General features: G+C 32.5%; 5 protein-coding genes and 1 long non-coding RNA gene across 18 annotated transcripts in view; 3 read left to right on the top strand and 3 right to left on the bottom strand.

Annotated features, from left to right (window-relative positions):
• Window positions 1–7,128: 7,128 nt before the first annotated feature.
• Window positions 7,129–76,250, bottom strand: LOC148614883 (excitatory amino acid transporter-like). Of its 11 annotated transcripts, XM_088589368.1 has the most exons (14): window positions 76,220–76,250; window positions 69,147–69,257; window positions 60,752–60,776; window positions 35,908–35,989; window positions 26,200–26,235; window positions 23,376–23,534; window positions 21,882–22,080; window positions 18,412–18,622; window positions 17,762–18,057; window positions 16,809–16,935; window positions 15,874–16,107; window positions 14,537–14,731; window positions 13,334–13,468; window positions 7,129–9,963 (listed from the first exon to the last, which is right to left on the bottom strand). In XM_088589368.1, the coding sequence occupies exons 6-14, from the start codon at window positions 23,508–23,510 to the stop codon at window positions 9,705–9,707; spliced, it is 1,791 nt and encodes a 596-aa protein (XP_088445494.1). In that variant the 5' UTR covers window positions 23,511–23,534; window positions 26,200–26,235; window positions 35,908–35,989; window positions 60,752–60,776; window positions 69,147–69,257; window positions 76,220–76,250; the 3' UTR covers window positions 7,129–9,704. The 11 variants fall into 11 exon arrangements, with proteins under 11 accessions (XP_088445494.1, XP_088445502.1, XP_088445495.1 ...); XM_088589376.1 differs by lacking the exon at window positions 60,752–60,776 and having other exon boundaries at window positions 76,220–76,242; XM_088589369.1 differs by lacking the exons at window positions 69,147–69,257; window positions 76,220–76,250 and adding an exon at window positions 68,986–69,121.
• On the top strand, window positions 38,002–40,354 carry LOC148614885 (complement C1q-like protein 4). Its single transcript, XM_088589367.1, has 2 exons — window positions 38,002–38,271; window positions 39,649–40,354. Exons 1-2 carry the CDS (start codon window positions 38,178–38,180, stop codon window positions 40,056–40,058), a joined length of 504 nt encoding a protein of 167 aa, XP_088445493.1. The 5' UTR covers window positions 38,002–38,177; the 3' UTR covers window positions 40,059–40,354.
• LOC148614884 (uncharacterized) lies at window positions 66,018–74,579 on the top strand. Its single transcript, XR_015923790.1, has 2 exons — window positions 66,018–66,251; window positions 74,459–74,579. It is a non-coding gene; the product is annotated as an uncharacterized LOC148614884 (long non-coding RNA).
• A 3,336-nt stretch (window positions 76,251–79,586) lies between the features above and the next one.
• Window positions 79,587–84,783, top strand: LOC148614882 (histone deacetylase complex subunit SAP18-like). The gene is made up of 3 exons (XM_088589366.1): window positions 79,587–79,727; window positions 81,593–81,699; window positions 84,260–84,783. The coding sequence occupies exons 1-3, from the start codon at window positions 79,656–79,658 to the stop codon at window positions 84,537–84,539; spliced, it is 459 nt and encodes a 152-aa protein (XP_088445492.1). The 5' UTR covers window positions 79,587–79,655; the 3' UTR covers window positions 84,540–84,783.
• A 3,798-nt stretch (window positions 84,784–88,581) lies between these two features.
• Window positions 88,582–95,984, bottom strand: LOC148614881 (blue-sensitive opsin-like). The gene is made up of 3 exons (XM_088586207.1): window positions 95,952–95,984; window positions 94,775–94,880; window positions 88,582–89,715 (listed from the first exon to the last, which is right to left on the bottom strand). Exons 1-3 carry the CDS (start codon window positions 95,982–95,984, stop codon window positions 89,258–89,260), a joined length of 597 nt encoding a protein of 198 aa, XP_088442333.1. The 3' UTR covers window positions 88,582–89,257.
• A 7,659-nt stretch (window positions 95,985–103,643) lies between these two features.
• The window catches only part of LOC148614880 (rab-like protein 3), a 13,413-nt gene continuing 2,826 nt past the window's right edge, over window positions 103,644–114,230 (bottom strand). Inside the window, exons 2-9 of one of the 3 annotated variants that reach the window (XM_088589362.1) lie at window positions 113,616–113,707; window positions 113,315–113,432; window positions 110,993–111,098; window positions 110,389–110,539; window positions 107,536–107,607; window positions 106,977–107,021; window positions 106,230–106,248; window positions 103,644–103,714 (exon numbers count right to left, since the gene is read on the bottom strand). In XM_088589362.1, the coding sequence (XP_088445488.1) occupies window positions 103,665–103,714; window positions 106,230–106,248; window positions 106,977–107,021; window positions 107,536–107,607; window positions 110,389–110,539; window positions 110,993–111,098; window positions 113,315–113,432; window positions 113,616–113,707 (653 nt within the window). In that variant the 3' untranslated portion in view covers window positions 103,644–103,664. Of the gene's footprint in view, window positions 105,823–106,229; window positions 106,249–106,976; window positions 107,022–107,535; window positions 107,608–110,388; window positions 110,540–110,992; window positions 111,099–113,314; window positions 113,433–113,615; window positions 113,708–114,230 lie in introns of all 3 variants that reach the window. The other 2 variants (XM_088589363.1, XM_088589364.1) reach the window with 2 other exon arrangements.

Raw genomic sequence — 114,230 nt, 5'->3', positions numbered from 1 at the left:
ACAGGAAATTTCTACTGAAAACTACAAAAATACATGTGCATGTACTCTAATTATGGTTACTGGCATATGCAGTACAGTATTAATTAAAGATTTCATACATGAAATTATGATATTTGTAATAAAATAATACATGTATCAAATTAATATATTTTACAGTGTGACATTAATTGCACATAAATAAATCAACATACAGGGATGGATCCAGATATTTTGAAATGGGGGGGTCCAGACATCATTATAATTCATCAGATAACTAGAAACCATACATGGGAGAAGCCCTAAAGCAATATCATTAATAAACTTTCCAGTTTCTGTATTTAGAAGTTTAGTCTAGTACATGAAATGACTTTAATTTATTGTTTTAAACTCACCACGTCAAACCACTTTAATGATCTTCCTGGTTATGAGGGGGTGTTGTTTTAACAATGACCACCTGTCAGTCAGGTGAAAAGTGACCTTTTCTACTCTTACTTATGTTACCTGTTATTAACAGTTATTGAAACAAAGATGTGCTCATGAAGTACACTGTACTACATTTTTGTAAAGTTTGTTATGTTTTATTTAAGATAAATTTGAATTATTTTAGAGAAAGAAGTGTTTATTTTTCTTAATTAAGACAGCTGATAGAGATATTTTAAGAATAACATTTCAGAACACTAAAATATAATATATATTTATTGTATTAACCTTTTATAATGTAGGACAGAAATACTGGTTGCAAAATCAACCAGTACTGAATATGTGGCTTAAAAACCAACAAAAACCTGGGACAATGATAACCACCCAACCTCTATTTTTGCCTGATTTTGCCTACAATTATACGTACATGTAAGAATATTTCTCATCAATAGAAGGTTTCGTACTTCCATATAATGTGGCTAAAATACATGTATATTTTCATGCATTTACATGTTGTAACATATTGCAATTATCAAAGGCACTGTTATCATTTTTTCCTTGATTTCTTTTAAGTGGTAATCCCTTTTAAAGTTTCACTAGATGTAGCGAGAAGAAAACAAAAGCAGAATGGACTATTTTTGTGCTGGGACACTATTTAGGCACGAAACAAAGTTCATGATTCTCAAGTACTTGTACATGTCAACATCTCTTAATACAAACTACAAATATGAAGTCTGATTTCGTAGCACTTATTTGTTAGTAAAACATAAGAGTTACTTGTATTTCAATGTAATACATATTGGTGAAACAATCATGCAGAAAAAAAATGAAAGAAATGCGGTTTATTTAGCTTGCAATTTGGTTACATGAATATTTATGAGGTCCTCTTTGATTCAGTGCTTCAGCACTTTGATTAAATTTTAAGGTCGAAATTCAATTCATCGATATCCAGGTCGAAGCAACAATCAATGAAATGAATTATATCCTTAGATACATGATCCTCTCCACTGTCTACATTTCTCAGTTGATAAGCTTAATAGCTCAAGTGCTACAAGTTATTCCATAGACACCTATGTGTCACGGAAAAAAACGCTTAGTTTTTGGATACATAGTTCCAAAGACACGTACATTATCATAGCCATAGACGATAATGCTTTAGAATATAGTTTCAACAATGGTGTTTAGTGCAGGAACATTAGCCGTGCACCTACAGATCTATCATAATAACATACAAATGGCCAAAATAGTCAAATATAGATTAAGAATGATTAAGAAAAAAGCAGTAACACCAGACCAAAAACGACACAATTCCCGAGAAATGCATTGTCGAAATTCCTATGCCATCGTCTATGCAAAGTGTCATTTTTATTTGTCATCTCCGTGCTTCCGATGTCACGAGGCGGTAACCTTAATAAAAATACACGATACGATTGCTGATACGTCAGGTTGGTTTCGGATGTTATGCTTGCCCTTTGGAAAAAAAGGCCAAAATATGAACCCTGAACCTCTTTTCTTCATGACTATTTATAATATCGTAAGGTTTCATTTCTAGTTTATCATCAAATGGTTTATTATGCATATAAAAATAAACAGGCAACTTTAATATATCGAGAGTGTATATTAGGGTAATTGCACATACATAACAGGTACTGATAAGATGATCAACTTAGCTAACTTGTTATATCAACTTACTAACTTAATATATCAACTTAGCTAACTTAGTACATGTATATAAACGATTTAAACGGCCACATCCCAAAACAATCTGGTTTTTATATACGTTATAACAATTAAGAGAAGTTGACAAACCAAGTTAAGTTATAAAAAGTTAGTAAGTTGAAATAACAATTAATTTAGCAAAGTTGATAATATAACAAGTAAACTAAGTTGATATATCAAGTAAACTAAGTTGATATAACAAGTTAGTGAAGTTGTTATAACTAGATAAAAAAGAGCTTCACATGGTACTAACGTTAATACAAACCAAATTTACAAGTATATTCAGTTCGCAGTAAAAGTTGTTTATTTGGTTTGTTTATTTGGGTTTGTTTATTGGGTTTGTTTATTTGGGTTTGTTTATTGGCGTGAATAACAAAGATTTTAATTTGATGTAATAGAAGACCTAACTATTTGAACCTGAATGAGGTTATGCCAATGGGACTACTTTCCTGCGGTAGTGTAAGATAACTGCAGATGCTATCCGGCTTTACAATTTTAAAGGCTCTGGTGACTGCTATATCAATTCTGATCTTCGATCTAAATTGATAAAAATGCAATATATCAAATATCCGTTTTGCTTATTCAGATACGTGAAAAAAACAGATAAAAAAACAGAAGACTTTGTTTTGATATGCCACATAGTTTTATTATGGAATATTACTACTTCCCAACAAAGTAACCTGATATATAGCTGTAGTTGGAACCATGGACACTTTCTGTTATTGAGGCTATGCGTCTTACATCAACTGAATATTCCCCTTTTTCCAACTCGATTACAAGTGTTGCAGTTTGTGCCGAGACTTTTTTACGACAGTGTAGATTCATCATTCGAGTGTTGTTTTTGAAGATGGCTACATGGAGTGTACTGCCATATGACTTAACTGTAACTGAGAACTGGTAAAGACCGTTGGATTTTGCTGTACATTTCCCAGTCTTGGCGTCATACGCTCTACTTCTATTATAAAGTACGCGGTCAAATTTTAATATAGGCCCTACTCCACTCAAAGTTGCGTGTTAAGTAAAAGTCGCAGAAAATGCTAAAGGAATTTTATTAGCAGTGTTGCATGATGTTCCAGTCTCTAAAATAGAAAACGAAACGGTCTAATTTTCAACTTCATCATTCAAAAACATGTTGTTTATCATACACCAAGAATGCCTGTTATATTTTTACTACTAGACACCCCACAGTGTAATGTTGTTTTACTATAACTTAAGCAATTATATATAATTATAATTATAACATACATACACTTTGAACACGAAGAAATGTGCATTAGTTTAATAATTTGGAAAGGAGACACTTTGTGTAATGCTTTTGTCTGCAAGTATAACAATTTGGTGAGCATAAGAAAGGGGTAATTTTATATCTGTCAAAATAACAATGAAGGTGACTTATCAAGTACTAAGTATGATAGGTTATATCTATTCGTCAATGAAATGTGAACTCCCTGAATGATTAAATCAAAAATAAATACCGGAGTTTTTATCGTGATCAACAGCTTAGATTGAGTTCAGCATGTCTATCGACTTGTTCGCAAGTGATCTTCTTAAAAACAAAAACAACATTGGTATTGTATGCCATGTGAGATATTATTTCTATTTTCGGCATGTTTGAGGGTAGAGAGGCGATTTCATTCAGGGACGTAGCTAGGCCTTTTTATTTGTACGCAAAATTACGGCGAGGGGTCTGGGGGGGGGGGGGTCGTTCAAGGCCCCCAGTGAGTCATTGCATAAAACCTTTATTTCATCTTTAAAATGTGTGTTTTTATTTTTGTTACTTTTTCCGAAAGTACGCAACTGCGTATTTGCGTATAGGCAGCTACGCCTCTGTCATTACTGTTAAAGATGTGTGATAGTTATGACCAAATCAAGGAAGGCCTGTCAAAATGTTTAGATAAATACACAAAAATGTATTATTTCCATTTTGTCCCTGATCCTTTTTTTGTGATAACGAAAATCTATTTATTTTATCAGCAATACTTGCCAAGTTTCTTGCATGCAGGCTTGGTCTCATGCATTAAGCGGACCGGCACAATGACGTACAGACGATCCATACTTGTTTCTGTATATGGCTCTATAGATAATTAACCCAATAGCGCTCAAAGCCTTTTTATAGCGTGACAAGCAACATCTGTTCAATTTGTATAACTTAAATGATGTTTAATGAATATGCCTGCATTTAAAATAAAAATAAAATATATGGTTTATAGCATTTGATTTCTTTGCTGTCATGTCCTAAACACATATTGCTTAGTAACGAACTACAGAAACCTTTTTGTGATACTGATATTTAATATTGATTCAAACAAAAACAAAAATCAAATGAATAACAAGAGGCTAACAAGAGTCTTCCAGGAGCCTGAATCGCTCATCTGCTTAATTGTTTGCCTTTCAAGAGCAATAATTCTAACAAGGAGTAGTCCGACAATTTTGACTCCATTTAATTCATTGCAGACTTTTGTAGGCCTTATAATAAGGATCATTTCAGCAATTGAAAGCTTTTGGCTAAACCTAACGGATTTTGGAGATGCATACAACAATCTGCTGTCTGACCCCATTGTTTTTAGAAACAGTAGCCGTTTTTTAACCGATCAAAAATCCAAACGGTCATTTTGTTAAGGATGCCCTATAAAAACAAAAATGTCAACTTTCATTGAATTTTGTAAAGTAATAACATCAAAAACAGCAAAAAAAAATCCAAAAGGGCAATAACTCCGGCATGGGTCAACAGATTTTCACCAAAATTTAACTACAGATAGCTCTCATCATTCTGAATACTTTTACCCTGTCGGCATTTGGTTAAACTGTTTTTGAGATATATGCAAAAATCTGCTGTCTGATCCCATTGTTCTATTTTAAGTAACGGCGGCCATGTTGTTCAACAAATCAAAAATCCAAACTGTCAGTTTGTTAAGGATACCATATAAAACAAAAATGCCAACTTTGATTGAATTCTGTACGGTAGTTTATGGGGAGAGTTTTTTTTTAAGTAATAACATTAAAAACAGCAAAACAACTCCAACATGGGTCAACATATTTTCACCAATTTTTTACCACAGATAGATCTCATCATGCTGCATACTTTTACCTAGTCAGAATTTGGTTAAGCCTTACCGTTATGGAGATAAATGCAAAAATCTGCTGTCTGACCGCTATGTTCTATTTTCAGTAACAACTGCCATGTTTTTTTTAAAAGATCAAAAGTCCAAACGGTCATTTTTGTGCAGGATACTCTAAGAAACAACCATCTTAAGTTTCATCCAAATCCATTCAGTAGTATCAGAGGAGAAGACGTTTGAAGAAATTGTTAACGGTGACAACGACAGACGACGACGGACGTCAAATGATGGCAATATTAAAATGACTTAAAATATTGACCGGTTTACAACCTTGGTGCTTAAGGTCACTATAAAATGTTAGATCTCACCAAGATCTAATTGACCACTATGAACTTCTTTGCCTAACATGACATTCAACAAACAACACGTGTGGTTAACAAGAAGTAGAAACAGCTTGTAAGTTTTAATTGGGGTTCATGCAACTTATTCCTCTGTGTTTTTTAGAGCTTGCGTGTGTTTTTAGTGACTTGGTCTTTTTAATATTCCTATTATTTTATTCACACATTTCCTTTATTTGACATTTAGTAATTTTCCTTCTTTTCTCTACATATTTCATTCTCATTATTAATTTTTTGTCCAGTCTTTTGTAAGACATGGTCAGCAGTAACAGGGGCGAATCCAGACACTTTGTAAAGGAAGGTGCCAGGCAGAGTTCCTCAGAAAAAGGGGGTGCTAGGACATTTTTTTGCCATTTTTTGTTAATTTTACAAATGAAAATAACACATTTTCCAATAAAAAGGGGGTCCCACCCCTTGAATCTACCATCAAGTATTAGATAAGAATTCCAACATTATAACAGTAATATGATATAATTGTTTCTTTACCGCACACAAAGCAAACTTTTTTTTATCAACTTTGTTTGAAAAAGCTGTATGTGAATATTCGTTTACCTCATCATTACATATTCAATAGCCTGTTACATATAATTTTAAATATGAAAAAACTGGGTATGGTGAAACACAACAAATGCACCAGCATATAAACTAAATTCCAAGTAGAAAATGCGGAGATAACCACAAGGAAAAAGACAGCTTTAAGTCATCTCTGAAAGGCCTAAACATTAATAGTAATAAAATGCATGGAAAACGGAATGATGACAATTCTTCAAAACAGAAGTAGAAGTAAATTAACGACACAATTGAAAACAAATGGATCAGGTGAAATGTAACAACCAGGGTATAACCTAAATACAAAAGAGTAAATACCTTCAGAGATCATCAATGGTCTTTAATTGACAAGTGCAAACGCACCTTTAAGCTCTGAAAGGCCCGAACAAGTAAAGTAATAAAATCAACGGTAACAGAGCAATTATTCAAAATCAAACTAAAAAGTGATACAACAACACAAAGACACACCGATGACCCCTGACTGTGGTGACCAATGACCCCTGACTGTGGTGACCAATGTCCCCTGACTGTGGACAGGCTAATGAAATCTGTGGTGGGTACAAGGACACATTAATGACCAACATCTGTGGAAAACAGCAAAAAATCTAAATTGGGGTTAAGCTAGTTTTATAAGGCGTTAACCACCCCCTTAAATGTAAGCCTTACATTACAGCAGCATGGTTAAGCCTTACAAAACTAATGATCTTACAAAGGTAAAAAATGAACAGAAACAATAAATAAACACGCCATAAAATTCATTCAATAGTACATCTAAATCTCTCCATGAAATACATACACCATATGTGCCTTTCACAGATGTTTATTTGGGTACATCCTTTTGATTGTTAATTATTCTTTGGACACTACAATAAAGTACTTTCACTAACCAAAGCAATCAAGTGAACCACAGTGAAACTTAAGTCCATTATTGTTCAAAAGTAATTTTTAGTTAAACGATGAAAAGAATGTATAATCTTAAACACTGAAAAAAACACAAGTCATGATACTTTTTTGTAAAATTTATTAAGTATTAAAACTACATATATTGTATTAAAGCATAAAAATTAAAAGCCACTACGGAAATAAGAGAAATATATGATCCCTTATTTCTATATATAAAAATTGCACTTTACAAGCAAATAGAAAACATTTATGGAGATATTGAACATTGGTACATGTATTTGACCAAACAACCACATGCTCCTGAACCTACCATCACAAGACATTTCATAGCTTTAATAAAGTTTCTATAAATGGGAAAATATTTATATACAAACTTTTATGAGGCTTATGACATAAATATCATAGACATGTTGCTCAGTGCTTTTCTTTGAAAAAGCGTTAAAATCTCGATGTGAATTTTATCAAAAATATAAATGTTTGTAAAAAGCCTAGGTTCAATTATTGCAACTATAAAAATGCCCTATTCAACAAATATACAGGAAAACATCGAATTAAATTTAAATATCAGAAAGACAATTCATACGCTCATAATTTTTCTTAAAAATACATCATATTGTTACTAGTTTGGTCTCGGAGCATATGAAGTTAACCATTTACTAAGTATTCTCAATAAGTGAAGTAAAAGTATAGGTTATCAAAAGTTCGAATATTTTAGATTCTTATTCTGAAACCAAGCATAAACCTTGCCACAAAGTCTACGAGCCAATAGTGTTCATATTAAAATTGTGCTATAAAAATTTGCTTGTCAACCTTTGACAATGTCATACATTAACATAAGGAATAAATAGAACATTATGTGATGATCTTCATCTTATCAAAATAAATGTCTAAAACAAAGTTTGGTATTCAGTTCCAGCTGACTGACTGTTACTGTGGTTCAAAATGTTCTAGCTACTTTTTTTTACAAAGCTGAGAAAAAACGATGAAAATATGTCATTTTCAAACCATTTATAGGCAAGTGGACAAATGCCCAAAGTGATGAGCTTTGTACAGATGTTAAATAGTTCACAATGAAACATGACCAGTGTACATAAATATATGGTATAATTTATATTGTATAATATGTTAAGGAGATGTTTGGCACTAGTTGGAAAATATGCCATAAAACTTTACATTTTACATAAGAAATTCATGATACAACCTTTGAGTATTTCACATTTGTTATTTTTAAAACACATTGTGTAAATGTAAATACAACATATATATACAGGGTGCTTCAAACGTAAAAGCTAAATTCTTACCCAACAGTAAATACAACTTCATAAAAATATAAAATAGGTATCCAGACAACAGTAAATATGGTATGTATAATTTGAGATTCATTCAATACATTTTAATACTAGTACATGTAAAATGGTTATTGTTACTGTAAATTCAAATTTATATACAATGTTTATGTCCTATATATAATTGATAAATCATATAATTAAATTTGCTTTATATCAAGTTTACTTGTCCACTCTTCTCAAAATTTTTCCTGAAACTTCATGAAAATAATTTTAAAAAGTCTAATTTTTGTTTAGAAAATAAAAAAAAATATTTAAGCAGAAACTAAATAATATCCAATTTACTCTATTGTCTTAAAGCTATTCAGATTTACCGTGGGTATATAATATGTAAAACATCAGATTGTATCAATACTATTAAATTTTGACAGCAGCTTCTAAAATCAGTCAGCCAGTTCTGACCATTAATTATACAGGAAATAAAACTTGAAAAATAATTTTTCTCCCGCCACAAGGGAAGTACTTACTGAAATTTATTATTTTCTGTATAAAAATGATCTTTCATAATATTTCTAATAAAAAATATGAATATTATTCTTTTTATGTAAAATGACCTACATCAATTACATTTGTTATTATTTACATTTAATGGGGAAATGATCAAATTAAGAGTGATCTCATGTAAATTTAATGAGAAACAGTGTATAAAGAAGAAATAGAAAACCAGTTCAAATATCATGAAAAAAATGATAATCTAATGTTTTATCAAATACTGAATAGATTTGGGGAATGGGTGATTGATTTAAGGTATTGAAATAACTCCAAATAGGTCGAAGATATTTATTTTACAGATGAGGAATATTATTTACAAAAAAAACAAACAAAAAAAAACAAAAAGAAAAATACATCTCAAAACTTAATCAAGTAAGCCCTCCAAATACAGTTTTAACAATATCATATATAATAAAAAAAATTTGAAAAATACTTTAATTTATTGAATCTAATAATCCATCACTATATTCAAGGAACTCAATTGTCTCAAGACTTTTTGACTTGAAATAAAACTTAATTTGCAAATTTGTTTTTTTTCTATATTATACTTAGCCACCCCTTATATTTTCATTAAAATCTGGGTTCCCTTGATTGCTGTTTTCAAAATAAGTCGAGCTTTAGCAAATCAAAATTGGAAACTTTTTTTAAAAAAAACTTCACTAAGAAAAAAAAAACAAACGTTTATTTGTACTTACTCATTGTGTAGCACAACCAAAATGGCAAAGCCCTAGAAATTAGCTCCCTTTATTCATTTTTTTCAATGGTGCATTCAAATGTAATGAAAAGCACCTCAATTTCTGGTAGTGTACAAAAATATACATAATTTTATAACTAGGTCATTAACTTATACTAGGATAAATGGTTTCTCCACCATTTCCTGGATCTTTAGGATCATCATCATCATCATCATTGCCTTTTCCATCATTGTTTTTAGCACATTTTTCTCCATCTTCAATAATGTTCAGCTCCATGTTTAAATCTGGTAGATCCTCAGATTTATTATGCTCATCAGCAGCCAGCTCAGCTCTGGATAGATGGGCAACAATGCCAGCACCATAACTGTCTCCCAGTACATTGATTGCTGTTCTGATCCTGTCCCTGTAAAGTGGCACATGTCATTAACAAGAGGTCTTACTCAATATAAGCTAAATGATCCTGTCCCTGTAAAGTGTCACATGTCATTAGTAAGAGGTCTTAATCTAAGGCTAAATGATCCTGTCCCTGTAAAATGTCGTATGTCATCAACCAGAGGTCTTACTCAATCTAAGGCTAAATGATCCTGTCCCTGTAAAGTGACACATGTCATCAACAAGAGGTCTTACTCAATCTAAGGCTAAATGATCCTGTCCCTGTAAAGTGACACATGTCATCAACAAGAGGTCTTACTCAATCTAAGGCTAAATGATCCCGTCCCTGTAAAGTGTCACATGTCATCAACAAGAGGTCTTACTCAATCTAAGCTAAATGATCCCGTCCCTGTAAAGTGTCACATGTCATCAACAAGAGGTCTTACTCAATCTAAGGCTAAATGATCCTGTCCCTGTAAAGTGACACATGTCATCAACAAGAGGTCTTACTCAATCTAAGGCTAAATGATCCTGTCCCTGTAAAGTGACACATGTCATCAACAAGAGGTCTTACTCAATCTAAGGCTAAATGATCCCGTCCCTGTAAAGTGTCACATGTCATCAACAAGAGGTCTTACTCAATCTAAAGCTAAATGATCCTGTCCCTGTAAAGTGTCACATGTCATCAACAAGAGGTCTTACTCAATATAAGCTAAATGATCCTGTCCCTGTAAAGTGTCACATGTCATTAGTAAGAGGTCTTAATCTAAGGCTAAATGATCCTGTCCCTGTAAAATGTCGTATGTCATCAACCAGAGGTCTCACTCAATCTAAAGCTAAATGATCCTGTCCCTGTAAAGTGGCATATGTCATTAGTAAGAGGTCTTACTCAATCTAAAGCTAAGTGATCCCGTCCCTGTAAAGTGTCATATGTCATTCTCAAGAGGTCTTACTCAATCTAAGGCTAAATGATCCTGTCCCTGTAAAGTGACATATGTCATTAGTAAGAGGTCTTACTCAATCTAAAGTTAAATGATCCCGTCCTAGTAAATTGTCATATGTCATCAACAAGAGGTCTTACTCGATCTAAGGCTAAATGATCCTGTCCCTGTAAAGTGGCATATGCCATTAGTAAGAGGTCTTACTCAATCTAAAGCTAAATGATCCTGTCCCTGTAAAGTGGCATATGCCATTAGTAAGAGGTCTTACTCAATCTAAAGCTAAATGATCCTGTCCCTGTAAAGTGGCATATGTCATTAGTAAGAGGTCTTACTCAATCTAAAGCTAAATGATCCTGTCCCTGTAAAGTGTCATATGTCATTCTCAAGAGGTCTTACTCAATCTAAGGCTAAATGATCCTGTCCCTGTCAAGTGTCGTATGTCATCAACCAGAGGTCTCACTCAATCTAAAGCTAAATGATCCTGTCCCTGTAAAGTGGTATATGTCATTAGTAAGAGGTCTTACTCAATCTAAAGCTAAATGATCCTGTCCCTGTAAAGTGTCATATGTCATTCTCAAGAGGTCTTACTCAATCTAAGGCTAAATGATCCTGTCCCTGTCAAGTGTCGTATGTCATCAACCAGAGGTCTCACTCAATCTAAAGCTAAATGATCCTGTCCCTGTAAAGTGGTATATGTCATTAGTAAGAGGTCTTACTCAATCTAAAGCTAAGTGATCCCGTCCCTGTAAAGTGTCATATGTCATTAGTAAGAGGTCTTAATCTAAGGCTAAATGATCCTGTCCCTGTAAAGTGGTATTTGTCATCAACAAGAGGTCTTACTCAATCTAAGGCTAAATGATCCTGTCCCTGTAAAGTGACATACGTCATTAGTAAGAGGTCTTACTCAATCTAAGGCTAAATGATCCTGTCCCTGTAAAGTGACATACGTCATTAGTAAGAGGTCTTACTCAATCTAAAGCTAAATGATCCCGTCCTAGTAAATTGTCATATGTCATTCTCAAGAGGTCTTACTCAATCTAAGGCTAAATGATCCTCTCCCTGTAAAGTGTCATATGTCATTAGTAAGAGGTCTTACTCAATCTAATGCTAAATGATCCCGTCCCTGTAAAGTGTCACATGTCATCAACAAGAGGTCTTACTCAATCTAAGGCTAAATGATCCTGTCCCTGTAAAGTGACATATGTCATTAATAAGAGGTCTTACTCAATCTAAAGCTAAATGATCCCGTCCTAGTAAAGTGACACATGTCATCAACAAGAGGTCTTACTCAATCTAAGGCTAAATGATCCTGTCCTAGTAAAGCGCATATGTCATCAACAAGAGGTCTTACTCAATCTAAGGCTAAATGATCCCGTCCCTGTAAAGTGTCACATGTCATCAACAAGAGGTCATACTCAATCTAAGGCTAAATGATCCCGTCCCTGTAAAGTGTCACATGTCATCAACAAGAGGTCTTACTCAATCTAAGCTAAATGATCCCGTCCCTGTAAAGTGTCACATGTCATCAACAAGAGGTCTTACTCAATCTAAGGCTAAATGATCCTGTCCCTGTAAAGTGTCATATATCATTAACTAGAGTCTTACTCCATCCGATAAAAGAACTTATTGGCCAAAAATACCACTGAAAATTAATAATAAGTGTTGAAAGATGTCATTATGAATTTGGAGATTTGAATCCATGACAAATAAGAAAACATGAAGACTTTTGATAATTAGGACAAAAGAATTGCTTGAGGTTTACCAAAAATTAAGATATTTTGTCAATTTTGTACTTCTAGGTAACCTTCTGGTCATATTTCTGGCAAGGAGATGGTGTTCACATTCAGGAAACAACTTAATATTTAGTGAATACAGTTTATTATATGTGAAAATGTAAAGATGTTTCTTGGTTGTGGACAAAGTTTTCGGAAAGTAAATACATCAGAAAATACAGCAAAATTTACAATTCTTGGCAGTTTTTGTTCAGTAATGTATATTTTTGGAACAATTATGATGTTAATACAACAAAGAAATGTCAACAAAACATTCCTTTTCTTTTTACTATGTTATGAACATCTTAATGTTAAAGTAACAAAGTTGATATTTTCAGGCAATATTGACAGCTTAATGCCCTTGCACCTTTATAAGCAGTAACATTCAAGTTTACGAAATGTCTATCATCATTTTTTTTTACAGTAAAAATTCCTCAACTTTCAAATAACAGCTTTACTTGCATTGAAAGGCAATGCAATGCCACCTCCAATTTGAAAAATAAAAGAGTCTTCTATAAAAAATGAATAAGTTGAAATTTTAAAAACTACTAGAATATAAATAAAAGGAACACATTGTATTGAAATATTGAAATTCAAGCAGGTAAAGACTGCAAATCACATAGGTTATTAAATATGTATATATTTCACCTCTACTGGTAACACATTCTTATCTTATACTGAAACTTACAGGAACCAATCTACAGCCAAAATGAGGCTAATATCTTCTGTAGGTAAGTTGACTGCTGTCAGTACCATCAACATGGTAACCAGTCCAGCACTGGGAATACTAGCAGCTCCAATACTTGCACAGGTAGCTGTCAAACTAATAAAATACAAAACTTTATATAGATAGCAATGAATTACTGAATGTTCCCTGTGTAATAAATTTCCACGTACGCCACATGTAATTTCAGTTTCTGGCTTTCCTTCCCCAAAATGTCAAAACACTTTTTTGTTTTGACTGTAACTTTGCTTGACATCATTGGTGATTTGGAATACCAGTCCATCTATCACAAAATTTTAAACTGACATAACTATAAATTATTGAGAAAAACCATATAATAATTAGGATAATTAGTATGTCATAATTAATAACCAAAATAATATCAGTCTTACCATGAATGCATTGAGATTAAACTCTTGCACAGAAAAGTTCCACACACTCCTGAAATCTAGGCATTTTTTTTACATTCATGATCATATTTTGGTTATTCACTCTTTCCAATCAATTATCTAATTAATATTGTCATTTACAATTGTCAGAAGTTAAAAATATCTATAATACTGTGAAAGTACTATTGTTAGTGGGGTACCAATTTTCATGGTTTTCTTGGGAAGGCCAAACCACAAAATTTAATTCCAACAAATAGGAGATTCCCATTGATGTGTATACATGTACTGAAAACAATGAATTTAAGAACCCATAAACTTGTGTTTCTTCCCCAAACCATGAAAATATGTTTCCACAAATTGAAATACTTTAACAGTATGAAACAAGGCAATATCAGTGATACTATTTTTAATGTACTTGACAGATAACCTAGGCAAGAAATATCAATATATTCTGAATATAGCTGAAATGTTGCTGCTCGGATGTTAAACCCCAACAAACAAACAAACAAACAAACAAACAAAATCAATATATTCAGTAGTGCTGGTAGGGTTATCTATCTTAAATGAGGTTCATACATCACTTTTGTACTATTAAAATAGTGTTTTTTTCATCTTTTATAATTTCACAATGTTGATTTTTAATTTGGGTTCACATTTGTACTAATATATGATTTCTACATAAAAATCAATTGTTTGTTCAACTGGTTTTCCATATTGATATAAATATATTATGGTTAAAATATAAACCCCAATTTTTCTCTCTATTACAAAATACTACCTAACAATGATGATCTGTCCAAATGATAAGTCGATACCATTCATCTGAGCAATGAAGATAGGAGCCACAGCTTCATACAGAGCAGTCCCATCCATGTTAATTGTAGCTCCGATCGGTAAAATAAATCTTGTCACACGTCTATCTATCTTTAGATTCTCCTCCAAACATCGGAATGTTACAGGTAGGGTGGCAGAGCTGACAAAAAAACAAAAAAAAACTTGATTTATTGCATAAGGGACAAATGGTGCTCTTTTAGAATAAGATTTTTCATTATTTTTTTAAAACAAACTATTTCATTAGTAATGATAAATGAATTTTCCTATAGGGTGCATTGTGTTCCCTACATGTTTTGAAAAAGGCAGGGTAATCCAGGTAAAACAGGACTCTAAAAGATATTTAAGCATTGGCACTAGTTGATTAAAAGAACACTCGCTACATAAAACAAAAAAAAAGGGCAAGAACAAACACAACAAAGCTAAATGAATTTGAATAATGCCAATAACTTAAAAAAATAAAGTTTGATTTAAAAAAACTTGCAGCTTAATATTGTAAATTGAGATATTATTGTATGCATTTATTATAGCCATTTTACAAAATGATTCTTTCTTAAGCAATTTATATAAATCAAGCATCAATCACAATTAAAGTTCAATTAACTATTTTAAATTTGGACCAATATTTAACAATGCTTTAATTACTGTTTTTATAATTCATATTATTCAGTTTTGACTATTTCTGTGGATTTTTATTCTTTGGCTACTAATTTTTTGTAATTTTCGTGTGTATTGTTGAACCACAAAATTTATATTCTGATGAACAATAATTTCCATGGATGCATGTTTATTCAGATGATTTAATCTCAGTATCATTCTTGTGACATGTTGAAGAAGCCATATTGAGCAGTCAACATCCAATCACCCTTAATTGTTCAATTAAACAGAATCTCAATTGTTTACTAGCCGTGGGACTACATGGGTGTGAACCACAAATAAATCGTGAAAGTGACCTTTGCTATTCACAGCTTTTCTTATCTTTTCAATGATAGCAGTTGTAGTAAAAGTAGCATTAGATAAATTCTGGGTTTACCGCTTTCCGTTTACCATACAACTATCAATCTACCTCAGGTTTTCTTTTGCAAGAATTTTGACATAATGAAACTTTAAATTATAATCAAGGAAAAAAAAGACGGGAAGCATTATCATCTTTTTTATAAAAACATTTGACAAAAATGGCTGGGCAATTACAAAACTCCTTAATAAGGGCAGGGCCCACGTTCCCACCAAAAAGCATCAGTAGGGAACACTTATATTTATACCATTACATTACATAATACCTACCTAGATCCAGTGCCAAGAGCCGTGACAAATGCCTGAGCTATTCCCTTGAATAGAAGGAATGGATTCTTCCTTGTAAAAAAGAAGTAGATGAGTGGCAGAGTAACCAGAGCATGAATAAATAGTCCTGTTAACACGGTAACCATATACATCCCAAGCCTCTCACCAACAGCTCCTGGGTCATCTAGTGATAGAATCTTACCGGTAATAAGAAACATAATACCAATAGGGGAGTACCTAAAATCAAACAGGAATTATAATTCAGGTAAAGGTTTTTTGTTACTTGAAGCAGTAAATAGACACCATTTAAATGTATGTCAGAATAAACATTTGTTACCAGATGTCTCTTTATAAACCTCATCCTGATAGAGTTGGAAAATATACTGCAACAGTGCATTGATATATTTTTTTTTCGATTTCATTTTCTTTACAACAATAATTAAAGATAATTATTTGGAAAGTGTGACTATCTATTAACTTGTTAAATCTAAAAGTGCTCTCAGCAGGAGTGGTTTTGAGTGTTGCTAATGTTTTGAATAGGTTGTACCACATACCAAATAATTTTATAATAATTAAAATAATAATTCACATTAAATGTAAACTGCCCCAAAACAGGATATTTTGTATTACTTTAAAATTAGAAGCATCACTTATAATCTAATATCTCCAGTCCAAATAAAAAACTAATCCGTAATTGAAACATTACGAAGTTCTGGAATATTTGACTTCCGAAGTCCAGACTAATCAATAATATTAATGTGACAGTACCAGTCTGTTTGGCCATTAAAAATCAATCAAAAAGTTTGTTACACATCCAATGGATTTATTCATTTAGTATTCAACTACCAGAACTTTGTTTTGAACTAAACTATGAATTCAATTCAACATTGATGTAAAAAAAAAATCTGATTCAGCTACATAAAACTTAATAAACTAACCACATCACCATGACAACCATTTTCATGATAATTTCATTGAGAATTGTAAAAAAGTTGATCATGAGTTGAGCTTCCTCTCCCATCTGGCTAAGCATCATACCGAATGCAGTAAAGAATGCAATTATACCTACAAAAAATAACATATACTGTAAAACCTGTCTAAACCAAACACAATTACTCTGTCTTTATCATCAGAATTCATTTCATAACAATTTCAACTGATTTTGCACTTGCGTAAACTTACATCTCCACAACTGTTTCAGTCCAAAAGAGGTTTAGTGAAGACAGTTTTCACTGTAGCAGACATTGCTATTCTTTCTAAGTCTTTTCAAGTCTAACAAAATACTTGAAATTTTGTCTTACCTAGACACTACCAATGATTTTTTACATAACAAACTTGAATCTCTATTTGCAATCATTTAAATTTCAATATCCGTTCATTTGAAAATCCTCACTAACTTAAATGTTATGTGGTTTAGGGTCTGCCAATAAAAATACATCTAATCAGCAAGAAAACTTAGACACAATTTTTCATGGTAAGACAAGTATATTGGTTTTTAAAATGCTAATCAATAATGCATATGATTGTACATGTATATATGCACCTTCAATTGAATTCTCAGAAAATTGTTTTGGAAGGAGAATAAAGAGTTTGTTGTCTATATTTAGTTTTAACTTTTAATGATATCAATGTATGGAAAATATAGGTAAGAAAATGGCCGGGATGCCAAACAGGAAGTAGAAGTGTGAAAGACCTAAAATTGCACCACACAACATGGAATCCCATACTGAAGCTGCGTATAAAATATCTATTGGCTGTGATTTAAAGTTGCTGAGAAAAATGTTATGAAAATGTTTTTCTGCAAACCTGCCCAACCGACATTCTGCTTTCTATAAGCCAATTTGCATTAGTACAACTCCGAGCCAAAAATACATATCAAATTCAACCATACCTAAGACATTGATACCATCACTGAATGGATAATACTGTACTGTTTTATTGTAAGGAATCTTCAGTGTTATTTCAGTATAGTTATACAAGTCTGACATGTTCAGCCTGGTGATATTATCTACTTTAGCATTCAACATCAAGCCAAGAGTAGTATTGATATCTTTGATAGACATATTCAGGGCTTCAAAATCATCTGTCAATATCTTCTTCTTAATCTTGTTATACTTAATGGTGTCCTTGTATTCAGTCCTGATGTGTGCAAAACAAGCCTGTACGAGGTTAGTTGGGAAAATGTTTCTAAAATGAGAACAAGAATAATAATTATTGTATACCTGCGACTGAATTAATTCCATAGACCTGTATTTGATCACAGGTCTATGGTAACTCATTTACATCTATATATCTTTTAAATGAATCTAATTCTCATCAAAAAATTCAAATGAACCCAAACAAAACTCTCAAGAGCCAATGGTCAGTAAAGAAGAGAAAAATGCAACAAAAACTATTTTGGACTGACAGAAAGACTGACAGACGGAGACAAGAGAAACAGTCCATCCAACTTTGTGAATTAATGGTATAATTGTAGAATAGAATTGTGTCAAGATATATTCAAATTACATAGTATTTTCTTATCAAACACCATTAAAATACCTAATGAGATCAAGGAATGCATCAAGGGAGCTAACTCTGTCATCCCCTTTACTTTCATCCACGTCATCAGGTCGTAGGTTTTTATCTCCTGGATGTATTGCTGTCACAAGAATGATTCCCAGAATGATGGCACAGAATGTTGTACCAAAATAGTACAGAATAGCTCTCAAACCCATTTTTCCACTAGTATTTGCATCAATGGATGCTAAACCTAGAAAACATATAGAAAGTACTTAGTTAAAAATAAAAATGAAATCATTCATCAATCTTAAAGATTAAGAATTAACAAAACAATAAATTTTAACATATGAATTTTCACACTTGGCGTTTTGTTCCACTTGACTGAGTGACCTTCTGATTCCACAGAAATAATATAATCTTTACCATTGCGATGTCATTAATCTATAGTTGAAGGAGCCATTGTATGAAAGTAACAAGGAAATATATGATTTTCTGCCATGGCATCCACTAGTGTGAATACATCTATTGTGGTCATTCAAAAAATCACTACTTTTACCGGCATTCACAAATTATTCCTTACAAAAAGTACCTATTTCTTAGAAAATAATATACAAAATCATTCGTTATAGTTTTTATAAATATATATTAAAGATGCAAAAAAATTAGTTAAAATATTTTTAATACCCCCCAAAAAAAATCCATGCAAGCAAATATGTTCAGTCTGTAACTTATAAAAGGAATAGTAAAGATTTATAAAATATAATAAACTTTACTTCTATCATGTGTATAGAATTTGTATCTTTATAAATTTATCACTATTTGCTTCAGTCTTGGTCTCCTCCAGAACTTATTTCATTACAAAATGAAGACCTTCAATAAACTCCTGGGAGATTCTTGGACTTAATACCTCCATTTATCTGACTGAAGGATATAAAATGCACCAGACATACAATTCATTAGGATAAACAGTTGTTCCTCATGAGATAATAATAATCTAGCTTGAATGTCATTCTGGGATTCGACAAAACATTCATTTACATAAGTATGAAACTAGAAACTACAGCACTGAGGAAAGTAATGTCAGTATTGGTATTCTAAAATAATATTATGATGAGAGATAATGTAAAAAGAAAAGCTCAAAAATTCATATTCAAGTCACTATATAGGGAATTATTTCTATCAAATTCTGATTGATCATTGTCACTATAAGTTATTGTCCCAAGTACATGAAGCAAGGACTTGAAAACTTGTACTTTTATCATTTATTACTTAAACATACAACTCCAATACAAATCCTAATCAAGTGGTACTAAAGTACAGTTCTGTCATAACATAAGGCAGAAAATGCATCATCTGATATTTAATTTGAAGTAGATTAGATGTATTTATAATAGATACTTCATATTATTCCTGCAATGTTTATTTCCAAAGTAATTTGCATATAATAAAATACTTTGATTAGTTGTTATGCTGAATGGTGAACAAATTTTGGCTGGAATTTTTTATGTAATCTCTCAGAGTCAAATTTGAAAATTGAAAAGAGTGGAAATAGCTACTAAAGCACAACAGTCACAAACACTTCTATCTGAATCGCTCACTTGGTTCAATTTTGTCTTTCAATGGCAATAAATCAACAAGAAGTTGTCTAATAATTTTGACTTAAGAAGACTTTGGTAGGACTTAACAGATAAAAATGAAAATTTGACCACAGATAGATCTCACCATGCTGAACACTTTTACCCAGTCAGAAATTAGCTTAAACCTAACAGTTTTGGAGATATATGCGAAAAACTATAGTCTGACTCCTATGTTCTATTTTTTGTAACAGCAGCCATGTTTTTTAATGGATCAAGAATCTAAACACAACTTTTGTGCAAGATACCCCAAGGAACATCTGTGAAAAGTTTCATGTAATTCCTCTCAGTAGATTCAGTGGAGAAGATTTTAAAAAAAATTGTAATGGACGACGATGACAGATGCCAAATGATGGCAATAGCTCACATGGCCTTAGTATCTTTAATTTCCAGCCAAAATGCTATGTGCAAAATGTACACATGAATCTCTTATAAACTGCTTTTAAATGATTCTTATGTGGAATTATACCGTAATTTAGAAGCACTTCCTTACTATACATGAAATAATTAGTTATATTTGTACAAAAATGTTTCAATGCTATATAAAAACATTGAATAAATAAACTTTTCTCACAAAGGTCTGTTAAAAGCATATGATCAAATTTAAAAAAAAAAAAAAAAAAAAAAAAAATCAATGTTAAAAAAAAATATTCATCCAATCTTCCCCTAATATGCTAAAAATTACAACTAATTTCAACATAATCAACCTTCAGTGAGTGGTTGAGTTGTAATAGCTCATTTTAACTCAATCAATACCATATGAAAAGATAATTATTGCTACTGGTGCTCCAACTGAAACTGACAGTGTCAGAATCCATTAACTGCTGTTTCCATGAACTATCTCTTAATTGATTGAAAATTTCAATTTCACTGACAACAGCTAGATAAGACATCAGAACATCATTTTTTATTGAAAAAGTTAACAACACTTAGTAATTATATCCTCTCTGGGGACAAAAGCTGGTCAAAAACTTCAAAGTAATCAACTTTTCTCCTTTTTTGACTGTTGAATAAAACAGAAAACATTTTAAAGTAGATGCTTCACCCGTTAATCCATCAGTAACAGATATCTACATGACGTAAAGCTATAATTCAATTGTAAACCTTAAGAAAAGTAAACATTTACTTTCTCAGTTTTCCTTTCCTCATTTGTCTACCCCAGACGACTTTTTATGAGCAACTCGGTGGGTGTTTCTAGAAAAGCAGAGGACGCTTACCCTACCAGTGCACCTGGTCCATGCTCCCTGTTTTTAGTGGAGTCCGAGTTGCTCATTTACTTTTGTTACTTCGTATGTATGATTTCAGTTACTTTATGTTCTTTGTTGTGTATGTCTGTTTTCCATGTCGGGTCTTTGTCCCTGGATTACATTCTTTTGATTACCGCTATAACCTTGGTTCCCTTGATTACTGTTTCAGCCAATACATCAACAATAGTGTACTACAGATCCTGTGATTATGGTTTAAAAAATCTGAATCAGTTGTAATTACAACAAATAAAAATGGCTTATGACATTTTTAACACTAATGAAGTATGATTTTTTTTACAACTGACATGAAAATCATATTTTGATATAAAAGATGAATAGAAATCATATTCTCAATTTACACATTCTTATAGGGATCATGGTAAGCATTTTCATAAATAAAGACTTTGCCTGAGTTCAATGCCAATTCCTTTTTAGGTCAATGATAAGAAATTGGGTTAAGTATAATACCCAAAAACCTAAAGTCTATCAACAAAAACATTCTTAAGAAAAATCAACTCTGATCATATTGGACACAGACAACCAGACATGATGATAATCCTATTTTTCAAAATGTATTGACATTCATATGTTGTTTTTTGTTTTTATCAGTAGAACTGGTTCCAATTACCTGTTATCATGCAAGAGGTAATCAAAGGTAGTATCATTAACTTTAACATCCTCATCAGTACATCACCAGGGAATGCAATTAACATGACAGCCTTCTCTGATGGTTCAGCCAGACGGAGGAGAAATCCTAGAATCAGTCCAACAAATACACTGGCAATAGTCAATGTTAATAACAAATTGTCTTTTCCCCACATTCCTATCTGAAATTAAAATGGAATGCATTTGCAAAAATATATCACAAAGTATTACAGAGCATGCATTGATCATTATCAGGGGAAAGAGTCAGTCTTCACTTGATTGAATGTAAATAACCCAATGAAGGATCTGGACAATTGAGAAGGAGATTTAATAAAAACTAGAAAGTTTAAATCTATCTCTCAAAAATCTAGTAAAATATTTTTCATTTAATCAAGGGAAGATGATCTCCTGATTATCATTATTGTATAAGCGGTAAATACTTTGCTTAGAATTAAATGAAACTCTATGTTTTAATGAAATTGACAGTAAGGATAAACTTCATGTATGTAAACATATCTGAGTTCTCCTTTCTTGTACCATATATCCTTATAAAATCTGATAAACCAGAAGACATGACATCCCATTAATGTGCCTAGATTAATTCCATATGTCTGTGTTTTTCTATGACCTCTCAGAATTTTAGGGTTTAATGATAACATACAGCATGACTAATGAATCGAAATAAGACCGTTAAGTCTTGTCTTTATATTTCATTCATACTCAGTGTTTTCTATTCAAGATAATCAATAATGTTTTTGGTTCCTATAATATAAGACAGAAGAAAGAAATATTTAACTTGGTTGTAATAACAGGGAACTATCTAATGCCATCATTCTTCAATTAATGGGATTCAGGAGGCTAACAAGCCTAACTACTAGGTTCATCCATTCTCTTGGTTTCCATTAATATGCTGATACAGTTAATAGACAAGGTCTATATTATCTTTAATGGGTCATATAGGTTTACTATTTCACCCCGCCCCCCAAATTAAATTGGGTTATCATTAGAAATCATAGCAACTTAAACGCAATTACTAAAAAAAATATATAATTTTATTAAAAGAGAACAAAATTCCAGATTTTATAGCTGTGTCAATTTATTTTCTTCTTCATGCACTTGACAAGGTTCTTGGTTTTGTCAAACAAGGAAAGTTATTAAATACTTTTGTAGAATTTGACCTTCAATGCGGAAATTAGCCATACCAATCTATTCACTGTTCACCAGTCTTATTCAACTAATTATATTGTGCATGTGTTGTTTTTTTTTTTTCAGACAAGGTCTAGCACTACCACATTTTCAAATAGAGTTCCATTAGGTTAATTTAATGCGATTGGACAAGACAATCATGTGACTCTGGACTTGAGATGGGTGAGACTGATAACAGTACAATGCACACTGGAAGGTCTAATTTCAATCTAGGCATTGCTTTTCCATATTAACAGAACATATAAAATCAAAAGATTGATTTTATTTTTACCTTTTTTACCCGTTTTCCTATTTTGCGAGGTTTAAGTTTGATAATACGACCCCTGAAAGTTGTAGAATTTTTTTCTGGTTTATTCTCGCCATTATCCTGCTCTACCATTGGCTCTGCTCCCTCTTGGTCAGCCATTGTAAATTGTCAAACTGACCTAACCTAATCAATAAAGAAGAAAAATTACATAATTATTTTAAACAATGTAAATATCAATGTTTAACTGCTGTTTCCACTTTTCAACTTTAGATGTGTTTAGATACCAATTTAATTTTTCCACAACTGTTAAAAGATATGATATATCAATTTTAACATCAGATCTCCCAGTCAGCCACCTGCTACTTCAGTGCAAGGGCAAATAAGTATTTATTGACATGTAATATCAAAGAAAATATATGCACAAATGCAATAAATTTTTGTGCAATAAATTCGACACGAAGTTATTATTCTTTACAAAGAAGCTATTCAGCTCCTGTCACAAATGTATACACTTTGATTTCCCAAATGGATGAAGAAAGGCACTTTAGTGCAGTTACAGTAACATTTGTATAATAAAGACATTTCTACAGTTATATCAGTGTAGTGGAGTATAAAATGTAGACTTGATGCTGCAGTTAATGCTATAAACAATCTAAGATCACTTCTTACTTTCTATATAAATGGTGTAATCACGAACAGTCATGAACAGGGAGTCGTAATCCTTTAATATAAAACATTCATTTCTAATGCTACTTTACAATATAGTCTGTAAACTTGTTTTTATTTGCAAATAACATTAATAGAATCTTGTAAACATCGATAATTGCTGTGAATGATTTTTTTCAAAATACTTTAATGTAAGAAGAAAAAGCTGTGTATGTAGAAAAGACGCAGTTTTAAGGGAGTAAAAGATGAAAGATTAAATGTAACATTTGAAGGGGTAGCAAGTAGGGTAACCTAGTAAACCTCTTAAAGGAGTAGTAGATGTTTCATCAGCAATAAATAACCACATTCTGTTGTCTGATAATAAAATACATTGCAGGGTACAGCTTGATTCAACAGTAGAGGTCCAATCCTGAACAGTTGGGGCAAGTATGGCTCTTTATTCCTTAATGTTTCTAGTTGAAATCCCCAAAATTAATCAAAACCTTTCTTTGGGGGTGCAGCAATTTGTGGTACAATTTAAAAGCGATCCATTCCCTTATACTGAAGTCATTATCCAGACAGATAAAAATACTTGACCCTAGCTCCTTTTTCTCACTTGGCTCATGTCACGACTCCTGAAATCCATGCCAGTCTTCCTTTTATAATATAACCATATAATTACAAAGAGACATTCACTTTAGCTCAAGTTATTGTCTGGACATATGGAAAATGCTTGTTTCAGGCTCTCTTTTGGCTCTCAATTCTAAAAAGGTTTGTCTTAACCCCTAAAATCAATCCCAGCCTCCCTTTGGTGGTATGGCACCTTGTAATACAGTGTCAATGAGATCCATTAACTAATGGTCAAGTTATTGTCTACAAATAGAGGAAATGTTTGTTTATGATCCTGCTTTTTGGCCCCTAATTTCTAAAATGCTAAAGGTAATTATGCACACAATAACTGGTTGGGATGTAGTATTGTATAATATCTTGAAATTCAATGTCAGTAAAAAGATCTGCTTTCAGGGTGATTTTATGGATCACTTAGCACTGCATAATCTCAAAACTGGTTAATGATATAGAGTAAAGGAGAAGGAGCGATAAAGGGTTTTATTGGCCTAAAATTCAACTGAAAATTAATCATAAAGTGTTGAATAATTTAATTGTGAATATGGAGACTTAAATGAGATACAAATGAGACAACATAAAGACTTCCTGCATTGAAAGGACAGAAAAATTGCTTGAAATCTACCGATATTCACATATTTTGTCAAATTTTGTACTTTTTGGTTACATTCTGGTAATACTTTTGGCAATGAAATGGTGTCCACATCCAAGAAACAACCTCATATTTAATGAATTCATTATTATTATATGTGAAAATAGTTTTCTGGATGTAACTATGTCCAAAAAAAAAACCAACTAAATTTACAATTCTCAGTAGTTTTTTTCTAAATGACATAAAGCTATGGCACCATAATGGTGTCATTACAATGAACTTGTGCCAAATATTACAATTCTTCCTTACATTTAAATATTTTACTATGTTATGCACAATTTTTATGTTATTACAACAAAGTTGATATGTTAAAGCAATATTCATCGCTTAATGCCCCTTTGCCAGAAATCTCCTTAAAGCCCTTGTAAAGAGGAACAAAAAATCATTAAAATCAGATGCAAAATTTAAAAATATAGTCAAACAAAAAATGATGTTTTCAGCCCCTTTGACCCTCATGAAGAATCCAGTGAAAAAACATATTCAAAATCTGACCAGAAATAAGAGTTCATCTCTGTTTTTAGGAGATTGTCCCACTTTGGCCCAGTAAAGACTGAAAATGCTGTTTTAAATATGTTTTATAAGAAACAAGTTAAAAAGTAATGTCAAAATTGAATGAGAAATAAACGTTCTACAACTTAAAATAAACATCTTTTTTTTACCCTCTTTGGCCTCTTTTCTTGCAGAATATTAAGTAGGGGCCAGTGAGACCATCTTAATAGCAAGCTTCTTCTACCAGCAAGTAACAATATATCAAAATTTCATGACATTCAGTTAACTACAACTGAAGTTATCCACAGAAACAAAAAAAATTACAATGCTGACCACAACATCACAACATAAAACAAAAGCAAAAATTGTGGTCATATAAAAAATTTACAAAACTATATACTGGTGCACAACAAAAATTTATGAGGTAACTTGACATACCTTGTGGCCTACTCCTGTTATTTTAAAGTCTCTGACCTGAAGTAAAATAATAATAAGATGAGCATAAAAATTCCCATGGATTCATTGCATAACAATATATAGATAATGATGCCCCTGATGACCAAGGAGCACCACAACAAAGGGATAATACCACCATTATCATTGAGTTTAATGTCGATTTAATTTGGTAAAGGTCATAATATTTAAATTGAAATTGGTTTATAAAGGGTAGTTTAATTCAGACATGTAGCTAATGACAAGGGAGTCAGAAGTTACAATTCATAAAATACTACAACCCCATTCATGTCCTAATTTGAATTTTATCAGTAGTTTAAATTACACAAATTTTTTAGAGTACTGTATTTCTGCATGGGAGTAAGAAAATCAAGCTATCCCATTGATAGTGTATGGGAATAAACATTATTACATGTAACTTTTCAATCCCAAGGTATTTTATTTGTTTACATCTCCCAATCTACACAGGCAGATATTTTTCACATGAAATTCACTTAACATGAATTGCATGTGAACAACTCATGTGAAGGCTTGATTCACATGAATTTCACGGGAACTCTGACACAAGATTTATTTGCTAAGTTCAGGTGAAAACCATATGAAATTTGTATGAAAATCATGTGAAATAATTTTGCTATGTAATATGATAACTTGACAGCCATGATTAAAGTATGTGTATTTACAAGCCATGGGTTCTACTCCAGACGGGCACTATTGTAAATTCTGCTATTTAATGATCAGGTCATTTTACATCACCAGTAAGTTTTATTAGCCTCAGCATGCAATGTACTTACCTGCACCATAGTAAAATCATACATTTTTGTGTGATATTTCTAGCAGTTTGTCAAACATGACAGTTGACATTATGCCTGATAGACCCATGCAACTTGTAAAATTTTAATACAAATCTTATAATTTTTCTTTGGTCCATTTATCTCATCATGTTTCTTTTTTCTATCAAATAAAAATACAATACATCACATCACATCAGGGTCATAATGTAGTATGTTACATACTGTTCTTTAGCATACATTCCACAACCATTTTATGCAAAAAATATTGTTAATTGTCTATGATATTGTGTCAAAACATATTCAATATTAATAATATAATGTCAAAACAACAAATAAAATGCCAGTTTTTAACAATAGGAAATCAATGTTAATTATAATTAACATTTCATAATAATCCTGAAATACCAGAAAAACATACATGTACACTGCCATTTTAGCCATGGAATGAAACAGACACCAAAATATGTCAAAACATTAGAAGGGCATTCAAAGCACTCCTTTCAGTTTTGTTCTGCTTCATCATACGATTCATGGAACAGCCATGTTTTACAAGTAAAAAGTTCAGGAAAAACTGAATGTACCTTCTCTGCTGTTCCACTGGCTGTTCAAGAACATAACCTGCCTTGAAAAAAATATAGCTCCAATTGTACTTTTCAAATGGAAGCATAGCTTTTCTAAGATTGTAAGAACTTCAAGAAGCAGGCTTGATATAACAGCAGCATGTCAGCATGGTGAACTCTATTCACTTGAGTCAAGTTAGGACAAAATATTAGTTTTTGACACACTTTACCATAGGGATTACAGTTTATTGTGGACACAACAAATGGTTTGAACACAATATGGAACAAATTTGAAATTCAATGGAAGGGGAAAAGAGTGCTGCTTTCAGGGTTCTTCGAAAGACTTTGCCTTTGATCCCAATAACAAGATTTCAAAATACCCCCCCCCCAAGAAAAAAGGAAAATTTTTTTGGTGTGACCCATTTTGGTTCCTTAAATTTTGAAACTGTAAGAGATATTATTGGAAACTTGATTGATAAAAAAACTGGCAGGAATTTTTCTAAGGTAGCCAGTAATGAAAAAAGATTTTAAAAACGGGCCAAAAATAGTTAAATTTGATTTTTTGAGGTGTGGTCAGTTCTATGGTTCCTTATAACTAAAACAGTCAGAGATATTTGAAACCTGACTGAAAACAGAGGCAGGAATTTTAACAAGGAATCAAATAAAAAGAAAAATTCAAAATTGGCCCAAAATTTAAAAAGTTAATTGACTGGGATGAAGTCCAATTTCTACTTCAGCTCCAAAATGGTTACTGGATAAGTAAGGTAAATAAAAGTTAATGGATATCAATGAGGACAACTACCACAATAGAGAGATACCATTATACATTAAAGAAAGAAATGTCAACAGTCAATTCAAAAATACTGAACCTCGGGGTGCTCCTTATATAGGCAATACTTAACCTGTAGTAACGTCATTGTAAACATACGACATATCACAAAGTATAGCATACAACTTCTGGAAGTCATAATAACAAGATATTTTAAAATAGCCCTTTTTGGGTAAATTATTGACAATTACATTAAATCAACATCTGGACCAGACATTAACATATACTTTAAAACTAATCATTACCTTCAAGACCCTCATTACAAGTTCTTACAACAAAGTTTATGTGATGAGTGATGGGTGAAGGTTGTATAAATATTTGTTCATGGGTTTGACAGCTGTGACAGATTGTAAAGTTAATGGGAAAAGCAATAATATGGTCCCTGCTAACTTAATATGTTAACCTGTCACAAATACAGATGCTTGATGCAGAAATCTGGATGGTACAAGCATAACAAAGATGAAAATCTGTGTGGTATAGCAGGGATGCATTGTTACAAGATGCAAAATAACAGATTACAGCAATTGGAAAAACAGGATAGAACTTGATAGGACAGGTTTACACACCTATACTGTAACTGATGCTGTGTGAGAAACTATAAATATGCACCTTGATTAAATTTATATGAACAATGAATATCTCATACCTCAGTATTTTTTGTGAAGGAACCTGCATACAGAGGTCACCAACAGCTGATCATACTTTAAAACTGTGAGCAATGCTCATTAACTTGATACCCCCACTCCCCAATCTAATAACAAGTATTTTCTGACCTCCACATTGATTTGGATCAAAATCTAAAATAGAAGGTGTACAATGGGATTCTGTGAAAGTTTCATTAAATTCCATTCCGTGGTATAGGAGGAGTAACAGATAAAAGATAGGTCCTCCAGAAGAAAATACAGATGGAAAGATGAACACCCCCATCACTATATACCCCACCCCCCACTTTCCAAGTGAGGGGTATAAAAAGTGCTCATAAAATAGTTTTGAAAAGCATAACTATTTTCATTCAATCCTTCAAACTGTAAAACAGGCCTGTAATTTGCCCAAAAATCAGTAGAGCTTAACCAAAAGTAAATTTGATCTGTAACCTATTGAGATATAAACAAAAATATATGGTGATATCCCCCTATGTTCTATTTTTAGTAACAGCAGCCATGTTTTTTGGGGAAGGATCATACCGGATATAAATTTGTGAGTAGACATGCCAGGGCTAATTATCATTAAGTTTCACCAAATTCTGTTCAGTGGTTTCAGAGGAGATTTTTAAAGAAAAGTTAATGATGGAAGACAGATGATGACAACAACAGACGCCAACTGATGACAAATGCTCATGGCCTTTTAGGCCAGGTGAGCTAAAAATATAATTACCATAAATAATGCAACTTTTTAGCAATAAAAGCCTTGAATACTTTTGTATGACAGATTTGACAGAATGAGTGATAAGTCCTTCAGAGACCCATTCAATTATATTGAGAAACACAAGCTAGTCTACAAAGCATCCCCTAAAATAAACAGCGCTTGTTAACTCCTCAACTCTTAACTGAACCACAAAAATATGTTTGATCTTCCTTAATAATGACATAATGACAACACAGTAGTAAATAAACAGCAAGTAATATATAGGTAGAACAGTACTATTTCTCATTATTTTAGGTCGGCCTTTCCTGTACCCTACTCAGGTAAATACTTGTGGACACTGTGATTTGACAAATTGTGCTGATACCCAAAAATGTTTGATTAATTCCAGACTCTAACATCATTATACTTTAAAAAAAAATTGCATTACATTTTTTGAATACCATTTTATATAAATATTATGAGTTTTTAAAATTTATGTGCCATCTGCAGGAAAAGGGGGAACTTTGACCATAAATATCATCAGCTTAAAATACCAAAGAAACGAGATACTCACAATTTAAGTTAGGGAAATGAAGATATGACTGGAAAAAAGTCAGTTTATAGCTCCATCATTGTTTTAAAGGGGTGAATTTTTCAAAAGTTTTACTATTGTCGCCCATGGGAAACAAATAGTACCGTTCTACCTATAGTTAACTTCAGGATATAGAATTGGTCTTCCTTTGATTGAATGCAGGGACGGATTCAGGATTTTAGATTAGGGGGGTGCACAGTCAATATTTGGCGGAGCAGAGTGAGCAAAAAATTTTTTGAGGCTAAATTTGTGAAATATTCTTTCAGAGTGGGTGCAATGTAGATATCTTTTGTGGTAAACTTTGCGAGAAAGTAAAGTTTCAACCTAACACCGCCTAAATATACCCCTGACAACACATGCGTTGCAAATTTATGGGGGGCACACGCCCGCCACGCCCCCGCCTGAATCCGCACCTGGAATGGCTATTACCTGGTGTAATGACTCAGATTGGTAGACAATAAGTTTTATCATTTCATATGTATTTATTGGTACACAAGCAGTGGCATGGGAGTTTAACTTTCATTGTCAATTGCCAAGTTAATTATCTAAGGAAGTTCATTAGGTAAGTGTCAGACTACCCGAAGTTAACTTTACTTCTCACTGTAATTGAACACTGCAATTTGGTATTTCACCAAAAAAAAAAAAAATAGAAACAACATAATCAACCAGAAGGAAATCAGCAAACTAGTGGGAGAGTCATTTTTTTTTTTCACAGCAAGACTTCACAAAGAACAGAGAAGTCATTGTCCTGAATAAAAGACAGATTAAATAGCAAAATTAGGTTACATTAAAGTTTGCATGATTATGTTCAATTTAGTCAAAATTACAGCTTAAAACACTAGTGATGTTGCTTCAGTATTTATCAGTATTCACTTCCTGTAGAATCCATAAAAAATCTGTTTCCCTGAGCTGTTTAGCTAGTAATCAAGGATTATAAATCTAATTACAAAAGAGTAATTGTTGTCACATAATGGCTTAGCATCATATAACACTGAACAGTAAAATCAATAGTAAAAACAAGTATTACAGACTTAAGATGTTAAAGTCCTCATCTACTACACCATTTAATTATATCTGATACAAGAAGGAAATATTCTTGTCAACATGTACTCTAAATAAACAGCCCTTATTATGAATTCTGGTTTTAAAACTACGACAGAAACAGAATCCAATCAACAGTTGCCCTGAAAGTCCAAAATATACAATGTCCCATATTTCAGTAATTTGGGGACAAAACGGATAAAATAAACAAATCTTCCAAGTTTTTTTTCTGTCTTTTCTTGTTTTTTTTTAAGAAAACAAAATATTTTATCAAACAATTATCTTAAAAAAAAACATGACATAAGGATAGACAGACAGACAGACAGACAGTTGTATTTAATTATACATCTGTCAATAGACTGACTTAAAAAAACAGAGATATAATTAAATTTCAATTCCTTTGGACATTTATAAGCACCCTTAGGAAATGGATCTGCAATTCATCATGAAACATTTAAAACCTCAAAGATAGATATGCTATTACTGTGAAAAATCCACTTTTTTCTTGGGGTACCTAATTTCAAAGTCTTCATGGTTCATTAGCAAAATGCCAAATACAAGGTAAATGTTTCATTTAATACATTGTATTGTGTTGACCTCAGGAAAACCAAAAATAAAAAAAATCCAGTTGTTAACACACTTTCCATCTAGGGGCATTAGAGAGCCAGAATTGTCCACTTCAAACTCATTTCTTCATCTTATGACAAATTACAATGATTTGATGTCAAGAATAAAAAAAATATTGAAGTGATATGTTCCCTATCTCCTAATATAAGGAGACAAAGAGATCCTCAATTTGAGTGGTAATTGGCTATCAAAAAGAAAGGTGACAGGCTCCGAACTTAACATCTTATTATCCAATAAAACGCTTTGCAGAGTGAAGCTTGATACAACCGCAAAGAGATCCATTCTGTACATTAGGAAAATTGATAGTTTCTGGCCTCTTTTAGACCCTAATCCCTAAACAGTTTAAACCACATCCCCAAAATTAATCCAAGGCTTCCTTACGTGGTATGGCATCTTGTTATATATATGAAGATCTATATACTTATACAGTATTGATTGTCAAGATAATAAACTGTCCATGGATGATGATGACAGCATGATACAATTATAGGACTGAGCAATTTTTGTATTCATTATACAAAAAACATGTTATTCTTAAGACACACGCTTTCTTTCCAGAAAAAAATGGATATGATTTTAATGAATTTCAATTTGGACAGGGGTTGAAATTTTAAAAGTGAAATGTCCTGGACTTTTTTGCATCTCAAATGAAAGGTCGACCAGAAGAAAGTGAAATGTCCTGGACTTTTTTGCATCCTAAATGAAAGGTCCACCAGAAAAAGTGAAAAATCCTCAAGAGTTCTTATATAGTATGACAGTTACATGACGTAAGTGTAGGTAAATGGAATTTCACTAAATTGACATCCTGGACTTAGGACCAATGAAGCCTTGATGGAGCCTAGGTAACTGAACAGTGGGGTGTAGCTGTAGGGTTAATCTTGAGCTACTAAATTCTATATTTTATGAAAGGCAAAATAAAATTTTAAACTAAAATAAACCTGATAAAATCTAATTGCATTAATAAAATTAACAAGTAATAGTGATAGTCTTCTCAATCCATCCATCAAAATAAATAACATTCATTCATTGTAGTAATTTTTTAATTTATCTAACAAGATCATGTCTGTATCAACAAGAAAAACGTGTGTAGTATTGATGCTAAAACATGTGGTGTAGTATTGATGCTAAAACATGTGCAGATTGTTTGTATCCAAGAAAATAAATTATTCAGTGCGAATAAGTTACAATGATGTGAACTAAACCTTCCCCATAGTCATAACATACAACTAAAGACCTTTTTTTCTATAAATAAAATATTCTCTAATAACCCTGGGTTTCACAGAATACCATTCTCTCAACCAAAGAATGTTAATTGTGATTTCTTTCTGGTCAAGGTTTTGGCAATGGAAGTTCTATCAGCATGAAACTGTTTGTTAATGTAAAAATATTCTCTCATTTCTTCAAAGTAAAGTGTCAATATATCTGTTGGATACCCAATCATTGTAAAGTTGGCTAAAATTTGTAGAGACCTCAATGAACGTTCTTTTCAATTATCTTATTTTCTCATATGGATTACTGTGGAAGTATTTTAATTCGTGGATACCAATTTTTGTGGATTAGGGGAAAAAAAATAGTTTGTGGATTCTTGAATTCGTGGTTTTGAGGTTTTGAGTATACACATCAACGGAAATCTCCATTTCCTTGGGAACCAAATTTCGTGTTTTGGCCTACCCACAAAAATTGGTACCCAACGAACAATAGTACTTTCACAGTATCATAGTAAAAAGTATGACCGGACATTGACCTTGAGCAAGAAATTGTACAATTCTTTTGAACTTACTATAAATATACATGTAACATCTGGTTGATGATATACTTAACTTAAAGGCTAGGAAAAACAGTTGGATTTCATGTAGGATTTACACTGGTTATGAAAATATGACAGCATAATCTTTGACATATGTAAATAAACAAAAGATTTACATTTGACCTTTTCAACTCATCAAATAAATCTTGACCTTGACCAGACCTAAATTATGAACATTAACTATTAATAAATTAAGGGCCAACAGAAAACCTTACAAAAATCATAAACAAAGATTTGTGTCCCACCCATCCAAATATCCACTACTAAGTAGTGTATCTATGTGTATCATATGACTAAAATTTTACAAAAGGTACAGCCATTTATGATAGAGTGTGTAGTCCTTGTAAGTTTTTGTATACAATAGGAACCAAACATATACACACTAAAAACAAAAACAGCTATATAAGATATAACAGCAGACTGTCTGAACCTTACTACACTAGCTAGTTAGGTGACACAGCAGTGTCAAAACCTCATTACCATAACTAGCTAAGAGAAATAGCAATCAGAACCTCACCTCCCTAACTAGCATGGTGAAACTGTAGTATCAGAACCTCACCACTTTAACTAACAAAGTGAAACTTCAGAGTCAGAACTTCCCCACCTTAACTAGCAAGGTGAAACTGCAGTGTCATAACCCAGCTCCCTTACTACTAGGTAAGATAACAGTGTCAGAACCTTAGACCCCTATTAAGCTAGCAGAAACAGCAGTGTCAGAACATCACCACCCTGACTAGATAAGAGAAACAGTAGTATCAGTACCTCACCATCCTAAGTACCGAAGTGAAATGCAGTGTCAGATCCTCACCACTTTTACAAGCAAGGTGAAACTGTAGTGTCAGAACCCAATACCCTAGTGTGACAATACCTTACCAATCTAAGACCAATTGCTACAGTAGTATCAGAACCTTAACCAATCTAAGACCAGTTTCTACAGTAGTATCAGAACCTTAACCAATCTAAGACCAGTTTCTACAGTAGTGTCAGAACCTTACCAATCTAAGACCAGTTTCTACAGTAGTGACAGAACCTTACCAATCTAAGACCAATTGCTACAGTAGTATCAGAACCTTAACCAATCTAAGACCAGTTTCTACAGTAGTGTCAGAACCTTACCAATCTAAGACCAGTTTCTACAGTAGTGACAGAACCTTACCAATCTAAGACCAGTTTCTACAGTAGTGACAGAACCTTACCAATCTAAGACCAGTTGCTACAGTAGTATCAGAACCTTACCAATCATATGCCAATTGCTACAGTAGTATCAGAACCTTATCAACCAAAGGCCAGTTGACACAGCAGTGTCAGAACTGTACCAATCTTAAGCAACTAGCTACAGTTGTGTCAGAACCATATCATAGTAGCCATTGTGCAACATTTTTTTTTAATAATTCGCTTTCTATAATCAGTTCTTAGTATAATTACTATCATAAGGTAAGTGTAAGGAGAATAAAAGACTTATATGGATATAAATTTCTATCATGCAATGAAACTTGTAAAACTATTGGTGTTATTGGACACCTGGGATCTGTTTAGAACAAAACTAAATCTTTCAAAAGATTTCTTCTCATTCAAATATTGTTTTCTATTGATTTTTGAACCACTTGCTGGAGATTTGTTTTGTGTTAAACTTGCATTTAATCATTTTAGACTTCTTTTGTCTAAAAGAGATTTTTATATCACACTAGCATGCTATTGTTCCATTCCCTCAGCTATTTGGAACAGAATGAGTCATGACTATTACAAAAATTGTAAATGACTTCGTGTGAAAATCAAATAGAAATTTGCAATATAATTAAACAAACATTTGCTCACAACTTATTAATTATACCTACAGTGATGGTGATAATCAGATCGAAAAATGTAAATTCAATTTATATGAAACAAGGTGATAGTTTGTCAAAACAACAATACAGCAATCACGAAAACTAATATGATTTTTACTTATTCTACAAAACTACAAACATCCTAATTTAATATATGTACCAATGAATGTTTTTGTATATTGAATACCCTGGGAAAATTTTTAATTTTTTACAATTTCTAACAATAGAGCATAGATAACTATAGTTATATTGTATCATTTTAATACTACTTACCCCTTAATATTTTAATTCCAAACAAATGAAGACAGAGATAAAATAATCCAATACTTGAAACTTCTTCCACTTCCTCTTAAATCTACAATTAGAAAGAGCTGAGGATCAATACATAGCCATGACACAGTTATCAGTACACCATCTGGATCTGATTGGAGTCAAGATTGTCACACAAGGCTCTATACACCAAACTCTGATGATCTTCTAAAATCTACACTGTAATAATATTTATATGTCAAAGTATGTGTCAGGCTTTTAATGAGCAACTGGAACCATACTGTCAATATGTTAAAATGAAAAATAATACACTGATAATCTTATGTTCATTTTGAGTGTGCACAACAAAATATTATCTAGAAGATGCTATAGAAACATATCCGACTTCTATAAGTTATAAATTACCAGAACTGTTATTCACACTCAGAAACTAATTGCAGTATCTGTCACAACATGCCTCCATGAGAATGAACACTTACAAAAGTCAAATAACAGTAGAATGATGCAAGATAGGCATCTACAGTACCTAGTTCACAGATGATTGCTCAATTAACTATCTCATGTAAACAACCATACAATAAAAGTTATGCAGGTATGAAAATTACAATCATTATTGTAAAATCAATGATAAAACAATAAAATAAGATACTTTCCAATAAAAATGTTCATTATGAAAGAGACAGTTACCCACAGTAAAATAATTGTACTGTTAATGTACTAATTTTCATGGTGTCCTTAATTTCGCTATTTACGCATTGGGCAGAAATTGTGAAAAAATAGTACCCATGAAATTGATTTTAAACACTTTATAACGCTAACCATTTTTTGAGTAAAGCCTTAAATTAATACCCGTGAATTGTGTTCACTTGACTGAATCAGCGAAAATTAGCAACTGCATTAATTAATATGTTAACTTACAGAATATACCATTGTTGTGATCAGTTTGAATAGCATTGACTGCTGAATTAATTAATCTAAATTGTAACCATTTCAATACAGATTCATTATAAGGGACTTTCCTACACATTGAACAACCATTTCTTTTACTATACTAAAACTACAAATTAAATTTACTTGGAAAAAAAACTTAGGTCTTGTCCTATTATAAATATAAAGCTGTCTCCTAGGTATCTTTTCCATGCAGTTTACAGACCAACCATTGATATACGTGATCAGTTAAACCTTAGTACTATGGTGACATTTATTTACAACTAGTTTCCTGTTAAGTACAGTTTATCTAGACAGGAAACTGACAGTTTATCAGTGTAATAGATGAGGGACAGATCAGAAAACTGACAGTTTATCAGTGTAATAGATGAGGGACAGATCAGAAAACTGACAGTTTATCAGTGTAATAGATGAGGGACAGATCGGGAAACTGACAGTTTATCAGTGTAATAGATGAGGGACAGATCAGAAAACTGACAGTTTATCAGTGTGATAGATGAGGGACAGATCAGAAAACTGACAGTTTATCAGTGTAATAGATGAGGGACAGATCAGAAAACTGACAGTTTATCAGTGTAATAGATGAGGGACAGATCGGGAAACTGACAGTTTATCAGTGTAATAGATGACGGACAGATTGAAACATCTAATTGCAAATGATTTTATCTTTTTAACCTTATATCATCTATCTCATTTCACTCAAGATTTTTTACTTATAAAAAAAAACAAACAAAAATTGTATTCAGACATAAATATTGACAGTGTTTTTTTTTAATTTTTTATGCAATGTATGTGTCTCCAATAGACCCTTTGGTGTTAACCATGGGCTAAATGAGCTAGCAGGACATATAATTCGGCAAGATAAGGCTAGGGTTGAACAAAAGACCTTTCCTAAAAGAAGTGTATATTAATATAAAGAGAATTGATATGGTGAGTATGTCAAAAAGACAACAACCCCACCAGGATGTAAAGTGTTAGCTCAAGGCCACCTAGCACGCCATGATCAACTACTCTACAGTTAATAGGACAGGGACCAGTCTATTCTCTAATGGTAGACAGGTCAAATGTAAAATCATTTTTGATCTAATACTTAATCAACTCAGCTTAAAGGCCATATTAGCTGTCATCAAATTATTACATGTGTAGTATGTAGTGGTAATGGGGATGTAATATGTAGTGGTAATGGGGAATCAGTTAAAGTGACATATTATTTTTCTACGCAACAAAAATGAGGAGGAAACAGAGGAAATGTTGAACATTGTCCAGTCATTTCTTAAATCTTGTCTCCATTTTGTTAATATATCATTAAGTAGGGATAGAAGAACATGGAGAATAAGGTATTCCTGGTTATGTTCACAGGCCTGGTACTGTTAAAGACCACACACAGTGCTGAACAAATGGAGTCATGTACAATGATAAGTTAGTAATACTATAAGTTAAATACCAGTATATATAAAGTTATTCAACTTTTTCGTAAATTTGTATTGTTTTTATTGATTTTAAGAACCCTGCATCTGTGGTGCAATTTTTTTTTCCTTTATTAAAAAAAATATTTAAGGACACATTGTAAGGAAATATGTAATGTGTCTGAAATGGGCTAAAACTCCTGTTGGAAAGGATGCCATTAGGAAGTGACTGTTTGACCTTAAATACATATATAGAGAGGTTGTTACATACCTCTAACCATGAATCTTGGATCTGCCCAGGAAATATATGTATTTTTAATTCACTTTTAATGCTGATCATCATGATTAATTAAAAAAAGGGTAATTAGTTGTTTTCTTACAGGGCCAGATCCAAGATTTCAGGTTGGTTCCAAAACATATAGTAATCATTTGCCAAGCAGCCTGAGCAAAATAATTTGACCTCAAATTACTTTAGGGTTTAGAAAAACTAGAAACATTGTTAGCATGCAAACCTCCCCCTCCCACTTAAAATGCAGATGAATGTATAACCAGTACATTCAGCTTTCTACCAATGTAGCATATGATGCCCAATGTTCAAATAAAAATTCATCAAAAACCCTTTAATGGTTACGTAGGAGTTGTTCTTACGAGGTTTTAACATTAAACTCTTAAGTTGGATTATCTCCCTTTGGAGTCCCCAGATGGAAACAATATCACTTCATACACATCTACTTATGATGCCAAAACTTCCTATAAAATTTCATCAAATCCCTTATGCAGTTTAGGAGGGGTTGCACTTATAAGAAATGTAACAGACAGACGAGGTTTTCCTATACATCCCCAAACTTTGTTTGTGGTTTTTTTTTTAAATTACAATTTCATACAAAATTTTTTTTTCTCTAATATTCATTTTTCTTTGGTGGGTGAGGGAAATTTATGTAAAATCAAGATTTCGTGCAACAATATACATTTTTCATTTTGTAGGGGGAGTAAATGTCACAAGCACCACCTTTTGAGAATGCCACTGCCTAACTTTTGAAGTATATTGTATTTGGTTATATACATAGATAAATACAAATTTATATGTACTGTATCGTATAGGCACTATAAAGTACATAGTATGCAATGATTAGAATCAGGGTTGTTCTGTTATCAAAAGCAACCTATAAACTCTATTTGAAAGACTTGATTGGATGAGCAATGTTTTTTTTTTAATGAAATACTGCATTTTCATTTAAGAGTCAGATATTTCTTTCTTTCAAGCAATGACATATTTTATAAGTTTCTAACCCTGCATGTCTATATAGCAAATATTGGCAAACTTTATAGCACAGGATGTTAAGAATTGTCTAATGAATTGTCAAATTAAATGTCTGTCTCCACATTACAGGTGATGATATGATGGGGACACAAAAACCTGTTTTTCTAGCCACCATTACAGAGAGTCTTAAGTTGACAGAGAAGGAAGAGATTGTTAAATTTGATAATATAGTTCAAAACCGGGAAACACCCTATAACAGTCAGACAGGAAAGTTCATGGCTCCAGTTGGAGGCCTCTATCAATTCTCTGTGACTGTAATGGCTGACAAAGGGGAAGAACTCCATGTTAGGCTTGTGAAGAATACAGAAGTCATTGTAAATCTGTATGTACCCAAGACAGACAGAGAAACAGCCACTGCTACCATACCACTGGTTCTACAGTTAGGTGATACTGTGTTTGTTCAGCATAACAAAGAAGAATCTCAGACAATATCTGGTGGACACTACTCCTCCTTCTCTGGATTCCATGGAGGACTATGAACAACTGTATTAATTAGGCAGTAAAATGTTGTATTGCACCTTTTGTGTTAAATAATGAATACAAAAATTGTTGACTCAAAAACGTTTTCTAATAGACTTTTGGAAACTTAAATTTAAAGACTGAGTATTACAAAGTTCAATAAGTCTTATTTGACTATTAAATATTGTGCTTTACATTTTTATCAAGTGCAGATTTTAACAAAGTATGGACAATATTTTTTTTTTCTACATCCGAATTTTGTATTTTTCTGTTACTGTGCGGACAGTAAGTGAATTAAATAATGTAAAACTTACAACCCCCTACAAACTCCCTACAAATAGCCTACAAATGTATTAAGAAAACACATGTCAAATATTTAACAAAGAAACCTTTAACCCTTGTCATGCTGTGCATTTCTGAACAAAAGTCTAGATTTCAATATTTTGCAAACTTATGCAAATTATATGCAAATTAGTTGCACAATGGTACTGATGCTGATTCTTATATATAAATTAAAGATGGGTGATCACGGGGTGGGGTGGATGCAGTGAGGAGGTGATTGGAGGATAGGTGGGCCAACACGTGAAAATGGGTCTGTCACATGAAAATGGTCATTTCTGTCCATTTCTGGTCATTATTTGCTACCTGTGGAGTTCAACAGGAACAAATCAGGAACCAAAGCACATTCATCCTACAGCCTGAAGACCGTGAGGACTACTGAAGCCAAATAAAGTGTTTAACATTCACAAGTGGGGGGTCAGGAGCCCCCTGAAAAGTCATTCGTGTGAAAAAAATGAGGATTTTTTTTTCCAATTTTTGGCCTCTGTTTGTCCATAAACCAGAAGTAGTCCATACAAGGGGTTGACATCGAAATAGTGGTGACAGAAATCATTCTTATTTATTTTCCAGGCGAAATAGGGTACTACAGATTCATTCTGCTCTGGCGAGGGTTCGAGAAATGAACCCTATCCCCCAAAAAATCTCATTTCTTTCGACAGCAGAAACTTGTGACCTCTTCTTTTAGCTTTCAAGTCATTATTTATTAACAAAGTCTATATCAGATAGCCTCATTTTAAAGCACACTCACGCTACTTGCAGATGGACACAAACTGCGCTTTCCTAAATTCAGATTTACACTGCCAGAACTGATGAAGCGGAACATGGTCCAATCCCGAACAGGTACGGGTGTAGCATGACAGAAAATTATCACAAAACTAATTGATTAATAACTTATATTAAAAAAGCAAACTTGATAATAAAATATAAGCAGCAGTAAATGTTATTTGACTGTATCCTTTGATCTTGTTTTATTTTTAATTTGTGTGTAAACATTGTTGCTGTCTCCAACCGTAGGAATAAACAATTAGTCTATTGTAAAGCTTTGAAGAACGTGACAGAATTCATCTCTCCTGAGTGTACTATTATACCCAACAGTAATATATCAGCCAATACAATCTGTTTAACAACAAAAACTGAGGGTATTGACCAAATAAGAAAATAAGAAAACAATAGTGTTTTGAAATTCACATCACTTCAATTCTAATCCTTCATTCAGACAGTAACACAATTCTAACATGGTTCTCATTCATTTTACCACCTCAGTAAACTCAAATCAATGCTTTCTAAAGCTTTAATCTATTTTAAAGATTTCTTGAAAATAAAATGCAGACCTAGTTTAATTTGTATTTTAATTGCTATTTTTCTCAGTTAAATCAAATTTCTACCTTATGGTCCAGACTTATTGTGAGTGATAGTAGTGCTTTTAACATAAACATCAGGTACATTTTTAACAAAGAATAAGCTTATTGTTTACCTAAAACCCAAATCTAAAACAGGAAGAACTTTAAAATAGAGGTTGAGGTTGTAGATCACCTCAAACCTTCCTCTAGAAAAGGAGGTAATGCTTTCATAAATTTGAGATGTTTATCTCAATCCTTGATAAAGGACAAAAGATACCTTTTATAATAAAGAATGAGGCGTTATGTACCTTTTAGCCTTAGTTTTGGGACAGGAGGTACTTTTTTACAGGAAGATTATTGTTTGCCTGAAAATCTAATGTAGGTCAGGAGAGGTATTGATTTAATTCAGGACTAGATGTCTACTTCAAACCATAAGGAGGTACATCCTTAAAAACAACCCCAAGAATGATATTATCACCTAAAACCATAAGGGCAGGAGGTACTTTCTTATAAACACCCCCAAGAATGATATTATCACCTAAAACCATAAGGGCAGGAAATACATTCTTATAAACAACCCCAAGGATGATATTATCACCTAAAACCATGAGGCCTGGAGGTACTTCTTATTTTAGAGGATGATGTGTTTACCCCAAGTTCTAATCAAGGATATGAGTAATTCTTTATATAAGAGTTTGAAATGTGAATCTAACCATGAAACCAGTGACTTATGCCCTCAGGGTAAGCTTCTATCAACTTTTCAGGTTTAAATCTTCAAGGATTGAGTTTGATATCAACATTATATGTCTACTTGAATTCAAAGAAACTTATTATCAGAGAAATCATTTCAGAGTTGGTTTTTACAGAAAATTATACAATGTAATTGGCTTTTCTGTTGAAAATGTGTTGCTTTACCAGTACACAAAGAGTAGTAAAAACGAAAATGAATTTAGGTCTTAAGAACATAATAGAAATTTTCAACAAAAATGTTCAAGATTGGTAAAGCATACTGCAGCAATAGGCTATCAACAATTCTGCTGCTAGTCTTTCATCTAGAATCCACATATAAATGTATATGCCTACATCAACGCCATACGTACTTAAGATGATGAAGCTATCCAAACTTAATAAATCGCTTTGACAGTTAATTGACAAAGAGCTGTCCACTCTAGTGTTAACCTATTGAGATAGAGGATAAGCTATAAAAGTACATAAAAACCTTATAACTATAGAGAATTATAATCTTAGAAGACAAATGGGCAATTACTATTATCTTATTCCTATCTCCTGCTATACATCACTAGACCTAACACAATAGCATGATAAAGATGACAATACATTAATCTACATCATATGGTATCCCTGTTGATAGATTCTATAAAGTCTCAGAAATTGGTCTCAAAATGGTAAATAATACCTTCACAGCAACTTATGCCTTGTGGGTTAGTTTCTATCATCTACTTGGGAACATTAATCTACAGGACTATAGTTTAATAACTGCTATGGCATAAATCAGTGCTAAGTGCTTGTATTGATTCAGAGAATTTTAGTCTTGGGATGATAAAAAGTATGCTTGAAAACTAAAGTTACCTTAGGGAGAATGTTGCTGCATCAACTTGCTGCTACATAGTCATTAAGTAATGCACAGATGACTTTTCAAAAGATAATAGGGCCATAAAACTTAGACCAATAGTACCAAATTGTATATAACTATGTCAGGGACAAAATAGAGAAAAGCAAGAAAAGGCTGAAATCATATGTACTAATCAAATAGCAGTTCTAATGAAGAGCATTGTACTGGGCACTGAAAATGAATAAGATACAGAATGAAAATGACAGAAATACAGAAATTAATTACCTTGACCTTCAAACATAAACAAGCAAGTCATTGAAATTAAGGATCTTCCTTTGAAATTCCTAAGAACATTTGTACTAGCTGTGTAAATGGCTAAGAGACAGTCAATCAAATTCATTAACCATTATAACTTACACAACATTTAGGAGACATCACCTTTTCTACATTCATACTTATATGTCCTTAAAATAGTAAAAGCAATGCTTAAAGTCCATTCTAATTTACATTCATTTCAACACCAAACAAACTTCACATAATTTTATATTTTCATTTCATCATCATCATTTCATGTTCATCGCCTGAAAATAGCTGCAATATTGCTGCTCCGGCGTTAAACCCCAACAATCAATCAATCAATCAATCATATTCTGCCATTTCTGGAAAGCTTTGCCTTATCATAGCTCTTACTGTATATATTGTTAATACCTTAGAAAGAGGTAATTTACCAGTCCAACCAAGCAAAGAAATGCAATTTGTTTGTCAAAACATATCAGCTGTTGAAGACATGTAGTAGTGATATGTTATTGAATGTCTTTTAATTAATTTGAGAAATTGTGAATACAGATCTTAAGCCTACTATGTAAAATTGAGCAAAGGTGTTGACAAAATAACAGAACTGAATGACCCAGCTTTTTATTCATCAACACTGTTCAAATGATTAAAGTCACAAAAACATAAATTTAAAGGTGCAACAATAAATACAACAGAACTGAACTTCAACATATTTCAGGGTTTTTAATTACACATCCTGACTGCTTTGCACCAACCATTTATAGACAAATTCTGAATTGTAACACATGGTTTAGCAGTAACACCTGTACCATTTGTAAAACTCTTCTTACTTGATAATCACAGCTGTTTGGTGTAAGTTTTTCTTAGGACTCAGTCTTTTTTCACAATAGCCAATAGTCAATTGTCTAAAAACAACCTGTAAATTTCATTATGCGGGCTTAGACTCCAACAGCATCATTTGTCTATATGCTTGGCAGTGTCCCCAAAAACTTTTCTTGGTGATTATTCATGATTTACAAGTAGGAATTCCAAGAATTAACTACACAAAAAAGAACATATAATTAATAAGTAAACACCCACAAATAAACTTAAACAAGACTGCTTGATGAATGTATTATAGTGAAATTAAGACTTGCAAATACCATTTTTGAAGTAAAGCATTTATCTAATAATAAAAAACGACACCATTATCTGTGTTTGCAGTCAGATAAATGCCATGTTCAACAGTTTAAAAAAGTAAATAATCACATTGTGTTCATGCTGGAACCTATACCAACCTACTTCTTCTCAAATATAATTCATAGAGGAAATTCAAATGTCAATCTTTACCAAGTTTAATCCCCTTTTTCAAAAACTATTTCATTTCTGCTTGAGCTTGTCCTATTTCAAGTTTCAAAGTAAGATACTATCATAAGAACAGTATGTGTAACTTAATTTCAATGTGTACCTGAAGCCACTTATTCATTGTGTACCAGTAGCCACTACCATTTATTTATGTCTTAGGGTTGTGTATATATCTTTATTATGACTTTACAGCTACCTCAAGGACAAATAAATATATAATTCTGTCAAATGGTGTTCCTTATTATAACTTATTTATCACCCTAGGCCTCATTTTGGGCAGCATTTTCTCTTGGAGTGTGGGTGAACCAATGACTTAAAATTGGCAGTCCCTGTTTCTCGGTTATGCAAGCAGCATATGGGAGATAGTCTATTTGCTGGTTGGGTCATAAAAAATCCAGATCAGTGTCTTGGACAATCTACCAACTTTACCAACTTAGAGCTCAGCTGGTATAAGACAATTTACTGTCATCTCATCTTATTATTTGGTAATTTTGGCTTGTTTTCTTGCTCTTAAATCTTTGATCACTCCCAGGATTACTGATAGCACAAGAATTCTGTCATAAATTCAAAATCAATTGGATCAAAACCGTCACAATAACTCACTTAGCTGAAAATAAAACTTTTTGGCCTAATATATAAATGACTTTTACTCATTCTGCTGATTCAGCTAACTCAGCCAAGAATTATGAGCATAACAGAGAAAAAGTATAATGAAACTTTGAAAGATTTCAGGAAAAAGAAAGTAGAATTGAATGTCAGAGGCCCCCCCCAAAAATTTTTTTTTGTGTTTTTTTTGTTTTCGCATTTTAATGCACCTGCGCAAGCAAAACAATTCAAAAGCTTGATAGGCCACACAAAAAAAAAAAAAACAAAAAAAACTGAGTTATGGATATATAACATTTATTTTCCTGCTTTAGTATATTATTTGTTTTTGTCTTTAAAGATTTGTTAAAGTTGACAGTTACCCTATCAAAGCACCTGAGTTTACTTCCAGAGTCACAATACATTGGGTGCCTTTTTGTTTCCTTTTAGTACAATGTTTTTCTTTAGAAAATAAACTTCAAAACATTGTTTCTTGATTTTGCCAACTTTGCTCAGTGTCAAATTTGTGCTGCTTGTTTGTATTATAATAAACCAGAAACTATTCACCATAATAGAAGCAGGAATTAAACTTGCTATAAAACCTGTTTTAATCTACCATCATGATCAGAACTGCCTGTACCTAGTCAGGACCATTGCAGTTGTTCCTACATTTCTAGTTTTGCCATGATATTGCCATTTATCAGTTTGGTAAGTTTATTTTTACTCATTATTTCTAACAGGTAAATTTAATACATGTATGTTCACGGAAACTTCTTTTGATATCTTCTTTAACCATATATATCAATCATTTAACCATGGTGGTTAAGTTGTCTGGTCCATTTAACCATGGTGGTTTAGTAATCTGGTCCATTTAACCATGGTGGTATAGTTGTTTGGTCCCTGTTTATCAACAGGAGATTTATGAACATGAAATGAGCATCACATAAAACTTACAATAATGTAAACAAAAAATATATCAAAAAAGCACGGGTAGAACATAGAATAAACAGGAAAAGACCCAGCTAAGAAGTTATTTCATATTTTTGGGAAAAGACATTTGAATAAAGAGCATTGTGGCCAAAGTGATTTCTAAAAATGTTTAAACAAACTGAAGAACCTTGACATAAATTCACTTTCCTATTCTCATGCAAAATAAAGTTTTGCCAGTAAGGTCCAAATGAGGCATTGTTATTAACTTTACAGAAAGATAAAATGATGGGTGCATTTCGTTTTTACCAAGATATATGACAAGCATAATAAAATGCCTTGTGGAATGCAGCTAGATATGCCTGCAGAAGTCAAACCCTGAACAGATGTGACAAATAACTTAATACTGTACTAATGAATGACAACATAAACAAACAAAAAAAAAGACAAGAAGACAAAGTACTCAGCAGGGTTTGATGAATAAAAATCAATGTCTTGATCAAAAGAAATAAACAATCACAATGTCCAACATTTGATGGAATTCTTTTTTTTAAATTAAAGCCCCAAATGGGAAATTGTCCAATATTTGTGAAATTGCCCAATATTTGCGTAAAAGTCCCATAACTCAAAAATGTAAAATCCAAATTAAAAAAATCAAAGGGAGCAAGTATACTAGTAGAAACAACTATTCAACAAAGTGTCATGAAAAGTGTTTTCAGGTTGGGAATTCCCTCCCTCTTTTTATGAGTCCAATAACTCAAAAATGAAATATAAAAAAATTATAAAAATAAAAAAATAAAAACCTCACATCCATAAAAAAAAAACAATACATCCTAAGTTTCAGGAAAATCGGTGCAACCAATGTTAATTTTGAAAACTATGAAATGCCCCTCTTTTTTTTTTTATAAATATAGTCCCAATACTCTAAATCATAAAATCAAATTTTCAAAAATCGAAAGGGACATTTCATCAGTATAAATAAACAGTTCACTTGGATTTCATTGAAAATACTGAAAGGGTTTTTGAATTATAGTCCAAAAACAGAAAATCACCCATTTTTGTAGTAATAAAGTCCCATAACTCATATACAAAATGTTGGAAATTTATAAAAATTAAAAGGGATCTCACATCAACCAAAAGAAACAATTCACCGAAGTTTCACAAATATTGGTGGCCGTACTTCAGAGTTATAGTGGGAATGTAAATGATGGACGACTAAACTCCTGTATACCATAATCTTATAAAGACAGGTTTTATAAAAATGAGTCATTGAAAAGTAACTCTCACAGAAAATACTTCAGTCCCTCCTTTTTTTTTTTTACAAAAGTTCATTGATCTTAGAATGCCACAAGTCATACCTTAACTCACTAATACAGACAGACAGACAGCCAAAATATTTTCTTTAAAAAGTCTTCCACTTCAATTAGATAAGAATTGCTTTCCTTCTAAAAACTGAAGTGAGTTGTTGGAAGTGGTAACAAATAAGTGATTCTGAGTGAGAATATTCACTAAAATAACTTGGTATCTTCAATTTAATCTGGAAATGATTTCTCCGGAGAAATTCCTGTTATAACATTGATATTACACAAATCAACATCAATGACAGGGAATATCCAAATAGTCAATCTTTTCACAGGATCAAAGACAAGTGTTACACTGATCATACAGACATATCAATGAGTTCCGATCAAATTGACACAGGCTGTCTTGGTCAACAAAGTCACTTCTGTTGACTTCATATATAGCTTCATATTTAGTTAGACCATACCTAATACACATAGTAACTTTATCACGCATCCTCCAAATTTGTAATAAGCAAATGGTATTAATCAAAGTATGCAAAAATGCTTACAGTCGAACCTCAATATGTCGAACTCGGATTAGTCAAAATCTCAGATAACTCGAACTAATTACAAAGTCCCAGCAAAACTCCCTTAACTCCAACACAATTTTACCTCGGATGACTCGAACTCGGATGAATCAAAACCTCAGATAACTCAAGGTAATCAATCAGTCCCCTCCATAGGACTTTGAGGTTAATTAATCCTAATGTCTCGAAGTCAGCTAATTAGTTAGAAAACTGATTGTTTTATTACAAACCATGATCAAAGTGTGTATTAACATTAATTAGCGTGGCTATTAAAATTAATTTGTTGCTACACTTTATGGTTTGATTTGTTTAATTAATTTAAAATTGCACGTGTTGTTGAAAGATATGAATTTTATTAATAACATGTCAGACTTTACACTAACAGTGATATCGGATATTTTGATATTTGAAATTTTTTTTTAAAAATGCAGATGAATTATAATGGTATCCGACTATTTAATGAAACATCACACAGACGTTAGTAAGAATTTCAACGATCACATTCGTTTCACTAGTGAATCTGAAATTTTATCGTAATATTGTAGAGCACATGGTTTGACAATACTCCTGATTGTGAATCAAACAAAGCAACATGTTATGAACTATGACGTTTTTGATATAGAAAAAATAAAAAGGAAATTTCACTAAAACACTCGCTGCCATTCAGTATTTCAAACATGATATACATACAAAAAATATATCTTCCCATATGAAACGCATGACATTACGAAATAGATCTACCTTGTAAATTGAAGTAAATGCACATGTACAAGCATAACAAATGATGTAAATACAGAAACAATCATGGACCAAACTACTAGTATTTCCTGTTTGTCCTCGACCTCCGATTACTCGAACCTCGGACAACTCGAACATTTTTTCATGGTCCTTTCGACTTTGACTTAATGAGGTTCGACTGTGTTTCAAATAAATAAATACAAACTAGACAAAGGGATGCCCCTGCACTCCATTTTATGGCAGCTACCGCATAATGTTTGGTTGCCAAGATTCATTTATTGATTGTTGTGTCTGAGATACACGCATGTATTTTCTGACTTACATAAAGGTCAATTTATACTTACAAGCTCTATATTCTTTAGAATGGCAACAATTTTATGAACATGGTAAAATGGGTCTGTCACTTGAAAAAGGTCATTTTTGTCCATTTCTGGCCATTTTTTGTTACATGTGAGGTTCAACAGGAGAAAAAACAGGAACCAAAGCACATTCATCCCACAGCTTGTGTACTGTGAAGGCCATTGAGGCCAAATAAGGTTTGTTACAGTCACAAATGGGAGAAAATGAGAATTTTTTCCAATTTTTGGCCACAGTTTGGCCTTAAACCTGAAGTTGTCAATACATGGGGTCGACATAGAAATGGTGGTGAGAGACATCATTCTTATTTAGATCCAAACAAAATAAAGCATTGTAGTTCTGCTTGGGTGAGGGGCAAAGATATGTACCCTACTCTCCAAAAAAGTCTCACTTTTTCGGGCAGTGGAAACTCATGACCTCTTCTTACAGCTCTCCTGTCATTATTTTTTTAAAAACTCTATATCAGATAGTCTCATTTTAAAACGCAGTCACGCTGCTTGCAGACGGAAACATATTGAGCTTTCCTAAACTAAGATTTACACAAACAGGACCAAAAAAGCCGAAACAGGGCCAATCCAGCACAGGTTCGGGCGCAGCACGACAAGGGTAAAATACTGTAGATTGAGAAATCTGGAACTGACATGTACCCTATTCATTCACAATGGTGACAAAGTGACTATCAAACTATCCATAAAAATGTCAAATACTGATAGAAATCCAAATTCTGATAATATGCACATCTTTAATCCATATGTAATCGTCTGCAAAGTATCAACTTTCTACCCTAAATACTGCAGTAGGAGTTATCCAGAATAGATGAGTACCCTATTCGCTCAAAATGGTGACAAAACGACTAAGTCCAACTATCCATAACAAGAGGCTCCTAGGAGCCTGAATCGCCCTACTGGTTAATTTTTCCTTTCAAAAAGACAATTTTTTGCCTTTCAAGAGCAATAACTCTTAACAAAGATTTGTCCCGAAACTTGATCCCCACAAACTTTTGTAGGCCTTATCATAAGGATCATTTCACCAACTAAAAGTTTCATTCTATCTGTCATAGTTTTTAAGATATTGGCTGAAAACAGTACAAAAATTTCATTTTTTTTCACCTTTCAAGGGCAATAACTCTTACATAGAGTCATCAGACAACTTTGATCCCTTGGAGACTTTTGTGGACCTTATGATAATAATCATTTCAGCAAATTTTGGTTTTGGAGATATATGCGAAAAACTACTGTCGGACCACTATGTTCTATTTTTAGTAACAGCGGCCATGTTTTTTGATGGATCAAAAATCCCCACAACAGTTCTATGCAGGATACCCCAAGGAACATTCATGCCAAGTTTAGTTCCAAATGGTCAAGTAGTGTCAGAGGAGAAGGTTTTTTGAAGGAAATAACATTAACAATAGCAAAAAAACGTTGAAAAAGGGCAATAACTCCAACATGGCCAAACAGATTAACACAAAAATTTGACCACAGATAGATCTCATCATGCTGAAGAATTATACCTAATGTCAGAATTTGGCTAAACCTAACAGTTTTGGAGATATATGCGAAAAACTACCGTCAGACCCCTAGGTTATATTTTTAGTAACAGCAGCCATGTTTTTTGATACCCCAAGGAACATTCTAAGAGTTTGGTTCCAATTGGTCAAGAAGTGTCAGAGGAGGACAGTTTTGAAAAATTGTTCAGGACGATGACAACAGACAACGACAGACGACCACAACGACAAGACGCCAAGTGATGGCAATAGCTCACTTAGCCTATGGCCAGGTGAGCTAAAAATGTCATATATTGATAGAAATCCAAATCCTGATAATATGCTCCTCTTCAATCCAAATATAATCATTCTGCAAAGTATCAACTTTCTAACCTAAATACTATAGGAGGAGTTATCCAGAACAGATGTGTACCCTATGACTAAGTCCAACTAACAATAAAAATGTCAAATATTGATAAAAATGAAAATCCTGATAATAAGCACATCTTCAACCCATATATCATTCTGCAAAATACTCTGAATACTGTAGGAGGACTTAAGTGAAAAACTATATACCCTAAGCAGGACGGACAGGAGTAAAATAATATGCCCCCCAAACTGAACGTTGCAGGTCATAACTAATTCTTCAAATTCTTTCAAGAACAGCTTTTGCAAAATAAATAGCCAAATTAAAAAGCAAAATCTACATAAATTTTGAAAAGTCAAGTTTTGTAGTTTGGGGATCAATACTTTTCTGGTTTTTTTTCTCTTTTTTTTTAAGTGTGATAATTTAGACAAATTAAAGTAAGTCAATCTAACATCCTGTTTAAGTTTAATCTGAACACAAAATTCAAGTATAATTCTACCCAAATATCTCTAACTGGCTCTCAGGTACCGGTATCTATCCTTTTGCTCACATAGTTCCACAAAGTTCAATAGACTGAGTTGCCTTAAAAGATTCAGCTATAAGTAAAAGACTTTAATTTACTGTAAGCACTTCAAATTATGATCAAGTTTTTTTGACAGACTCAATCAATTTAATTGATTGAATTATCAAATTAATTAATATTAATATCATAACAATAAAATATTGAAAATAATGCAACTCTGAAAGTGAACCTGAATTATAGATACCATCAATAATAACTTCTCCCTACATTCTAAACTCAGTCAAGCATACAACCTCCATCTCTTTATGAAGTTAACCAAGTATTTAATAGTCATTCAGATTACTAGTTCAGGGGAGCAGAAAGAAAACTTCAGTGAAACCATTCCTTATAATGTAACCTCCAGCAACCTTCTATATTGTGATAATAAGTGGAAAAATGATCCAAGTTGTCCAACAACAGTTTTCATCAAATTACGATCACTTTAATTATTTACCATTTACAGTCTGATTGCTATTTTCTCAGGAAAACATTTCGTTTGCTTTCAGATAAGAAAATTAGATTTAAAGTTAATAACACACACATTCTGTAATTTACTATGAGCTAACAGGACTTAAGGTTCAGAAAATGATATAATTATTTTCCCTCCAAGTCACTCACTTTGCTGACATAGTAATTATTTTCTCTAAAAGATAGTTCATTAGGGAGACAATGATCAATACATGAGTTCTATCCCTATAGCAATTCTCAGCCATATACTGAGAAATAAATCTCAACAACTTTCAAAAACTTTCTTGTAACGAACTCTTTTTATCTTGCGGACATTTGCAATGATGAAAAACTTGTATCACTCAGAAAAGAGATTTTTCCTACAATATAGTAACAAATACCTCAAAGTTCATTACCCTTTATAACATAAATCATAGCTTTTTTCAAGTTCCAAATAACAATTAGAACCTTTGGCAAAACAAAAAACAAAATGCAACAAATCTTTGAATTCCAATATGAAAATGTGTTAACATAGCAGCAGATTCCCATCACTGCACTTAAGGGGGTACCAAACATCTTCTCAAAAATTTATTGAGCTCATTTAAATTTTTTGAAATTTTATTAAGTATTTTGCTTTGATAAAAGAAGCAAAATTTATAAACTTCAGGAAATTTTAACCACATGTTTCATGGGAATAATTTCAATGAGCATAGAGTAGCTTCAGCTACAAAATTTTTGATCATTAAAATGCTTTGAGTTTGATATCAGAATGATGCAGATTAAAACATTTTGCTGATATTTACATAGTTTTTTCCCCCTTTATTGTTGTGTATTCCCTTAAAGTGCCAGAACTATAAATTAGTGTATATCTTCAGAAAGTTTTCATCAAGATGTACAAACATACAAAGGTATCTTAGTATGTGAGCCCAAAGACAATAGACATGGATTATATACATGTACTGGTACTAATGTATATATACACGTACCTGTACTAATGTATATATACATGTACCTGTACTAATGTATATACCTAATAATGACCAAGTCATGCATGGTTAAAAATTTTATTAACACTCAATGAATTCAAATCAGTAGCATTGTTCTACACTTATTTTCTACATCCATGTATCATCTATTCAAAACTGAAAAAATAAAAACTTCTTTTATCTTCTTGACTCAAGCACCACTTTGACTAGGTGTTAACCTTGGTGCACTCATATAGTTTATCATAATTGACTTAAAAGGTTTCACACTGTTAGCTGTTAAGTACAAATTATAGATCTACTCCATAAAAGTAAAAATTATTACAGGCTGCTACTCTTTTTTTTTAACCAGTGTATGTAAGGCAAATAAAACGTATCTGTTTCCTGCTAGTCCCTACCTACCCTATTTTTTGTGCCAACATTTTATGGCCATTTTGGCTCCAGCACCCTTAAAGTCTAGATTGTTTACCCATTATCTCCATGTAAAATGTTTTTGAACAATATAATAATTTCCCAACCTATCTAGTCTTTTTTCCCCCTTTCTTTCTGGTAACAGGAAGCAAGACTATTACTTTTTTGGCATATAGTTGTTGCCAGTGCTGTATTGAATGGTAACAGTTTCCTACTGTAAGAAATAGGATGGAGGATCAATAGAGTTATTGTCAATGGGTTGGTTAATAAATAATTTCTGGAGGGGGTAGATTTATACTGATTTTAACATGGGTACGGCATTTATGTTTAATTATTTAACACTGAGTTTTAGAGAGGTATTAAATGAGAATATAAATGCCAAACACATGTTAAAATGAGTACAAATCTACCCCTGGAAGGAATTATTTCTTTTCTAATATGACAAATACGGTAATTTTTGTGACAAATATTTCTCTAGGTGTAGCCAACTTAACAGCTGTTCACTTAACCTCCCCCATATGGAAGTTGGATTAAATTTGTATATTTATGTCATCGTATGTGTTAAATGTGAGTACTGATATAATTGATTTCAATTAGATAACCTCTCAGCTGTTAAATCAAGAAAACGTTTTTTTAAATGAGTGTTTTGTCTCGAAGCAACAACGAAAGAAAAGAGACAGTGCACAGGTGCTAAAGGTGGGGGTTGTACCAACATATACTGTTTGACGATATGAAGATGTCATATTAGAATAGTTTATAAAACCTTCCAATATCTATAAAATAACCATCTAACCCCGTTTTTAACTAGAATGTGTATATACTGCATTATTTCTTCATTCAATTCAATGTGACTAGTTAGAACTGTCCACTTTCAAAAATCAACAATGTACTATATATAAAGAGCTAGTTCTTAGGTACACAACAAAATGTACAATAAATTCCATTTAATAATAAAATGCCATGAATGGTTCATAAATCAAAACAAAAAGACAAGAAAATTTGCAACAAAATGCAATAACAACAATACATACGACTAAGAACAGATCAGCTGTTCATTTGGAGAAAATTGATAAAATTATGTCAGATTCTAACCAGACAAAAGCTCACTTAACTGAAAAAAGTGTTCTCATCAGAACAATTCTAGCTACAAACAGACCTCAATGGAGTATGAAAAAGACTATTATTTCAATGATGGTGAGTATGGAATGTGAAAAATATCACAGGTATACTCTGTGTCAGTATCATACAATCTAAATAACCAACTCTGACATACAGGGTCTAGATGTGAAACACTTCCATATTTATGTCAAATAAATGATGAAATATTATCTCAACTCAGATTCATTTTTTCTGTTTAGGAGAAAAGTAAAAAAAAATAATTAACAAGAGGCTCCCAGGAGCCTGAATCGCTCACCTCGTTAAATTTTTGCCTTTAAAGGGCAATAACTCTAATGAGTTGTCAGACAATTTTAACTCCATTTGATTCATTGGACACATTTTAAAGCCTTATAATAAGGATCATTTCAGCAATTGAAAGCTACTCGCTAAACCTAACAGATTTGGAGATAAATGCAAAAATCTGCTGTCTGACCCTAATGTTCTATTTTTAGAAACAGCTGCCATGTTTTTTTCAGCAATCAAAAATCTGTCATTTCATTAAGGATACCCTATAAAACAAAAATGTCAACTTTCATTGAATTCTGTACAACTGTTTCTGAGGAGAAGATTTTTTTAAAAGTAATAACATCATAAACAGAAAAAAATGTCCAAAAAAGGCAATAATTCCAACATGGGTCAACAAATTTTCACCAAAATTTGACCACAGATAGATCTCTTCATGCTGAATAATTTAATCCTATGTCAGATTTTGGTTAAACCTGTTTTGGAGATATATGCAAAATTCTGCTGTCTGACCCAAGTGTTCAATTTTTAGTAAGAATGCCCTTTAAAACAAAAATACCAACTTTCATTGAATTCTGTGAAGTAATTTCTGCGGAGAAGATTTTTCAAAATAATAACATTAAAAACAGCAAGAAATGTCCAAAAAGGGCAACAACTCCAACATGGGTCAACAGATTTTCACCAAATTTGGACCACAGATAGATCTCATCATGCTGAACACTTTTACCCCCATGTCAGAATTTGGTTAAACCTAAGGGTTTAGGAGATATATGCGAAAAACTACTGCCTGACCCCTATCTTCTATTTTTAGTAATGGTGGCCATGTTTTCAACGGATCAAAAATCCCTACATCAGTTCTATGCAGGATACCCCAAGGAACATTCAAAGTAAGTTTGGTTCCAAATGGTCAAGTAGTGTCAGAGGAGAAGAGTTCTGAAAGAAATAACATTAAAAATAGCAAATAACGTTGAAAAAGGGCAATAACTCCAACATGGCCAAATAGATTAAAATGAAAATTTGGCCAAAGATAGATCTCATCATGCTGAACACTTTAACCCTGTCAGAATTTGGCAAAACCTAACGGTTTTGGAGATATATGTTAAAAACTACTGTCTGACCACTACGTTCTATTTTTAGTAACAAGGGCCATGTTTTTCAACAGATCAAAAATCCCACCACAGTGCTATGCAGGATATCCCAAGGAACATTCAAACTAAGTTTGGTTCAAATTGGTCTAGTAGTTTCAGAGTTTTGAAAAATTTTTAACGACAACGGATGCCAAGTGACCGCAATAGCTGACCTGGCCTTTGGCTAGGTGAGCTAATAATTAGTTACAAATTTGTAGTTTTTGAAAAAAAAATGAGAATATCATTATCATAAAATTTACCTATTTCTAAGTCTTAATTTCTTGGTAATATTAAAAACCATGAACTCCTTGAAAGGGAAATTTAAGGTGCTAGGATAAGAACAGTAATAAAAAAAACATAATCCAGGGATGATGACTAACAGAAACACAACAAAGAACATGAAATAATAAAAATAACACTTACAAAGAAAGTAAATGAGCAACCTGGACTCCATTAAAAGCTAGGAGCATCGACCAGGTGTACTAGTAGGGTAATTGTCCTCTGATTTTCTAGATACACTCACTGTGTTGCTCATACAATGTCATGTCTGAGGTAGATGAAAGAGGAAAAGGAAATTAAATTGAAGCCAACAAAAAAATTGCCCTATCTTTTGATTTTTGGGGGATCATTTTTAGAGAATTTGGAATCAATACTAAACACACACACAAAAGTAATTCATTGGTTTTTCAATAGTTTTACAAAGTAGATCTAAAAAAAAAACAAAACAAACAAACAAAAAAACACATTATTATTTTTTCTTTATCTTCACATCTTTTTTAAAGATGACCATGTACTTTCAGTTCCTCATTCATAACAAGACAATGACTGTTTTAATAGTAAATACTTCAAATCATCAGGGAGACATTAATCCGATGTTGCAGGATGTAATATAATACCATTCTGAGTTTAAACAAGGATCTGGAGATAGTTAGATGTCATTTTAATGCATAGAAAAAGTGATACAAAATGCATACCAACAATTAAAAGAACTCCCATGAGAAATCACATTGTTGTGGAACAAAACAAAGGACGGATGTGTAATCATAGTTATTTTATCGACCCTCCACTCTTATTTTTTATACAAGATGCCACAGTTTGTACAATTTCTGATATGATTTATGTTAAAGTTGGAGATTGAAGATTGAACATCCCCTCATCAGTTCTATGCAGGATACCCCAAGAAACATTCATACCAAGTTTGGTTCTAATTGGCCAAGTGTTAACGACGACACAGGTAGATCTTACCATGCTCTGGGATTAAATAACTCCCTGGCTCCCAGCCATGACAACTTCTGCTTTGATATTGGCTAAATCTAACAGTTTTGGAGACACATGTATCTGCAGAAAACATGGCCTTTGGCCGGGTGAAATAAAAAAGAAATACGATTTGACTAGCTTATGCATGCAAACACCTTCTTGAAAAGACTACAAGTTTGACCAGTAAATCAGAAGAAGAACCTTGACCAATATAACAGTAGGTCTCAGGTGGTTAGGTTTACTTATTACTTAACTTGGATGATAAATATAATACCATGAAAGAAACAATTCCTATACTTAATCTGAAATAAAATAGCACTTCACAGAAAATGAAATTAGAGAAATGGCAGTAAATCAATCTGGAATTTAATATTTTATGGACATGTCAACAACTTGCCTAATATAACACTGTAACATTTTTAAAAAATGTAGTTTAATTCTTTTTATACACTTTATCATAACCTATATTTCACTGGGAGTCGTTTACAGACCAAGGTGGAACAAAGTAGAAAACTGAGTATCTATTGAAAAAAAAAATACAGTTTTGTTTGTTATAATGGAAGTGCTACCCCTTTCTACTGTATTCAAAAGGCCAGGTTAAATCCTGTACAACTGACAGGAAACCAACTACAATCAATTATTAGCAACATACCAATTCAGTTCACAAATCTGGTGTTTGCCAAGATAAAAAGGGCAACCAAGAGTGTTTAAATCATTTTTCAATGGAAAATTCGGCTTATTTCGGTACGACAGTAAAGGCATATTTCAGAAATTTGTAAGTTGCAGGGATTGACAGATAGTAAGCAAGTATGAGCTTTTTAAAAATGCTTGCTCACTGATATCATTTCTATATTTCAAAGTTCAGGATTTGTTTCTGCTGGAAATTTGTGTTGCAGGTCCTTTGAGAGTTACAAAAGCATATAAAAAGCTATTGAGGAGTTGAGTGTATTCACAACTTAAGACAGTCCATGAAACCAAGCTTGCATTGTTGGCCAATAGATTTGGTTTTCCCAATTTAAGTCACTGGTTAAACAAAGGCCTTTAAAATGGCAGAATACAGTGTGATCTAACCATCACAAATTTTATATCACATGATGCCATTTTGCACCTCTTGTTTCATATTTCTATCTGGGGTTTCTTGATGCAATGCATGGAATATATGTCATCGGTGGGTCCATCTGCTATTCCCCACCTCCTCTAAAACTGCTGAATAGAATTTAATGAAACTTTCACAATTTTTTAGCACATTATATCATTATGCAACTCTTATTTGGTGTATGGGGGAAAGCAAGTGATGTAAATTAAAGAATGCATATTGGCTGAACATTATTATCTGTATGGCACTACTACGGTTAAAGGTTGAGTGTTCACATTTGTCCTGTAATGAAATCACTTATATATGTGCATCTAATAACATATTTGTGTGCAACTGCAACTCTCTTCAAATTCCTGTAAAAGTACTATTGTTCATGGGGGAGCCAGACCATGAAATTTGGTTCCTCATGAACAGCAGATTCCCATTGATGTGTTTACTGAAAACCTCAAAACCACAAATTCAAGAATCCACAAACTTGTGTATTTTCCCTAATCCACGAAAACTGGTATCCACAAATTAAAGTACTTTCACAGTAACAAAAATAATAGTGTCATTACCATTATTCACCATGCATTATTTTGCTATGCACATTTAACTGAAAGTTTTTGATTAAAGAATAAATGACCATTTCTATTATTTTCCAGCTACTATCTTTTTTAGCTGACACTCTTAATTTAGAATAAAAAAGATGAAAGGAAAAGAAAGATTGTCTCCATTTTGCATTAAGAAAATCATGAAAGACAGGGAAAACTACAATAGCACAAGACAAGAAAAATATTGTTCACTTTTATCAGTTGTCTACTAAGGCTGTGAAAATATGTCAATCAAATCCACAATGAATTCCTTGTCAGGACAGTGTAGGGTCAGTGTGACCAGGTTATCACACCAACCTTTGACATGACAATATGATTGTTAGAAAGTCAAAGATCAACAACTAGTTAATGGATGAGTAATCACATTTTTGATTGGTGGAATATTACATCAAGTCATTAAATTATAAACTGGTTCTTGTACAGTAAAGTGCAGAACAAACAAAACTAAATATTGGAAAGGGAACCAGTGCATGATATTTGTATTGAATCTAATAGTGCTCATGGATCTTGATTGGTGAGCTATTAACAAGTACTCCAACTAAAAATCATACAAAAATATGATTCATGGTTGGAAATGCAACATATTTTTATTTTTGACATCTTGTTTAAAATTTTATGGAAAAAAGAAATTAGCATGTAGCTTTTTATATAACCCCTGTTCATGGCAGATATAAATTATATGGAATGTACTGTAGAATTCAAATTTAACTCTGTAAATGATACTAAAAAACAATAGAAAGCATTGGGTTTTCATTGTTAATTATCTCCTAAGAACAGATGGATTGGAATGGATAATTCTACATTTCCTCACCTCTGGAGGTGTTACCATGTATCACACATTACAGAATTTGCATGATTCTTACAAAGACTGCTATTTATTAAGATTGACAAGTCAAATATACAGGTACAATGGTCATCTGACAATATATGTACCTATACTACTGTCATAGATACAGTCTCACTACCAGTTGATTTATGTTATCCCATCATTTGTGCATATTTACTGTAATAAATATACTAGACATGTTTACCCTTATCAACCTCATGTTAATTGTTTGTTTAAACATAAAATGATCACTAGAAGTACATGAAAAACTATTAACTGTACCTGGAGTGAAATGAAATGTAAAGAAAAGGCACGTTAATGAAAGGATTACATAACTCTAGAGTCATATGAAAATATTACAAGGATGTATAAATATCACTGACTTGTTTGCTTATAAACAGCCTCATCTTCAAAGTTGTTTTACCATTCAAAACTATAACCTAACCAGTAGTTTGATAAATCTTCATAAATGCAACATTAAAATTCAAATCTATGTTTGAAGTTAATATATGACAAAATTTTTTTTAAAAATCAAGTAACTAGTAAAATTTCAAATACTACAGATCAAAGATGCAATAATCCTTCCTGGCCCCACCCCATATAATGACAAATAAGATAATAAAAGACTAGAAGCCTTAACCATAATAATAATTACTATACAAGTTCATAAGATTAATAAATAGCAAAAAATTATTTAAAAAAAAAACAAAAACAAAAAAAAAACAATTAAACTCTTTTTTTCTGTGAAAAAAATCAAGTTTTTATCAAATCCTAGACCAATAAAATGACCACCTACCTGAATATGTGTCTTCACCAGTCCGCTGTAACAAAAACAACACATTAATGTCAGGTTTGTCCCTATTCAGCAGCCTTACACTGCCTTCAGGGTATATATAGCATACCATCGTATAATAACAACAATTAGGCCATTACTTGTTATACTAATAAGGTGTGAACCGAGATTTAATTTAACTAAGCTAATAATTCTTCAGTTTGAGTGGTCAGACTGAAAAATAAAAATTTATCTAAGTTACATACACGTGAATAATTCAAAAATATTAGGATGTGCATTAAAAAAACATTCTTTACCCCATGTTTTTATTGATATAAAATAACTCTCCCCCTTTTCATTTTCTACGGCAAAAAAAGATATTACCCCTAAATGACTTGGTGAAAAAATTATTTCTCCTCAGATATTAGGGTCCACCCCTTTTGCCATTAATGAATAGCACAAATAATTTCATATAGTTGGTAACATGAAACTGATTGTCAAGTCCTTTTAAAGTAAACAGTAGTCGAAGAAAAACCATAACAAAATGATTAAACACATAACACTCAACTACAAAACACATTCTCAGTTAAAGAAATTCAATCATACAGATTACATTTTCTACAAAAATCATGAAAAATAAAATTTAAATGGACTCTAGGACTCTACCATTCCCTATCACCTAAGTATCTAAATCTCAATACAAATCTGTGTAGAATTTCCTACACAAACATCAGGTCCTTAACTCCTTTGCAAAATGTTGATAATACATCCCTTTAAAAGAAATCTGAACAAAGAGTACAGACACGTGCTGGATGATTCTTTAAAAGCCCATTCTCTGGTTTCAAGTCAATTATACAAGAAGTCTTAATCTGTCTTGTTAAAATCAATATTTGTCAAGTCCTTTAAAATTTCAAGTTTCACCAAATTATCCCAAAAGATTCAGATCTATACAGATACAGGATGCTTTTATTTTTATTGGAATAATATCACAGTTAATATTTCAATGCATCAAAGTCTCCAATTTCAAGTTACTATTCTGGCAAACAAGAGAGAAATACCAATTTAAAAATGAAGTTAAAAAAATTAATATAGTGACGCATGAAACTAAACAATAGTAAAAAAAACTAACATGTAAAAATAGGAACTTTACCATTAGAGACAACATGTAAAAGCTGGTAGGTGGATTATATGTGTCATGAGATGTGACCAAATTTTAATCTGAACGGTAATTTGCCGTAAGTATTTAATAACACCATCCTTAACCCCTTATACATGTACTGGTGACTATAAACTGTGTTAACTATTTTTCAGAAAAAGCATAAACCCAAACAAATTCAAACACTGACTCTAGCTTGTTGTTTGAATAGTTTGTATAGCAGTGAGTTAGAATTTTCTCAGGTTAAATAGAGAAGAAGCACCAGTTTCATGATGAAGTCTATATAAAAGCCATTTTATCGATACAAATGGATTAACAACCACAAGTTTACCAGTAATGTTAGAGTAAATGCTGCAAAATATGCAGTTGATCAGATGCACATCATAGAGAATTAACTATATAATTCATAGAAAGACATTAAAGTAATGGCTGAGCTGTAAACTCACATCATTTACAATTCCAAAGCCATCAAACCGAAGCTCTAAAAGAAGATAATGAATGTAAGCTGGAGATATTAGAAAGTAATCAAGGAAAATACTAATCAGATTATTACATTGATTTTATAAACCACATAAATAACAAAAATCATTATCAAGTGTTATTTATGATTACTGTTATGAAGTTTTTGTCAGATTTGGAGAAAAAATTTTCAAATATGGATTTTTTTTTCACATTAAATATTACTACTGAAAACGTTTTACAACCTTTCTTTGATTTTGTATAAATTATGCAGAAACCCATATTAAGCACACAATACACCATTTTTTTAAGTACCATTTTTTGTAAGAATCAGGCAATGGGTGGCACATCATTTTTCTCAATTTGGTCTTTTTGCCTCAAACATATTCCAACACATCTAGAAAAAAACTGAAAAGCTACTTAAATTTATCCTGAAGCATTGGTGACATATATATTTTTTGATTTCTTATATAAGTAAAAAATTCAGGAAAATTTTCAAACCATTTTTCCATAGTGCATTTCAACTAAATTTGATCTCAGTATCTTAAAAAGGCAAAATTTACGAACACTCTGACAGTATTTTTTGGGGGTTATGAGGTTTAAATACATGGAAAATTCAATAACATTTCTTCATGTGATACACCTTATACACAGTTTGCTTGATTCTTAGATGGAGACTTAAAACTTTTTATTGTATTCCCTTAAGACCATGGGACTAACTAATAACAATGAGGGATGAAAAAAAAAAACATTTAAATAAAATTATTGAGAGACAGTCTTCGGTATAGATATCTACATAAAGGGAGATGACCATTACCATTGCAACAGCTTTTAAGTATATTGTCTCCTCCAAAGACAAAAACTTGTTGGTGAAAAATGACAGTGAAATTAAAGCAGACTTAATAACATACATGTAATATGAATATAAAATTCTTATTTATATGCATTACAGACCTTCAAATTGAACTGATTTCTCCAACAAGAACAATTCTTATACTGGAATATGACATTAACAAAATAGTACTTAAGAATTCATTGTAAAATGTAATTATGTTACTTTGAAATGATTTGTTTCCTGTTGCTCATATTTCAACATATCTAACAAGTAATCCTACATACTTCAACACTTTATACCATAATCACTATATATGAAATTAGAGAATTTCTAATAGATACAGAAATAGGGGTCAGTAAACTTATAATAAGGTACTTGTACATGTAAAAAAAAATATTCTACATTCATATAATAAAGGGAAAATATGCCCTGGAGTCTTGTTTAACCCATTTGGCTGCTGTCCAACTACCTGATGAATTCATTAATTATTACATAGACTGTTTACTTAAAGCTGCATTAGCTGTCATTTTCGTAAAAAAAATTTCGGTTGAAATATGCCTTAATTCTACTAAATTGTACTTTTCCTATAAAATTTCATTCGGTATCCACAAATGAAATGTGTTACATACATGAAATAGGTGTCTATATATTTATTGTCTTGCAAGACAAAAAATCGACCTAGATGAATTTGTCTGCATGTGACTTCTGATGACCTTAATCCACGCATGTGCTGCAAGGGTTGCTTTTTTCAAAAACAAATCTGATTGCAAAGCAAAAGTGGTTAATCAATGGCAAGAAAGACTGTAGGACTCAAACCGTAAAAGAACAAAGTTCTAATATAATGCAAGGATCCTTTTGAAATTTATGTATTGTGATATAATGTGGCACAAATATGGTCAGTAACTGTCATTATTTATTTGTAAACTAATCAAGAAATAGATGAAATAAAATGTAAACAAGACACGTGCTTACCTGTGTATCCGTTATTGTTATTTTTTTTACCAAGGTTAAAGTATTTTTAACCCAGAATAATGTCATGTCTGCAATCTTTGGAAGTAATGGCGAAAAGTAATTAGATCTGAGCTTATTTCATTTATCAGCAAAATTCAGTAGAATCAAAACTGAACAAATTTGGCAGCTAATGCAGCTTTAATAATGACAACTTTTTCACAAGATTTTTCTTGAAATATGAACTCTTGATGTTGACAGAAGAAAATGCTCAAATAAGTAAATAAACCATTGTACAATAAGCATTTCAGAGACTAACAGAAATGATATGGAATGAAAATAAACTGCCAATAAATCTAACACCAAGTCAATCCAAATAAATGCCTATGGATTATGGGGGTCCTTCCCCATCTGCCCCACTTCTGCCTTGATTATGTAGAAAAACTAGAGATCACTGGAACAACTCCCCCTTTTAGAAATTTCTGGATCAATGCATAAGTTATCTAGGAGTTAATATGTATTTTTGAGAGTAAGAGTCTTAGGAAAATGTACTGCATTCATTTTGCAGTGTGTTACTAACACAGTTTTTCTTTTAAGTTTACATATTTATACATGTAGCTTATTATTGTTATTATCTTATAGGAAATTTCCTACTGTACATCTTCCCAAACAACCTGATAGGAAAGAACCCAATAAATGTAGTATGAATATAATGATATTTGTGTATTGCCTGAAATTTTGTAATCCTACTACATAGACTTCTGATTCTAAATAAAATTCATATCTTTCTTACTGCCATAATCATCTACAACTGAAGAATTTTTTATGCATGATGACTTGACATCAAAGAGTAAGCTTGCTAAACACATACCCCTGATCAGCATAGACACAGATGTTTCTAAAAACCATAAAATGATGTTTTACCTTCCTATAAAATTTACAACTATCCAACAATAAGTTTCAAGCCTTTCATGTACAGTTTGTATATTATGCATTAAAATTACCCCCCACCTCCCTTTCCAAAAAAAAAAAAACTTTCATTGAAGTCCATTGATCATTTAATGATTATGTGGATCTCTTCTGGGCTGGGACTTATGGAAGAAAACCCAGAATTATTTTGGCATTTGTATTTGAAATCAACCACTGTCTTGGGAACTTTCATGTAACCTTTCTATCAAAGAGGACATTTACCCACTTTTTATGAGCCCATGAAAATAATTGTAATAACCCATGAAAATAATTGTAATAAGTATGTTCTTTATATCACTTCAAATATTATGTCTCTTATAAAGAAAAAATCTTTACATTCCAACTTATTTTCTTCAATTTCTATCAACATTTTAAACGTATTTCCTTTTAGTTTACCTTTTTTGAAGATATTAAAAGTCATTTTACACTTATACTCCTTGTCAAAATTGAAAAAAAAGTTTGAAAAAGTGAAACGCTTCTTATAGTGTTTAAACAGTGTTGCAGGAATTGTCATGCTATCCCTAATATGGATTGTCTTGAACTGTTTTTCAATAGTTGATGGAATCATTGTCATTAAGTCCAAATTTTGTAAGAATCAAGCAAAATCAGAAACAAGCATGTCAAAAACGGACCTATCTGACAATGTAACAAGCATGTCAAAAACGGACCTATCTGACAATGAAACAAGCATGTCAAAAACTGACCTTCTGACAATGAAACAAGCATGTCAAAAACGGACCTATCTGACAATGAAATGATGGTGAAAAATTCAAAATTCCACTTCTTCAAAACAGGAAGTTGATATATAAGGAAGCAACCCAAATTGCTTTCAACGAATTCCTACATCACTATGAAGCTACCGGTACATACCAAATTTGAAATAAATTCATACCTCTTAACATTCTCACTCCCACAAATATCAATGTAAAATCTAAAATCTCCCACATAAAAATGTAGTGGGACGATTTAGATTAAAATTACCATATTCTCTGTGCAAATACTAAATAATAAATTTTTTACTTTTATATGTACGTAAAAAAACTTCCATGTGACAATGGGGAAGAATCTCCCACATGAGCGGTTTCAAAGGCTAACAGGTATGGAGACAGTGTCAGTGAAGAAGAATCTCCAACACGAGCTGTTTCAAAGGTTAACAGGTATGTCAATTTGATAAGAAGTAGCTGAGATGGTTGAGAAGAAATGACAGAATAGTGGATGTAACCAGGTGATTTGCTGAGTAGAGTATAAAATTAGAAATTTAATTTCCTTCCTTCTTGGCCTCATTTATTACATTTCCCAGGTACTTAACTTACAACTGTTAAGAATTCTCATCAGCTAGGTCTATATCCTAGACTTTAAACAAACACATTTTGCAAAATTCTTACTAGGTAGTACATTGTATCTAAATACACATTTTGGTCCCCATTTAATCTGTAAGTCTAATTCAGTGGAGCTAAAACCTCCTAAATCAGTACCAACCATCCTTACATAGTTGTGTTACCTAGACAACTTAGAAAACGCTGCCATGTACGATTATTATTATTCAATGATAAACATTTTTCTGTTGTAAGAAACAAAACAACTGTCAAACAATTTTCTGTGCAGAACATTAACAGTAATAGTGCATCAACTTAACATATGAGGCTCTAAAGAGCCTGAATTGCTCACCTGTCTCAATAAACAACATTCTATTTTTGTAAAAGCAGCCATGTTTTTACTTAGACAAAAATTCCTAAGGTTCATACATAAGGAACAATCATACCAATTTTCATTTAATTCTGTCCAGTAGTTTCAGAGGAGAATTTTTTTTCAGTAATAACATTAAAATAGCAAAAAGATCTTGAAAAAGTGGCAATAACTCCAACATGGTTAAACAGATTTAGGTTGATTATGATCTGTTTCAAAGAAATGTGTATTTTGATGAAAATGGCATTTTCTGGTCATAGTTTCCATTTTCTCATAAAATCTGTGTAGGATATTGGTAATCTGGCTATATTTTAAAAGGTGCATTGTACAAGATATTATGGAAAACAACATAGCAACAAGATTTGTAAGAGTAAAACTGACTCAAGCCTAACGTCACTGTTTGGGATATTCAAAGTACTAAAATGGTCATACATCACAGACTGAGAATCACACAGAGATGAAATAGGCATGATATTAATCGTTGAAATCTAGTCTTTTTTCATAAATAACAATGCATTTAACTACTACATTCCTAGAACTATCATGGATATTAAATTGGTATGAAAAGCTTAAATGGTCATTTTAAGTATTTTAGGAAAAATATCACATGAGCATGATATAAAAATTGGCATTTCTCTGTAGTCCTATATCTGATTTTGATCATTTTAGTCTTATTAGACATGCACTACCACAAACTTTCATAAAATGTAAAAAAAAAAAAAAAAAAAATTATATAAAAACATAAGAAATTTTCAAAGTCTCACTTACACCTTCAAGGTCAAATGGCCACCCCCTAAATAGTACCAAAAAACACACTAAACATACCTCTATGCATTACAAGAGCATAATGTGTGTGTATGTTGATGAAACCTATTCAAAATAAAGCTGAGGATGTGTACTTTAAAATCATATTTGTAATTTTCTACAAAAATGAATGAATATTGTTTACATGCGTGAGTAATTTGCCTCCATGCTGTCAGTTAGCAGAAAAGGTATTGTTTATTCAAGTCAACTTTGTGAAAAATTTCTAAAATCACCATACCATTACTACAATGATTTTGAAAGCCTTATTTTCAAACCTTCCCAATGGTATGCAACATTTAGATGTCACTTGTCCTGGGAATTCAAAGTGAAACTTTGAAAATTACTTTTTTAATAAGTATAGTAATGGAAATGTTACAAGTGGCTAATGAGACCTTACATGCAAATCTCAACACAGATAGATCTCATCATGCTTAACATTTCACCCTATGTCAAAATGACGAAAAATGTTACAGTTTTGGAGATATGTGCTAAAAACTTTTCTAACATCTATATTCTATTTTTATTAATGGTGGCCATGTTTTTCAATGGATCAAATATCCTCACATCACATCTATGATGAACACTGTTAGAAACATTCATACCTAGTTTGGTTTTAATTGGTCTGGTAGTGTCAGAGGAGAAGATTACATCAAAATAGCGAAAAAAACATCCAGAAAGGACGATAACTTTAACATGGCTATGCAAATGGAAAACTTGACCACAGATAGATCTCATCACACTTAACACTTTACTCTAGGTCAGAATTTGGTTAAACCTAACAGTTTAGGAGATATACGCGAAAAAACTCCTGTCTGACCCCTATGTTCTATTTTTGGTAACAGCAGCAATGTTTTTTTGATGGATTAAAAATCCTCACAAAATTCTATGCAGAACATCCTATGAAACATGTATACCATGTTTGGTTCTGATTGGTCTGGTAGTGTCAGAGGAGAAAATTTTTGAAAAAAAAACTCTAAAAATAGCAAAAAAATTCAAAAAAGTGCAATAACTCCAACATCATAAACAGTTTACATGAAAATTTTGATATTATCATACTGAACATTTTTCCTACATCCGAATTTAACTATACCTGCAAAAAACTTCTCTCTGAACATTTCTGTCAAAGAATCAAAAATCCCCAAATCAGTTCCATGCAAAACAGTCTAAGAAACATTCAAACCAAGTTTGGTTCTAATTGGTCAAGTAGTGTCAGAGGAGAAAAAGAGTTAGCAATGAGAGCAGACGACAACAAGGGATGCCAAGTGATGGCAATAGCTTACATGTACATGGCCCTTATGGTGAGGTGAGCTAACAAAAGGAAGAAGATTAAACAGCTAACATAGATCTCCTACCTTATCCTTACTTCTATTGTCAATACATTATTATCTGCAAGATAGCTACCTGTGATAAAATTAAATCTCCATCAAACCACAAATCTAATTCATGCACAATAAAATCTGTCAAATTATCATCCATAAAAACAGCTTAAAACATATCAAAATTTGTGGAACATTACACATACACAATTGTAAACTTTGAAATAACAAACATATAATATTTACCTTATATTCCTTTGTCGTAGTGATTTGCCGCCTAAAATGTCGCTATGTTTGCTGAGCCATGGTAAAGGGGCTGTCCCTGATACAAAAGCCGTCTTCCTCTATTGACACAGCCTATAATAGATGCACAGCAATGTTGTTTACGTTTTAACATTACAAATGCTACATTATTGATAGATTTTTTGTGACAAAAGAATTCTTGTCACAAGTTTGGTTGCTCTCAAAGGAATAGGCTTGAAGTGAGAAGAATCCTTTATTCTAGCTAAAAGATGAACAATGAATATTGAGTATCCATGAGAAAAGATTTTTTTTTAGATTTGGTTTCCATTATACAAAGTAAAAGATCTAAAATCCATAATAAACAAAAGTAAAGCTTAAAATAGTAGATCTACTGGTAATACATTTATATGTAACTTAATGGCATCATTTACATAAAACTATCTAGAGACTCAGAATAACTGAATTGCTCATGCATCTAGAATTACACATATATTCCCAAAACAGAGCTTTCCAAAACTTAAAGAATCCCTAGATTTACGATCATTCCTGACCAACTTGGTTCATTAATAAAGTGAAATGTGAAGGTTCACAGAAATGTAACTGTAAAATTAATTTAGAATATTACAACACCAATTTTGTTCATTTAGGAGAACCAAAAAATTTACATTTCAAGCTTTTCCAAAAAGTCTTGTAGGTAAGTAGTTCAAAGTATAAAATGGCAGCAGTGAAAAGATTTTTACTGACAACATAACCACTCCTGTACCTTTGATAAAAGTTAGCTAAAGACTGAGAACAAGGTACTACCTTTAAACCACAACCTTCCAGGAGCCTGAATTGCATACCTGGTTGAATTTTTTGCCTTTCAAGGGCAGTAACAAGAGGTCATCCTACAATGATGATCCAATTGAAACTTGTTTAGCATTATGGTAAAGATCAAATCATCAATTAAAAAGTTTTTAAGATATTGGCTAAAAACTGCTAAACCGTAATTTTTAACCATTCAAGGACAATAACACTAATAAATACATTATGTTGTTTTCCTTACATCAACCTAATGACAATGTTGTAACCTAATTGTAAAGATCATGTCATAATTTGAAAGTTTTTTCTATGGCTAAAGCCCAGTGCAGGTTCGATCTTAAAAGAATAGGCCTGCAGCAGCCCTAAGCTTTTTGTAAAAGACGACTAAATGGGGGATAGGGCGCTCTACCCACAGAGCAAATGGGTTGTGTTCCCCCAGGTGATGGAAGGAGGTACCCAGGCATGCTACATGCTGGAATCGTCAAGCCATAATAAAGAAACCATGACTGAAAACCAACACGTGTAATGTGTTGGGAAAGATATCACATTCCTCGTACATTAAAGAACCAAGCTGTGGTCTGCCTCAGGAGGCTTAATTGCCTGATTCTATCCCCTTCTCCCTATTTCCAGTGGCTATCAAATTTTGTTGACCCTATTATCCTTGTATCCTATCCCATTTTTTATTTCATCATAATTTAATGTTCACTGTATCATCCATTTCACATTCATTGCCCAGATATAGCTGAAATATTGCTGCTTGAGCATTAAATACCATTCAATCAATCAATTAATCTATGGCTAAAAACTGCAATGAAACATCATTTTAGCCTTTCAAGGGCAACAATTCTATCAAGGAGGCTCATGTTCTATGGCCGCAATGTTTCTTAATGGATCAAAAATCCAAAAGCAAATTTCATGCACACACCCCTAAGAAACATTCATGTCTACTGTCATTAACATCTGCCAAGTAGTTTCTGTGAAGATGTTTGAAAAATTTGTTTACAGACGATAACATTGACAATGAAGCCAACTGTGGCATGTGGTCTGATGAGCTTAATAAATATAACACAGTATAGTTTTGCTCTTTTTTACTTAATATCTTTCTACTAAGAACAAACGAGTCACAATTTCAATTTTGGATACAGTTTTTCGAATGCCACCTAGATCACAGTCTTGGGCCAAACAGGAAACCGATCTACTATCAACTGACTTGCATTTCCATAGAATAGGGCCTATAGGTCAAAGGAAAAAAAGCTTAACTATACTGACTGGGATGAAAACAAAAATTTTTGATACTTAACATAAAAATAGTGCATTAATATAACATAAAGTGATACCCTGCCATATATTGGTGAAAAAGGGGGGGGAGTTGCAAAATGACCCTACTCAAAAAATACATTATGGATTTTGCTGAATTTAAATGTCAACAATACACCTTCATTTGCATGTGAAGATTAATAAAACTTAAGTAGATTTTTTTTCAACTCAAGGATAACAACTCAAATAGACAATATAGAAAATAATATTGGCAAATAATTCAACTAAACAGGAACTAAAGGCTCAAAAGAGCCTGAATTGCTCACCTGGTTAACCATTCGCTTATTTGAATAATTTGAGGAAGGAGACAGGCTAAGTTAAAATCAACTGAATTGTCAACTGCAGGAAATGCTTTTAATAGTATTTTCATCACCTGAACCAGAATTTTGCTAAAGGCAACTATAATTATTTTCACAAAACTGTCTTCTGACCCCTATGTTCCATTTTTAATATACCCAGCTATATCTATTCACGGATTAAAAATCCCAACATTCATTTTGAGCACAATACACTAAAGAACTAATAAGCTTATTTTCATTAAATGATCCTCAATGGTTTTAGAGAGGATGATTTTCAAAGTTGTAGTTGAACATGTGAAAAAAAAACACACAAAATGTACCAAGGGCCACAACTCCTACATCAGTCAATGAATGGTTTTGAAAATTTCGGCATAGGTTCGTTTTATGATGCTCAACATTATTACCCCTGCCAGAATTTTGCTACAGGCAACAGTTTTTGAGTTATTTGCAAATACTGCCTTTTGACCCCTATGTTCTTTTCTCAGTAATGACAACCATGTTTTCTCATGAATCAAAAATCCCAAAGGCCATTTTGTGTGGGTTACCCTAAGAAAACCATATGCCAACTTTCACTGAATTCAGTACAGTGGTTTTTGGGAAGAAGATTTTCAAAGTTAAACATGCGAAAAATGCCCAAAAAAAACTGTTTCAGGGGCCGTAACTTCTACATCAGTTGACGAATCTTTTTTGAAAATTTCGGCATAGGTCCTCATTATAATGCTGATCAATATAACCCCCATGTCAGAAACTTGCTAAAGGCTACGGTTTTTGACTTATTTGCAAAAAAACTGCCATCTGACTCCTATGTTCTATTTTTAGTAACTGCGGACATGTTTTTTTCATGGACCAAAATCCCAATGTTTATTTCACGCAGAACATCCTAAGGAACAATCATACCAAGTTTTAAACCTGTCAGCCTAGTAGTTTCAGAGGAGAAGATTTTTTAAAATTTGTCCACGACGAGGACGGACGCCAGGTGAGCTAAAAAGTACGGAAAACTATAAATTCACTGAAATTTTCTATGTCCAAGGGCAGTAACTTCCGTAAAAATCATTCAACCGTAACCAAAGATGAACTTTATCTGTAACTTCTCATAGTAAGACATACACACAAAATTTACAATCAATTGGTGAAAGCATTACAAAAAAAAGTACGGAAAACTGTAAATTCACTGAAATCTTCTAAGTCCAAGGGCGATAACTTCCGTATAAATCATTCAACCATATCCAAAGTCAAAGTTAATCTGTAACTCTTCATAATAAGGCCACATACCAAAAACAAACTTGTTTGGTAAAAGCAAAACAAAAAAAAGTGTGGAAAACACGAACGGATGCCCGGCATTTCCATGTCCCCTAGCAACAAGTCGCAGGGGACAAAAAAATATTGTACGGTAGATCATACATATATTTACATATGTTTGCTTTTTTTCCGTCATCTTGCAAAAATCATACATCTTTTTAATATTACAAAAAAAAATTTCTTTCTTGAAATAAACTGAATGAAAGAATGCCACTGAAGTATCCTTTATATGAATTCATAAGAAAGTCAGCTTTTTAATATTTACCTACTGAATCCATATAAAATGTTGTAAAACATGCCTTTTTTAATGTAATGCACATTCTTTGAGAAAAAGCTAGGGAAATCTATATACTTGAAATATCAGGTATGATTTAACCAAGCACCTGGTTTTTGTTCACATCATACAAATTACAACCTAGGTACATTTATATGCATAAAAAAGTGACTCTTACTATTACACGTAAAATGTATACAACATGTACCTATGATGTACTCTTATGCTCTCCAAAGAAAATCAGAAGATTAGTGTAAAAACCCACTGCAGCTGCCCAACAAGGCATTTCTAAATTCATCAGTATACTCCAAGAAAAGATTTCATACAAAGAACACAGTACATATTGAATGTTTTACAGACAATAACAGTAAGTCTTAGTGTCAGAAAGTACACTTCTTTTTACTCATAATAGAAATGTATTCAGGCATTTCAAGGTTCGGTAAGGGAAAAATTTGGCCTCAAAAACTGTCTTCAAGAAGAAAATTTTATGAAGTTTCTCCAACTCTTCAAATGTATTTAATAGTTGATTTGATTGGTTTCTATGGTAATAATTTGAACATAAACAGTCATAAAGGCCCATCAAACTTGGCTGAAATTGGAAAAATTTGTTAAAAAGCCTGGAAAACAAAAGAATTTGTGCAATTTTTCACTCTTTTAACAATGGCCACAATGCGTGTTCATTCTCATGCTTCATATATTTTGTGTATAATTTTCTGTTACAACTCATGTAAAAATATGTTGAGTGAACAAATGTGTGGCCACTTCCATTCCACTTTACCATCTTAAAAATTACAGAAATGTTAAAAGTTAAAGGTTTTTGTTACATAATTGCATACTGTTATTTCTGGAATAATGTGATAAATCTCATCAGAAACAGCTAGTATTCAGTGTTTGAGACCATTTTAATATACTTTTATTATCTAGAAATCAGCTTTAATCAAATTTTCAAAAATGCACAAATTATTAAGCCAAAAAGAAGTCCATCAGAACTTTCTCCTTTCACACCTGTTACATGTAACTTACAAAAAAATATAATTGCATAGGACCTCAAAAACAAAACCTTTCTTCAACTTACCCTTGAAATAACTTCTACTTATATGCATTACAAATGGCAAAAAATTTAGAATGCATAATTTTTTTTTTCAAAAATGTACCTGAATGGGTAAAACAACACTATAACATTGTTTAAATTCCTTGGTTTTCAGCAAGAACAATATTTTCGTGTTCCTTTGTCTTAACAAAAACGTAGGCATTAGAAAAGAAATATAGTATTTCGGTATTTTCTTATAAAATAATAGTTTCCTTTAATTATATATTTTTTTCAGACAATCAGGTAACGCAACAATTAACAGGAATCAACTGTATAAAGGTGATGGTAAAGCAGGCCAAAGAAATAAATATTCTAAATAGGAACTGATGAACCAATAAAGCTGACCAATATGGCAGGTATGTCAAATTTGGTATACCAATGCATGTACCAGGTGCTACTGAACATAAATTTGCCTGTTACATGACTCAACATAACAAATATTATGGAATTCACATTTTTGCTGGTCGCAGGACAAATGAAGAGCTGCACTATGAGTGCATGATACACCTGTATGTTGAGCAGAAAAACAAAACAAAAAAAAAAAACACCTCCCTTTCTATGAAAAAAAAATCCAAAAATTGAAAACATGAAACTGAAATTTTACAGAAAATAAAAGGGAATCACAATGGAACAAACAATATCTAAAAGTTTTGTGGCATTTGCTGAAAATATTTTTCAATTTCTGTTAAGGTGCAAAAACAGAAAAACTACAATGCTTTTCTAAGTACCAAAAATCGAAATCTTATAGAAAACAAAAGGGAGTCTATGACCATGGATACAAGGATTATTCTTGAGTTTTGTGGTACATGTATTTCCTGAAAGCACTTTTCAGTTAAAGCTGAAAACAGAAAAACATCCCCCTCATAATAACAACCATAATACAAGTATGTCCCATTAAAATTGGTGGGCGTATAAAAACAGGGTAAGTTGGCACATTTTGATTTCGGCACAGTGCCAGATGCCAACAAAAGGAAAAAAATTGGAACTTAGGCTTTTTTTCACATACATGTTTAAAACCTTGTTACTGTAAATCAACTACTCAATGCAATTACAAAATGATCAGAAAAAATACTAAATGAAGGCAAGACATTACAATGAATATCTATAATTCTAAATATGAATTAATGAACATGCACGAAGCTGACATCAGGCATCAGAAGGAGGAGATCATCAAAATTTAACAACGTTGTGACTTCTGATTAATTTTGTAAAAAATGCTTCACATATTTTTTTCAGAAAAAAGTTTAAATTATTAAAATGAAATATTGATTTTGTAAAAATCTTTACTTAAGCATCCAGTAGCATGTTTTACAAGAAAGGCATTACTTTAAATGATAGTTAGATTATAAAAGTATAATGCACTATTTGAACATACATAATATGTACATTTGTACATGTGAAATAGATGTAGGTTACTAATTAACCAAACACAAATTTTTTTTTCAGCTTGAAGACATACATGTACATTTGTATATAGTTTGGGCAAGCACTCACTACCTACAAAATAGGAGTAGTGAACTCTAAACTTGTGTAGATCGAGACAATAAAATATATTATAGTACACATGAAGCTACAAATATTGCACATCAGCTAAATGCCTTAACATGTTACCTAGAATTTGATAAGGGGACATTGTAGGCAAAACATTTTATAATAATCTTTGGATACCGATTTAAATTCACAAACCAAACAAAAAATTTCATAATTTTAAAAAAATCAATTTCTTTCATTCTCATACATGTATACCTTTGTGTAATTTTCGCAAGTGGCTTTTTAAAACTGGGAAGGCGGCTGAAAACTTTTTACATGTATATGTATGCTTCAGACTGTACTTGCATTGATATGATACTTTTTTGTTCAATTCTTCATGAGCAGAAACTTGGATATAAGATGTCCTTGTGAACAAAAAAAGAATCATCATTTTTGAGTGGTAATGTACTCTAGGTAAGATGAAAGTTAAAAATTGATTTTAGATAAAGTCAAACAAAAAACTGACCTGACTTTTGCTGTACAATTTTTTCATCTGCAAAAAAATGACAAAATAAACAAACACCTGAGTTTTAACTGATAGTCTGAATCACCTACTTTGTAGAGTTCACCTTTATACATGTAGGGAACATCTCAAAACATTACATCAACCTAGTTTATTATGGCACAATCTGCAGAATTTGATAAAGAATTGTGACCAAGTGGGGCTCGATAGCAATTAATGGTCCAAAGAAAACATTAATATGGAATTACTTTTAATTCAGATTCAGAAGGCATTGAAAAGATCTACAAAATAAGGACAAAGAGACATATAAATATGCACACAAAACAAATTAATTATCAAATATATGCGAATTATAGAACACTATTGCAAATATTCACACAAATGATATCAGTCAGATTGCATTTGCATGTTCAAAACAGACTGAACACATAAATAGAGCACAACTCAACAATCAAGCAGTTAAATGTAATCACTACTCACTATAACAAGGTACCTTAGCATCAAATCAATTAAACTGACTAAATGATATTCAAAATCAAAATAAAAAAAAAATTAAAATGAAGCTTGCTAAAAGCTCGAACTTGCAAAATGCCAGTACGAAAAATGAAAAGTTTATGGAAAAATGAGTGTCATAAATACCTTATCTGCTGGCTATAATGCTTTCAAATATGTACATCTTGGCCTTCTAATTCCACACTGAAATACTGTACAAAACTCTGAGTATTTATACCAAAATAAAATACTACTCACGAGTGGAAAATTCAGGACATCCAACCCCCAAGTATAATTTAACCAGTAAGTCAGTGAGCAGATTTTAGGCACAATGTTAAGTAGATGCAAAATGCAATGAAGCATATCGTAACTCAGACCACTGTAGAGAACAGATCAAATTTAAGAAATGAAATATAATGGAAAACATAATTATTAAACTAATAAAAAATCAGCTTGTCCACAGAATACACAGCAAATTCAAATTAAGATTCTAATATTCTAAAAACAGAAAATGATTTTTAATTTGAATTATATTGACAAGTCAAGCTATGTCTTAAATTATTCCAAAGTGAACATGTTAGTCTGTAGTCAGGGCAGAAATTGTTGTGAACTAAAACAAACATATGTCCAAAGGTGATGATAAACAGAACAAAAATTCTGAGGGAGCTAGCAGTTTTGGTAAATAAATATCATGGCCTAGATAAATTTGGCAATAACTATTCTGGCCTCCACTACCCATTTCAACGATACACTGGAGGATTGACTGATTGATTGATTGTTGGGGTTTAACGCCCGAGCAGCAATATTTCAGCTATATTCAGGCGATGAACATGAAGTAGATGATAAAATGAACATGAAATGATGATGAAATGAAAAATGGGATGGACACAAGGATAATGGGGTTGACAAATTTTGATTGCCACTGGAAATAGGGAGAGGTGGGTAGGGTCTGGCAATTTAGCCTCCTGTGGCAGAGCCCTATAGTTCCGGAAGAATACCACAGTAGGTTTCTTTAACACGCGAGGAACGTAGCATCTTTCCCAACACGGTGCACCACTATGGTTTGTGGTCAGGTTTTCCATATTATAGCCTGACAACCCCAGCATATAACACACCAGGGGTACCCCATTCCACCACCTGGGGCACACAACCCAGTTGCTCTGTGGGCACAATGCTGGGGGGCTAGGGTTCTGAGCACTATTTAGTTGCCTTATACGGCAAGCTTAGTGCTGCTGCAGGCCTGTTCTTTTGACCCCCGGACCTGCATGGGGCTACACTGGAGGAGGCACACATAATATACACACTGAACCTGGTGTGTTGGGGCAGGGTTGCATTTTCAGATGAAAAGTCTGAAATGGGGTATATGTATAGTTTTATCATCTTGTCTTAAGAGGGGTCAGATTTGACTGTCTAAAATCCATCTGAAATGGGGTGACCTTTATTTGAAGAAAGCAAGAAATAAAGAATATATTATATCACAAGATTTGATATGTTATTAAACGTATACATCATTACATTGCTCCTCTGGCATATGTAGATGTAGATCAATAAAAAAATTTTTGGAATGGGGCCAGGGATTTGCACAGCGTCAATTTTCACAGAAATTAGTAGTGGTGTTATCAGAGAGGTTAATTACACAGATTTTCTGTGTCATATATATATATTATAAAGCAGGACTTGTAGCAAGTCTACAATTACCGGTAATTTCCTTTTCTTATCTTATAAATCACAATTTACATTTGTATAAAAGGGAAATTTGAATTTCCCATGACTAAGGTGCGACAATGATCAGTTGAGCTGTGACGTCACATTGTCCATTTGTAAAGTTAAAGTAAACATGTAGTTGATTGTGATGACAGAAGAAAGCGCAAATATGGGACTTTTCGTCAATAATTTCAACCCAAAATATACATATACAGAAGAAGAGATTATTGGGGCACAATGTGTAAGCAAATATCAGACAACATTGATGAACAGCACAATTTGCAGCTAGAAGACAAGTGACAAGTATTCAGAAGAAAATCTAAATGTCTACTTCCAAAGCATGTTCATGTTGATAGTCAAGAACTGTTTGGATATTTATCTTTCATTTTCTCATTTGTGAAATCATACATGTACATGTAAGCTTGACAAGACAGCACGTTCTGGTGATTAGAGTAACAGGATGGTAGAAATAATTATGGAATATTTTGTTTACATAATTTATATGCAGTACTTGTATCAGTACCAAACTGACTAAGTGATATCACGAGCTAATCTAAAGCTATCGTAAAAATCAATTAAGTCTGCGTATGATCAACATTATCAATAATTTACTTTGACAGAAGAGTTTTGCAAGATGGCTATTATGTATATCTCTTAGACTTCGAATTTTGCATAGGCTTGTGCACTTTGCAATAAAGGTAATTTATTTTTTATTACGTGTGTATGATTTTTCATAAGATTAAGAGCCTAACTTCATGCAAATTAAGGTGGTCTTTCCTTTAGTTTTAAATAGTATGCCTCGACCAAAACTGTCCACCCTCAGAATCAAATGGTGAAGGCCAATCTTACAAATGTATATATCACTTAAAGTTATGAAAAGCAACAATCTTTGAAGAATGCCAAACCGTACGACTCGAGTTTTTTTTCAAGTATTTACAAACCATGAATATTTTGCGCGGGAAATATAGAGTTATGGTTCTTGAATAGTACTGACGATAAAGTGTTCATTTAAGAATGTTTATAAATGTAAAGAATGCGCATTAGTACAAAGATATTAGAGAAAAGGCTAAAATAATTGATTACTTATTGATTAATTATATCCTTAGCTACGATGTTTATCTGCACATACTAGTTTTTACAACATTTATAAATTGAGAAATGTACACTTCACTTCGCCTTTTTCTTTGTTGTCTCCCTTTGATTGCTTGTTTTCCCCACGCGAAATAACTATTCATCATTGAAAATGAAGATAGCAGTAGAGTCTGTGGTTGAGGAACAACAGAAAGAACCTGTTAAAACAGTAGATAGGGAGAAGGTAAAAAAAATAAAAAGGCCAGTGTCCTCTGTGGTTTCATAATATCGATGCTCGACAGTAAATTACTAAATACATGTATATGTATTATGGGTTAACCTCCTCCCGGTGGTCAAAATATTAATCCTCCGATAAAAATTCAAAACAACAATTGATGGACATGTTTGTTTCTATACACGTAACCTGCATATTTTTTTATTCGGAATGATAATGCCATTAATGGTCATCCTCTGCCATTATTGTTTTGGTAGGGTCTAGAATGTGTAACCCGTACCGACTTTTCCCTGGACCCAAATAATGCTTTGCTAAAATATTTATTCTTACGGTATGTTAAGAACTGAAAATTGCATGAGTTGTGGAAAAGTCCTTTTCAGTTCATTTTTAATCAAGAAAATGATGTATGTTTTTTTTCTAATATTTCTTTTTGATTGGTTTTCTAAAGTCAAAAGGTCTGAAATGTGTAACTGGAAGTTACTGTACCCAACTAATTCTCACTTTCCTGTCAGTATTTTATGTATTTCTAAAATTTTCACCAGATTAAATCTTCACTTTAAGAATTTGGATAAAGTTTTGAAAGATTGGATATTGTTTAAAAAAAGAAGTGATCGAATTGAATTCCGTACTGTACCTAGCCTCAATCCCTGTACCAGCAAAGAATGGATACTATCGTATCCAGAATATAAAACAAAGTGTCATGAACAGAGCCTGATGCGATTTTTATTTTATCTTCAATGAAAATTATGATAATATGTTCTAATGTCAAATATGCATTAATTTTGTACAGATACATGTACATGTAACATAAATACCAGACTTTGATTTTGGGTATGAAAATTTCGGGTTACACATTTTAGACCTTTGGAAAACAGAAAATCAAATAAAAATTTTTCGACAAACATTTTCAAAATCATTAATTTTAGCTGGCCTAATCATCACATTATTTTGTAAATATGTACTAATTTTCAGCTGGAAATATCACGTAATAATGAAGAAATTCAGGGGTGTAGCTAGGCCTGTTTTAGTTGTACGCAAAATTACGGCGAGGGGTCTTGGGGGGGGGGTCACTCAAGGCCCCCAGTGAGTCCGGCAAGGCAAAGCCCCGGGGGAAACTCTTGAATTTTAATGGTTTTGGAGCCAGTTTTTCAGAGCCTATACTACGTTCATGGTATGCATATGTGATAAATAACCTTTATTTCATCTTTAAAATGTGTGTTTTTATTTTTGTTACTTTTTCTGAAAGTATGCAACTGCGTATTTGCGTATAGGCAGCTACGCCCCTGAAATTGGCAAAATAGTTGGTATGGGTACTGGTAACACATTTTAGACTATATTGTTTTTGTTTAACCTGTATTCAGTGCAAAGGTGAAATTCTTGGTCATGCCTTCTGTACATTTCATTATGAATTTGATCTGACTTTGGTCATGGACATCCTATATAGCATAACATTTTGTCAGTTCTGTTTATTTTATTGTATTGTTGAAGATCAATGCTAAAATTTTAATTTAACTTTAAATGCATACAACAATTTTTAGGGTGTACAGTAAATCACAATAGTGAACTTAAAAAAGAATATTATACCATATTTGAAATGTTGAGCTGATTTTAATGTATTAGAAAACATCCTTTTATCAGACCTTGATGACGTATGATCCACACATGCAGGCCCTTGTTCCTTGTTACAAAAAATCCAAATTTGTAATTGCACTGGAAACAGGTTAAACGCTTTCTTGTTATATCTCGCATGGGGAGATTTAATGCATGTTCATTATTATAATATATAATCTATTAGATTAAAACTTAAATTATTGTTTTAAACTGTAGGGAAATAAGTTTTTATGTGAAATGTATCTGTTTGGTTTTTTTTCCAGACATGTCCATTGCTATTAAGAGTATTCTGTAACCAAGGAAGACATCATAATTTGAGTGAGTTTATGAGGGGCCAGACACCAAGTAATGAATTACAAATATACACTTGGTAAGTACAGACATAATGCCCTCTCAGTACATACTTTCCTACATATGGGTTTTAATTAGGACTTAGTTGTTTGTAGTTATTTGTGCAGTGATGCAACCAGAGAAGGTTTTGTGGGGTTGAATCCTCCTATTTTAATGGTTTATTTTTATAGCCTGAACCCGTTTTAGTAAGCCAAGATCCATACCTTCTTTTTTATATAAAACGTATTTTAGGTGAAACTTCTTTACACGTTAGAATTATCTCCTCTTTGTATGTCAAACCTAGACTACACATGATCTACAGGAGACTTGTGAACAATTGTCATCCATAATTAACTGTATTTCTCTTACAATTTTTTAATTGAAATCTCATTAGTTTGATAAACAATTGGCTTCTGGACTCAAACTAATTGAGCCATCACAGTCTGGAACATCAAAATGCATGCATAGTGAAGAAAAAGTGAGCATAGTATGATTTTATACTTAAACAGGAAAGGGAGCCTTTCATACATGTGTATGTACATTTTACACTCAATATCAGATACAAAAGGTACTTTTTAGCTTACCTGGCCGAAAGCCATGTGAGCTATTGCCATCACTTGGCGTCCGTCGTCATCGTTAACAATTTTTCAAAACTCTTCTCCTTTGAAACTACTTGACCATTTGGAACCAAACTTGGTATGAATGTTTCTTGGGGTATCCTGCATAGAACTGATGTGGGGATTTGCGATAGACATCGAAAAACATGGCCGCCATTACTAAAAATAGAACGTAGGGGTCAGACAGTAGTTTTTCGCATATATCTCCAAAACCGTTAGGTTTAGCCAATTCTCACATGGTGTTAAAGTGTTCAGCATGATGAGATCTATCTGCGGTCAAATTTTCATTTTAATCTATTAAGCCATGTTGGAGTTTTTGCCCTTTTTCAACGTTTTTTGCTATTTTTATTGTTATTTCTTTCAAAACTCTTCTCCTCTGACACCACTTGACCAATTGGAACCAAACTTACCTTGAATGTTCCTTGGGGTATTGTGCATAGAACTGATATGGGGATTTTTGATCTGTTGAAAAACATGGCTGTCGTTACTAAAAATAGAACATAGGGGTCAGACAGTAATTGTTTGCATATATCTCCAAAAGCATTAGGTTTAGCCAAATTCTGTCAATAGCTGAAATGATCCTTATTTTTAGGACTACAAAAGTCTTCAGGCATAAAATTTGTCAGACGCTTTCTTATAAGAGTTATTGCCCTTGACAGGGGAAAATGACAGGTGTTTTTAGTTTTCAGACAATGTCTTGAAAACTGTGATAGATTTAGACTTTCATTTACTGAAATGATCCTTATGATAAGTCCTATCAAAGTTTTCTTGAGTCAAAATTGTTGGGACAACTTCTTGTTTAATTTATTGCCCTTGAAAGGCAAACTTCAACCAGGTGAGAGATTAAGGCTCCTGGGAGCCTCTTGTTTATTTTTCACACTATTAAAATTTAATATATTTTGTTGTGTACTATTTTAGAACTTAAGATTATTAATATATTGGTTGATATAAAAAGTGTGGAAAGTAATAACATTCAGAATCATGTCTCCTATAATGAACCTTATATGCATCAGACTTTCATAAACTGCAAAATTTAGTAAATGTGCAAGCATCTTATGCAAATATATTCATTTGATAGAACCTGCAAAAACAAGCGGCCTTGAAAATTAACTCAAATTCATTAACAGTAAATTATTGCTAAATTGTATTTCTGAAGTGCTACTATATGTGTAGAATTGGACTCATCTGTTATATGATATTATAGAATTGAATATAGCTCAGTACTTTAGAATTCCAGAAACTGTCTGTTTAAATGTCGAAAATTTTTATAGTGAATTTGGAGTACCGGTAAAAGTATTTTTTACATGAGTCGATGACAAGAATCAGCCTTGACAAACTTAGTTTCTCAGGGGTTCATAACCTTTCTGGTAGCATGAATTAGGAATTCTTGGGCCCAGTAGTAACTTTAAGAACCTAGCAATTAATCAGCAATGATGACTATATATGATTTTAGACTTGAAGAAGTTACTGGTAAAAAAAAACAAATTTCATATTCACTTATATTGAATGTATTTTGCAAAACACATACACCTATTCTGTGGGGAATTGCTGTGGCAGATCCAGGTGGAAGGTGCATGGGGATGGGGTTGGCACCCCTCCTTTCTGCTGGAAAATTTGTCATTTCCTTGTGTGAAATTGACAAAAAATGTCAAATAATGTCCTAGTACACCCCTTTTTCTGAGGAACCCTGCCTAACACCCCTCCTTTTCAAAGTGTCTGGATCCACCCCTGCAGTGCTGAAATTACACACACCAGTGATATTGTAGAAAAACTGTTGCAGTAGAAATATTGGTTCGTTAATAAGGTACTCAAAAGTTATTGAAGTTACTTGTCCTTTGTTTTGTGTATATGTTTATTCCATTTACATTTTATGATGCTTAGATTCATATATGTAATGTGTTTACTGTAAGAAATGAACTGAATACATGTTTATACTTGCAATATAGATATAAAGAAATTACCAAGTTTACTTTTTTTTTTCAGGCAAGATGCTACACTGAAAGAACTAACTGGTCTTGTGAAAGAAGTAAACCCTGATGCGAGGAGAAAAGGAACATTTTTTGACTTTGCAATAGTATACCCTGATCCAAGATCTCAGCAGTACAGACTGAGAGAAATAGGTACAACATGTTCAGGACATCGTGGCCAGGATGATTCTGTCAGCTTGGAGTCCAAGCGATTTCAGATCGGAGATTATATTGACATTGCAGTTTCACCTCCGAGAAGTGGACCTCCAATGAGAAGAGGAGGCAGACCTTTTTAATACAAAACATCTGTATTTTAGTTGTACATGTACAAATTTGATGTAAATGTAAATGTGTATGATTCATCAGTACATTGCCATTTTCTTGTAAGTTTCCCAGAATATGATTGTTCAGATTCCTAAAATTAGTAATTGGGCTCAAATTAGCAAATGTATGATTGTTCCTCATATACCAATAAATTACACACTTTTACTACTTATGAATGTATGTATGATAATGAATAAACAAAACAAATTGTGGAAATTTTTTGAATGAAATTGTGACATTATTTAGCTAACTATGGTGATGATGTTGATAATATGTATTTTGATTTCGCTGGTGTGAATGGGTATTAGTAATGTGTTCTAAAATATGTATATGTATCTGTACAACATCTTCATGATTCAATCATATTTTATCATTTTATTATTTTACCCATTGTTGTATTTCAACATGCAGACTAAAAAAAAGAATTATTAATAATCTTCTGAACTTTGTTGATTATGGTTCAAATACTTAGGACAGGAGTAAATTTGATCCCCCACCAACTTTGGTGGGGAGTCATATTGTTTTCATACAACTACAAAACTTTGTGGACTATAATGTTATGGCACATTCATAGTCTTGGCTTCGTCATCTAGGAGCACTTCATTTTTTTTAAGATAACTGTAGTTGTGGTTGACCAATTGTTCTGAAATTTAGATATGATACTTACCACTTGAAGATAGGCTCCTATTTAATTTGGACTTTGTGGCCCCTACCATTTTTGAAAAGCGGCCAAAAAGGGTAAAAATAGGTGTTTTATTAAAACCCATGTAGATTTTTTTTTCCAGTTTTAATTATTCTTTTTCTTTTATTGTGTTTTAAGCTGACCTGGCCAGACTGGCCAAAGGTCATATGAGCTATTGCCATCACTTGGTGTATCATCATCTTTGTCAGCATCTTTGTTCTTAACAATTTTTCTTCTGAATCTATTGGACGGATTTGGATGAAACTTAGTATTGATGTTCCTTAGGGTATCCTTCACAAAATGACTGTTTGGATTTCTGATCCGTCCAAAAATATGGCCACTGTTACAAAAAATAGAACATAGGGTTAGACAGTAGTTCTTTGCATATATCTCAAAAACAGTTAGGTTTAACAAAATTCTTAGTTTTTTTTTATTGTTTTTCACCTGTACAACTTTGAAAATCTTCTTCTCTGAAACCATGGGGCAATTTTATTGAAAGTTGACAAAAATGTTTTAGTTAGGGTATTCTGCACAAATTGATCATTTTTTTCCTCAGGCAATAAACGTGGCCGTGGTTACTAAAAAATGAACTTAGGGATCAAAATGTTTTTTTGGGGGCTTTTTTTCTTCAACCAAAGATGATGATAAAGATGATAGCCTCTCATAAGATACATGTAAACAAGATATTCTGAGTTGACTGGCAGTTTTGACGTTTATAGCTCACCTGTCTAGTGGCCATGTGAGCTATAGTCATTACTTGGCATCCATCGTTGTCGTCATCCTTAACAATTTTTCAAAACTCTTCTCCTCTGACACTACTTGACCAATTTGAAGCAAACTTGGTATAAATGTTTCTTAGGGTGTCTTTCATAGAACTGAAGTGGGGATTTTGATCCGTCGAAAAATATGGCCACCGTTACTAGAACATAGGGATCAGACAGTAGTTTTTCACATTTATCTCCAAAACCTTTAGGTTTAGCCAAACTCTGACTGTGGATAAAAGTGTTCAGCATGATGAGGTCTATCTGTGGTGAAATTTTTATTTTAATCTGTTAAGCCATGTCAGAGGTGTACCTCTTTTTCCAGTTTTTTAAATGTTTACTTTTTTGTTATTTTTGATGTTATTTCTTTCAAAAATCTCTGCTGACACTACTTAACCAGTTGGAACCAAACTTGTTCATTTTAAGCATTTTTGTAGCAAATAGTGATTAATAGTAGCCAGGAGTTCCCATTCCCAAAACCTTCAGGTCTTCATCTAGATTTCATACGACCATTACTTTAATAATTTTTTTTGTCGTATAATGGTATCGCATTGTCCTAGTTCTTGTCGTTGTTTGCATCCGTTAACTTAAGTGCATTAACGATAATTTGAGTATTAAGCTTAAATATTTTATCAACTACAAAACATTCGTATTAACTGCTGCTAAATATAAGAACAACTCAATATATTTATTGAAAATATGGAGCTATAACCTGGCACCCTTTTAAGATGTAGCCCCTTGAGTTGCTACAAGAAACAGAAATTCCTTGATGAAAACATGTAAATTTTGCAAGGTTTGTGATGGTCATCATGTATTCACCATTTTGTAATTCCTCGTCTTTGTCACCAAAATTTATACTTAACTTTCAATCGCTACGAAAATAAACTGAAAGAGATTTTTAAAAGGCAGATTGGAAATCTAAGATTGGAAACAGAGAATAATTACTTTGTTATTTTGGTAAATTTTGTAGATAAGGTTGAGGATGAATCGCACTTCTTTTCTGGATGCCAGCTGACATATTACAAAGAAAAAAGTTAATCAATAAATTAAGCAGACTTTGATTGTTAGACATTCTATGAACTTTATCGGCTATTTTATACAATGAAGATGAGACTTTTTCATCGAATTTCTTCTTTGTTCTTGCATACCTAAATGGTTTTAAAAAGGAGTTTAAGCCAAACTGAAAGATGAATCAAACCAAATCGAAGTCAGCGATATGGAAATATGAACAAAGAGACAGTGACCAACATATTGCATTTAAAAATTTTCTCTTTTACTGTGGTTTTAAAACTGGTAATCATTACATCTCATTCAAGCACACGACAAATCAGGGATATAATGACGACTGTGTGGCAAGCTAAGAGCCATGCTATAAGGTGGCACTCCTTCCTGTGATCTGCTGCCTCTGTATTATAGCACATTATAAATTTAGTTTGGTCTGTCTGTTCAATTGATCAAATGTGTTGTCTTATAACAGGTAAAATTTTGCCTTAGAATGTCTATCTACTATGCAGAGTCAAACAATCGTTTAATTAAGTGGCTTTCTCACGAATGAAGCTGTATGTAGATGCACTGGGTCGAAGATTTTGATATTCCGGTGAACGAATTTTTTGCTATAAGTTTAAAAATGTCGAAACGACAGTACCGTATTCCTGCATAGTTGTCAATGAGAACCATTACCATATGTTGTGTATCGGTCAATCTATGAACGGATATTATACACATTTTGCCCGCATTAGATTGATTGATTGATTAATTGATTGTTGGGGTTTAATGCCCGAGCAGCAATATTTCAGCTATATTCAGGCGATGAACATGAAATGGGTGATAAAATGAACATGAATGATGATGAAAAGAAAAAAACGATGGGAAACAAGGATAACAGGGTCGACGAACTTTGATTGCAACTAGAAAAAAGGGGGATGGGTAGGGTCGGGCAATTTAGCCTCCTGTGGCGGAGCGCAAAGGTTCCTACTCCTATCGAATACCACAGCAGGGTTCTTTAACGTGCGAGGAACGTGGCATTTTTCCCAACACAGTGCACCACTATGGTTTGCGGTCAGGTTTTCCGTATTATGGCCTGACAACCCCAGCATGTAAAACGGCAAGGGTACCCCATCCACTACCTGGGACACACATCCCAGTTGCTCTGTGGGCAGAGCGCCTAGCCCCTGGCTAGTAGAGGGAGATACGCTAAAGAAATACACGAGGTAGATATATTACCCGAGACGTAGTCGAGGGTGATGTATTTTCTGAGTTAGTAACTCGGTGTATCACCCTCTGCTGTAGGCAGTATATGTGTTAAATTATACTGAATATCTCTTTTAATACATCGCATTTTTTACATGCTCATCTATATAACCTTTTAGAAACTCAAGTGTAAATGTTGCAATAATCAGATATAGTGAATGTCAAACTGAAATGAAATTTACAAGTATTTTAATATTTACTCAGCAATAGCAAAATAACAAAAAATAAACACTAATTAGAAAAATGAATAATGTAAGTCATTCCACTATTTATTTTTTTAATTAAAAGTAATTTTAAATGAAAAGGGAAATGATGCGCATACCGACAAGGAAAGAAATTTCTGATCAAGAGAGAAATATATCGTGATGAGGGTGATATATCGCTTTGATATATTGAAACACCGATCATTTTTAGGGGGCGGAGCTAAAAAGAAACAGACCAGAATATCACATAATCCTTATCCAACAGAAATTTGTGACTTTTTTTATGAAGTATAATACACCAAGATGTCTGACTCGCTGGTATTTTATTACTTATTTTAATTGTTTTAATTCTCGAACGTTTAAGTACAATCAGGGTTTAATAAAATACAAGATTCTTCAAAACCCTAAAACGTCTTTGTAAATTTGACCCCTTACCAGACAAAGTAAAACAATTTCGAATGAAATTCAGTAATATCTTACCGAAAAATACGCCTTTTTAGATTTTTTTTTGTCTATTAAGACTTATACATCTTAAGTATAGGTTATTTATTTTAAAATAATGGTAAAAACAACAAATAAATGTTTTTGAAGATTTTGAAATCTGAAAGTTACACAAACATTCTCATTTAAATAATGACATTTGTTTCAAAGGCTAATTACAAGGGTACTGCTGAGCTTTGTATCGCACTAACTGTAATTTCTCTTTTTCTTGTATTTAAATCCTTTGGGAAAACATGAGCAAATTACAATTGGTTTCCATTTTGGTTCGATATGACATTTTTTTAATATTCTTTTTAGCTTTGATCACTATTCTTAATGATATTCGCTCCTTTGTTCAACCCACCTTCCGGTGAGTTCATAAAACCTGTTAAAACCATTTCAGAAGTCGATGCAATGTCTTTGTTTATTATAGGACTTATCCTTGTTTTACGGAAGTGTTTCAACTGGATTGTAGTTATATTTGACGTCACTGTTGTTGCGTCAGTTGGAAGTCGTGAAACTGTAGAAAGCGAATCTGAGTTTTCTTCTCCTGTCTCTTCAGTCTTACGACAAATACGAAAAAATGCTATTTTTTCGTATAAAGCCTTTCGGAATTCTTTGTTAGAAAACACATATATAAAAGGGTTCCAAACTGATGCTGTTTTAGCAAACATAGCAGGTAATGTTCCAACTATCAATGGTACTTCTCCTAAACCAAATGCAACCCAAAAAGCCGTAATGGCATATGGTGTCCATGCAAATAGATATACACCTGAAATACAAAAAAAAAAAAATAAAATAAACACAATACCACGTAAAATCAAGGTCGCCATCATCATATCTAATGACAACTTTGGGATATTTTTACATACTAGATAAGTGAGATCCCTATTGATTTTGGGAAAATTTTGTTGAAGGTCAAGGTCATAGCGACAAAAAAAACTTTTTCCGTAAAGTTGAGGTTTCCGGATGATAACCCAAAAAGTTTACATCCGTTTCAAACAAAACTTAGGGATTTTTTTACATACTAAGTGAGTGCAAACCCTATCGATTTTGGAAAAAAATTGTTCAAGGTCACAGTCATCAAAAACTTATTTTTCTTTGTCGAAAAAATTAGGTTTCTTGACGTTAACTCTAAAAATTTACATCTGATTCAAGCCAAATTCATACTAAATAAGTGAGAACCCTAATGATTTTGGAGAAATTTCGTTGAAGGTCAAGGTCACAGCGGCCAAAATACTTATTATTTTCTGTAAAATTGAGGTTTCAGGACAATAACTCAAAAAGTTCACATTTGAATCAAACCAAACTTTCTGATATTGTTTCATACCAGGTAAGTGAGATTCCTATTGATATTTTTTGGAAATTTCGTTTAAGGTCAACGAAAACTTATTTTTTTCCCCGTAAAATTGAGCTTTCGGATGATGACTAAACAAGTTTACATCTGATTCAAACTAAACTTTCTAATTTTGTCACATACTAAGTAAGTGCAAGGCTTGTCGATTTTGGGGGAATTACGTTCAAGGTCACAGTCATCAAAAACTGTTGTTTTGTTTTGTTTTTTCTCGAAAAAATGAGTTTGCTTGTCGATAACTCTAAATGTTTACGTCTGTTTCAAACCAGACTTTGTTATATGCTAGAGAAGTAAGATACCTATTGATTAAGCAAAACTTGTAGTCAGGGTCAAGTTTGCCAAAAAAACACATATTTTTAAAACGTTTTTATAGAAGTAGTATAGATGTGGGATACGATTATTATTTCTTGGGGGGAGCCGGGGGAGCACCCCAATGCGCATGCGAATGACGTCACATCTGGTGTGAACAGATGGAACAGGGGAACATGTTTACTCTACGACAGTCCATGTACAACTGTCACTTTTTCCGGGTTAATTTTACTTATATTACTGAATGGGGAAGAACACTTTATGGAACAGACCATTGAGCAGGACCCGGATTTGACGACACCCCGACGAATGGAACAATGAATATGAATTGTAAATAAAATATAAAAGAAAAAAATCTTGTTGTGTAATAAAACTAGACTAACGAATGACCTTCTTACAAAACAGGGTAGCTCAAAACTGATAACACCTATTAGCAACAGCATAACAAACATATTTACTATCAGAGCCTCATAACACGGGTCAAATTGTAAGTCACTTGAAAACATACTATAGCAATAAAAAGTTCCTTATAAAAAAACATCATACAATACTTAAACAAAAAGAGGGCGAAGGAAACAAACCACGAATAAAATTATGGAGAGAAAAAAAATAAAATTCCGTAGGTCAATGGTTTACCCCCATAACGGGTCAAATCTAGTACACGCGACATGTAAACATTGAAAGTATGAAAAAGAAATTTACCCGATAGAGCCTCATATCACATTCAACGGGTTACGCGACATGCAAATATCGAAAATACTATGGCAGTAAAAAGTTCAATCTCCTTATAATAACAAAAGAAAAGAATTAAACGAACACACAAGTCTCAAACAAAAAAGGGCGTAAGAAACAAAGTAAATGAATATATGGAGAAAAAAATCAACAAATCAATGGTTTCCCCCCATAACGGGTCAAATCAAGTACATGCGACATGTAAACATTGAAATGAAAAAAAGAAATTTACCCACTAGAGCCCCATAACACGGATAAAATCGATGAAAAGGTTGAGTGTGTCTGTAATAGTTGATGAAATGGTCGACAATAAAAATGAAAGGCAATACACCATTCAAAAGCTATGAACGTCCCAAATGTAAATCTTACAATTGTCAGGATAATCTTTAGTGGTTAATCAAAATAGAAACATTAATTACTCAAATTGAATACAAAAAATATTAAACATAATTAAATAAAAAACAATGATAAAAATTTATTTCTTAGTGGTAAACATTGCACAACACGTTCTTACACCTGTAATGTATTCATTAAGCACAATGAAAACGGTTAAAAATCAATACAAAAGCTATTGAAATCACCAGTAAAATGGAAAGTTTCAAACATCTGTCTAATCCGTGAGACATCTATTTAACTTACACAATCCATTGAACACAAAGAAAATCAAATCAAAATTTAAAATCTATTCAAAGTGCCTATTCAATTATTACACAGAGACAATGAAATTGCAAATAATTAGCAAAAATAATTAAAAAACAATGAACATAATGTAATAATAAAAAAACGCAATATAAACAAAGAAAGATAACTCTTGTCAAAATACTACCCCCTTTTTTCTACTTACCTGTTTATAGTATACTATATAATGACACTAATTAGGAAACTTAATGAGGATACCTATAGAGTTCGTTTCCCCTTCCAACCTTTAAGATCCCCATGTTCCCTTTATGGGTCTCCTCATCTAAGTCAACTTCCGGTCACCCATGGTCCACTTCCGGTCATACCCAAGGTCCACTTCCGCCCCCTAACCGGTCACTTCCGGTCAACGACAACCGGATGTGACGTCATGCGCATGCGCATTGGGGTGTTCCCCCGGCTCCCCCGAAAAATAATAACTGTCCCACATCTATACTACTTATATATGGACTTTTAGCTTCCGGTCACGTCGTTACGGGAGATTTAATCATCATCGAAAACGAATCTCTGCGTAATATCCTTTCTAAAGGTCCCAAGTACCGTGAACCACGCTCCATAAATTGGAATTATTACTCTTAAGGATGTAGTGGAGGAAAACGCATGAACACGGATAAAACGAGAACAAGAAGACATTGATTCTCCGTCAGAGTGGTTAAAGGTCATGAGGTCTTTAATTTTGAAACGAACGAAAGTTTGAAGTAGGTCAATGAGTGCCAATGCTACATCAGTTTTCAAAGTTGTCGTTCCAGCATTGTTTTTGTCTGCAAAACGTATAACATCCAATGTTTATTATCAGAGGTAGACGTAGAAAATAATAGCAGTGATAAATTCTCAAAAGAAGAGATAGTGTATAATTAGTGGATAAAACCTGTGCTATCCTCTTTTGGTCTCTCTACCAAAGATGATGACTGTGATTTGCCGTCTATGTACTGGATTCCTAAACTCCACAAGAATCCATACAAACAACATTACATAGCTGGATCTGGTACCACCAAACCTCTGTCAAAACTTTTAACTTCTATACTCTATATTCAGCTGTCAAAGAGGGGAGTCTCCAGTCTTACCACAGCACTTGTTACTCCCGTAGTGGTATTAATTCAATGTGGATTCTGAAAATTTCGAAAGATCTTTTGGAGACAATTCAATATTATTATCAGGATATAATAGCATTAAAACCTATAATTTTTCAAAACTGTATTATTCAATTCATCATACTAAGTTAAAATCCCGACTCAAAAACATGATACATCGTTGTTTCTCCAAAAAAGATGGTACACCTAGATACAAATATATAGTTCTTGGTAGAGATTCCTCATACTTTGTAAGAAATAATTCCAAATCATCTTCCAAATATACAGAAGATGTTTTCAAAATGTTGGAGTTTTTGATCAACAACATATTTGTCCAGTGTGGTGGACGCGTTTTTTCAACAAACGGTCGGTATTCCAATGGAACCAATTGTGCTCCTCTACTTGCTGACCAATTCCTTCACTCTTATGAGGCTGACTTCAAAGCTGATCTGATCCGAAAGAAAGAACATCGTTTAGCTAGATCCTTTAATCTCAGTTTCCGCTATATAGATGACGTACTATCGTTAAACAATCCTTTGTTTCGGGGACTTGATACATCGCATCTACCCCAAAGAGCTTGAGATAAAGGATACTACAGACAGTCGGTCTCATATCTTGACCTACACATAGAGATCGAGGGTAAAGGAAAACTATTGACCAAACTTTACGACAAACGGGATGACTTTTCATTCAGAATTGTCAACTTTCCTTTCATCTGTGCCAACATCCCTTCAGCACCTGCGTATGGAGTTTTCATATCACAACTCATACTTTATGCCAAAGCTTGTTGTAACTATGCAGACTTTTTGTACCGCACTAGGACTCTTACAGTTAGGTTTCTGGAACAGGGGTATGTTGCTACAAGATTGAAGTCATCAAAAGTTTCATGGTCGCCATCATGAACTCGTGGATCGTTACGGTGAATCCATCTGCACTATGAAGACTGGTTTGTTCAACGTGTCATAGTTTTCCTTTCCTCTTTCGTCTACACCGGACTGGTCCATGCTCCCAGTTTTTAGTGGAGTCCGAGTTGCTCATTTGCTATTTACTTTGTATGTATTATTTTAGTTACTTAATGTTCTTTGTTGTGTATGTCTTTTTTTTCATGTTTGGTCTTTGTCCCTGGATTACTTTCTTTTGAATTCCCGCTAGAATCTTGGTTCCCTTGATTACTTTTTCATATGAATTAGGATTCCAGACGATTACTTAAAAAGTTTACATCTGAATGAAATGGAACTCTTGGATATTGTTACATACCAGGTAAGTGAGATCCCTTTGCAGTCAAAGTCACAGTTGTCAAAAACCTTTTTTTCTGTAAAAATTAAGTATCTGGACAATAACTCCAAATGTTTGCGTCAGAATTAAATGGAACTTAAGGATATACCAGGTAGGTGAGAACCATATTGATTAAATTTAAAATGTTTCTTTCTCTAAAATTGGGAAGCAACTGACAACTCAGCTTGGGCACCCTGGTGCATTTCAATTTTCGTTTCTGCTTTGTTTTTGTTTTGGATTTGTTTCTGTATAATCTTTAAGTTTTTTATCATAGTTACGTAAATGAGCCTTATTTGTCAATTTCGTTTCAATTATACATGTATAAAATTTGCTATAGACCAATTCAAATATATTTTCCTGATGTCACGCCTGACCTATGGAATCTTAAACTCTACCTATCATGGCAACAATAGTCTTCGCCAGTTTCTTCTCCACTAACATGTTTCTTCTGGCAATTCTACTCGAGTTTCCGACTGCCGAACTATTAGCGAGGGATTTCACCTGTCAATAGTACAGAAAGGTTTTAATTAAGGCCAAAAATACCGAAGCATCAAAACAAAGGAAATTTCAGATACAACAAAATCTAAGTACATGGCAAAACCGTGAAAACAGAAATCGATGCATAATATATAGACACAAGAATAAAATACTGTTACATAGAAAAACAGATAAGGAAAATAAAATAGCTAAAAAAACTAAAACAATTGGAATATAAACCACCACCTAGAAAACATTAAACTTGGTTGACGTAAAGTGAAGAGGAAAGTAAGTGTGTCCTGCTCCACAGTCTCACAACATTTATGAGTCTTTAAATTTTGGTAAGCTTGAATATATTGACTTTTTATGAGCAGCTCGGTGAGTGTTTCTAGAAAAGCAGAGGACGCTTACCCTACCGGTGAACCTGGTCCATGCTCCCAGTTTTCAGTGGATTCCGAATTGTTCATTTACTTTTATTGCTTTGTACGTATTATTATAGTTATTTTTTCTTCTTTGTTGTGTGTGTGTCTGTTTTCCATGTCTGGTCTTTGTCCCTGGATTATATTCCTTTGATTTCCGCTAGAATCTTGCTTCCCTTGATTACTCTTTCATTATCATCCATTTATTTATATAGTTTTATAATGACAGTTGATGAGATTTGAAACACTTTACAGAATGGTTTACTTGTGCTTATAAAATTATAAATAGCCCAATGAGCAGTCTGCTTAGCAATGGTTCTAGGGTTTGGAGTAGCCATTGTGTTAGTAGTCGAACTCGTTCGAAAATGCGACCTGTCCAAATAGAAAAGAAAATTTGAAAGTTTACAACAGTTTTAATTGTTATTTTCATTTCGACAATCATTGACCTAAGTCCATGTGACGTCGACTCTACTACCATTACTTCGTACGACTATGGACAAAATTTGATTATTAGGTTATGCATTAAACGTTTGTGAACACAACTATTTTTTCTCTCGTTTTTCACTGGATCGTCCATTTGAGTTATTGTTTCTTTATTGTTTAATTGTCGTGTATAAGAGACTTATTTTTGCTACTTATATTTTCGTATTATGTACTTAATTATACAGTTACTTACCGTCCGAAATACGTTGTAGTAACAGATAAGCATGATGATAATAGGAATTATAAAGCAGTTAAAGCATATGGTGATATTGTAGCTGAACGCCGAGGAATCATAGTAATCATAAGATATTGCACATGATGTACCCGCTCCTTCGTAGGCAAAGGAACTCCATCCAAAGAATGGAAAAGAGCTCCACAGAAAACCAAAAAAGTAGCATACAAATAAAGATATTCTGGCAACTTTGTGATTAATGTATACAGCTTGGAGAGGTTTCGATATCACTAGGTAACGATCAACTGATATTGCCGCTAGAATATATAAGTTACTCAGTCCTAGAAAGTAGACGGTAAAGCCATTGAATACACATCCATACCAACCAAATAGCCATCTGTGAGCAAGGTTTGAAGCGGCTGGCAACGGCACGCCTATAAGACACATGAGCATGTCACTGAATAGTAAGCCTATGATAAATGTATTAGTTGGAGACTGGAGATTTTTATTCGAAAAGAAAATAAATAGAGCAATACCACTGGCTACGGCGCCGACGATTCCTGCTAAGGCCAGGTAGACTCCAATACATGTAAACGTAACTGGAGACAGGGTTTCATGGGTAGTTGAATTTGTATACTTGTTAAACATCATGAGTTGCTATCCTAACATTAACAAAAAGGTATTTTACAATGTTCATATAGTTTTCTCTCACACAAATATTAGTGACACACTGAAACCACGTTTTATCATATATTAAACATGATATTTCGTCTCACTCTCGGATCGGATCAGTCCCATGAAAGTACGAGTTCGACGGTATATGTTAGATTAATTATTGAACTGTGGTGTCACATTGTCGGTTTTAGATTCCGTTCAAAAGAAATATCTTAATACATCATCTGCATGGATGACATGATGTTCAGGTTTATACATGATAGTTTCCAGTGATATTAGCGCATATTCATCCGTCATGCAGGTTACGAGATGTTTTAAGTCAAGCACTCGCTATCATCCTCCGAGCTGTACAAGGTTAGGAATACAAGCTGATTGCTCCCCACTGCATGTTCCTTTCCTCCTTTGACAGCTTCTGATTACCAAGGGAATAATAACTGCAAGATAACTTTATCGATAATGCTTTAGAAGTTCGTGTCTTATAAAAGTATATAATTTTCAATCCTTATATGTCTTTTGATGCTGCCATCAATGTTAATCACGTCTAAAGATTAGGTCTAAAAGATGATTGGTAGTTCTGTTTACATCCCGAATAAGTTTCATACATCCAGGGACATGGAAGTTATCGAGTTCATTTGTAGAACAAGAATATTGACTTACTTGTAATGAAGATTCACATGTTTAATATCTACAAACTTACGAATCTATGAAGCGAATATATGTGTTAGTGGGTTATAGTTGTTATTTGTTTCTTTTCTTTTCTTTTTTTTTTGTTTGGTTTTTGATTTTTGCTTTTTTTCCCGAGCGGACTTTTAATCAAGTAAATTAAATATGGGTTCGCTTAAATTTGATGCAGACAGTGATAATGCTAAATCATGTATGTCAAATTTTACTGATAGTTCAAAGTACTGAGAAAGTGAAATGAAAATGAAATCAAATAGCATTAAAAAAATGGCGGGACATGTTGAAACACAGTTCAAGTAAACTGTTTTGATTAATTTCATTATTTTCACAACCTTAAATACAACTAATGTTGGTATTTACATCCCGTATTGAACCCTCTGGAAGATTTTAAGTTGTTTAAAAGCTGATAAAAATCAAATGCGCCTTATTGGCATTTTTTTGCATGATTCTTAGATCAACCAAATCTAGCAACTTGAGAATTTTGATCTTTCCGAAATGTCACTGATAAAATATCAAATTCTTTTTTTTTTCTTCAGTAATTAAGTCGGGCGTTAAACCACATCAATTAACCAATCAATCAATCAATCAATCAATCAATCAATCAGTAATTAAGACTTCTAAGTTCGTTTCACTTTGAATATAAGCGCCATGCGAAATATTTTGCATTTCGATCGACGCGTAGATTTATGACAACGTAGCTAGATATTCTTAGTCGTTTAGTTTTATGACCCCCCCCCAAAAAAAAGACAAAAAACAAAAAAAAAAAGGTTTGTATAAAGTATGCTATGAAATTTCTACCCACAAATCTTGTCTCTTGTGTTCCTAAATTATGTCCTTACCTTTCGGACAGTCTAATGAAACTGTAGAAACTCTTCCCAATAAATTGACATGTAAGAGAAGATTAACGTTAAAGCTCAGTTCAACAATAGAGATGTTTGGAAGAAATGGTGAGTTTAACATAAATTATTTGTTCGTGACATATGAAATGACCAGTCTCACTTCCATATAGATTTGGTCCGACAAGGACGGAAACAATGCTTTTTATCGCCTTTTGTTTTGATATTCTGATCTGTGTACATCCTCTGCAGGTTGACCTTCAAGATAGCTATTCTCTCCGAGTGATGATTTGTTTTTAATGGATTTACTGACGTGACGATTGTTTTTCTGACCTTGTTCCGTGGGTTAATTCCGATAATGTTTTGTTATCGGGCAAACTCTGTTTAAGAAGTACAATCAGTCCTGCAGTCTGAAGTGACTTTCCACTTATGGTCGTATTCATGTACTGCTTAATTTTACATAGAATGCATTAATACATATGGACATTTTAATCACAGTCTTTTAAGACAGGTTATTAAGTAGCACTCCAGCTAAGAATCATGCAAAATGTGATTCACTGGTAAAAAGCCTACATATTTTTTTATATTTTGTTTGAATTGCCATTGTAAACCGAAATTAACATTCAGTTTTTCATATAACCTATGTTCTTAGGAGATAAAAATTACATAGAATTCACGATAGATTTCAAAATTAAGGGAAAAAACTGTAAATGACACTCAAATACAATCAGTCGTATAAAACATGGAGGCTGAAAAATATAGTGTGCTTTCTTTTTGCCTTTTCCTGTTCATGTTTTTTCGCAAATGATTATCATATTTCATCAAAAGTACAGTGTAAATATCAAGCTATGACACAAAAAACTTTTTTTTGAGGAAAAAACAGTATTTTTATGAAAAATAATGCTTCAGAAAAGGGGTATATTTTATGAACACAAAATAAAGTGAAAGTAGAAGAAAGATATTTTTAGTTCAACCTGTTCTGGTGTACCAAATTTCGTGCCTTTTTTTTTTTTAAATAGGCCTAAAATGTTAGGGCATTTCCTCAATGGAAAGCAAGGTCAAAAGTTAGATTGAAACTCGCTGTCTATTTTTTTAAAAAATCATGAAAATTAAAGGTTTTCTATAGATGTGTAATTATTCATTCCAAAGGAGGCAAAGAATACAAGACTGAGACCAATAGAATCTATTGGATTTTCAATGTTGATTATCTCCTTAGAGCAGCCAGATTGGAATGAATAATTACATATTTCATAATATAGACCCATAAAACAACTCAATTTAAAAAATAAAAATATGTAGCCTTTTTGGGGGTTTTGCATGATTCTTACAAAGACAGCTACTTAAGTTGAATACATGTGGTCACTATCACAGTTTGACTGGCTTTAATTAATGGCTTATAAAGTAATGACGGAGTTTTCCACTGATTTACACAAACCAGTGATAAACAATTATAAAGCAAGCCAATGTATATACAAAATGCCTTTCTTTACTTTATTACACATGAAGATTCATAAACTAGAAAAACTGTGAGCAATACTTGCTAAATTGATATTCACACTGTCTCATTTGGTAATAAACGTGCACCATTTGGCACCCAAATTGATTTGAATCAAAATCTATAATAGAAGGTGATATGTAATAAAGATTCCGTGAAAGTTTCATCGAATTTCATTCAATGACGTAGGAGAAGTATTGGATTACCCCCATGTCGAAATAGTTATACTTGACAAAGTCCGGGTTCTGCTATGTGGATACTCCAAATAGATATGGTCCAAAATCTAAAATAGGAGGTGAACTATTGGAATATGCAACAAAGATTCTGTCAAAGTTTCACCAAATTCCATTCAGTTGTATAAAAGGGGGGTTACGAATAAAAGAAGGGTCCCCCTCTTGTGTAACGGAAGTTACGAAGGTATAGAACGAACACCACTATCACTATATACCTCCATTTTGCAACAGGTTCGTGTAATTAGAAAAAGTTACACAGGCATGTCTCTCAGTGTACATGAAACATATTCCGTAAGATAGTAATTAGTGTGTTAGTGTAAAGATCAAAGTGATGGTAGTGGGTATTGTGAAGACCACAATCTGACACACATACACCTACAATCAAAACATGTCTAAAATTCACCTGGTTGTATTTTTGCTCTAAGCATCGGCATGGAAGAAAAGTCAAGTGCCAGCAATATGATGTGGCGATTTTCCAGTTGTCTGGCAACTGAATTTATCTATTATTCAATGCAAACGCCCCACATGGCGTAGCTCGAGACCACAGCAGAGGCTGAAAATTATACAATTCGGTCTAGTATGGACACAACAACATTAGCTTGATACAGTTCTGAATCTGGATTTACTCCAGCAATACTACAGGTTTGGCGACAAGTTATTTTCTGATTACGTCCGGGACGAATGAATTCTAACCTATTACTCTGTTAATTTGGGATGTGGATAAATGCTTAACACCTCATAAGTTTCTGAGACAAAATGAAAGTGGCAACAGAACTTTAAATATTAACCAACTGTGGCCCACTTTTGAACACCGAATAATTCGAACCTCTGTAGTTTAATTTTTGCATTCACACAATTAAGGTTTAAATCTGAACCCTATGGACTTGAAAAACGGGGTCAAATTACAAATCTACATGGGACGCGAATCAGTTACCACTAAGTTTCGGTCTCATTTGTTGTTTCTTTTGCGTCTGTGTTACTTGACTTTCGAGTATTTCTTTTAGCACAAGAACCTACAACTCCCCGACAAGAGAACCTACAACTCCCTGACAAGAGAACCTAGAACTCCCTAACAAGAAAACCCATAACTACATAACAAGACAACCCACAACTCCTTGACAAAAGAACCTATAACTCCCTGACAAGAGAACCTGTAACTCCCTAACAAGAGAACATACAACTCCCTGACAAGAGAACCTGTAACTACCTGAATAAAACAGTGTAAAGTCGAATGATGCTCCACTTAAAGATGGCTAAAGTATAGCCTCTTGAGAGTATATTTGTAAGATATATATAACAATAAAACGTTTATAAATGATATCTCTAAGAAAAGTGCTAGTTTGCGCGTCATCAGATAAAACCTATTGATATACATTTTGTGTCAACAATAGTTACTGTTAACGGATTAGACATCATTAAGGTAGATCTTAATAAATAAATTTTTCTTAGTTCTTCTGGAAGATTACTTTGAATGAACCTACTTGATTTTTATTGTAAAAGAATAGGTCAGCGAACTTAATTTCTTGATAATGACATTTTTTGTATGGACTTTGAGGGGAATTTCACTACATCGCAAAGTATAAAAAAAATGGTAGATAGAATTTCTTCTAAATTTATATTAAGAATACTTAACTGATATTCTTTTATATTTCCAAAAAAAGAAAAAAAATGGGGGTCACACAACTTTTTTTCTTGTAATATTAAAATTCTTATTACATTTCTCTAGAAGATTTCCCGGCCAATTACTTCTCCTTAAAAGAGGCTTTATACAAATAAAGTTTGTAAATTAGATGTCAAAAATTCTTTTAAAATAATTCAAACATAGTTTTTTTTTCATCATTTTGAACATTATTAGTTCAATGCAAATACATATGTATGATGACAGAAAAGAATGCTCAGAGTAATAAGCATGATCTACTTTAACCAGTAATGCTCAACATTCTATGTAATTGTATAAAACGCAAGGCAGTGTTTTTTTTTCAGATTTAATTTTTTTTTTCGAAAAAGGAGTAATCACAAGAATGTACATAATGGCGTGTGTGGTAAGACAAAGAAAGTTGATCACTATTATGCTTTGAAGTGTAATTGAGATGATACACGTGTAAATACAAAATAAAGGCGGTCTGCATTGAGAGCCGAAACCCTTTAAGGAACTTAAATCTTTGACTGGGGTGAGTTTTGTTGATACTATGCACATTAAGAAGAATTTTACGAGAATATATTCAGCAATATTTTCAAGAAAGCAGAAAATATGCATTAAAAAATTCTTGACTACACGGTAATCTATTCCATATTTTCTAGTATGCTGGTGGCGTTTAATAGCCAGTCACAAATTTAAGTTCATGATTAACGAATCCGAGTAACATTATTTTAAATCAAATGTGCATGTGAAGGTCATTGCTTTTTTTTCCCTCGCATTTGAACGAAGACCTTGTTCTACAGACAATTTATGATATATTTTCACTGAATCATGTCGGACGTGTTTTTATTGATGTTTTTGTTTGCGTAAACAACGAGTACTCTTTCGAAGTAGATAAAGCTTGTTGTCTTTTGTCTTGACTTGATTCAAGGTGTTTAATCCGAATTCAACAGATTTTCGTAGTTTGTTTTATTGTTGTATTTTCCCAACACCGTCCCAGGTTGAAGGAAATGTTTAGCGCTCACAAATATGTTTAACCTCGCCACATACTTTATGTGCCGGTCCTAAACCAGTGGTTATCGTTGCTTTGTTATGTTCACTGTTATTTTAGTACGTGGGTTGAGATAACCCCGCTCAAGGCAAAGTACAAAATTTTCGGAATTGATGGTTTTGATATCGCGAATTACTTTATGGTGTATATTGGAGTATCATTATGTATTAAAAAGGATTTGTCATTGCATAAAACCTTTATTTCATCTTTAAATTGTGTGTTTTTATTTTTGTTACTTTTTCCGAAAGTACGCAACTGCGTATTTGCGTATAGGCAGCTATGCCCCTGTTCATGTACCCTTATACCCCCCATTTACGAATCTTTTTGTTACCAAAAACTGAAGCGTTTTTGTATTTTTTTGGCTACTTTTTATAACTTGTTGAGGCAAAAATCCATATTTTACGTTTTTGATTCTTCGAACTTCTTTCTATAAAATGAAATAAACTGACATAATTATATATAAATTAATTTGAGATAAATATTGTAATCTGATTGGTTAAAATAATTTTGTTATATCTCAATGGATAAAAAAATATTGACACGCCCCTATTCAGTTAAATTCAGAGCTACTTTTCTCATGTTTAAAGATAAAACTATGTTTTAAAATTAATTTATAAGAATTGGCTATGATAAAAAATCTGTCTATTGAAAAATAACAAATTTTCCATGTGCATATTTTAAATAACAAATTTTTCATGTGCATATTTTGTTTATTGCACTTAACGCAATAAACAATATGCTCTAGGACAATTTATGTTATTTTTTAATAGACAAAATTTTTATCATAGCCAACTCTTAAATGTATCATCATGTAGTTCGTTATGAATAGTCCCTTCATTTATTTTGGGCTTTTTACAGCTTGCATTATGGTAAAGGTTTTGATTATCATTGAAGACCCTGTGGTGACCTGTAGAAGTTCAATTGTTTGTTGCTTGGGTTTTGGTGGCAGTCTCATTGGCAATCATACCACATCTCTTACTTCTATAATAAGAGTTTTTCATAGTATGCTACTGTAAAATCGTCATATACACATGCCGTTTTATTATGACACAATGATAACAATTTCCCTTTCGTTTTACATATGAATTAACTACAAAAACATCTTTAAAAATAAAATTTAATCATTATGGTGAGTCTTCATGTGGCGTCTTCTCTCGGTAGGTGTAAGGTGTCCCTATAATAAAAAAAGAATTACAATGTAATCAAAACAACCACACTTTCTGACAAAAACTTAATCGTTAGGCACCCTAAATCATCATTAAAAAGATTTACTTGTAACACTTTTGATTTTTTCCAATTAACCACAGCATTGGATTTAAGTAATCAGCAACCTAAAGTTCATTAAAAAGAATCAATGATAGCAGAATTTATCATGTCAAATATACAGTATTACTGGTTTCCTACAGAAAATGGGCCAATAATGACTTTTAAAACAGTACCAAAATAACCAGGGTCACATCAAGAGATTTTGAAAACGGGGGTCCTGAGGGGTTCCAGGCCATCATTTGCTCTTTCTTGTCCCAATTTTGCAGTAAGTTCACAAAATTTTCTTACAAAACAAAACAAAAAACGAGGACTACTACCCCCAGAACCCCTGTATTAGCCACTGTATACTTAGAAGCCAATGTCTAGAAAACAACTTGATCAGGTCTAGAACAAAACGTTCAATATCTTCTCAATAATCATATCTAATTTGGTTTTTATGTTATAATCTTCTTAACTGTTGACATCAAGTTTGAACAACCTTTACAGTAAAAATTATGTAATCGAGTCATCAAATATTCCATGCAATACATCTAACACCGGGTTCATGCTAGCTGCATGCATTCTCTTCTCTACCCAGCTGTTCAAAACTTTATCTGCTGGATAAATATTTAGCCACTGGATAACTTATATAGATTGTAATAGACTTATCCAACTGATAAATCATTTGAATAACTGGACCCTGGGATCTCACAAAGTATCAGGAATAATAGGGCTTTAACCATGTCTTATTTTCTACAACATTCATTAATAATATTTACATACTGATAACAGAGACCCCCCTCTTTTTATTTGTTGAAGATTTACTTCATCTATTAAAAAATCTAGTCAACATGGATGGGTATAATATTGACACTTAAAAGCTATATCTAAATTAAGAAATTACCGGTAGGTATGTTCCAAATGGTCAAATTGTCAAAACAATTGATATATTTAATTCTACAGGTGCTTTGTGAACAGTAATCCTTCCAGCATTGACTTCAAACAAACTTAAGTTATTATATATCAATCAGTGTATTGCTACTCAATGGAAGTAAAATTACAGTTCAAAACTCATACAGTAATACAGAAAAAAAAACAGATTCTTATCTATTTAAACTAAAACCAAACATAGTGAAAGTATAGACACAGTTTCAAGCCCTTTGCCTATCTCTATGTTAATAAACAAAGTATTAATTCTGGCTATGAATCTTAAAATGACATTACTTTATAAAGCCTTCAAGATTTAAAAAGTGCTTTGAACAATTCATGACAATTTTCTAACACAATAAATTAACTCAGTATCTTTTTGCACTTATGCACATACTACATTTTTTTACACTGAGGGGCACCTGGAATTTTCATGCTTTTTTTACAGAATATTTTTTTACAGTCTTTACACATCAAACTAAGTGTATGATATTTTTAAAAGTTTACATTTACTCTGCAGGCTACTTTTTTTGGCATAGTTATGAATAATATTTTTAATCCATCAATAAACACAATTTAACCTGAGATATATATATGATCTGAATCTTTGAGAAACAAACCATTTCATATTTCTATACTGTAATAAAGTGAAAACATGTCTAAACCAAACTCCTTAAGGACTCAAAAATTGGTTCAGATGAGACAGGTGCTTGGTTTACCAAGATTCAAAATACAATTAAATTGATGTAAGGGGAGTTTTAAAAAATGTCGTTTGGATTTCAGATTATTCAGTGTCAGTTTAGACACGACACTTTTGGGATTATTCAGGATTTCAGTTCTTTCCATAAAACAGTCATCCAATACAAAACTTAACAGAACTTCACTGTTTTATCAATGGTGTACTAATATCATATCGTTATACAATGTTCATTGTTTTGTTTCAGCTATTTTCTAATTGCATAAACTACAATTTGCACTTAACATGAAATAGGTTGATTAAACATACCAAAGACAAAACAAAAACATCATGGATACATGTAGGTCCTAAAAATGTTTACTTAGGATTCTAGTTGGGATGAAAGAATTTCCAACCTTACTTAGCAAATCTTGCTGTAAGTGAAAACAATGAATATATAAACACTTATCAAGCACTGATAAATCACACTGAGTATGTGGTCAAACTTAAAGTAGAACTAGAAGAAATCAAACTAAAAGTAGAACTAGGAAAAATGTTCTACTGGTCAAATTGAAAGTAAAACTGAATGAAATGTCTAAGAAGAAATTGCACATATTTTAAAACTTCTTTCCTTAAGCAGTTGGTAAAATATCTACATTAATGTGTTTAATACTGAAAATATGTATATTTTTAGGTTGGTCCCTCTTCAAGGTGGTAGAAATAGCTTCACAAATCATCAAAATGTACTCCCACCCCTCTTTCCACCACCAATATGCTGACCATTCCTCAGTTCTACTTAAGTTCTGCCAGCATACAACAACACATATTCATCAATACTTACTTTTAGTAACATTGCCATACTGCAATCATGTTTACAGTGGTATAGTAGTAATATCAAAATGGCATTAAAACACCTACAGGAGCTTTATAGGAAACAATAATCTTATGTATATATATATCCACTTATGGGTTGAGCATTTTCAGAAAAAGGCAATCAAAAATAAGATATAACATAGGCTCAATAGAGTTAAAATCCCTAACCTCATTTTATACTAGTATTTACCAGTAATTTAATATTCAAGGGCATTAACTCCTACAACTTTTACCATTTAAGACAACTGTAGCCTAGCCATCAAAATGTTTTCTTACTATAGGTTTCCACCTTGAGAAATTAATAAAAATCATTAAATGCTGACTTTGAAAACGTGTGCCAAGTGAGGACCATAATGGTGGTTTTTACCCTAATATTGCCATTCATTACGAAGATTTTCATTGTGATTGGCATTGATTTTATCAGTTCAGAAATTTTTTAATTACCTCTCATTTCAAGAGAAATTTTTATGAAAGTGTTAAGATTTATGCTAAATGACAACATCAAAATATAGGTTCTTTAACCTGGACACACTAATAAAATCTTTTACAATAATAGATCAGAAAAAAATATATAGATAGTTGGTAAGATATGATAATAAACATGACAATGTTTGATCACTTGTACTGAAATAAGTCACAATATTAAAATTCTAATACTTATATCAACAACTATTGGTAGGTATTCTTTACTATCAATTTTCAGTATATGACTCACCTGGCTTTGACCCATCTGATGGCTGTAATATCTTCTCTCTATCACCTACAGTTAATCAAAAACATGTACAAAAATTATAGAATGAATTGCCATGACTATACTTCCTATATTTCCCATAACAAATAAAGCAGAACATGAGTGACCTAACTGAGTGATACCCTCATTGCAACATTTAAAACATGTCTATTCAAAATTATTGAGTTAGATTATCTCCCCTTTGCAAATATCCTGCTTCATGCATATCAACTTATAATGTCCAACTAATCAGAATACATTCAGTTGTTTATGAGAAGTTGCAATTGCAAGATAAATATAGACAGATGTACAATGTAATTCCTGTATATCCCCAATCTGTTTATAAGGGGAGAACTGGAAAAAGTTGATATGATAATCAACAATGCAATCATGAAGTAAAAAGGGGCCACAACTCCTAAAGGATAAATGCAACATTTATCATAATCCAATTGTTCTGAATAGTATAGTCCAAAAACTGCATTATTGAATGAAAAAAACTATGTTAAGTGTTTTTTATATATGTTTTAACCAATCTTTATCTTACCTTATCAAAGAATCTGGATAATTTAACAGCATTAGTGGAACCAGGAGACAGACATTTACAATCTTTACAGTCCTGTAATTAAATCCTATTAATGATTACTAGTAACTGAGGACCAACACTTACAGAATTTTGACAACTTTAGTATTGACTATATTGGTATTTGGATTGTATTTTCTGACCCTGTGCACATTTGGCTCAGATAGTAAGTATACAGTCCAAATTCTGTCTGGAACATAGATAAATGAGACATTTTTTCTCTTTAAAATCACTATTCTAACAAGCATTGGTCTAAGAAACCACTACAAATAGTATTGTAACAATTAATCGGTAGACATCTTAGGTTGATAACTGAGATATATTGCACAGTTATCTTGACTAAAGGTACCATACATTGTATTGACTGAATACCAACTTTTGAGGTTTATGTTTGTATATATAAACACACAAGGCAAAGTAAACCTTGTAGCATTGTATAAAACATAAATCTTAACAGGAAGGGAAAACTTACAATGTACCATAGGCTATTCTCTTAAAATAATAAAAAAACAAGTTTTGAAGCAAGTCAGTCTATCCTGAACATACTCATTAAAATAAACATTCCATGTTCATTTGAAAAAAAATAAAATGTTGAACTTCTACACAAAGACTGTAATTTAGTCATGTTCACAGTAAAAGTCAGTGCTAATGAACTTTAGTAAAGCTATAGCAACAATTATCAACTGCTACACGAACAATCAATAATTTAATACTTCTCAACCCAGTGATTCCCATGGGACTATTGGACTGCTAATTTACAATTTCTTAATTGACAGTGATGATGTACAGGTACATGCACAGAATAAATCCAGATTAGTTCAAAAAACAGAGGTCACTGCACATACTTACATTTGGAATAAGATGAATCACATCCAATCACATTTATTCTTGGATAATACACAGTGAACAAGTGATATTTGATGATAATATTTGTTACACTTACAATGAAATATTGAGAACACAAAATATTTTGATTGAAAGAAAATTAATTTTTTGAAGTTTCATATTACTTTAACCAATTTGTTTGTATCTTTAATTTGGACCTTTTTACATGCATATTAGCAGAGACCTATAATTAAAGAGATAAGAAATTCGTTGATTAGCCAATCTATCGATACAATTATCACACGGAGAACAAGATTCTCTGACCTTTCCACTTCTTTATTAAAGTTCTTTTTTCCCCCTTTCGATTGATTGATTGATTCATAACTTTATTTCCTCTTATAAGAGATATAATGACAATACAAACAGTTATAAATACATATCATGCAGACAAACAGAAAATGTAAGTAGAAGTAATTAATATGTATAAATACTTAAGTAAGATCAATACACTAAAGAAGACAGCGATGGTATTTCCACTTGTCTAATACTTTAAGTTATTCCTGTATTAGCGTATTTACATTCCGGCCTTCAAAAGTTTCTTGTAGTGACTTGGGCATTGAACAATATGTAAGTGGCAAAGTCTCATAAAGTCATGAGGGTCAACATCATCAAATACTACATTTTTTCCAAGTAGTGTTTCGAAGAGATGATTGTCATTATATTCATATAATTCAGTAAATACAAATAGCGGAAAATTTTTTATTAGTAGGTTCTAAAATATATCTTGAATTGGAAGCATTGCTGGACAAGTGCATATCGCATGAACATATACGTCATTGAACATTCAGTTACATAGTACATAAAGCCTGCTGTAATATTTGATGGATCTGTAAGAAGTTTAATCACAAAATAATAGCTTCTAATATCATACTTTGTTTTGGCTAAATTCCAGAACAGGGCTAATTCAAGAGAGTCTATTATGCATTTAAATCTTATAAAGTCATTATTGACATTGTTCGATGGTTCCATTTGTCATCTTGTACAGAGGAGATCAAATTGTTCACAATTTTTTTCCATTTACTTATTACTGGGAATACACCAGTAAGTAAACAGTCCTTTAGGTAACCATGAAGTTCGTAATCGAATAATATATCACATATATCCGGCACAAAACCAAGACGGGTGCGATCAGAGTCGGCTAAATAAGAAAAGAGGCGAATAAGGAATATTTGTTTAATTAAATGAATGTCACTTAATGATATCAGTTGTTAGAGAAACAGTTTCTTTTTTTTCTATGGAAACAGCGATCGAATGTAGTCCTAATAGACCCTAACACATATCAGATTGTGTCCTCGGTTTCAAGTCCAGAATTTGCTTCGTTATGAAATGTTGGAAACGGTTCAGAATACACATTTCTGAAGGTTTAATGTTAGTCCATGTTTCACAACCATTTAATATAGAAGGTAACACTATAGAATTGTAGAGTTTAACCATGACTTTCAGATTTACAGATTCATTAAGGCTATTCAATGCAAAGAAGGCATTATGTCCTTTCCGACATACGTTAATGAATTCAATTTTGAAGTAGTTTCATTTACGTAAAAATTGGGGGGTAGGTAATTTGTTTTCAATACTCCCTTTTTGTTTGTTTTGGTAGGAAGAAAAATGTGGTATGAATATGAAGCTAAGATATCGTTGAATGAGAAACTGGAAGTTTTATTTCAATATTAGCAATACTTTTTTTAGTTACGATCATTTAAAGTCAAGTTGTCATTGTCAATTAAGTAAGCATGAGATCTCATTCCCCGCCACATGTTATTGTGATATATCAATTAGTTGCAAACCTCTTTAATTACAGACATATGATTTTAGTAGATTATTTAGCTTTCAGAACATTTACATTTATTTACTGACTAAATGAGAAATTATTCCACCACCTACAAAAAGACTGAACAAAGCATAATACTATAATCAAATAATGTAATTAATTACTAAATTCATTTCATCTGCACCACATTCCTCTGCTATAGTGGATGACCTTGAAATAACCTTCTCTCTAAGTATATGAGCAAGGTCAGTCTTTGTACCTACAACCAATATAGGTAACTGGTTCCCTGCAAACTGTTCTGGATCATAATCGTACCTGGGGAACAGAATAAATCTAGTCTCTATGACAATTTTCAGAATACAAATTTCTCTATCAAGGTACAATACATGGTCATTAGATAGTGATAATATCTACACAGAAATTTGGGACATACTGTTGGACCTAAAAACTTGAATGATGAGGATCAAATTAGGGTTCTTAGATTTCTCTATATGCTCTTAATAAATACATAATGTCCAAATAATACTTGACACTGAAATTCAGCATCAGATGGCAATATAATTAAAGTACAGTACTTATGAAGTTAAATGTATCCAGTGCATTACTGAATATTCAAATATTTTTTTGTGAAGCACTTTATTTTTTCGTGCTTTATTCATAGCCATAAACCAAAATTAAAATTTCTCCACAATGTCTCAATAAAATGATATTTCCAAATCCAGTAAATTTATACACTTCTACCATTTGATTGTATAAAACAATACTTACCCACTGCTGAAGTCTTTTGCATCATTTTTGTTCAACACTTCACCTAACCATTTGTTTAAGTTCTGATGTGATTTTCTGTTGGTCAAGTCATGGACTAGAATTATACCTGTATTAGAAAGCATGTAAAGATCAGGTGTGAAACTTTACCTCATACAGAAATTCTCAGATATTAATCCCACAACAGACAGGTCATCCTGTCACATTTCCTCTCCTTGTGAATTAGTTCAATGGCAATCTAAACCCTGTGGTTGGGTGGAAAATGTAACAGGAGTGAAAGATTGCCTCACAAAATTATGCCAAGTTCCAGTGAGGAACTGAGAATTGAACCCAAGATACTTGGTAACTGTCCAGTGACAAAATGTTCAGGAACCAATCCAAGTAGATTAACTGGCTGTTTGAATGTCTACCTACATGTACATGTAATAGGATGCAGACAGGCCATACCGCCACAAATATTTCCTTTTTTATATCAATAGGGGTACTCAATGTATTTAATGTTATAATCCCATCTCATAATATCTTCACTTTTGTGCACTCTATGTGTAGTAAAATACTTTTTTTTGTGCATAAAAGCATGTTATTTAAAAATTAAAGGGTATTAAGAGCCAAAATCAGTCAGCTGGGAGAATCAGAAATCTGGTGGCTATATTAGTGGATCAAGCTCAACAAAAATTAAAATGTTTATAGAAACCCTCCTAACATTATTCCTGCAAACTCCTTCATCAACTACAAGCTTCTGTTCCTTTTTCTAGCTATAATTTTTACCAATATATATATATACATATGTTCAAGATAAAAACTATAAAATAGATAAACATATTTGATCTTTCAAGGCAATAACTGTAAGAAAGAGTTGTCCAATAACTTCAACTCAGTTGAGATTTCAGAAGGGCTCTTCAAGTTAAAGAAAAAAAGCAACATTCATTAATCTCTATTAAGGTTTTAAAGATGTTATTTGAAACAATGGATCAATATTAATAGACACATGACTGTCATGTTTGTTCCCTAACTTAAATTAGCATATAGTCCAGTCAATATAAATTGTACCAAAATTTAGTCCTTAATCAAATCAAATTGCAACAGAACATATATTCAAGTTCAAAGCTACATGCATAGCATTATGTCCAAAATCGACACAGAAAAAGTCTGACTAAATCGAACATGCTGAAACCTTAGAATAAGCATTTCAAATGTCCTATACCCATTGAAAAGGGGAGATAACTCTGTCAAAAATGAAATAACAAAATTTGATACAAAAATCATTATTATGCTTTATCTGATAAAAATAAAATCTGGCAATAGTAGACATTTTCACCCTAATTAGAGGACCATCAACAACTTAAAAAGAGTTTTCATATCTTTTACCAAACAACAACTTAGATTTAGGAACTAAAAAGTAAACCATGTGTACATTTTTTTCAAATAATGAAGTTCAAGAATTCCAATTTTGATTAAAATAAGGAAGTAAATATTCTATTTTTTGTGTTTAAAATATTTTTTAACAAAGGCAAAACTGTTGATAAATAGCTTTCAGAAATAAAAAACACATTTTTTTTTCAAATAATGAAAGATCCTGAAAAAAAAAAGCATTTATTTATCAAAAATTTCCCAAAAGATTGAATATACCTTTTCTAATTCAAAATGTTACATATCATGTGAAGTGTAATATAGGAGACAGTCAATAATGAAAAAAAAACAAGTATCATATTTAAACTGAAATTGATAAAAATCAAAGGAAAAAAAATATTAAAAAAAAAAAAATTACTGAGTTATCTCCCCTTACCAGTGTTATTGAAAGCACATTTTGAGGTTTTACACACATCAGATTTTGTTAGATTTTTGGATTTATAATGGTCATAATGATATATATCTTAATCAAAGCATTTTTTTGTTGTAGTTTGTTGTAGTTTAAAACCCATTTTGACTGCATTAATCCTGTGCAAAACTTTAAAAGCAAATACTTTCATTCCAGGTGAAGTAATAAAAGCAGTCATATTAAAATTGAAAATAACATTTAAAATTGTTTCCAAATGTATGTTTCTGGAATGTTTTTAATTAAGAAAAATATACCAAAGGAAACTTGAGTTTCTCTTGTGTCTTTATTTTTCAGCAGGATCTGTAATCCGTCAGTCTGCCTCTCTTTCAAGAAAAAATATATAGCTTTCTTACCCTGACTGATTGTCTTCCTTAAACAGTTTTGATAATTTCAAGGATGTATCATTTCATAATTTATTCTTTAAATTCAAGCCAGTGACCTTTTAGTTCAAACATTCTGTTTAATCCAATCAAGGTAAAGAAAAAAAATTATTAAAATATGCTTACCATTTACATTATTATAAAATATAGATCTGCTATTCTGATGACTGGATGATCCTCCTATGTCCCATAACTCTGTAAAAAAAGTCTTCTCTGATGGGGTACCAGCTTTATAATCATGCAACTGTGGAAAAAGCAGTTAATCAAAAATAATTTTATTGAATTCTAAGCAAATATGTTTTGGCAAATTTACAATTGCATTCTTCACTTATTATATTTCAAATAGAACGTTAGTAGATGTAAGCTGTATAGAGTTATATGTACAATATAGATTACATGTATGACATGTAGATCTGTATTTACTTACTTTTACTTCTACAGAACATCCTATTGTGTATCCAGGGTTTGTATTTGGTTCATTATGGCATATTAGATGTACTAGGGATGTCTTACCAACACCTGCAAAAATCAAATTCATTATACATATACATGTATTCATGTAACAACAAAATGTAACCAATTGTTGTTCAATTAATTATTAATCATCAGTTACATGTTTTCAACTATTTTTTGATGACAATGATATTACACTCCTAGTCCCTTACTTTGCTGATAGGCTAATATGCATATTAATTGATGACTACTGAAATGTTTTTAAAAATATTTTTATGGGGTACAGTGTGAACAAAAAATGTGTTAGTGGATTGACCTAATGCACTTAACTTATCTTATAGGGGAAACTTAAATACAAAGTTCAGAACCTTAACTAAGACATTACTGATGGTGATGAGGACTTTCAGTTTCATGAATAATATTTAGATTTCCAGAATGAAATCCTTAAATTTGAGCAACAGAATCTTGAATAGGAAAAGATTAAATAAACCATGGAAGGCATCTTCCAAAATGTATATCCATTACATGTACATTGTAACATAACACTTTTCATTTTGTCAGCATTGTATTATTCTAATTACCTGCCAAT

The sequence above is a fragment of the Perna viridis genome, chromosome 6, assembly GCF_037379345.1.
Source record: "Perna viridis isolate PV_CMFRI_1.1 ecotype Kerala chromosome 6, ASM3737934v1, whole genome shotgun sequence".
Classification (NCBI taxonomy): Eukaryota; Metazoa; Mollusca; class Bivalvia; order Mytilida; family Mytilidae; genus Perna; species Perna viridis.
The sequence above is the reverse complement of the archived record's forward strand: the minus strand, read 5'-3'. Positions and strand labels throughout refer to the sequence as shown.

Excerpts from the sequence above, each read along its gene's own strand:
- LOC148614883 (XM_088589368.1), bottom strand. The coding sequence starts at position 23,510 with ATGGCTGACCAAGAGGGAGCAGAGCCAATGGTAGAGCAGGATAATGGC. Across the intron at positions 18,058-18,411 it reads GCATTCCTTGATCTCATTAG|AAACATTTTCCCAACTAACC; the intron begins GTATTTTAATGG and ends TTCTCATTTTAG. Across the intron at positions 16,936-17,761 it reads TGATGGTATCAATGTCTTAG|GTATAATTGCATTCTTTACT; the intron begins GTATGGTTGAAT and ends TATTTTTTGTAG.
- LOC148614885 (XM_088589367.1), top strand. The coding sequence starts at position 38,178 with ATGGAGAATAAGGTATTCCTGGTTATGTTCACAGGCCTGGTACTGTTA. Across the intron at positions 38,272-39,648 it reads GGAGTCATGTACAATGATAA|GTGATGATATGATGGGGACA; the intron begins GTTAGTAATACT and ends TCCACATTACAG.
- LOC148614882 (XM_088589366.1), top strand. The coding sequence starts at position 79,656 with ATGAAGATAGCAGTAGAGTCTGTGGTTGAGGAACAACAGAAAGAACCT. Across the intron at positions 79,728-81,592 it reads AAACAGTAGATAGGGAGAAG|ACATGTCCATTGCTATTAAG; the intron begins GTAAAAAAAATA and ends TTTTTTTTCCAG. Across the intron at positions 81,700-84,259 it reads GAATTACAAATATACACTTG|GCAAGATGCTACACTGAAAG; the intron begins GTAAGTACAGAC and ends TTTTTTTTTCAG.
- LOC148614881 (XM_088586207.1), bottom strand. The coding sequence starts at position 95,984 with ATGCTTATCTGTTACTACAACGTATTTCGGACG. Across the intron at positions 94,881-95,951 it reads ACTACAACGTATTTCGGACG|GTGAAATCCCTCGCTAATAG; the intron begins GTAAGTAACTGT and ends TACTATTGACAG. Across the intron at positions 89,716-94,774 it reads GACTATTGTTGCCATGATAG|GTGTATATCTATTTGCATGG; the intron begins GTAGAGTTTAAG and ends TTTGTATTTCAG.